Source organism: Manis pentadactyla, chromosome 6 (assembly GCF_030020395.1).
Source record: "Manis pentadactyla isolate mManPen7 chromosome 6, mManPen7.hap1, whole genome shotgun sequence".
NCBI lineage: Eukaryota > Metazoa > Chordata > Mammalia > Pholidota > Manidae > Manis > Manis pentadactyla.
The window spans coordinates 53,264,997-53,409,175 of NC_080024.1; the positions used below are offsets into that span (position 1 = coordinate 53,264,997).

The 144,179-nt window shown below is 36.3% G+C and overlaps 2 protein-coding genes across 2 annotated transcripts; both read right to left on the minus strand.

Annotated features, from left to right (window-relative positions):
* Nucleotides 1-28,701: 28,701 nt before the first annotated feature.
* Nucleotides 28,702-92,663, minus strand: NUP35 (nucleoporin 35). Its single transcript, XM_036879456.2, has 9 exons — nt 92,552-92,663; nt 89,547-89,717; nt 87,655-87,782; nt 84,958-85,018; nt 43,266-43,407; nt 32,775-32,844; nt 31,880-32,008; nt 30,650-30,814; nt 28,702-29,355 (listed from the first exon to the last, which is right to left on the minus strand). Exons 1-9 carry the CDS (start codon nt 92,589-92,591, stop codon nt 29,278-29,280), a joined length of 984 nt encoding a protein of 327 aa, XP_036735351.1. The 5' UTR covers nt 92,592-92,663; the 3' UTR covers nt 28,702-29,277.
* Nucleotides 92,664-121,644: 28,981 nt separating this feature from the next.
* On the minus strand, nt 121,645-136,760 carry DUSP19 (dual specificity phosphatase 19). Its single transcript, XM_036879473.2, has 4 exons — nt 136,357-136,760; nt 131,284-131,330; nt 126,947-127,099; nt 121,645-122,059 (listed from the first exon to the last, which is right to left on the minus strand). The coding sequence occupies exons 1-4, from the start codon at nt 136,580-136,582 to the stop codon at nt 121,820-121,822; spliced, it is 666 nt and encodes a 221-aa protein (XP_036735368.1). The 5' UTR covers nt 136,583-136,760; the 3' UTR covers nt 121,645-121,819.
* Nucleotides 136,761-144,179: the final 7,419 nt, after the last annotated feature.

Genomic DNA, 144,179 nt, shown 5'->3' on the forward strand with positions numbered 1-144,179 from the left:
GGTATTAGGGTGATGCTGGCATCATAGAATGAGTCTGGAAGTATTGCGTCCTCTTCTATTTTTTGGAAAACTTTAAGGAGAATGGGTATTATGTCTTCTATGTATGTCTGATAAAACTCTGCGGTAAATCCATCTGGCCCGGGAGTTTTGGTCTTGGGTAGTTTTTTGATTACTGCTTCAATTTCATTGCTGGTAATTGGATTGTTTAGATTTTCTGTTTCTTCCTTGGTCAGTCTTGGAAGGTTGTATTTTCCTAAGAAGTTGTCCATTTCTTCTAAGTTTTCCAGCTTGTTGGCATATAATTTTTTGTAGTATTCTCTAAACATTCTTTGCATTTCTGTGGGGTCAGTTGTGATTTTTCCTTGCTCATTTCTGATTCTGTTGATGTGTGTAGATTCTCTTTTTCTCTTAATAAGTCTGGCTAGAGGCTTATCAATTTTGTTTATTTTTTCATCCAGTTCTTGGTTTCATTGATTTTTTATATTGTTTTATTCTTCTCAATTTTATTTATTTCTTCTCTGATTTTTATCATGTCCCACCTTCTGCTGACTTTAGGCCTCATTTGTTCTTTTTCCAATTTCGATGACTGTGTCTTTAGACTATTCATTTGGGATTGTTCTTCCTTCTTTAAATATGACTGGATTGCTATATACCTTCCTCTTAAAACTGCTTTCGCTGCATCCCATAGAAGTTGGGGCTTTGTGTTGTTGTTGTCATTTGTTTCCATATATTGCTGGATCTCCATTTTAATTTGGTCATTGATCCACTGATTATTTAGGAGCATGTTGTTAAGCCTCCATGTGTTTGTGAGCCTTTTAGCTTTCTTTGTACAATTTATTTCTAGTTTTATACCTTTGTCATCTGAAAAGTTGGTTGGTAGGATTTCAATCTTTTGGAATTTACTGAAGCTCTTTTTGTGGCCTAGTATGTGGTCTATTCTGGAGCATATTCCATGTGCACTTGAGAAGAATGTGTATCCTGTTTCTTTTGGGTGTAGAGTTCTATAGATGTCTATTAGGTCCATCTGTTCTAGTGTGTTGTTCAGTGCCTCTGTGTCCTTACTTATTTTCTGTCTGGTGTATCTGTCCTTTGGAGTGAGTGGTGTGTTGAAGTCTCCTAAAATGAATGCATTACATTCTATTTCCTCCTTTAATTCTGTTAGTATTTGTGTCACATATGTTGGTGCTCCTGTATTGGATGCATATATATTTATAATGGTTATATCCTCTTGTTGGATTGACCCCTTTATCATTATGTAATGTCCTTCTTTATCTCTTGTTACTTTCTTTGTTTTGAAGTCTATTTTGTCTGATACAAGTACTGCAACACCTGCTTTTTTCTCCTTGTTGTTTGCATGAAATATCTTTTTCCATCCCTTGACTTTTAGTCTGTGTATATCTTTGGGTTTGAGGTGAGTCTCTTGTAAGCAGCACATAGATGGATCTTGCTTTTTTTATCCATTCTATTCCTCTGTGTCTTTTGATTGGTGCATTCAGTCCATTTACATTTAGGGTGATTATTGAAAGATATGTACTTATTGGCATTGCAGGCTTTAGGTTTGTGGTTACCAAAGGTTCAAGGTTAGCTTCTTTAGTATCTTACTGTCTAACTGAACTCACTTATGGAGCTATTATAAACACAGTCTGATCATTCTTTATTTCTCTCCCTTCTTATTCCTCTTCCTCCACTCTTTATATGTTATGTGTTTATTTGGTACTCTTTTGTTTTTCTTTTGACTGCTTTTGTGGGTAGTTGATTTTATTTATTGCCTTTAGTTAATATTTGATTGTTCTGCTTTCTTTGCTGTGATTTTATTTTTTCTGGTGACATATATTTGGCCTTTGGAGTGCTTCCATTTAGAGCAGTCCCTCTAAAATATCGTGTAAAGGTGGTTTGTGTGAGGCAAATTCCCTCAACTTTTGCTTGTCTGGGAATTGTTTAATCCCTCCCTCATATTTAAATGATAATCATGCTGTATACAGTTTTCTTGGTTCAAGGCCCTTCTGCTTCATTGCATTAAATATATCATGCCATTCTCTTCTGGCCTGTAAGGTTTCTGTTGAGAAGTCTGATGATAGCCTGATGGGTTTTCCTTTGTAGGTGACCTTTTTTCTCTCTCTGGCTGCCTTTAATACTCTGTCCTTGTCCTTGATCTTTGCCATTTTAATTGTTATGTGTCTTGGTGTTGTCCTCCTTTGGTCCCTTGTGTTGGGAGCTCTGTGTGCTTCCATAGTTTGAGCGACTATTTCCTCCCCAAGTTTGGGGAAATTTTCAGCAATTATTTCTTCAAATACACTTTCTATCCTTGTTTCTCTCTCTTCTTCTTCTGGTACCCCTATAATCCGAATATTGTTCCATTTGGATTGGTCACACTGTTCTCTTAATAGTCTTTCATTCCTGGAGATCCTTTTATCTCTCTCTGCCTCAGCTTCTCTGCATTTATGTTCTCTTATTTCTATTCATTAATGGCCTCTTGTACCTTGTCCATTCTGCTTTTAAGTCCTTCCAGGGATTGTTTTATTTCTGTATTCTCCCTCCTTAGCTCTTACATATTTCTCTGCAAGTCCATCAGCATGGTTATTACCTTTATTTTGAATTCTTTTTCAGGAAGATTGGTGAAGTCTATCTCCCCAGGTTCCCTCTCAGGGGAGGATGCCTGTGCGATTCTGGTCTGGATAAAATTCTTCTGTTTTTTCATGGCGATAGAGGTAGTCGTGAGCAATTGGCACGTGTGTCAGCTGGGAGAACAAAGTCCCTTCCCGCTTACTTCTCACCTTCCTCTCCTGGGAGAATGGCGACCCCTAATGGCTTGTGCTGGGCAGCTGCACGCAGATGGGTCTCTGATTCTTGACCGGGCTGCTGTGGAGGAAGCTCTGCATGGCTGCTGTGGGCGTGGCTGGCTTCAAGTTGCTGCTCCACTATGGCATGGCCGCGCTGGAGGGGGAATGGGTGGGAGGCTGTTTATCACCATGAGGGGCCTCATAGCTGCGCTGCCACCCAGGGCATTAGGGCGCCCAGAGTTCCCCAGGATTCCCAGCTGCTGGTCTGAGTGTGCTGGGATGCTTCCACCCAGCTGTGAGTTCCTGTCCCTTTAAGACTTTCAAAAAGCACTTTCTTTTCTTTTGTCCCGGGGGCGCCAGCTGTGGGAATCCGCTCACAAGTTTTACTGTTCTGTTTCCCTAGTATCCAGCACACCTCACACTGTGTGTCTATGCTCCCGGTGCAGATGACTAGGGCTGAGGATTTAGCAATCCTAGGCTCCCTCTTCCTCCCCACTCCGACTCCTCTCCTCCTGGCAGAGAGTTGGGGTAGGGATGGCACTCGGGTCCTGTGGGGCCACAGCTTGTATCTTACCCCCTTCGTGAAGCACTGGGTTCTCGCAGATGTAGATGTAGCCTGGCTGTTGTCCTGAATATGCTGGTCTCCTTTTTAAGAATAGTTGTATTTGTTGTATTTTCAAAAATATATATGGTTTTGGGAGATTTCCGCTGCCCTACTCACGCCACCATCTTGGCTCCTGGTATCTCTATATTCTTTTTGTAGGTCACATAAACCACAACCAAGCTGCTTTAAAGACTGAATTATATCTCCTTCATCCTTACTAATATCTCCTTTTTAAGTCAGTGACATAACTCATTGTTTCCATGTATCAGTTCATTAAGATCAATATTCCTTTAATTTCAGCTCAAAAGAAAAATTTTTTAAATGACTTATTTATACCTGTCCATTCTCTTCAAAAAATACTTTTTATCTTTTACAACAAGAGTAAATATGTACAATAAAGACTAACACCAAGGTTCAGGAAAAGGCAGAAAGGAGCAGAGATGTAAAAAAGTTGTCAATCTTTCCAAAATTTTAATAATAGCAATTGATATTTATCTGATTTTCCAGCTTGTTTTAAAAATTTACTCTAAAACTTTATCATTTGGGACACCTCTGACAGTCACAAGATGGAGGTACATCTGTAGTTTGAGTTTAGTATGTTTCTGAAGTATTAGGAACATGAATATTGTTTTTAATTATAGAAAATGCATTTAAATTCCTCTTGAAATTACACTTCAAAACTGCTTCTGCAAGATTTATAAGAAAAAAACAAGAAGAGATTGATGGCTTAAATTTATAAAATATCTTCTGTTTAACCAAGAAATAACTTGGTAATTTAAGATGTGATCCAAAGACTCTAGAAAATCACCATTTCACTGACCCACTCATTAGAAAAAGTTCTGAGTCCCTTCCCAGCGTCAGTGTCCCTACTCCAACACACATTGTCCTGAGGTTTCTCCCAGTTTGCAGAAACTTGGAGCCAAAGGATGAATATGTGTCTCTGGAGCCTGAGATACCTCTTTGTTCCAAGAATTTCCCTATGCCTAGGCCTAGATAAGTGCAAGCACTAACAAAATTTATGAGGAATTCCACAAACTTTGGTGATACCTAAATATTTACAATTAACAAATGTGTGCAATGATTCATGTTGAGAAAACTCTTTGGATATTGTAAAATTCTAAGTAACCTTATGTGGCCAAAAAGAATTCATTTATTTCATTTTATGTTGTTTTTAAGACATTCCTTTCAATATTCTTTTACACAGTAATTAATTATAGAGCTTCAATTGGAACCCAGGTGATTCAGTTAAAACAATTCTCAACTCCAGTGCATCTTAATGATTTAAAAATCAAATAACCTAAATATGAAATAATTTACATTATAATTCCACAACACTGCATTCTGAAGAATCTGGGTTTGTGTCCTATTACTATCAGTATATATCTATGTAATGTTAGGCAAGACATTTATGTATCTTGTGTTCTTATCTTTTGTTCCACTTACTATATAACATAACTCCCTAAATCTAAATATAACCATTTCATAGTATCTCACAATATTGTAAGTCAGGAATTCAAACAAGCTTTGGCTGAGTATTCTCCTGTTTCAAGTGATAAGACCAGGCTCTTGATGACATTAAGCTGGCAGCTGTGCTGTGCTGATGGATCTGTGACAGCCTTACTTACATGCCTGGTGCCTTGGTCAACTAGAAGGTTGGGGGTTGGGTTTAGGCAAGTCTGTCTCCTACTCTGTAGACTCTGGCCCTTTCCATATTTCTTCAAAAGGCAATGAATCTCCTTACATTAAAGATCAGGACTTCAAGAGACCAAGGTAGAAGTTGCTGGTCCTCTAACAGGTTAGTTCTGGAATTGGCATAGTATCACTTCCCCTGTACTATGTTGGTCTAAAAAAAAAAGAGCTAGATTCTGCCTTCCACTGGGAAAGCATGTCAAAAACTTGCAGCCATCTTTAATCCATCACATATTAATTTATTAAAATGAGACCAATTAGAAAGCATATTAACTAACCTTGTTAACTACTTAATAATAATAATGTTTAATGGGTGCTTAGTACATGTCAGACACTGTTCTAAATGATTCACACATATTCATTCATTTAATCCTAACAATCCTATGAAAAAGATACTATCATTATTGCTATTTATAGAAGATAAAGCTGCACACACAAAAAAGTTAAATAACTTGTGCAAGCCAATATAGCTAGTTAGGGAAAACAGTCTTACCCCAATATTCATGCTCTTAACCACTATAAAAAGCAAATTGTAAGATTCCGATAACTTTAACCACTACTTTTAAAAAATTTATTGAAATATAATTGATACAAAATATTTGTTTCAGGTGTACAGCATAGGGATTCAACAATTATATACATTACTAATGCTCAACACAATAAATGCAGTTACCATCTGTCAATATACAAAGGTATTACAATATTACTATTTCCCTATGTTGTACTTTCATCTCAGTGAAAAATGTATTTTATAATTGGAAGACTGTACCTTTTTATCCCTTACATATTTCTCCTATTCCCTGACCCTTCTCCCTTGTGGACACAATGAATCTGTTTTGTTATGAGTCCATTTCTGTTTGCTTGTTCTTTTGTTTTTTTATAAGTTACACACATAAGTGAAATCATATGGTATTTGTCTTTCTCTGCCTAGCTTATTTCACTTGGCACAACACCCTCTAGGTCTGTCCATGTAGCTTCAAATGGCAAGATTTCATTCTTTTTTATGACTGAGTATCCCATTGAGTATACATACTACTTTTACCATTCATCTGTAATATTCATTTGGGTTGCTTCCATATCTTGGCTATTATAAAAAATGTGGCAATAAACAGTGCATATATATTTTCCAATTACTGATTTTTGTTTTCTTCAAGTAGATTCCCAGAAGTGGAATTACTGGGTCATATGGTATTTCTATTTAAGTTTTTTGAGAAACCTCCATACTGTTTTCAATAGTGGCTGTCCAATTTCCATTCTCTTTCTCCACATCCTTGCCAACACTTCTTATTTCTTGTCTTTTGGATATTAGCCATTCTGATTAGTGTCAGGTGATATCTCTTCATCGTTTTGATTTGCGTTTCCCAAATGGTTAGTGATGCTGAGCATCTTTTCATGAATCTGTTAGCTACCTGTATGTCTTCTTTGGAAAAATTCAGATCCTCTGCCCACTTTTTAGTTGGGTTATTTGGTTTTCGGTGTTGAGTTGTATGAGTTTTTTACAAATTTTGGATATTAACCCTTATCAGATATATCATTTGCAAATATATTTTCCCATATAAGGTTGTCTTTTCATTTTGTTAATGGTTTCCTTAGAAGCTTTCCAGTTTAATGTAGTCCCATTTGTTTATTTTTGCTTCTGTTTCCCTTGCTTGAGGCACATATCCAGAAAATAATTATTAAAGTCAATGTTCCAAAATTTATTACTTGGAGAGAAGCTTAAAGATGGCATTGTGAGACGTGAGAAGAAACTTCCTTCCAAACCCACATATAATGTGAAAATATAGCAAATACATCTAATTGTGAAAGAGCAACAGGAAAGAAGGCTGTAGCAGAATGCCTACACCTGGAGAAAACATCACAATTCAAGGAAAAGGGTCAAGTGCCAATGCCCTGATCCAGAGTGACCCAAGCCATTCCCCCACCCCAGCTCATTGGAGGGAGGAAGAGACACAGAGTGGGGAGGGGGTGGAGGACTAGGATTGCTGAACACCCAGCCCTGAAGATCTGCTCTGGGAGCCTGAAACTACATTACATGGCGATCTGGAGATTAGCAGGGTTGGAAGGCTAAGACAGGTAGAATACTTGGAGAGACTGAGATTCCAGCTGCTTATGGAAAACACATATCCACAACTGGCCTTTATGGGACAATAGAAAGGTGGGAAGTCTGATAGACTTCCTAACAGCAAGAGGGCTGGTAAAGGGGCAAGGATTGCACAGAGGTTGGTGCTCAGGAGAAAGGAAAGGTGGACAAAATTGTCTAGGTACATGCTGCCCAGCGGATTGAGAACATTCAGGAGCTTCAGGCACTCCATACCCCTGGCTGGCTATGCAGCTCTGAGGCCCCTCACCATTATATGCAGCCTGCTGCGCATTCCTGCCACCAGCACCAGCTCACAAACCACTGGGCACACAATTGCACCAGGTCAGCCAAAGGGTAGCCCTGCCTATGACAGCTACAAGTGCAAAGGACAGAGGCTCCTCCCTATGTGCTCAGCCCACTGGCCCTGGCAGTGGAGGCAGGCAATGTAGCCAGGAAGCAGAAAAGATCTCTTTCCTCACAACAGGCATGAGCAACACTCCCCTGCAACCCCCACCATTGCTCCAGGGGCTGAGCAGCTCCAGAGACTAGAGCTTCTGGGCACTAGTGGGCACCACATACAAATATGAAATGTCAAAGGAAACTGGTTCAACCCAAAATCCCACAAACACCAGAAAAAGAGCCAAGTGAAAATGAACTCATGAATCCTCTTGAAAGAGATTTCAAAATACAAATCATAAACATGCTCACAGACCTACAGAAAATTTTCAAGAACTCAGGGAGGAATTCAAAAATGAGATATAAATGTTGAAGAATACAGTATCTGAAATGCAACATACAATGGAGGGATTTAAAGCAGATGAGATGAAGTAGAGGAGATGGTAAATGAAATAAAAATTATAGAACAGGAATACAAAGATAATGAGGCACAGAGCGAAAAAAGCATCTCTAGGAATGAAAAAATATTAAGATAACTGTGTGACCAATATAAGCAGAGCAATATTGGCATTACAGGGGTACCAGAATAAGAAGAGAGATAAAAAGGGATAGATGGTATCTTTGAAGAGGTAATTGCTGAAAAATTCCCCAATCTGGGGAAGGAGATAGTCTCTCAGGCCATGGAGGTTCACAGATGTCCCATCACAAGGGCCCCAAGGGAGACAACACCAAGACATGTAATAATTATAATGGCAAAGATCAAGGATATGGACAGACTTTTAAAAGCAACTAGAGAAATAAAAAATATCACATACAAAGGAAAACCTATCAGGCTATCATCAGACTTCTCAATAGAAACCTTGCAGGCCAGAAGGGTGTGGCACCATATATTTAATGCAATGAAACAAAAGAGCCTCGAACCAAGAATACTCCACCCAGAGATTATCTTTTAAATTTGAAGGAGGGATTAAACAATTTCTAGATAAGCAAAAGCTGAGAGAATTTACCTCCCACAAACCACCTCTAAGTGCATTTTGGAGGGACTGCTACAGATGGGAGTGTTCCTAAGGCTAAATAGCTGTCACCAAGGAAATAAAATCACAGTAAAGAAAGTAGACCAATTAATTACTAAGCAGATGCAAAATCAAATCAACTACCCCCAAATTCAGTCAAGAGATACACAAAGAGTACAGAATATGATACCTAATATATAAAGAATGGAGAAGGAAGAAAAAAGAGGAAAAAAAAACAGAACGCTTAGATTGTGTGTGTAATAGCATACTTAGTGAGTTAAATTAGACTTTTAGATAGTAAGGAAGTCACCATTGAACCTTTAGTAACCACAAATCTAAAGCCTGCAATGGCAGTAAGTACATATCCATCGATAATCACCCTAAATGTAAATGGTCTGAATGAACCAATCAAAAGACACAGAGTTACTGAATCGATAAAAAAACAAGACCATCTATAAGCTGCCTACAAACAACTCACTTCAAACCCAAAGAGAAACACAGACCAAAAGCAAAGGGATAGAAAAAGATATTTCATGCAACTAATAGGGAGAAAAAAGCAGGTGTTACAGTACTTGTATCAGACAAAATAGACTTCAAAACAAAGAAAGTCACAAGAGACAAAGAAGGACATTACATAATGACAAAGGGGTCAGTCCAACAAGAGGATATAACTGTTATAAATATCTATGCATCCAACACAGGATCACCTACATATGTGAAACAAATACTAACAGAATTAAAGGGGAAATAGAAGTCAATGGATTCATTTTAGGAGACTTCAACATGCCACTCACTCCAAAGGACAGATCAACCAGACAGAAAATAAGTAAGGAGGCAGAGGCATTAAACAACACATTAGAACAGATGGACCTACCAGATGTCTACAGAACATGCCACCTGTAAGCAGCAGGATACACATTCTTCTCGAGTGCATATGGAACATTTTCAAGAATAGATCATATACTAGGCCACAAAGAAAGCCTCAGTAAATTCAGAAAGATTGAAATTGTACCAACCAGCTTCTCAGAATAAGGCGAAGGAAACAAAAAAGCCCACAAGCACATGGAAGCTTAACAACATGCTCCTAAATAATCAATGGATAAATGACCAAATTAAAACAGAGATCAAGCAATATATGGAGACAAATGAGGTGGTCATGGGGAAATCAGTGTAACACAGAGAAGACAAGTAGTGACTCTGTGGCATCTTAGTACACTGATGGACAGTGACTTAAATGGGGTATGGGGGGGAACTTAATAATATGGGTGAATGTAGTTACCACAATGTTTTTAATGTGAAACCTTCATAAGTGTATTTCAATGATACCTTAATAAAGAATATATATATAAAAGGTTAAAAAAACTTACTACCTGTTTTATTCTAGGAGTTTTATGGTTTCAAGTCTCATATTTAGGTCTTTAAATCATTCCATGTTTATTTTAGTGCATGGTGTAAGACAGTTATCCAGTTTCATTATTTTGTATGTAGCTATCTAGTTTTCCCAGCCCTATTCATTGAAGAAACTATCTTTTCCCCATTGTATATTCTTGCCTCCTTTGTTTTAGATTAATTGACCATATATGTGTGGGTTTATTTCTGGGCTCTCTATTCTCTTCCACTGGTCTATTAACTGCTTCTCTGACAGTACCACACCGTATTGATTGCTGTAGCTTTACAGTATACCTTGAACCAGGGAGTGTGATATCCCCAGCTTTGTTCTTTCTCAAGATTGCTTTGGCTATTTGGGGTCTTTTGTGGTTCCATAAATATTTTGCGATTATTTGCTCTAGTTCTGTGAAAAATCACACTGATATTTTGATAGGGATTGCACTGAATCTGTAGATTGCTTTGGGCAGCATGACCATTTTAACAATATTAATTCTTCCTATCCCTAATGGAGTTAGCTTTCCATTTACTTGTGTTGCCTCCAATTTCTTTCATCAGTGTTTTATAGTTTTCAGAGTACCAGTCTTTCACCTCCTTTCCTATTTTATTCTTTTGATGCAATTGTAAATGGATTGTTTTCTTAATTTCTCTTTCTTCCAGTTTGTTATTTGTATATAGAAACAGAAAAGATTTCTGTACATTGACTTTGTACCCTGTGACTTTACTGAATTCACTTTTTATTTCTAATAGTTTTTTCATGCAGTCATTAAGGTTTTATATAGATAGTATCATGTCATCTGCAGAGAGTGGCAATTTACTTCTTCCTTACCAATTATTGACTACCACTTTGTAATGAACTACTTAGTACTACAGTAATATGAACTGCATAGGTTATCAGAATGCTTACTTAAAATAATGTCAGGACTGATGGATAGTGACTGTAATGGGGTTTTTGGGGGGGACTTGGGGTAGGGGAGAGCCTAGTAAACATAATGTTCTTCATGTAATTGTAGATTAATGATAACAAAATAAAAATTTTTTTTAAGTAAATAATAATAACAATAATAATAATGTCAGGACATGAAACAAGAGTTAGATAGATAGTGAGATATCTACCTTGGGAAGCTATTTAAAATAATGCAAGGGGATTATTTTCACCTTACATTGTTACCTTTAGATCACCTAAAAAATTGTAAGCTAAAATAATTTTGATTAAACTTATTTACTAACCTGCAGTTAACTTCCTAAACTGGATCTCTGAGTTGATACCCACACTTCCACTTCTTTTAACATTCAAAAATCTTACAAGCTCATTAAGAACTTTAATTTCATTAGCTTTCTATATCAAATAGAAATCCCAACCCCTTTAAAGTCTGTCTGGCCCTACAATGCCCAGGCAACATATTCTAGTCTATTTTACTTCTGGCCTATCTGTACTCATTACAGGAATTTTTTTAATGATTGTAAAGTACTAGAAATTTAAGAGTATCCATATTTATGGCTAATTTTGTATTTCTCAAGAACATCTTCATGCCCTAAGTCACAGAGCTATTGCCAATCAATTCATAGGAGATGAGAGAAATAGAGTCTTGCCATTTCCCATACTACTAAAACATGAAAATATCCAGTTATGAAGAGAAGAGACAAAGGAGTATACAGAGCACTTGCCATTTAAACAGCATTGGAAGTCTGAGATAGAGAAAACACAAATTGAAAAAACAAACACTATCAAAACTCAAGGTCAACTAGCTCAAGATTTGTTATGACCATAAACTTTTCATTATTTGCAAATTGAGATAAATAAAGCTGTATTTCAAAGTTAAACTTTGTTTTAAAAATCACAATACAATGATTTTTAGTTTTTTTCTCTTTTTCTATTATTCTTTCTTCATAGAATGGAAAAAGATACGGGTTGGGTAACCAGGAAGGGCAGTGAGACTAAAAAAAGGATATGGTAAACTCTTGTTAATGAGGGTACAAAACAATGGTAGGGGCACTATGTAAATTAATCATCTGAAGTCCCAGAAGATAGATCAAAGTCCCATGTTATTTATGCTCATTCTCTAGCACCTAGCATAACAATAAGACAAAACAGATTCTCAACAAACATTTGACAAATGATCAAGAACTTTAAAAGAGCCAAGATAAGATAGCAAAAGGAAGGATGGAAGGGAAAATGCTCTTTGGATTAACAAACACCTTATGGAGACCTGATTAGGACATTTTGGAGAAAAGACAAAACAGCACTTCATAAAAGAATGAGGAGATCAACCTGCAAACTTTCAAGCTACAAGTTACTGTATATTTAGCCAATAATGGGTGCTTTGTAGAACTTCAGCTCCTAAATACATTCCTACATTTCTTCACTCTAATTGCTAAAATACATAGTTTGTAATAAAACATCATAGTTCTCCATCTGCAAAAACATCCAACAACTCTTTACATATGCAAAGACACACACACACACACACACACACACAGCACATTTCTGTCTCTTCTCATGCAGGACCATAAGTGAGTGGATAAGAGGCCCTCAGACAAAAACTTCACTACTTATTTTCCCCTCAAAAATCCATTATGGCTTCCAATGCTATTAACATCAATGTTCCAATTTGCATACATAATATTCAGATTTCAATGATAATCTCCTGAGAAACAATTTATATTACTGGAAGATAAAGTAGATAAATTTGGCCTATTATCAAAAGCAATTCTGAAAATGATAAGATGTTGCCATTTCAATTTGTGTTGAAACTCCATCCCTCATGAATTCAGATCTGAGTCCTATGAATAGGGATGGAAATGAAGATGGGTATGTTTTGAAAACTGAAAGAGACTCTAGTTCAACAAAACAGTCCAAGAAAAACTTTTGCTTCAGTCCTTCCTGATATCCAACCTAAATAACTGTAGGAAATGCAAAAATAAATAAATATAATCTCAAAGATAAAAGGAACAATCAGCACCAAAAAATTTGAGCAAATTTCTACGAGACAGTAAACATGTAGAAGTGTACATAAAGATACAATAGCCTAGAGTATACAAGTGAATGGACCTCAGTGAAAATGGAAGCCATTTTGCAAAGCAAAACATTTCTGTGCGCATTAATTTTTTCCTCTCAGCTCCAAAACCACCCTTCTTTACCCTGGTTTGTGATACTGGATCCTGCAGACTACATTTCTCCTTTTCAGCAAATTTGATATTAGACTCTACCAATAGAGGGTGCAGAAGGAACACTGCAAAGCAGAGGAAGAAAGGTGAAATCACAATTGAGCAGGGTGATGACACCAGAGATTAAAAAAAAAAAAGAGGTCACTTTAAAAGTAGGGGAGTGAAAAGTCAGGTAGCAAAAATCAAGCCACCATATTTTTGAAAACTAAGAAAACAAAAGAAAAGCAACCACTGTGATGTTAGAAAGGCTTCCCTGAACCTATTCTAAAAGTTCAGAAAAACTAACTTCATATAAAAATGAGCAAGAGCAAAGTATTGAGGTCAAATCCTTCACAGTTATTATAATAGAGAGAATGACATTCCTATGGACAATGAAAGCATTCCAGAAAGGCATGACCCTGAAAAGATCAAAACTAAGCTTTTATTTCAAACTGAGTTAAAGTACATCAAGAAAATACCACAGGCATGAAAGAACAACATAATCAGAATTACAAAAACTAAGAAATGAGGTACAGAATTCAGAAAAAAATAAAAATTAAAGAAAAAACTATTTCAAATCAAGACTAAACCAGGAGGAACACAAAACTAAATTAATACAATAAGGACTTAAAGAGAGTGTAAATACAATAAGGAGAGAAAGAGAGTAAAGGAGAAATATGGAAAAACTCAAAAACAAAAATATATAGAAAGTATTTAATTTAGTTTCTCCTACCTTCTCTGTTTTTATTAATTTTTCCCTCTCTTACTTAAGTGGACAAGTTTACATATTCCAACAAAGCCCTTGACACTGCTCTTTTTGGTTTTTAACTTTTAAATGGTAAAATGCATTTCTACTACTACCTTCTTTCTATGTTTCCAAATACTTCTGCACTGACAAATCAAACTTTGACAACCAAATAACCAAACTGAAGTATGATTATTAAGTAGTTTATAAAACATTTTCTGGAAAAAGAAAGTACATTGGGAATAAAGCATTTGTCTAGATTCCTATGTTTATTCACATGCTTTTTCAAGATAACAAATATGTATAAGAAATATGTTTTCCTAAAGTCACCACCTCTACTCTAATTATTCAAGTTTAGTACAAAATTAAGCAGATTCCTACTTATATTAATATCAAACAACACTATAACAAATTACAAAAACAATTTGAAGATAGGCACATACATAAATGGCATAAATATATTTTCATATTTTTAAAATGCATTTAAATGAAAGCAACAAATACTGAATATAGACAAAGAAGATCCAACATATGAGCAACAGTAGTTACTGAAAAGGAAAACTAAGTCAATGGAACAGAACACACAATAAAAATAGTAAAGCCAGTAATTTTAAAATTTTTCCTAAATTTACAAAAAGGTTGAAGCTACATATGAAAGCCGTCTGGATCAATATTCTTACATATATACATCTTCATATTGAAGGTGATGGGTCAAAGTTCTCAGGTACTGCACTATGTATTTGAGAATATCATTCACCCAAAATGACCAACAAGACATATTCCAGTAAAATTATTAAGTTAAAAAAAATCTTATTATCTAGGCAAAAACACATGTGACTTATACGGAAAAAATAATCAGATACTTTGACAGTTACACAGTGTGCCAGAAGAAAATGGAGTTGCATATTTAGATATTCAAGGAAAGAAAATATAATCCAAATGTCTTACATCTAGCAACACTGATTTTCAATATAAAGAATAATAACCTATGTATAATAATTCAGTGATCATGGAAACATAAACACTTTCTAAGGAATTAACTAGAGGATGAGTTTCAACAACCAAAATGAATAAAATGGTATCTACATAAGCATGAACATTAAATATACAGTTAATATAGTTACTTGCACAGCTAAGAATAAAGTTAAAATGGAAAGGATATATAGAATTGTAGTGGTCAAATGGTCAGAAAATGTAGACATAGTACAATAATTAAAAGTTGGGAAGACATGCAAAAAAATATTTTCAACTATTCTCAACAATTATATAGACGAAGGCAGTATTCACATTATTATTCTGATGCATATGTAAAGTGGGATTACCTATGGCTTTTTCTTCTCAACTTTACTGGAGTATAACTGACATACAGAAATTCTATATATTTAAGGTTACAACTTTTGTTTTGATACATGTATAAATTGTGAAAAGATCACCACAAACAAGCTAATCAACATATCCAGCACCAGTTACCATTTTCCTTCCTTCTTCTCTTATCATATTTCAAGTATACAATGCGGTACTGTTAACTGCAGTCACCATGCTGTACATTAGATCTCTAGAAGTTATTGATCTCACAGAACTGAAAAACTTTGTACCCTTTGACAAACATCTCATGTTCCCCTCCCATCTGTCCATGGCAACCACCAATCTACTCTCTGCTTCTATAAATATGACCATTTTAGATTCCACATGTAGGTGAGATCATAAAGTATTTGTCATTCTGTTTCAGACTATTTCACTTAGCATAGTGTCTTGCAGGTTCATCCATGTTATCACACATATATATTTTTTCTTTATTCATCCATCTATCAATGGACATTTAGTTTGTTTCTGTATTTTGAGTACTGTGAATAATGCTGCAATGAACATGGGAGAGTGCAGATATCTCTTCCATACCTTATTTTCATTTCTTTTTTCATTTCTTTGGATATAAATAAAGAAGTAGAATTGCTGGATCATAAAGTTCTATTTTTAACTTTTTGAAGAACCTCCATAGTGTTTTAAAAAATTCACATTCCTACCAGTCAAGGGTTCCCTTTTCTTCATACCCTTGCTGACACTTATTAAGTCTTTTTAATACTAGCCATTCTGACAGGTGTGAGGTGATATTTCATTGTTGTTTTGATATGCATTTCCCTGATTAGTGATGTCAAGTTCCACAAGTGTGAGAAACTCTATACATCAAATGACTGATCCTTCAACAATAAATTGTAAGTCAAGAAAAATATGCAAGAATCTGTAAATTTAAAAAAAGACTTAAAAGATCAAACCTTTTTAAAGGTGCAAACCATAATATCTAGGAATGCATTTTTGGATAATGAAACCACTAAAATATAATAATTATAAAAGTTATAACTATTTAATTTTGTAGGGAGAGGATAGATTAGAATAGGGCATATACAGACAGCTGGTAAAATTTTATTTCTTGACTGAGTGGTAGTTACAAGGTTACCTTGTAATTTGCTAAGCTGTATTTTGTGTATTTTTGTCTTATTTGGTAAATTATAATACTTTTTAGAAAGATGGAAAAGGAGTGAAGCCATCAAAGGTATTGCTTTACATATAATTTTAAAAGATGAAGACGGATGTAAGCTGCCACACAGCCCAGTTTCCAGATATGAGTCAATTCTTAGATCCAGACTAAATGTGAAGCCAGTTTCAGTTGAGGAAGAAATTTTCAGTGCTACAAGTATATACAACAGCAATTCTCTAAGGTCTTCCTGATTTTTTAGAATACATTGAAGAAGAGTACCTAGACACTTCAAGGGCTGTTAGATACAGGGTCATAGTTGAGACTGATAAACCAAAACATCGTCATGGTTCCTGTTAGGTTTGGGCCAGTTAAGAAGCCAGGTGATACATAGAATGTTGGCCCATGTCTGATCTCACAATGGGCAAGTCACAATATATAGTCAGAAAACTTTTGCTCATTTGGACATTGTGTTGATCCACAATATTGAAGGTAGCATGTTCACTGAACCTACAAGAAGTGAAAAATACCCTGGATGTTCTGTTAAGGCACATGTATGCGAGAGGGTGGGAGGTAAAACACAAAAATTCAGGTTCACCACACTGATGAAGTTAAGGGTCCAGTGGTCTGGGGCATACTGAAATAGCTCTCCAGATAAATTATTGCACCTTGCTCCTCCCATCACTAAATGAGACACTGCATTTGGTGGGCCTCTGGATTGGGGAGACAATGCAATATACATGGGAAAAATACTTCAACCCATTTCTCAGGTGATTTGGAAGATATTACGGGGAACTGGAGTGAGAGAGGACACCAGAACAAGTGATTTGGCTCCTAATTAGCAATTACATCATAACATTACAACTATGTGACCAAAGCTGTCCATCATAAGCTTACTACTGTCAGATCCACCATGTCATAAGACTAGGCCAGCATAGTAACCTATAACACATTTGAGATGGGGCCCAAGCAGGCCCACAATCTCCCAGTTTCATACAAAATGACCCAGAACCCTGCATAACCATACACCAACACTTCTTTTTCAGTTCACAATTTACAACTTCACTGAAGTTCACTACCATTAGCTGACAGGAAAAAAACCAGGCTTGGTTCATAGATGAATCAACTTGATACTGTGCTGTAAGCCAAAAATTGACTGCAATCCTATTAGTAGACTTAGAGTGGACTTGACGATGAGGGAAAATCTACCCAATGGTCCGAGCTTTAGGCAACAAACCAGGTTGGCCCTTTGATCTAGAGATATGTCAAATTTAATGCTCACCACAGATTTTATGTCAACATCTTTCTAGTTACTTAGCTTGTCTGTGCACATTCTCCAGTCCATTTCCCAAGGCAGCTCTCAAGGAAACATATTTCCTGAATACTTGCATGTTGATACTGTCTGAGCAGTGACTTTTTAATTAATTTTTTATTAAAGTATTATTAATATAGTCTTATGTTGTTTTTAAATGTACATCACAATGGTTCAACAGCCCCTGTGATCAACTTATAGTTTGTGAATTATTGTGCCCTTTTATCTCCCTACCCTTTGCACCCATCTCAAACATTGCTAACTGCTAGTTGCTTCTTAGTATCTATGTGTCTAATGCTGTTTTCTTCCTTCTGTTTTGCTTTGTTTTTATATTCCCCAAATAAGTGCAATCATATGGTATTTGTCTTTCAATGGCTGGCTTATTTCACTGAGCATAATACCATCGAGATCCATCCGTATTGTTGAAATGGTAGGTTTGTTTTCTTTTCATGGTTGAATAATATTCCATTGTATACATATACCACCTCTTCATTATCCATTCATCTATTGATAGGCACTTGGGGTGCTTCAATATCTGGGCTATTGCAAATAGTGCAGCGATAAACATAGGGGTGCATATATCTTTTCAAATCAGGGATCTTGTTTCTTTGGGTAAATTCCCAGGAGTGGAATTACTGGGTCAAATAGTATTTCTACTTTTAGTTTTTTGAGAAACCTCCATATGGCTTTCCACAGTGGTTGTACCAGTTTTCTGTCCCACCAACAGTGTAGGAGGGTTCCTATTTCTCCACATCCTCTCCAGCATTTCTTGTTTCTTGTCCTTTGGATAGTGGTCATTCTGAGTGGTGCGAGGTCATCTCATTGTGGCTTTAATTTGCTTTTCCCTGATGATTAGCAATGTGGAGCTTCTTTTCGTATGCCTGTTGGCCATTTGTATTTCTTCTTTGGAGAATTGTCTGTTCAGGTCCTCTTCCATTTTTTAATTGGGTTATTTGGTTTTGGGGTATTGAGGCATGAGTCTTTATTTATTTTGGATGTTAACCCCCTATCAGGTGAGTTGTTTATGAATATATTCTCCCATACTGTAGGATCTTTTTGTTCTGCTGATGGTGTCCTTTGTTGTACAGAAGCTTTCTAGTTTGATTTAGTCCCACTTGTTCATTTTTTATTTTGTTTCCCTTGACAGATGAGATATACCTAGGAAAAATTGCTCAAACTCACATCCGAGAGATTTTTGCCTGTTTTAAGAGTTTTATGGTTTCATGACCTCCATTCAGGTCTTTGATCCATTTCAAGTTTATGTATGGAGTTAGATTATTATCCAGTTTCATTCTCTTATATGTAGCTGGCCAGTTTTGCCAACACTAGTTGTTGAAGAGGCTGTCTTTTCTCCTTTGAATATTCATGGCTCCTTTATTGTATATTGACCATATATGTATGGGTTTATATCTGGGTCTTCTATTCTGTTCCATTTATCAATGGGTCTATTCTTGTGCCAGTATCAAATTGTTTTGATTACTGTAGCTTTTGTAGTACAGCTTGAAGTCAGGGAGCTTAATCCCCTATACTTTATTCTTCTTTCTCATGATTGTTTTGGTATTCGAGGTCTTTTGTGGTTCTCTATGAATTTTAGAACTATTTGTTCTAGTTTATTGAAGAATGTTGTGGGCATTTTGATAGGGATTGCTTTGAATCTGCAAATTGCTTTGGGCAGGATGGCCATTTTGACAATATCAATTCTTCCTATCCATGAACATAGGATAGATTTCCATTTATTGGTGTCTTCTTTAATATCTCTCATGAGTGTCTTGTAGTTTTTAGAGTATAGGTCTTTCACCTCCTTGGTTAGATTTATTCCTATTTTACTCTTTTTGATGGAGTTGTAAGTGGAGTCATTTTCCTGATTTCTCTTTCTGCTAGTTCATTGTTATATATAGGAATGTGACAGATTTCCGTGTATTAATTTTATATCCTGCTACTTTACTGAATTTAATTAGTTCTAGTGATTTTGTGTGGATTCTTTATATATAACATATATATATAATTCTCTCTATATAATATCACGTCATCTGCAAATGGTTACAGTTTAACTTCTTCCTTATCAATAACGTGTCATCTGCAAATGGTTAGTTTAACTTCTTCCTTATCAATTTGGATGCCTTTTACCTCTTTGTGTTCTCTAATGGCTGTAGCTAGGACGTCCATACTATATTGAATAAAAGAGGTCATAGTGGGCATCCTTGTTTTGTTCCTCATTTTGGAGGAAAAACTTTCAGCTTTTTTGTTATTAAGTATTATGCTATGAGTTTGTTGTATATGGCCCTTATTATGTTGAGTGACATACCCTCTATACCATTTTGTTGAGACTTTTTATCATGAATGGATGTTGAATTTTGTCAAATGCTTTTTCAGCATATTTGAGATGATTGTGTGGTTTTTATCCTTTTTGTTCATGTGGTTTATGATTACTGATTGATTTATAAATATGGTACCATTATTGCATCCCTGGAATAAATCCCACTTGATCATGATGGATATCTTTTTTATTTCTTTTGGATTTGGTTTGCTAATATTTTGTTGAGGATTTAAGCATCTATATTCATCAGGGATATTGGTCTGTAATTTTGTCTCTTATGGTGTCTTTGTCTGGTTCTGGTGTTAGAGTGATGCTGGCTTCAGAGAATGAATTTGGAAGTAAGTATTCCCTCCTCTTCTAATTTTTGTGGAGTACTTTCAGAAGAGGGTATTAGCTCTTCTCTAAATGTTTGGTAGAATATGGCTGTGAAGCCATATGGACCAAATATTTTGTTTTTCGGGAGTGTTTTGATTACAAATTCAATTTCATTGCTGCTAATTGGTCTGTCTTAGATTTTTTCTTTCTTCCTGGGTCAACCTTGGAAGGTGTATTTTTCTAGGAACTTGTCCATTTCTTCTAGGTGTTCAATTTATTGGCATGTAATTTTTCATAGTTTCTTTAATAATTATTTGTATTTCTATGGTGTACATTGTGGTTATTCCTTCTTCCTTTCTGATTCTGTTTATCTGTCGACACTTTTTTCTTGATTAACTCTGGCTAGGTGTTTACCTATGTTATTCATTTTTTTCAAAGATCCAACTCCTGGTTTGTTTTTTTTCTATTACTTTATTCTTCTCCATTTTATTTATATGCCCCTCCTTCTACTGACTTTGGGCTTCATTTTTTCTTTTTCCAGTTTCTTTGTGATTTTGCCCTATTTATTTAGGATTGTTCTTGTTTCTTGAGGTAAGCCTGCATTGCTATGCACTTTCCTCTTAGAACTTCCTCTGCCGCCTCCCACAGATTTGGGGCTGTTGTGGTTGTGTTTTCATTTGTCTCCATTCATTGATTGATTTGTTTCAATTTGGTCATTGATCTATTCATTTAGAAGCATGTTGCTTAGCCTTCATGCATTTTTAGGTCTTTCTGTTTTCTTTGTGTAATTTATTTCACTTCATAGCATTGTGGTCTGAGAAGCTGCTTGATACAATTATCAATCTGTTTTGATTTATTGAGGCTCTTTGTGTGGCCTAGTATGGGATCTATTCTAGAGAACGTTCCATGTACACTTGAAATGCGTATCATGGTGCTTTTGGGTGGAGTGTGTAGATATCTGTTAAGTCCATTTGATCTAATGTATTGTCCAGTGCCTCTGTTTCCTTACTTTCTGTCTGGTTGACCTATTGATATAAGTGCTGTGTAAAATCTCAAGTCAATGTGTTGCAATCTATTTTCCCCTTTAATTCTGCATTTGTTTTACATATTTAGGTGCTCCTATGATGGGTGCATAGATTTTTATAGTGGCTATATCCTCTTGTTGGACTGATCCTTTTATCATTGTATAATGTCCCTTTTGTCTCTTGTTACTTTATTTTGAAATCAATTTTGGCGTGATAAAACTACTGCTAATCCTGTTTTCTTCTATTAGTGCATGGAATATCTTTTTCCATCCTGTCACTTTTAGTCTGTGTATGTTTGTGTCTGAAATAAGTCTCTTGTAGGCAGCATGTATATGGTCTTATTTCCTTATCCGTTCTGTCACTCTATGTCCTTTGATTGGTGTATTCAGTCTATTTACATTTAAGGTGGTTATTGGTAGATATGTCCTTATTGCCCTTTTTGTTTCCTGTTTTTTTATAGCTCCTCTCTGTTCCTTTCTTCCTCTCTTACACTCTTCTCATTATTGATGGTTTTCTTTAGTGTTGTAATTGGACTTTAAAAATTTTTTTGTGTGTGTGCATATATATTGTAGGCTTTAGTTTTGTAGTTACCAAAGGTTCAAGGATAGGCTCATTATTGTATAATAGTCTATCTTAAATTGCGGATACTCTAAGCAATCTAAAAGTAGTTTTTTTCTTCCTCCTCCTCCACATTTTTCATGTTAAATTTCATAATCTGCACTTTTTCTGTATCCTTTGACTGATTTTGTGTATGATTGATTTTGCTTGTTTTAATTTCATCCTTGCTTGGTAATTAGTTGGTCTACTACCCTTACTGTGGATTTTCAATGGTGAAAGTTATTAAGCCTTGAGTTACTTCTGTCTATAGCAATTCCTTTAACATATTGTATAAGATTGGCTTAATGGTGGCAATTCCTTCAACCTTATATGGAAATTGTTTAATCCCTGCTTCAAATTTATTAATTTTCTCTGGTAGAGGATTCTTGGTCAGACATCCTTCTGTTTCAGTACATTAAATATATCAAGCCACTCCCTTCTGGCCTGTAGAATTTCTGTTGAGACATCTGCTGACAGTCTGATGGGATTTCCTTTATAAGTAATCTTTCTTCTTTCTCTGGCTGGTTTCAACACTGTCCTTATCCTTGATCTTTGCCATTTTGATTACTATATGTGTTGGTGTTGTCTTCCTGGGCTTTTTTTGTTAGGGGCTCTCTATGCTTCCATGACCTGAGTTTCTATTTCCTTCTGCAGACTGGGGAAGGTGTCAACAATTATTTCCTTAAACTTTCTATCCCTTTGTCTTTCTCTTCTCCTTCCAGTACTCCTATCATAGTTTCATTTGGATTGGTCACATTGCTCTCTTATCAATCTTTCATTCCCAGAAATCCTTTTTTCTCTCTGTTCTTCAGCTTGCTTTCCTGTTCTCTAACTTCTATTTCATTTACCATCTCCTCTACATGATCTAATCTACTTATAAATCCCACCATTATGTTTCATTTCAGATATTCTTTAGCTCTGAGTGGCTTCTTCAGGTTTCTCATTTTTGGTCTTCCCTGATATCTTGAATACTTTTTTGCAAACCCATGAGCATATTTATGACTTTTATTTTGAAATCTTTATCAAGATTGGTAATCTCCATTTCATTTAGCCTCTCTCTGGGGTTCTGTCTTGTAGTGTTGTTTGGATCAAATTCCTCTGCCTGCTCATTTTGTCAGGGATTCAGTTTCTTCCTTTGTATTAGATGTCTCTGCTATGCTTTCTGGTCTTAAGAGTAATAGCTTTATGAAGAAGGTATGCTATGGTATCCGGGAGCTCAAGATTCTTTACTCAGTAGTATCTGGTTCTATTTTGTGGGGAAACAGCTGTTGGTGTGCTGTGGGTGGTACGCCTGGCTGGCATCTGTAGTGGACTAAGTCTGGGCAGGCACATTGCTTCACTGCTGCCTTGCTGATCGGCTCAAGAATCTTTGATGAGCTCGTTGTGGGCAGGACCACCCTCTGCCTGGCCTACAGCAATGGTGGGCTTCAGTGTTAATGGAGTGGGCAAACTGATGTGCCCCAGCTGGACACATTACTGGGTTTGGACACCCACAGAGGAGCTCTGGAGGCTGATTCCTCCAGGCACCTCTCCAGTTGGGCTGAAATGGAGCCAAGCAAGCTGGGAGAGTCTCCCCTTGCTTGCCAGGCAGCAAAGTCAGATGCTGCTGATGAGCCAAGTGGGTCGGGTCCAGGCAGTGCCTGCAGGTTGGAGCCTATGGGACTGTGTTGCCAGCAAGAGGGATGGAGCATCTGGGGCTCCCAAGAGTTCCCAATCTGTTGGGCTGTGAAAAGGCTGGAGAGATATCCTCCACCTGCCTGTTCTCCTCAGAGTTCCATTTAACTATTGCCTGTCAGGTACCCCTCTCACCACTGTTAAGTCTTTCAAACTGCTGCCTCTGCTTTAGGTCTCAGGACAGGGAAAGCATGCCTGCCTTCCACAATGGCTGTCTTCTCAGCCTCCCAGTGTTTTCACCAGTCCCTGTGTCCAGCCCCACTAATCACTAGAACCCAATAAAATGTGGGCTCATGCTCCTGGAGATTTCCAGGGCCAGGTGTGCAGCACTCTTGGGTTCCCACCCCCTCCCTGCTCTGTTCCCCTTTTTCCTGTCTGTAGGCTGGGTTGCAGATAGGGCTTCAGTCCTGCTTGATCTTGGCTTTGCCACTTGGCCTTTTCTGTGTGGTTTTCTCTTCTTCCTCAGGTGTAGGTGGTCTGTTTTGCAGTCTTCAGGTCGTTTTCAGTTTTAGTTATATTTGCTGTATTTTCTTCTTTTGTGTTCTTAGAAGGAGGTTTCTGCCTTGCCTTCGTATTCCACCATCTTTAATCCCTTGAAGCTGAACAGTGATTTTTATAGTTATGTTTGATATAAAATCTTTTCCTCACATCTTTTTACCACAATTATCTGAAGTTTTATTTTCTCCTGGCATACTGCTATTTAAGTCTGCTCTTCTAAGTCATTCAATACTTATCTAGATAGCCAAACCCAAAGTTTATATCTGGGATAATATTCTCAGGCAGTGTGTTCTTTCAATAAACAGCTCCAAATATTTTTTTCCAGCAAAGTGTCCTTCATATATATTTTTTATATCAACGTTCTTTTTTATCTCTAAAATTTGTCATTTGCCCACAAACCTTTTTTATGTTTGATTCCTAAAGCCATTATCCTTTTTTTACATTCCATTTCCATTAAGCCATCATCTGTCAATCTATTTATGTTCTAGTTTGGTGTTCATTTCCAATTTTTTTCCCTTTATTTCTAGTGTTTTCTCAAGTTTTTAAAATTCTGATTTTTGGTATTCTTTCATATTTTATTTCATTTTCAAAACATTTTAGAACTCATTTTTAAATAACAGGTCATAATTTTTATCTTTTTAAGGACATGTGTTGCTAGTGTGTTTTCAATGTCTCTATAGGCTAAGTTGCTCCTAATCTTATTTTTTGTGATAACATTGCATAATTACAGTTTTATGTTATTTATTTTGTGTGAAACCAGCTTTTCTAAGTTTTTAGAGAGAGACTTGGTTCAGGGTAACTTTTCTAGTTTCTCAGAGTTCCCATTTCTTTGTTTTTTTGTATAGTATTGAAAAATAAGGCAGTTTGCTTTCTGAGACATTCCTGTTTTTGTTGGTTTATTATTATAGTTTTTTAATTGAGACAGTTGACATATACTATTACATAAATTTGAGGTGTAAAATGTGTTGGCTTGAACCATTCATATCATTTCCTGGCTCTTTTTAAATGATGACAGATACAAAAGTAGGTAAGACACAATACTGAGTAAAGAAACAAACCCATACACAGCAAACAAGTATTTTTATCCCGAAGGCAAACTTCATGGTTCACAGAGGTGTATGGCAATTAAATGCTCTCTCAAGCATACATAAGAAAATCCCACAGTCCTTTTACAAAAATGGGTAAAACTCAAATATAAATGCAAGAGTTTCCTTAAATAATTAAGTTCTGTATGTAATGAAATAGGATACAAAATATATTTTAAGTTGGAAGAGAAAGACTTCAATATAAAAAGTTCAGATGAAAAATGTTTTCAATATATGTAATGATAAATGGATTTTCATCCATTCCAGTAACATTCCTTAGTATCACTTCATCTCAGGAGCTAAATATATCTTTAGTGGTAGTCTGCTGTGATTTAAAAAGCATATCAAAACCTTCCATATGTTAGTTACTCTTCATAAAGATGTATTAAAAACAAGATACAAATTTATTAAATGCATGTACTATAGTGAAATATTTTAATTAAAAACATCCTTTTTGGGGTTTATAGGGGAGACCTGGTATAGGGGAGAGCCTAGTAAACATAATATTCGTCATGTAAGTGTAGATTACCGATACAAAAAAAAAAAAAAGGCAGTTCCTGTGTGGTAACATCCAATGAGTTCTACACAAGAGTATAAAGGGCATATAAAAGTGTAGGCAAAGGGTCTGTTTGTGTTTATACAGAGGATCAAAGCCTAATTGGGCTACCCCGAAAATGAACTAAGATACGATATGAAAAAGAACTTCCAACATCAGCACTCTCTGGAAGACTCATGCCAGAAGATGATCATCAAAAAACCCCAACAAAGATCCTCGCACTGCTACAGCTGTAGATGCACTCATCCCACCAGTTCCTGGACTTGCCATGGGAATGAAGGAGATATCTAAGCTGGCCTGTGCATACAGTAAAACAACAAATTTGACTGGATCTATACTGTTGGAACTCAATCAAGAATTAGGAGAAGTGCAAATTGTAGCACTCCAAAATCTTACAACTACATACTATTTACTGTTAAAAGAACATAAGGGATGTGAACATTCCCCAGGAATGGGTTGGTTTAATTTGTCTGATTTCTCTCAGACTGTTCAAGTTCAGTTGGACAATATCCACCATATCATAGATAAGTTTTCACAAATGCCTAAGGTGCCTAACTGGTTTTCTTGGTTTCACTGGAGATGGCTGGTAATTACAGGTATGCTTTGGTTATGTAACTATACTCCTATTATGTTAATGTGTGTGCGCAATTTAAGTAGTAGCTTAAAACCTATACATGCTGAAGTTACTCTACAAGAAGATATGTCAAAGAAATAATCAATCTTCCCATGTTTTCTGCCGCCTGCTACTTCTATAGCTTTTCTTCTTCCTTCCTAATTACAACCCTTAAATAGAATTCGTGCCTCATATCAAATTTACCGAGTATCATAATTCTTCCAAGTGGTAAAGATACTTCAAGACAAATGCTGGGCATAGAGGCTACAGGGCATAAATATGCAAAGAAATAAAAAGCTAACCATTTCAAATAATAAGGCTTCTCTCTCACTTACCAACTTCATATTTCCCTGTATGGCCCCGGAAGATGACTGGTTAGCCAGAGACGGGTAAGATTCCTCAAGGGAGGAACAACCTAAGACAGGCACAGTCGCAGGGGGGTCATCAGGTGAGAAATTGGGGATCAACAGAGGTGAGGCTTAGAATCTCAACCCCCTGTTCTGAGAGAAATCTTCTGCATACCTGGATGTTTTATTGCCCTTGTCTAGCTTGGATTAACACACAGTCTACAGGCACACACCTGATCATCTACATTTGCTCTCTTACAACACTAAACTGTGTTTTCTACCTTTATCTTGTATCTACCTACCACTTCAGCATTTTATTAAAAATAATAATGAGAGAAATGTGGTATCCAGATATAAATCAAGTATAAAAATCAAATGAGTATTCATATTTGAACTGACTGTTTATAGTTCATAATGCATGAGCAAAACCGAAGGTTTCTGTGATGGCTGCCCTTGTACTGTTCACCATGTAAGAACTTATTCACTATGTAAGAATTTGTTCTCCATGTAAGAACTTGTTTGTTATGCCTCAGAAGATTGGAGACTGACGAAAATTAGGCTTGGGGTGGATTAATGATTGTGCATTGAGCATTGACTCCCCTATACAGAATTTTATTGTTGTTAACAACCATTTGATCAATAAATGTGAGAGATGCACTCACAAAAAAAAAAAAAGTATACACTTCCAATGGTAAAATAATAAGTAACCGGGATGTAATGAATATAGTCAAGATATTTTAACATCTTGGTATGGTGATAGCTGGTACCTAGAATTGTCATGTATATAAATGTTGAATCACTATGTTGTACACCTGAAACTAATGTAATGTAATACTGTGTGTCAACTACCCTTCAATAAAAAATAATTATCTACAAAAAAAAAAATCCTTTTCACCTAAGAGTCAGCTTGATGAGGGTCAACTAGCCTAGGGGGATAATCTGAACAAAAGATTAATGACTGCAAGTGACTGACACAGTGAATAAAGAAAAAAAAAAGCCGTAAATACATAGTGATACTAAGGGATAAATAATTTTTCATTCATAGGACATCAGTGGAAGTTTCCAGGGCACCAAATTACTCTAAAAACTGAGAGGGAAATGATTAGATATTTATCCTCCAATTCTGATATGAGTGTATTCCATGATGAAGAAATTAACCCTAGTGGATAGAGCAACGTTCTTCTACATGGAAGAATTCCAGCTAGTAAATGGAAAATCATCATTCTGCAAACCTTAGAAATAACTAATTCAGGCAAGTATCATTAATGCATGCTTTTAAAAACAGTATGTAAGAAGGTTACTGGGATTTTCCAATGATGATGTCAGGCTTTTATCTATGTCCAATGACTGATCTGAGCATCATTAGAAGTGGGACAACCAGAATTAAATGTCTCTTGGTTTAATATAAAGTGTATACTACTACTATCAAGTACTCTTCTCCAAAAAAATGAAATCAGAATCTAATTAATCCTCTCTGGATCTAACTTCTAGGATATGAGATAAAACAAGTTATACAAGACAGCAATCAAACTCAGTCTGTGGAACACTCTATAGCAACACACATGATTGTTTCAACAAGTCATCTGTGTTGGACAATGGAAAAAAGGAGGGGAACTAACTCTCAAGATATTCCAAACACAAAACTACCAAATATAGGAAGTATACCTAGTCTACTCAGTGATTCAAACAAATCAATGGTGAATACATTTGTTGGAGATATTTGGGAAATTTAAAAATGGACTGCATATTAGATATTAAGAAAGTGTTAATTCTGTTAAGTGTGATACTGACATTGTAATTACATATGAAATGTTCTTTTTTGCTACATCCACAAGTATTTAGATTAAAATGACATCACATCTGAGATATGCCCTAAACAAAACGGGGGGAGAAGAAACAAGTATGGCAAAATACTAACGGTTATATGATCATTAAAGCTGGATTACAGGTTTATGGAGGAAAGTTCATGGCATATTTTCTCTATTTCAGCAAACACTGTGAACATTTGTAATAATAAAATAAAAAAATAATCACTACAAATTATGTTCAATATATATATAATTGACATAGTTTATTATCAAGAAATTTTAGTAGGTTTTTAAAAAGACTATTTTGGTTTTAGAATACTGAAAAGTTGACAATCCACTACAGGACATATACAAACAAGGATAATTAAAATATTAAATACCACCTAAGTTAAAAGACCATAATCCAAATTAGTAATTATAATCTCTGTGTCTTATTATAGGCAACTGCACATGTACCCTTCATGAAATCACCCCACCCACTCATGAAGACTATGAAGCCTCACCGACAAATTCAATTATATCACTTACAGTAATCACTGTTGCATTTTTTTGTGCTTAAGCATGCACTATCACAGAAAGCACAAAGTCCTATTCAAAGGATTTTGTTTCTTTAAAATGTCTATCAAGCATCTTTTAAAGTGTGAGCTACAAATATGCTATATCCTTGAAGAAAAGGACTTCTAAAGGATGGGAGATAGCTATCCAATACTGCCAAGAGTGGTTATATAACTAACCAAATGAAACCCAGCAGTACTCTGTTAACTCTGTTTTAGTGTAGCAGCCTCTTCCTCTCTTGTTTGAGTTCTTAGTTCTTAGTATACTACCAGCCGAACATGTAATCCATTGCTTTCGATACAAGACTTTCATCTTTTTTTGGCGTTTGTCTGTCAGAAATAACCTATTAAAAAACACATATAATTGTTAGGTTATGGTTTCTTCAGTGTCATAGTCAATTTTAGAGTTAATGGCTAATTTAAAAGGACCAAACACTAAAATGCATTTGGAGCACTAAATTGTACATTTAAAGATTAAAATATGGATTTAGTTAGAATATCCGTATGCTTTTAAGAATGGCAAAATCTTACTCCTTTGGCAAGGCAAATTATATCTGCTCCTTAAATTAGGAAACAACAAACAACACAAAAGCTACAAGAGATGAGGGCTTTAAAAAATTGGATAAAAAAAAAAAACCTAAAAGAAAAAAAATTTCTAGGAAAATCTCCAAATTTCAGGCAGAGTCAAATTATCTTCCCTACTAAAGCACAGGTGTTTTTCTATTTGCTGCTTTGGAGCCCATGTCTGCCACTAGGGAAGTTCAGAATTCTGTGGTGAGCAGGCTGATGCCCCTTCCCCCACTTGCTGATGTGGCGGGAATGGAGAACAAAGAACATCCTGTTTACGCATTCCATGAGCAACTGAAGGAGCCCTGCTGTGCCTACCTTTGCCCAGCTACCGCTGACGTCAATACTGTGCTTGATTGTCTATTGGATAATGCTATTTCCTGGAATATTGTGCCTTCTTTGCTGTATAAATACTCTGGACTCTAATAAAGCTTTGCTGGTGACGCGCAGGAGCATCAGCCCTCCCAGTTCTTTCTGTCTTTGTTTTCTTCGCCCCCCTTCTGCACTTCAGGACCTGCTCGACTCAGCGCGGCGGGACCGCGTCAGAATTCATGGCCAATTAAGGGACAATAACACACTGAATCAGAGTCATAATACTTCCACCATTCTTCAATGAATAGTAATGAACTTTTAAACGTATTGAAGTCAGAAATTTTGAGATGGGAGCTAGTCAATGTTTTCTTTTGATATCAAAGCTACTCCAACTGAGGGTCTTCATTTGTGATGCCATCAGATATAGTTACCAATTCAATAGGGTTTTAATATTACTGCCTCATGCCAGAGATATTCCTGAGAAACCTTTTATGTATGCAAACACAGAAAAAAATAACAAATACAAAGTTTTAACAAATGGCAAAGAAATTTTTTAAAAAATCAAAGCTAAGTTTCCAACCAGCCAAAATTCTAATTTTTAAAATAGTAAATTTAAGACTAAAAAGTTTACAGGTTTCATCAAGGCTAGCACTTCAGTAGGAAATATTTAATGGCATACAAATCAATCCAATGATAAAGTTAAACAGGCTATACACCTCCACCTTTAAAGTAATCCGTTTTATCCATTCACTAAAATACCTGATAGTCACTAGTAGAAGCTTTATATGCTGTAGCCAGAGGTCTCATTGTAGAAATCCTAGGAGTATTTCCAGGTTGGGTTGGTGTACCTAAGGTTTTGATTGGTGGTGTAAAGGCTAGAGATGGAGATGGTAAAGCACACCTGTCACCGTTTTCCATAACACTCTGGAGAAATAAAGATAAAGAACTTCTCTGTTTATAAACGTAATACATCTTAACCCACTCACAAAGAAACTTCATTAAAAAAGGCATACTTTATTTGATCTGATCTACTTTTCAAATAATTTTAGGCTTGTAAAACAATTTATGCTTCTTAGCTATTATTTGAGATTTAATGTTCAGTCAGAAATCTCACTTCACTTCAGTGACCTCAAACATTCTCAAGACAACAATAAACTCATAAGAAGAATCTCTTAACCAACACTAAGAAAAATCAGCAAGGAAGAAAAAGAATTCTGGGGTACATCTGCAGGGGAGGGGAAAATCAAAGTCTATTGCTATTTAGTACCCAATAATCCCAACTTTTCCTCTAGCCTCTGCAAACATCTGTTACAGCACAATGTAATAATTATACAACTACACAGTGACCCTAGATTATAAGAACAGGAGCCATTGTCTGCTTTGTGCACTAATGTGTGTACACAAGCACCCAAGCATAGTGCCTGGTAGGTAGTAGAAGTTCAAATTTATTTACTTAAAGAATGATCATGATGATTTTACAAGCCACAGAGAAAAGCTTAAATTGTGCCTTGTATTATTTTTTAAGTATTTACATATACATTAATTTTAAAATTATTTCAAAATAAAAATGACTACTTAAAAGCTTCAGTCATTTAAAAGTTAACTCTCAGTTACCATTCATGTGAATATTTCACTGTGAAATAGCACCATTCCTTTAAAGTGTTTAAAGAATGTGATGTTGCTCTGCACAAGAAACAGATAATAAATTAAGAGACCTAAAGTCTAGGCTTCACCTTTAATAAATCTGGATGTTACCTAAGTCCTCTTGGCCTCTATATCCGTAAAATGAAGTGGTTGGGATGGATTATTGTTAAATTCTGAACCTGGTGACTAAACATCTCTGACATACCATACTACCAGCACTTAACATCATCACATTTACAAACTAAGATACATGTGAAGCAATGTAAAATAACTACCACTATTAATACTTAGACTTCTTCTATTCATATAGATTAAGCAGTTTTCCTTGCATCAGCAATAACTTACTTTATCTATACATGGTTTCACACCAATCATTATGGACTCTCCAAAAATCCTCCCATCTTTGCTTAAGGCTTTCCGGGCCTGCAGTTTAGACTGATAATGAATGTGCATCCAATTTCCAGTGTTAGACATCTGCAAAGAATGAAGTCATCTCTTAAAATATGAAATACATAAAATCTAAACTTAATTAGTTCTATTAGAAAATACAAATACATGAAGATAAACCTGTTTCCACTTTTTATTGATGCCCTGTAAAAGTGATTACTAGGATTCAACAAAAATTCTATTAAACAATTTCAATAATCTCTATCTAGCTCTTAATTCTCTAATATAAAGAATATGTGGCAAATATTCTCAGAAAGTAAAGTAACTCTCAAAAGATAATTGTTTCTTGCAAAAAAGTCTTAACAACTCTTCCTATATTTTAAAAAGCTCTACTCCAATCTGATTATCTTAGGAGTTAAACAGTCCATCTCTAGTAACAGAAAAAAGATTGATTTATAACTTGTACAATGTAAAATAATTCTTTTAAAAAAGCTCTCTATGGGCTAAAAAAAACCCTAAGAATTCTAAATCAGGAACTTCTCCCTCTTCCTTTAGCCCCAATAAAACAAATTCAAATTGGAATACAGTAATAAAATATTTGGAGTAATCTACCTTTTATAAGGCTCCGTGAACTATTTTAAAAGAGAGCGAAACCTGAAACTCTCTTTCTTGATTCTTTCTTTTCTCAAATACTATGCAACTTCATCCTTCCAGACTCTAAAAAACACATTCTATGGAAACTTTAAAAACTCTTTCAGTTGGAAAAAAGCCAAAATTCAGCAGCCAAGTTTCCCCCAATTCACAGCTTAACTTTCCTCAACCTAATGCTTCAATTGAAAGAGTTAAGACTTACCACATGTTTTAAGATATTCCCATACTGCGCAAATTGTAATAATATATAAGAAGCAGATGCTTGAGGAAACCTGAAAAAAAAATGTTTCCAAGTCAACTTCCACAATATATACAAAACACCAAATTTAGAAGTATTTCAAGATAAATTACCCTCAAATGTCAGGTATTAATAGATCCCCTGATCATCCTGTTTTCTCCAATATCAGCTAAATCCATCACTGACTATCATCCAAAAAGCAAACATGTAAAAATTAAATTTGACTCAGCCATTCTTCACTATCCCTAGATTACAGCTCTATAAAATTCAGTTACAGATGTGAACATAATTTATTTTATACAGGTACAGTGTGTGAGAAATATTTAGGTATACTATGGTTATTAAAGGGGAAAATCTTAAATTATATAGTCACGATTACATATTGAGTATCACCTGAAAATTCAGAAATTAGTCCTGAGACAAAAAAGAAGTCAGTTATCAATATCAATGGTATAGAAACACTTAAAGGATAGCTTCCAAAATTTTAATAGCCATATCTCTGTATGGGAAAATTCTGAGAGATTTTTACTTTCTTCTTCTTTATAAATTTATGTATGGTTTGACTATTTTATAAGATATTTTTAATTTTATAGTCCAATTTTTTCAATTTTCAATTTGAAAATCTGGAGTTTACTTAACCAGTAGCTTCAGTTATCTGGAGCTTGGATTAGAACCTTAAAGAAAAAAGTCCAAGTAACAAAAATAATTGAGAAACTGCATGCATTAAAATATATTAATTATTCCTATCCAAGAGCATGGGATGAGTTTCCATTTCTTAGTGTCCTCTTTAATATCCCTTAAGAGTGTCTTGTAGTTTTCAGGGTATAAAGGCCTTTTACTTCCTTGGTTAGGTTTATTCCTAGGTTTTTCATTCTTTTTGATGCAATTGTGAATGGAATTGTTTTCCTGATTTCTCTTTCTGCTAGAGTTCATTGTTAGCTTATAGGAAAGCAATAGATTTCTGTGTATTAATTTGGTATCCTGCAACTTTGCTGAATTCAGATATTAATTCTAGTAGTTTTGGAGTGGAGTCTTCAGGGTTTATTATGTACAATACCATGTCATCTGCAAATAGTGACAGTTTGACTTCTTTACAAATCTGGAGGCCTTGTATTTCTTTGTTTCGTCTGATTGTCAAGTCTAGGACCTCCAGTACTATGTTGAATAAGACTGGGGAGAGTGGGCAACCCTGTCTTGTTCCCAAACTTAGGTGAAAAGCTTCACCTTCTCACTGTTAAGTATGATGTTGGCTGTGGGTTTGTCATATATGGGCTTCATTGTGTTGAGGTACTTGCACTCTATACCAATTTAGTTGAGAGTTTTTAACATGAATGGATATTCAATTTTGTCGAATGCTTTTTCAGTGTCTATGGAGATGATCATGTGGTTTTTGTCCTTTTTGTTGATGTGGTGGATGATATGGATGGATTTTCCAATGTTGAACCATCCTTGCATCCCTGAGATGAATCCCATTTGATAATGGTGTATGATCCTCTTCATATATTTTTGAATTCAGTTTGCTAATATTTTGCATCTACCTTCATCAGGGATGTTGCTAATATTTTGCATCTATCTTCATCAGGGATGTTGGTCTGTACTTTCCCTTTTTTGTGGGGTCTTTGCCTGGTTTTGGTATTAGAGTGATGCTGGCTTCATAGACTGAGTTTGGAAGTATTTCCTCCTCTTCTATTTTTTAGAAAACTTTAAGGAAAATGGCTATTATGTCTTCTCTATAAGTCTGATAAAATTCAGCGGTGAATCCATGTGGCCTGGGAATTTTGTTCTTGGGTAGTTTTTTGATTACCGATTCAAATTTCATTGTTGGTACATAGTCTGTTCAGATTTTCTGTTTCTTCCTTGGTCAGTCTTGGATGGTAGTATTTTTCTAGAAAGTTGTTCATTTCGTCTAGGTTATCTAGTTTATTAGCATATAGATTTTCATAGTATTCTCTAATAATTCTTTGTATTTCTGTGGTGTCCAGCATGATTTCTCCTTTCCCATTTCTGATTCTGTTCATGTGTGCAGATTCTCTTTTCTCTTAATAACTCTGGCTAGGAGACTATTTTGGTTTTTCTGCAAAAAATGAGCTCTTGGTTTCATTTATTTTTTCTAATGATTTATTCTTCTCAATTTTATTTATTTCTTCTCTGATCTTTATTACATCCTCCTTCTGCTGACTTTGGCCCTCATTTGTTCTTCTTTTTCCAGTTTCAATAATTGGGACTTTAGACTATTCATTTGGGATTGTTCTTCCTTCTTTAAACAGACCTCGGTTGCTATACACTTTCCTCTTAGAACTGCCATCACTGCATCCCACAGAAGTTGGGGCTTTGTGCTGTTGTTGTCATTTGTCTCCATATATTGCTTGATCTCTGTTGTAATTTGGTCACTGATTATTTAGGAGGGTGTTGTTAAGCCTCCATGTGTTTGTGAGCCTTTTTGTTTTCTTTGTACAATTTATTTCTACTTTTATACGTCTGTGATCTGAGAAGTTGGTTGGTAGAATTTCAATCTTTTTGAATTTACTGAGGCTCTTTTTGTGGCCTAGTATGTGGTCTATTCTGTAAAACGTTCCATATACACTTGAGAGGAATGTTCATCCTGCTGCTTTTGGGTATAGAGTTCTGTAGATGTCTGTTAGGTCCGTCTAGCTCTAGTGTGTTGTTCAGTGCCTCTGTGTCCTTACTTATTTTGTCTGGTTGATCTGTCTTTTGGAGTGAGTGGTGTGTTGAAGACTTCTAAAATGAATGCATTGCATTCTACTTTTTCCTTTAATTCTGTCAGTATTTGTTTCACATATGTCAGTGATCCTGTGATGGGTGCATATATAATAGTTATATCCTCTTGATGGACTGACCCCTTTATCATCATTTAATGTCCTTCTTTAACTCTTGTTACCTTCTTTGTTTATAGTCTATTTTCTCTGTTACAAGTACTGCAACACCTGGTTTTTTCTCCCTATTCTTTGCATGAAATATCTTTTTTCATCCCTTCATATTAGTCTGTGTATATCTTTGGGTTTGAGGTGAGTCTCTTATAAACAGTAACAGATGGTCTTAATTTTTTGATCCATTCTATTACTCGGTGTCTTTTGATTGGTGCATTCAGTCTGTTCACATTTAAGGTGAATATTGATAGATATGTACTTATTGCTATTGCAGGCTTTGGACTCATGGTTACCAAAGGTACAAGGGTAGCTTCTTTACTATCTAACCGTCTAAGTTAACTCTCTTATTAAACTGTTATAAACACAGTCTGATGATTCTTTATTTCTCTCCCTTCTTTCTCATTCTTCCTCCTCCATTTTTTATACGTTAGGTGTTTTATTCTGTGCTCTTTTGTGTTTCGTTGACTCCTTTTGTGGATAGTTGATTTTATTTTTTGCCTTTGTTAGTGTTTGGTTGGTCTGCTTTCTTTGCTGTAATTTTATTTTCTCTGGTGACATCTGTTTAGCCTTGGGAGTGCTTCCATCTAGAACAGTCCCTTTAAAATATCCTGTAGAGGTGGTTTTTGGCAGGCAAATTCCCTCAACTTTTCCTTATCTAGAAATTGTTTAATCCTTCCTTCAAATCCAGCTTGGGGAAGTTTCCAGCAATTATTTCTTCAAAGACACTTTCTATCCCTTTTCCTCTCTCTTCTTCTTCTGGTACCCCTATAATATGAATATTTTTCTGTCTGGATTGGTCACACAGTTCTCTTAATATTCTTTAATTCCTAGAGATCATTTTATCTCTCTCTCCCTCAGCTTCTCTGTATTCCTGTTCTCTGACTTCTATTCCATTAACAGTCTCTTGCACCTGGTCCAAGCTAGGGAAGGAAATGGTGTCTCAGACCATGGAACTCCACAGACCTCCTAACACAAGGCACACAAGGAGGATAACACCAAGACATATAATAATTAAAATGGCAAAGATCAAAGACAAACACATAGTATTAAAAGCAGCCAGAGAGAGAGAAAAGATCACCTACAAAGGAAAATCCATTAGGCTACCATAAAATTTCTCAGCAGAAACCTTACAGGCCAGAAGAGAATGGCATGATATATTCAATGCAATAAAACAGGAGGGCCTTGAACCAAGAATACTGTATCTAGGAAGATTATCATTTAAATTTGAAGGAGAGATTAAACAATTCCCAGATAAGCAAAAGTTGAGGGTATTTACTTCCCACATACCATCTCTACAGTGTATTTTAAAGGGACTGCTATAGATGGAAGGGCTCCTAAGGCTAAACAGATGTCACCAGAGAAAATAAATCCACAGGAAAGAAAGTAGACGAACCAAATACTAACTAAATGCAAAAAAAAATCAGCTATCCACAAAATCACGCAAGAGAAACACAAAAGAGTACAGAATAAAACACCTAACATATAAGGAGTGGAGGAGGAAGAATAAGAAGGGAGAGAAATGAAGAATCATCAGCATGGGTTTACAACAGCGTAATAACTGAGTTAAGTTAGACAGTTAGATAGTAAAGAAGCTACTGTTGAACCTTTGGTAACCATGAGTCCAAAGACTGCAATGGCAATAAGTACATATCTATCAATAATCACCGTAAACGTAAACGGACTGAATGAACCAATCAAAAGACAGAGAGTAACAGAATGGATAAAAAAGCAAGACCCATCTATATGCTGCCTACAAGAGACTCACCTCAAACCCAAAGACATACACAGACTAAAAGTGAAGGGATGGAAAAAGATATTTCATGCAAACAATAAAGAGAGAAAAGCATGTGTTGCAGTACCAGTATCAGACAAAATAGACTTCAAAACAAAGAAAGTAACAGGAGTTACAGAAAGACATTACATAATGATAAAGGGGCAGTGCAACAAGAAGATATAACCATTATAAATATCTATGCACCCATGACAGAAGCACCGACATATGTGAAACAAATACTATCAGAATTAAAGGAAGAAATAGGATTCAATGCTTTCATCTCAGGAGACTTCAACACACCACTCACTCCAAAGGACAGATCAACCAAACAAAATAAGTAAGGACACAGAGGCACTGAACACACTAGAACAGATGGATCTAACACACATCTACAGAACTCTACAACCAAAGGCAGCAGTATACACCTCGTTCCCCAGTGCACATGGAACATTTTACAGAATAGACCACATACTAGGCCACAAAAAGAGCCTCAGTAAATACAAAAAGATTGAAATTCTACCAACCAACTTCTCAGATCAGAGGTATAAAGTTAGAAATATATTGTACAAGAAAACAAAAAGGCTCACAAACACATCGAGGCTTAATAACACCCTCCTAAATAATCAATGACCAAATTACAACAGAGATCAAGCAATATATGGAGACAAATGACAACAACAGTACAAAACCCCAACTTCTGTGGGACACAGCGAAAGCAGTTCTAGGAGGAAAAGTACATAGCAATCCAGGCGTATTTGAAGAAGGAAGAACAATCCCAAATGAATGGTCTAAAGTCACAATTATTAAAACTGGAAAAAGAAGAACAAATGAGGCCCAAAGTAAACAGAAAGAGGGACATAATAAAGATTGGAGAATAAGTAAATAAAATGCGAAGAGTAAAACAATAGAAGAAATTAATGAAACCAAGAGCTGGTTCTTTGAGAAAATAAAGAAAATAGATAAATGCCTAGGCAGACTTATTAAGAGAAAAGAGATCTACACACATGAACAGAATCAGAAATGAGAAAGTAAAAATCACGCCGGACATCACAAAAATACAAAGAATTATTAGAGAATACTATGAAAATCTATATGCTAACAAACTGGATAACCTAGATGAAATGAAAAACTTCCTAGAAAAATACAACCATCCAAGACTGACCAAGGAAGAAACAGAAAATCTAAACAGGCCAATTACCAGCAACGAAATTGAATTGGTAATTAAAATGCTACCCAAGAACAAAATTACCGGGCCAGACAGATTCACTGATGAATTTTATCAGAAATTTAGAGAAGACATAACACTCATTCTCCATAAAGTTGTCTAAAAAATAGAAGAGGAGGGAATACTTCCATACTCAGTCTATGAAAGCCAGCATCACTCTAATACTAAAACCAGGCAAAGACCCCACAAAAAAAGAAAAGTACAGACCAATATCCCTGATGAACATAGATGCAAAAGAACTCAACAAAATATTAGCAAACTGAATTCAAATATACATCCAGAGGATCATACACCATGATCAAGTGGGATTCATCTCAGGGATGCAAAGATGGTACAACATTTGAAAATCCATCAACATTATCTACCACATCAACAAAAAGGACAAAAACCACATGATCATCTCCATAGACGCTGAAAAAGCCTTTGACAAAATTCAACAACCATTCATGATAAAAACTCTCAACAAAATAGGCATAGAGGGCAAATACCTCAACATAATAAACCCAATATATGTCAAAAACACAACCAACATTATACTTAACAGCGAGAAGTTGAAAGCTTTTCTGCTAAGATCAGGAACAAGACAAGGATGCCCACTCTCCCCACTGTTATTCAACACACTACTAGAGTTCCTAGCCACACCAATCAGACAGCACAAAGAAATAAAAGGCATCAAAATTGGTAAGGAAGAAGCCAAAGTGTCACTCTTTGCATATGATATGATATTGTACATAAAAAACCCTAAAGATTCCACTCCAAAACTACTAGAACTAATATCTGAATTCAGCAAAGTTGCAAGATACAAAATGAATACACAGAAATCTGTTGCTTTCCTATACACTAACGATGAACTAGCAGAAAGAGAAATCAGGAAAACAATTCCATTCACAATTACATCAAAAATAATAAAATACCTAGGAATGAACCTAACCAAGGAAGTGAAAGACCTATACCCTGAATACTGTAAGACACTCTTAGGAAAAATTAAAGAGGACACTAATAAAGGGAAATTTATCTCATGCTCCAGGATAGGAAGAATTAATATTGTCAAAATGGCCATCCTGCCTAAAGCAATTGACAGATTCAGTGCAACCCCTATCAAAATACCGACAGCATTCTTTAACGAACTGGAACAAATAGTTTTAAAATTGATATGGAACCACAGAAGACCCCTTATAGCCAAAGCAATCATGAGAAAGACAAATAAAGGAGGGAGAATCTCACTTCCCAACTTCAATCTCTACTACAAAGCCACAGTCATCAAGACAATTTGGTTCTGGCACAAGGAACAGACCCATAGACCAGTGGAACAGAATAGAGAGTCCAGATATTAATGTAAGATTATATGATCAATTAATAAATGATAAAGGAGCCACAGATATTCAATGGGGTAATGACAGCCTCTTCAACAGCTGGTGTTGGCAAAACTGGACAGCTACATGCAAGAAAATGAAACTGGATTATTGTCTAACCCCATACACAAAAGTAAACTCAAAATGGATCAAAGACCTGAATGTAAGTCATGAAACCATAAAGCCTTCAGAAAAAAACATAGGCCAAAATCTCTTGGACACAAACATGAGCAACTTCTTAATGAACATATCACCCTGGGAAAAGGAAACAAAAGTAAAAATGAACAAGTGGGACTATATCAAACTAAAAGCTTCTGTACAGCAAAGGACACCATGAGGAGAACAAAAAGACATACTGCAGTATGGGAGAATATATTCATAAATGACATATCCGATAAGGGGTTGACATCCAAATTATAAAAAGCTCACGCACCTCAACAAACAAAAAGCAAATAATCCAATTAAAAAATGGGCAGATCTGAAAAGACATTTCCCCAAAGAAGAAATTCAGATGGCCAACAAACACATGAAAAGATGCTCCACATCACTACTCATCAGGGAAATGCAAATTTAAACCACAATGAGATATCACCTCACACCAGTTAGGATGGCCAACATCCAAAAGACAAACAACAACAAATGTTGGCAAGAAGTGGAGAAAGGGGACCTCCTACACTGCTGGTGGGAATGTAAATTAGTTCAACCATTGTAGAAAGCAGTATGGAGGGTTCCTCAAAAAGCTCAAAAAAGAAATACCATTTGACCCAGGAATTCCACTTCTAGGAATTTGCCCTAAGAATGCAGGAGTCCAGTTACAAAAAGATATATGCACCCCTATGTTTATCACAGCACTATTTACAATAGCCAAGAAATGGAAGCAACCTATGTGCCATCAGTAGATGAATGGATAAAGATGTGGTACATATACACAATGGAATATTATTCAGCCATAGGAAGAAAACAAATCCTACCATTTGCAACAACATGTATGGAGCTAGAGGGCATTATGCTCAGTGAAATAAGCCAGGTGGAGAAAGACAAGTATCAAATGATTTCACTCATATGTGGAGTATAAGAACTAAGAAAAAAACTACAGGAACAAAACAGCAGCAGACTCACAGAACCCAAAAATGGACTAACAATTACCAAAGGAAAAGGGACTGGGGAGGATGGATGGGAAGGGACAGATAAGGGGGAAAAAGGGGTATTACGATTACCACACATAATGTAGTGGCTGGGGGAGGGTGTCACGGGAAAGGCAGTATAACACAGAGAAGACAAGTGGTGATGCTATAGCATCTCAGTACGCTGATGGACAGTGACTGTAATGGGGTAATGTGGTGGGGACTTGATAATGTGGGGAGTCTAGTAAGCATAATGTTGCTCATGTCATTACACATTCATGATACCAAAATATATATATGAGTAAAACATACAGTAAAACAGCATTCAGGACTGGAATTTTATTTTATATTATAGAAGTGTAGATATAAGATTTCTAAGCCCAAAGAAAAACAACAAATGAGGCAAGATGCATACAAAGCAAAGCTAAAAAACCAATAAAAATGAAAGAAAGAAATAATGGTTACAAGTGAGAAGAGGAGATACTTGAGAAATAATACATAATTCAAAGACTCTAGGACCACTTTAAGTAGAAAGTTTCCAGTATCCTATAAAAGAATTACCCTAAAACAATCAGTTATATTTCATGATAACAATGAGTTAGCAGGAAATAGTTAAAATTATCAAAGAACATACATATTTTAGATGTACTTCCCTATAAATGATCAAAGTAAAAATATTTATTCCTTGGAAGAAAATGTTTCAGCTCTTGCAATTAAACTCATAGAGGTACTAAAACATAAAACCAAAAGAAAATAAATAGTTGGGAAAGTTTATCACAGAAATGCTGAAAAAGACTAGCAGAAATACTTCAAGTAATTTATCCAATTAATAAGGGATCTTAAAAGTAACATCATTATTGAAAAGCAGACTTGGGAGTTGTCATCCAAGTTCACAATCACACAGCCATTTCATGAGAGAATACAAAAATTTAAACACACACACAAAAATATAAAGCCAGCCCAGTTGCTACGGATATAGGACTGAATCTGGGCTTTCATGAGAACAAGGAAAAGCAAAATCCTGCTTTAATTTACACACAGAATCTCTGGAAGGTTAAACAAAAAACAGGATGCAATTATTGCCTTAAAGGAGAGACTTGTACCTGGGGACCAAAATGGGAAGGAAAACTTTTCACTGTATACTCTTACATATTCTTTTTAATTTTTAAGTAAATTTAACTAAGTGTCATACATTTGAATAAATAAATTGAATTCACTAACATCTACTGTGCACTGTTTTTCCTTCAAGCTCATGCATTTTTATATTTTTTACCCCAAAACTAAATATACTAAGGTGCAATATTAACATGACCTATTAAACTTAAAAAAAAATAACCTGTTAGTATAATGTAAAAAATCACACTCTTAAATCACCATACCTGAGTTTTTGCTGAAGCCTTACTAGTAACTAGACATAAACCTTTTAACAAATAACTCAATCTGTGAATACCTCAGATTCCTCATCTGTAAGTAATATAATACAATCTCTAAGTCACTTTAAAGAACTTTTTGGGATCTAAAAATCCACTCTAAATGCATCCAGGACTATCATGCAGGATTTCTATTACTATTCAATATTTGACTATAAAGTATGTGTGCATGCATGTGTGTATACATATATATACACACACACAAACATACAAATGAAATTCCATTTGTTAGTTCCAGAATGGTTAAGTCCACTATAAGCAGAGAAACAACCACTAGACAGAAAGGAGCTTCCTATACCCAAAGGGCCAACCTTGTTTCCATATCCAGCAAATACAATGAAGAGAAAACAATCTGAGAAAAGGCAAACAGATAAATGATGAAAAAACTATAAATAAATATTGAACACTAGTTTAATAGTATCCTGAAGTGTTAGGGTGATTTGTACCAATGTTTGTCACTTACTCTCAAATACAATAACAAAAAAAAAGATGAACTAAAGAAGATAAAACAAATACAGCAAATTGTTAACAATGCAGAATCTAGGTGGTAGATATACTGGAATTAGCCGTGTACTTATTTTAATTGTTTGTAGATTTGATAATATTCGTTATGAACTTAGGTAGAGGTTTTTTTTTAAAGGTAAATGATCTAGAAATCTTACCCAAATACAGTCACCCAAGTGTCATCAAGGTGGTCTTCAGAAGTCAGAGAATCTCCTTGAGTATAAAAAGGATCCAGCTGGGCAGGAGATAATGTTGTCTTTCGTGGTTGACCAATGTTTGCTGGACTAAACACACTTTGTCCTATATTGCATTTAATAAGTTAGTTACAATATAAAAATTTTGATTTATTTTAAATAAAAGCTCTTATTTTAAAATTAAACACTGTGTTCTAAATTTCTTTAAATGTATTAAAAGTTGGCAATTGTATAAATAGTTCAACATACACAAATATGGTAAATGATAATTTTATTTACAATAATGTACAATCTTAAGAAGTCATTAATAATTGGGCATAATTTATGGTTTTGCAAATGTTTTACTTTATCACCAATTATAAACTTGCTAAGGATTTTATTAATTTCTGGTTAAGCCTACACCAGAAGGATCTCCAGTCAATTTAAAGGACTTATGCTGTTTAACACTCCACTTACATCAATGGACAGATCATCCAGACAGAAAATAAATGAGGAAACAGATGGACTGAACAATACATTAGATCAGATGGATTTAACAGATATGTACAGAACATTCCACCTAAAAGCAGCAGGATATACATTTTTCTCAAAAGCACAAGGAACATTCTCCAGAATACATCATATATTAGGCCATAAAAAAAGCCTCAATAAATTCAAAAAGATGGAAATTTTATCAAGTATCTTATTTTACAATGATATGAAATTAGAAATAAATTACATGAAGAAAACAAAAAAACCCACAAATACATGGAATCTAAGCAACATGCTTCTAAAAATCAATAGATTGATGAAGAAATCAAGCATTTCATGGAGACAAATGAAGACAAAAATACAACAGTTCAAAATATGTGGGATGCCACAAAAGCAGTTCTAAGAGGGAAGAAGTATGTAGCAATACAGGCCTACATCAAGAAATAAAGTCTAAACTCACAGATGATGAAACTAGAGACAGAACAAATGAAACCCACAGTTAGTAAGAGGAGCTACATAATGAAGATCAGAGCACAGTTAAAACAATAGAAAAAAAAAATCAACAAATCCAAGTGCCAATTCTTTGAGAAGATAAATAAAATAGACAAACCCCTAGCATGACTCAATGAGAGAGCACACAAACAAAATCAGAAACAAAAAAGGAAGTTATAACTGAAACCACAGAAATACAAAGAATTATTAGAGAATTCTATGAAAAAATATATGCCAATAAATTGGACAACCTAGAAAAAATGGACAAATTCCTAGAAAAGTACAAACTTCCAAGACTGACTCAAAATAAAGAGAAAATCTGAACAGACCAATTACCAATAAAATTACTGAATTAGTAATAAAAAATCTCCTAACAAACAAAAGTCCAGGACCAGATGGCTTCTACCAAACACTTCCAAAGCTAATACCCACCCTTCTTAAAGTATTCCAAAAAATAGAAGAGGAGGGAATATTTCCAAACTTATTCTCTAAGGCCAGCGTTATTCTAATACCAAAACCAAAGACACCACAAAAAAAGAAAATTATAGACCAGTATCTCTGATGAACACAGATGCAAATATCCTCAAAAAAATATTAGCAAACTGAATTCCAGAATACATCAAAAGAATCACCCATCAGGATCAAGAGGTATTTATTCCAGGGATCCAGGATGGTACAATATTCACAAATCAATCAACATGAAACACCACATAAACAAAAAGGATAAAAACCATATGCTCATCTCCATAGATGCTGAAAAAGCGTCTGACAAAATTCAACATCCATTCATGGTAAAAGTTCTCAATAAAATGGGTATAGACGGCAAGTACCTCAACATAATAAAGGCCATATATGACAAACCCACTGCCAACATACTTAAAGGCAAGAAGCTGAAAGCCTTTCTTTTAAGATCGATAACAAGACAAGGGTGCCCACTCTCCACACTTTTAATCACATAGTACTGCAAGTCCTAGGTATAGCTATCAGACAAGATTTAGAGATAAAAGGTATCTATGTAGGTAAGGGAGAAGGAAAACTCACTATTTTCAGATGGCATGATATTATACACAGAAAACCTTAAAGACTACCAAAAAACTATTAGAACTAATAACTGGATTCAGAAAAGTTGCAGGGCTCAAAATTAATACAGAAATCTGTTGTATTTCTATATACTAACAATAAACTAGCAGAAACAAAAATCAGGAAAACAAATTCCACTTTTAGGAATTTACCCTAAGAATGCAGCAGCCCAGTTTGAAAAAGAAAGATGCACCCCTATGTTTATTGCAGCACTATTTACAATAGCCAAGAAATGGAAGCAACCTAAGTGTCCATCAGTAGATGAATGGATAAAGATGTGGTACATATACACAATGGAATATTATTCAGCCGTAAGAAGAAAACAAATCCTACCATTTGCAACAACATGGATGGAGCTAGAGGGTATTATGCTCAGTGAAATAAGCCAGGCGTAGAAAGACAAATACCAAATGATTTCACTCATATGTGGAGTATAAGAACAAAGAAAAACTGAGGGAACAAAACAGCAGCAGAATCACAGAACCCAAGAATGGACTAACAGTTACCAAAGGGAAAAGGACTGGAGAGAATGGGAGGGAAGGGAGGGATAAGGGCGGGGAAAAAGAAAGGGGGTATTACAATTAGCATGTATAATGTGGGGTGGGGGGCATGGGGAGAGCTGTGCAACACAGAGAAGACAAGTAATGATTCTACAACATCTTACTATGCTGATGGACAGTGACTGTAATGGGGTTTGTAATGGGGGGGACTTGGTGAAAGGGGGACCCTAGTAAACATAATGTTCTTCGTGTAATTGTAGATTAATGATAACAAAAAAAAAAATCAGGAAAACAATTTACATCTGCATGAAAAAAATAAAATACCTAGGAACAAACCTAACCAAGGAGGTGAAAGACCTGTATTCTGAAAACTGTAAGACACTCGAGAAAAATTAAAGGCACAAATAAATGGAAATCTCTCCCATGTTCATGGATAGGAAGAATATTGTGAAATGGCTATCCTGCTCAAAGCAATTTACAAGTTCAGTGCACTTCCTACCAAAATACCAAATGGCATTTTTCAATGAACTAGAACAAATAATCCTAAAATTCCTATGGAACCACAAGAGACCCCCAAATAGCCAAAGCAATCTTGAGATAGAAGAATAAAGGTGGGGGTATTACACTCCCTGACTTAAAGCTTTGTTACATAGCTACAGTAATCAAAACAGTATGGTACTGGCACAAGACAAGACCCATAGATCAATAACAGAATAGAGAGCACAGATATAAACCCATGCATATATGGTCAATTAATACAAGATAAAGGAACCATGAATAAACAATGGGGAAAAGACAGTCTCTTCAATAAATGGTTTGAGAAAACTGGACAGATACATGCAAGAGAATCAAACTGAATTACCATTTAACTCCATACACAAAAATAAACTCAAAATGAATTAAAGATTTAAATATAAAGATTTAAAACTCTCAGAAGAAAACCCAAGCAAAAATTTCCTAAACAGAAGCATGAGCAATTTATTTTTGGACACCTCTCCTCAGACAAGGGAAACAAAATCAAGAATGAACAAATGAGACTACAACAAACTAAAAAGCTTCTGTACAGAAAAGGACACCATCAACAGAACAAAAAGGCAACCTACAGTATGGGAGAATATATTTGTAAATGATTTATCCAATAAGCAGTTAACATCCAAAATATTTAAAGAACTCATACAACTCAACACCAAAAAACAAATAAACCGATTAAAAAATGGGCAGAGGACCTGAACAAACATTTCTCCAAAGAAGAAATACAAATGGCCAACTGGTACATGAAAAGATGCTCCACATTGCTAATCATCAGGGAAATGCAAATCAAAACCACAATGAGAAATTACGTCACACCAGTCAGAATGGCCTTTTCCTATCCAAAAGACAAGAAACAACAGTGTTGGCAAGGATGTGGAGAAAAGGATACCCTCCTACATACACTGTTGGTGGGAATGGAAATTGGTGCAGCCACTATGGAAAGCAGTATGGAGGCTCCTCAAAAAACTTAAAATAGAAACCCACTGGACTTCTAGGAATTTGCCCAAAGAACACAAAATCTGATTCAAAAAGACATATTCAGCTACAAAAAAGAAAGAAATCCTGCCATTTGTGACAACATGGATAGACCTAGAGGGTTATTATGCTAAGTGAAATAAGCCAGGAGGAGAAAGAAAATACCAGGACTTCACTTATTTGTGGAATCTAAAAACAAAACAAAACAAAATGAACAAAACAGCAGTACATTCAAAGACACTGGTGAAGTGACCTGTGATTACCACGAGGGAGGGGCTTTGAGATGGGTGGGTAGGGAGGCTGAGGGGCATAAAGCAGCACAAAAATCTCAGTCATAATACAAGTTGGTCAGGGGAATGGAAGAACACAGCCAATGGTTCTGTAATGTCTGTCTATGTTGACAGATAATAACTGCACTAGTTGGGGTGAGGATTTAATAATACCAACTATTGAACCACTTGAAACCAAGTGTTGTATACTTGAAACCAATATAATATTGTGTCAACTGTAATTCAATAAAAAATTTAAAACAAAGAAGACATGTTGAATTAATCTTCAAAACCTACCACTTTCATCACAGTGCCTCTGCCTTAAAATTATTCAGTAATTCCTCATTACCCACAGAACAAAATCCAATGCCTTGGCCTCCACAATATAGTTTCAACCTTATTTTTTCAATATGTCCCTAAACAGTGTCTACTCTAGCTCCTAAGATGTAAATGCAGTTTTCTTGCATTCAGATCATTTTTATCTGAAAAGTCCAATTCTGTTCTTTCTTTTCTTATTGTTCAGTAACCAGCTACCAATTAATGCATATTTCTACATGTCTAACATGCCAAGCTAAATGCTTTACACACTCATTTTATCTCAGAGGCACTATCCTATTGAGACCACATATTTCTGAGAAGTAGAAACTATATTTCCTTCATCTTTAGATGATTCCTTTGAACAAGAAGTATTATTTCAGTACTTAAATATGTACTCATCATCACTGCAGGTATTGGAAGACATAGTAGTAAACAAGTTAGAACCTAAACAAAAAAATCACCTATCTAATGGAGCTTAAATCCTAGAGGAGAAAAAAGAAATAATATCTATTATGTTGGAAAACAGAAAATCGTACAGAAAAAAAAAATAACAGAGGCAAGATACAAGGAGTCTAAATATATGTACATATGTGAATAGGATAAACTTAAAAAGGATTTTACTAAGGTATCATTAAAACAAAAACCTGAAGGAGACAGGAGGCAAACATCCCAATATTTTAAGAAGTGAATATTAGGTGGAAAAAAATCAGGTACAAATGTACCAAAAAGGAATATGGCTGGTGTTTGATGAAGAGCAAGAGGGCCAGTATTTGCACAGCAAGGAGGAGAATCTAAGATCAGAACAAGTATTTCAGTGCAGAGAGGTAACAAGATGTCAAATCATGAAGAAAAACGTTTTAGCCACTGCAAAGACTTTGGCTTTTACCTCAAATGAGTTGGGAAGTCAATGGAAAATTGGAAGCAAAGGCAACATAACAGGATTAAATTTTGAAGTGATAATGAATGTAGCATTTTATTCATTACTTATTACAGCATTCTTTACCCATATAATTTTATTTCCTTCTAATAACCATGTAAGATAGGCCCTATTAGTAGCTCCATTTAACAAATGAGGAAAAAAGGGTGATTCATGTTAAATAACATCCAGAAAGGAAGTTGGAATTCCAATCTAGGCAATCTAAATTCAAAGCATGATTTCATAAGCAGTAATCTAGTTAAACACTTGTATTTACTATAGCAGAAATTCTACAAGTGTGGTCAGAGACCCTAGGCTCCTTAACACCCTCTCATGGGATCAGCCAAATCAAAATTATTTTAATAATTTAAGATTTCATTTGCCTTTTTCACTCTCATTCTCTCATGAGTGTACAATGGACGTTTCCAGAGAGTACTTGATGTGAATCAATTTAAATTGAATAGAGAAGCAGTTTATGAGAGTTCAGCTGTATTTTAAGCCAGACATTTGAGATTTGAAAAACATAAAACAATATCACTCTTTTCATGAAAATCTTCTTCTGCAAAAAAGTTTTTACTTCAAAAAAGGTTATTTATATTTACATGAAATGTTATTTTTTTTAATGTTTTTTTTATTTTGTTATTTTGTTATCATTAATCTACAATTACATGAAGAACATTATGTTTACTAGGCTCTCTCCTACCCCAAGGCCCCCCTACAAACCCCATTACAGTCACTGTCCATCAGCATAGCAAGATGTTGTAGAATCACCACTTGTCTTCTCTGTGTTGCACAGCCCTCCCCTTTCCCCCACTCCCCACATTATACATGCTAATCATAATACCCCCTTTCTTCTTCCCCACCCTTATCCCCTCCCTACCCTCCCATTCTCCCCAGGAAATAGGTTATTTTTAAGTGAATCAATACATACTTTAAAATATTCTCCGTTTTAATTTCTAATGTAGTAAATATAAATAGCAATAATCCAAAAGCTCCTCAGTCTTCAATTTCTAAGAATGTATTAAGGACTCTGAAACTAAGAAGTCAAGAATAACTGTTCCACAGGTCCCTGCAAATGATTCACACTGCATGTTTACTGATTTTCTAGAGACTCTGCTCAATGCATTTTAATTATATATCTGTTTCCTTGTCCTTTGTTCTGAATTCCCAATAAAACTGAAAATCATCTTAAATCATCCCAAAGTGTTTATAGGCAAATTAATTTATCAAAGTATGTTCTTAAGAAATAAAAAATACACTGTACAAAGGGGGGGAAACCCCTACTGTGGTAAAAGTTTTATATAGTCCATATATTATATTGTCCTGGTGGGACATTTACAGTGCATATAAAAATACTCTCAAAGGTTATTCAATAAAGGAATATTTCTTACTTCATTCAACCCACAATTTCCTTTATTATAACTAACCACATTTTATCCTCATAAAACAAAAATTTTGGTAAATGCTTATCTTGTGTCAAGTACCTCCTATATGCCTTATAAATGCTTGACAAATGTAAGAATTTACAGGAACCAAACCTATTAGGAAATGAATAATAAAAGCACTACCCAAATCCAAAGCTAAGATGCAAAAAGATTAACCGACTGAGTTTCAATTTCCTATTCATCAAAAAAGAATGATTTTTCTCAGAATCACATGAAAAGTTCTCTTAACAAACAAGCTATATTCAATGACCAGTCACAGTGACACACTATTAATCCATAACAAACAACTGGAGAGTCAAGTTACTCTCAAGATTTGATCTAACACTCAAAAGGTCAAAATAAAGAAAAAAGAAAAATCCTAAATAGGCCCCGAGAATTAGTTTGAAGAGATTGTTATTTTATTCATTAAATGTTTATGTTCAAACTGCTACTGAACTCCAAAAAGTAATGAAAATGTATTAAAGGTACGGGGGAAAAAGATAGCATAACATTTTGCTTTTTGATAGGCAGTATGTAATTGTATTAGGAGCCCAGGACTGCACTGAACTAGAAGGCAGAATGCTAACAGTGGGCCTTTCATTCCCCTTGGTAGAGAGCATCATGTAGTAGGAAGAGAGTAAAAGCCTTCGTAAGAAGCTCACATTGCAGTTCTATTCCAGTTACAGTGACAACTAGAGCAAGTTATTGAGCCCCACCCAAAACATTATAACAAAAATAAAACAGCAGCAATAATGACTGCCAGCATGCACTGAGCACTTACACTAGTACATAGCATTAATTTAAGATTCTTTGCACATACTTATATTTAATTCTAAAGGCAATTCCATGAAATAAAAACTACCATCTCCACTTTACATATGAGAAGCACACAAGGCAAACGTACAGAAATGCCCATCCAACATAGCTGAAAATTAACTGAGGCAGCACATTTAAGAAGTTCAATAAAAATGTTAGTTTCATAATGCAATGAAACAGAAGGGCCTTGAACCAAAATACTCTAGCTGGCAAGATTATCATTTAAATTGGAAGGAGGGATTAAATAATTTCCAGATAAGTGGAGATAATTTACCTCCCACAAACTGTCTCTACAGTGTATTTTGGAGGGACAGCTATAGATGGAAGTGTTCCTAAGGCTAAACCGCTGTCGCCAGAGAAAACAAAACCATAGTAAAAGAAGTAGACCAATTAATTACTAGCAAATGCAAAATTAAATCAACTAACCCCAAAGTCAGCTAAGGGATACACAGAGTACAGAATGTGATACCTAATACATAAACAATGGATGAGGAAGAAAAAGGAGGAAGGAAAAAAAGAACCTTTAGATTGTGTTTGTAATAGCATACTAAGTGAGTTAAGTTAGACTGTTAAATAGTAAAGAAGCTACCCTTGAACCTTTGGTAACCATGAATCTAGGCCCTGCAATGGCAACAAGTACCTATCTATCGATAATCACCTAAGTGTAAATGGTCTGAATGCACCGATCAAAAGATGTTAAAGAGTTACTGAGTATATAAAAAACCATGACCTGTTTATATGCTGCCAACAAGACTCACTTCAAACCCAAAGACATACACAGACTAAAACTGAAGGGATGGAAAAAGATATTGCATGCAACAAATAAGGAGAAAAAAGCAGGAGTTGCAGTAATTGTATCAGACAAAATAGACTTTAAAACAAACTAACAAGAGACAAAGAAGGACATAACATTATGATAAAGGGGTCAGACCAACAAGAGGATATTATAAATATCTATCTGTGGACCCAACATAGGAGCACCTACATATGTGAAACAAATACTAACAGAATTAAAGGGGGAAACAGAATGCAATGCATTCATTTTAGGAGACTTCAACACACCACCACTTGCTCCAAAGCACAGATCAACCAGACAGAAAATAAGTAAGGAGACAGAGGCACTGAACAACAGACTAGAACACATGGATCTAACACACACCTACAGAACTCTACACCCAAAAGCAGCAGAATACACATTCTTCTCAACTGCACATGGAAAATTTTCCGGAATAGACCACATACTAGGCCACAAAAAGAGCCTCAGTAAATTCAAAAAGACTGAAATTCTACCAACAACTTCTCAGATCACAAAGGTATGAAGCAAGAAATAAATTATGCAAGAAAACAAAAAAGCCCACAAACACATGGAGGCTTAACATCCTCCTAAATAATCAATGGCTCAATGGTCAAATAAAAACAGAGATCAAGCAACATATGGAGACAAATGAAAACCATAACTCAACACCACAAAAATCTGTGACACACAGCGAAGGCAGTGCTAAGAGGGAAGTAGGCTGCAATACAGGCTTACCTCAGAAAAAAGAACAATCCCATATGAACAGTCTAAACTGACAATTAACAAAATGAGAAAAAGAAGAACAAATGAGGCCCAAAATCTGCACAGACCAATTACCAGCAAGGAAATTGAATTGGTAATCAAAAAACTACCTAAGAACAAAATCCCTGGACCAGATGGCTTCAAATTTTATCAAACATTTAGTGAAGACAATATCCATCCTCCTTAAAATTTTCCAAAAAGTAGAAGAGGAGGGAATACTTCCAAACTCATTCTATGAAGCCAGCATCACTCTTATAACAAAATCAGGCAAAGACACCACAAGAAAAGAAAATTACAGACCAATAACCCTGATGAACATAAATGCAAAAATACTCAACAAAATATCAGCAAAACGAATTCAAAAATACATCAAAAAGATCATCCATCATGATCAAGTAGGATTTATTCCAGGGATGCAAGGATGGTACCATAGTTGAAAATCCATCAACATCATCCATCACATCAACAAAAAGGACAAAAACCACATGATCATCTCCATAGATGCTGAAAAAGCATTTGACAAAATTCAACATCCATTCATGATAACAACTCTCAACAAATGGGTATAGACAGCAAGTACCTCAACATAATAAAGCCCATATATGACAAGCCCACAGCCAACATCATACTTAACAGTGAGAAACTGATAGCTTTTCTGCTAAGATCGGGAATAAGACAAGGATGCCCACTCTCTCCACTTTTATTCAACATAGTTCTGGAGGCCCCAGTCACAGCAATCACACAACACAAAGAAATAAAAGGCATCCAGATTGGCAAGGAAGAAGCTAAATTGTCACTGTTTGCAGATGACAAGATATTGTACATAAAAAACCCTGAAGAATCCACCCAAACACTACTATAATAACTGAATTCAGCAAAGCTGCAGGATACAAAATCAACACACAGAAATCTGTTGCATTCCTATATACTAGCAATGAACTAGGAGAAAGAGAAATCAGGAAAACAATTCCATTCACAGTTGCCTCAAAAAGAATAAAATACCTATGAATAAAACTAATCAGGGAGGCGAAAGACCTATACCCTGAAAACTACAAGACACTCATGAGAGAAATTAAAGAAGACACCAATAAATGGAAATACATCCCATGCTCATGGATAGGAAGAATTGATATTGTCAAAATGGCCATCCTACCTAAAGCAATCTACAGATTCAATGCAATCCCTATCAAAATACCAATGGCATTCTTCAACAAACTAGAGTAAATTCATATGGAACCACAAAAGACCCTGAATAACAAAAGCAATCCTGAGAAGGACGAATAAAGCTGGGGGGATTATGCTCCCCAACTTCAAGCCCTACTACAAAGCCACAGTCATCGAGACAATTTGGTACTGGCACAAGAACAGACCCGCAGATCAATGGAACAGAAGAGAAAGGCCAGATATAAACTCAAGCATATATGGTCAATTAACAGACAATAAAGGAACCATGGATATACAATGGGAAAATGACAGCCTCTTCAACAGATGGTGTTGGCAAAACTGGACAGCTTCATGTAAGAGAAAGTAACTGGATTATTGTCTAACCCCATACACAAAAGTAAACTTGAAATGGATCAAAGACCTGAATGTAAGCCATAAAACCATAAAACTCTTAGAAGAAAACATACGCAAAACTCTCTTGAATATGTACATGAGCAACTTTTTCCTGAACATATCTCTTCCAACAAGGCAAACAAAAGCAAAAATTAACAAATGGGACTACATCGAACTAAAAAGCTTCTGTACAGCAAAGGACACCATCAGTAGAACAAAAAGGCATCCTACAGTATGGGAGAATATATTTGTAAATGACATATCAGACAAGGGGTTAACATCCAAAATATATAAAGAACTCACACACCTCAACACCCAAAAAGCAAATAACCTAATTAAAAAAATGGGTAGAGGATATGAACAAACACTTCTCCAAAGAAGAAATTCAGATGACCAACAGGCATATGAAAAGGTGCTCCACATCACTAATAATCAGGGAAATGCAGATTAAAACAACAATGAAGTATCACCTCATATCAGTTAGGATGGCCAACATCGAAAACGGAAGGAACAACAAATGCTGGAGAGGATATGGAGAAACAAATACTACCATTTGCAACAACATGAATGGAGCAAGAGGGTATTATGCTCAGTGAAATAAGCCAGGCAGAAAAAGACATGTACTAAATGATTTCCCTCATTTGTGGAGTATAACGATGAAGCAAAACTCAAAGAACAGAACAGCAGCAGACTCGCAGACTCCAAGAAGGGACTAGTGGTTACCAAAGAGGAAGGGTTAAGGGAGGATGGGTGGGGAGGGAGGGGAAAGGGCATTGAAGGGGATTATTATCAGCACACATGTTGTGTGTGTGGGGTCACGATGAAGGCAGTATAGCACAGAGAAGACAAGCAGTGACTCTGTGGCAACTTACTATGCTGATGGACAGTGACTGTAATGGGGAATGGGGGTGGCCTTGATAATATGGGTGACTTTAGTAACCACAATGTTTTTCATGTGAAACCTCTATTAGCGTGTTTATCGGTGATACCTTAATTTTAAAAAATTGTTAAGTTTCAATTTTACAAAGCCAGCATTACCTGATACAAAAGCCAGATAGGGACACTACAAGAAAAGGAACTACAGACCAATATCTTAAAAAATCTTAGCAAACCAGATGAAAGGCTGAAAGCTTTCCTCTAAGATCAAAAACAAGGCAAGGATGCCCACTCACCACTCCTATTCAACATGGTACTGGAAGTCCTAGCCAGAGCAATCAAACAAGAAAAATAAATAAAAGATCCAAATTGGAAAGAAAGAATTAAAATTATCTGTTTGAACATGACATATTAAATATAGAAAATCCGAGACTCTACAAAAAAGCTGAGCTAATAAACAGATTCAATAATACTGCAGAATACAAAATCAACATACAGAAATCAGTTGTGTTTCCTCACACTAACAACAGAGTATCTGAAAAAGAAAACAATTCCACTTTCAATACCATCAAAAACAATCATTAAGAATATATTTAACCAAGGTGATGAAAAATTTGTATACTGAAAACAAGACTTTGATGAAAGAAACTGAAGACACAAACAAATGCAAAAAATGCAAAGATATCCATGTTCGTGGATCAAAAGAATTAATATTGTTAAAATGTCCATACTTAACAAAGCCATGCCTAAAACCATCAACAAGATAAAAAGTCAACCTCTGGAATGAGAGAAAATAGTTGACTCTTGAATAACATGGAGATGGGTTAGGGGAGCCAACTCCCAGCACAATAAAAATCCACATATAACTTTTGACTCCTCAAATACTTAACTACTAATAGCCACTGGTGCCTGGAAGCCTTAACTGAAAACATGTTTTGTATGTCATATGCATTATATACTGTATTCTTATAATAAATTAAGCTAGAGAGAAGTATTTTTCCAAATTGTCACAAATCTCCAAAAAATGTCTCAATATATTTATTTTTAGAACCCATATATAAGTAAGTTCACACAGTTCAAACCCATGTTGTTCAAGGGTCACCTGTATGTGCAAACCATATATCTGACAGGGGTTAATATCCAAAAATTAGAAGGAACTCATACAACTCAATAACAAAAAAAACAAATCCAATCCATAAAAAAATATGCAGAAGAACTGAATAGACATTTTTCCAGAGACACACAAATGACCAATAGGTACAGAAAAAAGGTGCTCAGTATCATTAAATCATCAGAGAAATGCAAATCAAAAGTACAATAGATATCAACTCACACCTTTTAGAATAGCTATCATCAGAAAGGAAAGACAAAAGATAAGTGATGACAAGGATTTGGAGAAAAGGGATTCCTTGTGCACTGCTGGTGGGAATATAAATTGATGTGGCCACTACAGAAAAGTTATGGAGGTTCCTCAAAAAAATTAAAAATAGAACTACCATATGATCCAGCAATTCCGCTTTTGCACGTACATCCAAAGATAATGAGAATAGGGTCTCAAAGAGATATATATGTTCATTCCCACACAGCACTATTCACAATAGCCAAGATACAGAAATGGTCTAAGTGTGCCTCAATGGATGAATGGATAAAGAAGATGTGGTACATATCTACAATGGATGTTATTCAGCCACAGAAAAGAAAGAAATCCTGCCATTCGCAAAAATATGGATGGGCTTTGGGGGCATGATGTTCATGGTGTTAAGTGAAAGAAGTCAGAGAAAAATAAATAGTGTATGATCTCACATATAGAATGTAAAAAAGCTGAGTTCATAGAAACAAAGTAGAATGGTGGTTACTAAGGTCTAGGATGGGGGAGATGGGGAGATGTTGGTCAAAAGATTCAAATGCCCAGTCATAAGATAAGTTCTGGGGATCTAAAGTACAGCATAGTAATTATCATTAATAATACTGTATTATATATTTGAAAGCTGCTAAGAGAGCAAATCTTAAATATTCTCACCACAAAAAAAAAGGAAATTACATGAAATGAGGGCATAATAGCTAATACTATGGTTATTTCACAGTATATAAGTGTATAAAATCAACACATCATATATGTTCAACTTGCACAATGATTTATGCCAATCATCTCTCAATAAACTTATAAAATATTAGTTTATTATATCCATAAATTAACCTATAATACAAGACCTGTTTATTCCAAGAATCAAAAGTAACAGTAGATAAAAACTCATTAAAAATGTTAAGTTTTATCAAAATATAGCTTCAATATAAATGATGTACTTGGTACAATTATTCTTTTGCATCAAAAGCACAAATATATTCAGAGTCAAATCTAAAAGTCATCCATCTCTTGCCTCCAAACTGTACCATACCAAAACCACACCCTCAACAGAATCAAAAGTTAAAAGTATCAATCAGGTAAAAAGTACAATTTAACAATATAACTCCAACTAGAGAAAAAAAAATACATGATACAATTTGAATCCCTTTACTTCACTTGGGCTCTAATTTAGAAACCATAATTAATCTAACTTAACCTATCAATGTAGCCTTTCCTTTTGAAAAAAATGTTTCAGAACACTACTCTAGATCCTACTAGAAAACAAAGATGCTGGACTAACTGCTTATGTTGTCATCAAGTAACCAAACTAAAATACAATTACCAGACAAAAAGCCTGAGAAACGAACATCCGAACATTTTTTTATGAAGGCAATCAAGCAAAAGAAGATATGCAATCATTCTTAACTCTAGAAAAAAACAAAAAGTTATACAAGAAGGTAATGGAATTCCAGTTTATTACATGGTTCAGTCTTACAGTTTAGAACTGACTTAAAATTGAGTTCATGCTTAATAAAAAAAAAAAAGAAAAAGAGAGAGAGAGACAATACAAAGGGAGTAACTGAAAGGAGGTCAAACTGCATACATTCTGTAATACATTTAACAATTACTTTTTCCTCATCATTTCAGATGCATTTAATAGGTACAACACATTCCTAAAATGATGCTGATTTTAAAATGAAACACCCCACTTTGACAAGCATCTGCTTACAACTACCTTATCAACTATCCCTATAGGAAATAAGCAAAAGCACACAAAGGATACTATAATAAATTTAGTTCTCACTACAAAGACATGACTTTAACACACACAGACAGTAAAAAACATTTTAGTATAAAATCTGAAGCCAATTCAAAATGTTTATGTTCTGTATTATCATAACGAAGGTAAAATTTAGTTATGCTACATCATGTAATAACCTTCAAGCAAGAAATTAAATGAAGGCTCAAAATGAGACAACCATTATGACCTTTAAATATAAAACAAATCAAAATTAAGTCTCAAATGAATGAGCAATGTAATTTTTGCCCTGTCAACTACTCTGAAAAACATAATTACTTACACATAATCTAAAACTATTTACATAACTTTAGCATAATTGCCCCCACCTTGTTAATGTTTAATTGCTCTACTGATTTTACTTCCGTTCAATCAGACTTCTGGTAGAATGCAATGCTTTGTAAGATGAAAATAAAAGTGTGCCTATCAAACCACATCAAACTGGACTATCATGTGTCTCCATTGGTAAATCACTACTCACTCTTCATAATCTCAGATAAAAGTGGAGGGCAAAACAATTACTACCCTTTATGAAACATCCTCAATTAAAGAACAGATTTGAGAGGAGAGGAGGAGCTAAGAGGGCAGCGTTGAGTAGGGCAGTGGAAATCTCCTCCCAAAACCATATATATTTTTGAAAATACAACAAATACAACTACTTTTAAAGAGAGACCAGAAGATACAGTACAATAGTAAAGCATCATCTACATCTGCGAGAACTCAGCACCTCACAAAGGGGGTAAGATACGAGACGCAACCCAATAGGTCCCGAGCACTCCCCCCACCCCAGCTCACCGGCAGGAGGAAAGGTGCCCAAGCAGGGAGGGAGGGGGAGCCCAGGACTGCTAAATACCAAGACCTAATCATCCGCACCAGAAGTGCAGACACACAATGGATGGTGTGCTCAACATTAGGGAAACGGAACAGTAAAACCTGCGAGCAGGTCCCCAGAGCTGGCACCCCTGGGACAAAAGAAAAGCGAGTGCTTTTTTAAAGTCATAAAGGGACAGGGGCTTCACAGCTGGACGGAACCATCCTGGCACACTCGGCCCAGCAGGCTGGAAATCCTGGGGAACTTCGGGTGCCCTAACCCCGAGCAGCAGCACAGCTCTGAAGCCCCTTATGGCGATAAACTGCCTGCCATTCATTCCCCCTCTTGCATGGGCCCGTCACAGCAGGGGAGCAGTGTGACAGCGGCCATGACCACAGCAGCAACACAGAGACTACTCTGCAGAACACGGGGCCTGACTCAGAGGCCATGCCAGAGCACACCAGCCCAGCACAGAGGAAGCCGGGACAGGGCATGAAGGGTCACCATTCTCGCAGGAGAGCACACCAGGCACGCCTGCCACTGCCCGCGGGGCTCTGGGCGGCCACAATGGCTGCCCCACCGGCGGCGGCTAAGGAAATAAAACCGGAAGCTGCTCCCCAAGTGCAGGTAACCAGCACAGGCAGCAGAGGAGGGCAAGGGGACCAGCAAGCAGGAAGGGATGTTGTTCTCCCAACTGCCACATGTGCCAACTGCCTACTACTACCTCTATCGTCATGAAAAGGCAGAAGAATTTGAACCATACCAAAATTACGCAGACAACCCCCGAGAAGGAGCCTGGGGATATAATTTAACCAATCTTTGTGAAAAAGAATTCAAAATAAAGGTCATAACCATGCTGATGGACCTGCAGAGAAATATACAAGAGCTAAAGGATCAAGTGAGGAGGGAGAACACAGAAATAAAACAATCTCTGGAAGGACTTAAGAGCAGACTGGATGACATGCAAGAGGCCATTAATGGAATAGAAACCAGAGAACAGGAACACAAAGAAGCTGAGGCAGAGAGAGAAAAAAAGATGTCCAGGAATGAAAGAATATTAAGAGAACTGTGTGACCAATCCAAACGGAAGAATATTCGCATTCCAGGGGTACCAGAAGAAGAAGAAGAGAGAAAAAGGGATGGAAAGTGTATTTGAAGAAATAATTGCTAAAAACTTCCCCAAACTTGGGGAGGAAATAGTCTCTCAGACCATGGAAGCCCACAGATCTCCCAAAACAAGGAATGCAAGGAGGACAACACCAAGACACATAATAATTAAAATGGCAAAGATCAAAGACAAGGACAGAGCTTCAAAGGCAGCTAGAGAGAGAAAAAAGGTCACCTACAAAGGAAAACCCATCAGGCTATCATCAGACTTCTCAATAGAAACCCTACAGGCCAGAAGAGAATGGCATGATATATTTAATGCAATGAAACAGAAGGGCCTTGAACCAAGGATACTGTATCCAGCACGATTATCATTTAAATATGAAGGAGGGATTAAACAATTCCCAGACAAGCAAAAGTTGAGGGAATTTGCCTCCCACAAACCACCTTTACACGATACTTTAAAAGGACTGCTCTAGATGGAAGCATTCCTAAGAATAAATAGATGTCACCAGAGAAAATAAAATCACACCAAAGAAAGCAGACCAACCAAATAATAACTAAAGGCAAGAAACAAAATCAACTGCTCACAAAAGCAGTCAAAGGACACACAAAAGAGTACAGAATAAAACACCTAACATATAAAGAATGGAGAAGGAGGAAAAAGAATGTAAAGAAATAAAGAATCATCAGACTGCATTTATAATAGCTTAATAAGCGAGTTAAGTTAAACAGTTAGATAGTAAAGAAGCTACCATCAAACCTTTGATAACCACGAATGTAAAGTCTGCAATGGCAGTAAGTACATATCTTTCAATAATCACCCTAAATGTAAATGGACATGAATGCAACAATCAAAAGACACAGAGTAATAGAATGGATAAAAAAGCAACACCCATCTATATGCTGCTTACAAGAGATGCACCTCAAACCCAGACATACACAGACTAAAAGTCAAGGAATGGTAAAAGATATTTCATGCAAACAATAAGGAGAAAAAAGCAAGTGTTGCAGTACTAGTATCAGACAAAATAGACTTCAAAACAAAGAAAGTAACAAGAAATAAAGAAGGACATTACATTATGATAAAGGGCTCAGTCCAACAAGAGGATATAACAATTATAAATATGTGTGCACTCAATACAGGAGCACCAACAAATGTGAAACAAATACTAACAGCATTGAGGATATAGACCACAATGCATGCATTTTAGGAGACTTCAACATACCACTCCCTCCAAATGACAGATCCACCAGACAGAAAATAAGTAAGGACACAGAGGCACTGAACAACACACTAGAACAGATGGACCTAACTGACATCTACAGAACTCTACATCCAAAGCAGCAGGACTCACATTCCTCTCAGGTGCACATGGAACATTTTCCAGAACAGTCTACATACTAGGCCACAAAAAGAGCCTCAGTAAATTAAAGAGACTGAAATTCTACCAACCAACTTCTCAGAACACAAAGGTATAAAACTAGAAATAAATTGTACAAAGAAAGCAAAAAGGCTCACAAACACATGGATGCTTACCAACATGCTCCTAAATAATCAATGGATCAATGACCAAATTAAAACAGAGATCAAGCAATATATGGAGACAAATGATAACAACAGCACAAAGGCCCAACTTCTGTGGGACGCAGCAAAGGCAGCTATAAGAGGAAAGTATATAGCAATCCAGGCCTATTTAAAGAAAGAGGAACAATCCCAAATGAATAGTCTAAAGTAACCATTACTGAAATTGGAAAAAGAAGAACAAATGAGGCCTAAAGTCACCAGAAGGAGGGACATAATAAAGATCAGAGAAGAGATAAATAAAATTGAGAAGAATAAAACAATAGAAAAAAAAATCAATGAAACTCAGAGCTGGTTTTTTTGAGAAAATAAAAAAAATAGATAAGCCCCTAGCCAGAATTATTAAGAGAAAAAGACAACCTACACACATCAACAGAATCAGAAATGAGAAAGGAAAAATCACGATGGACCCCAAAGAATCATTAGAGAATACAATGAAAATCTGTATGCTAACAAGCTGGAAAACCTAGAAGAAATGGACAACTTCCTAGAAAAATACAACCTTCCAAGACTGACCAAGGAAGAAACGGAAAATCTACACAGAACAATTACCAGCAAGGAAATTGAAATGGTAATAAAAAAACTACCCAAGAGCAAAACCCCCAGGCCAGATGGATTTACAGTGAAATTTTATCAGACATACAGGGAAGACATAATACCCATTCTCCTTAACGTTTTCCAAAAAATAGAAGAGGAGGGAATACTCCCAAACTCATTCTATGAAGCCAACATCACTCTAAAACCAAAACCAGACAAAGACCTCACAAAAAAACAAAATTACAGACCAATATCCCTGATGAACATACATGCAAAAACACTCAATAAAATATTAGCAAACCGAATTAAAAAATACATCAAGAGGATCATACACCATGACCAAGTGGGATTCATCTCAGGGATGCAAGGATGGTACAACATTCCAAAGTCCATCAACATCATCCACCACATCAAAAAAAAGAAAGACAAAAACCACATGATCATCTCCATAGATGCTGAAAAAGCATTTGACAAAATTCAATATCCATTCATGATAAAAACTCTCAGCAAAATGGGCATAGAGGGCAAGTACCTCAACATAATAAAGACCATACATGACAAACCCACAGCAAACATCATACTTAACAGAGAAAAGCTGAAAGCTTTTCCTCTAAGATCGGGAAGAAGACAGGGATGCCCACCCTCCCCACTGTTATTCAACATAGTACTAGAGTTCCTAGATTTGGCAATCAGACAAAACAAAGAAATACAAGGAATCCAGATTGGTAAAGAAGAAGTTAAACTGTCACTATTTGCAGATGACATAATAGTGTACATAAAAAAACCTAAAGACTCCACTCCAGAACTACCAGAACTAATATCGGAATTCAGCAAAGTTGCAGGATACAAAATGACTACACAAAAATCTATTGCTTTCCTATACACTAACGATGAACTAGCAGAAAGAGAAATCAGGAAAACAATTCAATTCACAATTGCATAAAAATAATAAAAATACCTAGGAATAAACCTAACCAAGGATGTGAAAGACCTATACCCTGAAAACTACAAGACACTCTTGAGAGAAATTAAAGAGGACACTAACAAATGGAAACTCATCCCATGCTCCTGGCTAGGAACAATTAATATTGTCAAAATGGCCATCCTGCCAAAAGCAATCTACAGATTCAATGCAATCCTTATCAAAATACCAACAGCATTCTTCAACGAACTTGAACAAATAGTTCAAAAATTCATATGGAAACATTAAAGACCCCGAATAGCCAAAGGAATCCTGAGAAGGAAGAATAAAGTGGGGAGGATCTCGGTTCCCAACTTCAAGCTCTACTACAAAGCCACAGTCATCAAGACAATTTGGTAATGGCACAAGAAAGACCCACAGACCAGTGGAACAGGATATAGATATAGAGTCCAGATATTAACCCAAACATACAGTCAATTAATATACGATAAAGAAGCCATGGACCATACAATGGGGAAATAACAGCCTCTTCAACAGTTGGTGTTGACAAAACTGGACAGCTACATGTAAGAGAATGAAACTGGATCATTGTCTAACCCCATACATAAAAGTAAATTCGAAATGGATCAAAGACCTGAATGTAAGTCATGAAACCATAAAACTCTTAGAAAAAAACATAGGCAAAAATTTCATGGACATAAACATGAGCAACCTCTTCATGAACATATCTCCCCGGGCAAGGGAAACAAAAGCAAAAATAAACAAATGGGACTACATCAAGCCGAAAAGCTTCTGTACAGCAAAGGACACCACCAATAGAACAAAAAGACAGCCTACAGTATGGGAGAATATATTCATAAAAGACAGATCCGATAAAGGGTTGATATACAAAATATATAAAGAGTTCACGTACCTCAACAAACAAAAGCAAATAATCCAATTAAAATATGGGCAGAGGAGTTGAACAGACACTTCTTCAAAGAAGAAATTCAGATGGCCAACAGACACATGAAAAGATGCTCCACATCGCTAGTCATCAGAGAAATGCAAATTAAAAACCACAATGAGATATCACCTCACACCAGTAAGGATCACCACCATCCAAAAGAGAAACAACAACAAATGTTGGCGAGGTTGTGGAGCAAGGGGAATCCTCCTACACTGCTGTTGGGAATGTAAACTAGTACAACCATTGTAGAAAGCAGTACGGAGGTTCCTCAAAAAGGTCAAAATAGAAGTACCATTTGACCCAGGAATTCCACTTCTAGGAATTTACCCTAAGAATGCAGCAGCCCAGTTTTAAAAAGACAGATGCACCCCTATGTTTATCACAGCACTATTTACAATAGCCAAGAAATGGAAGCAACCTAAGTATCCATCAGTAGATGAATGGATAAAGAAGATGTGGTACATTTACACAATGGAATATTATTCAGCCATAAGAAAAAAACAAATCCTACCATTTGCAACAACATGGATGGAGCTAGAGGGTATTATGCTCAGTGAAATAAGGAAGACGGAGAAAGACAAGTACCAAATGATCTCACTCATCTGTGGAGTGTAAGAACAAAGAAAAAACTGAAGGAACAAAACAGCAGCAGACTCACAGAACCCATGAATGGACTAACAGTCGCCAAAGGGAAAGGGACTGGGGAGGATGGGTGGGAAGGGAGAAGGGAGGGACAAGGAGGAATAAGGTGGGGGTGTGGGGGGGAGAAAGGGGGCTTTATGATTAGCATGTATAATGTGGGTTGGGGCACAGGGAGGGCTGTGCAACACAGAATAGACAAGTAGTGATTCTACAACATCTTACTACGCTGATGGACAGTGACTGTAAGGGGTTTGTGGGGGGCACTTGGTGATAGGGGGAGTCTACTAAACATAATGTTCCTCATGTCATTATAGATTAATGATACCAAAATAAAAATAAAATAAAATAATAAAATAAAATTAAATATAATATAATAAAATTAAATTAAAATAAAATAAAATAAATGAAAAATAAAATAAATAAAACTAAATAAATTACTTAAATAAAATAAAATAAAATAAAATAAAAATAAAATAATCCCACAAAAAAGAACAGATTCAATTATTTTAAAATAGACCCTTAACCTAAATGAAAACAGAAGAGAGAATAATGGTCAATTTTAAACAAATTCATGGCATTTGAACTTGGGAAAAAGAGGTTCCTGCTTACCATGAAATAAAACAGCATGTTGAGAATTTAGCCTCAGCGCAAAGAGAGGTTTGGCCTTTGTCAGATTCCTTGGAGGTAACCTCTAAACCCTAGGAACGTCCACAGGACAGAGTGTTTTTATTATTCAGGATAGGCACCTCAAGCACACCTGAAGTTTATGCTAACAAGGTGAATCAAGGTGAGGGCAGGTTATGCCATAAGGACCAACCATGTGATAAAAAGTTTAGAGCTATCAGCCACTCGATATCTCACCTATGTGCAGAGGAGTGAACTGGAGATTGAGCTGAGACACTTGATCAATGATTCAATCAATCACGTTTACATAATGAAACTTCAATTAAAACCCTAGACAGAGAATCTCCAGTGAGCTTCCCTGGCTGGCAATACTATGTTAATGCCATGTATCAATACTGGGAGGGTAACATGTCATGGAAACTACATATCTGGAATACTCCCAGACTTAGCCCCCATGCAGCTCTTTGGCTCTAATTCGTACCCTTTTAACTCTAATAAAACTGTAACCATAGATATAGAACTTTCAGTGAGTTGTGAGCTTTTCTAGTGAATTATCCAACCTTTGGGAGGGTCTGGGCACCTCTGAATTTGTAGCTAGCTGGTCTTAACTGATGGTGGCCCTGTGGATCTCCCAACTTACAGCTGATATCTGAAGTGAGAGAGATCTTGTGGGGACTGCTTCCTCAGACTTTTCAATTTAACAAACTCATTGTGCCCAAAAGCATACTATCAACAGATACAACATCCAATCAGACATGGTGAACCTAACACTTGTATTCATATCTAATCCCTGTCAGACACCCAGTGACAAGCATTCTAGAAATTCTCAGGTTTTGGAGACCACAGGAACTGTGAAAGGTCTCAGAGAGGCTCCTGAATGAATCAAAGAAAACTAACTTAAAGTGTATATAATAAGGGATGAGAACATGGCGGCATGAGTAGGACAGAGGGAATCTCCTCCCAAAAAAATATATATTTTTGAAAATACAACAAATACAACTAATCCTAAAAGAGAGACCAGAAGACATAGGACAACAGCCAGACTACATCCACACGTGCGAGAGCCCAGTGCCTGGTGAAATGGGTAAGATACAACCCCCGGCCCGGCGGGAACCGAGCACGCTTCCCCCCAGCTCCCAGCGGGAGGGAGAGGGAGCCCAGGACTGCTAAACACCCAGCCCCAGCCACCCGCACCAGAGCGCAGACACAGTGCATGCGTGGGGTGCTGGATACTAGGGAAACAGGCCAGGAAGACCTCTGACCGGGTCCCGAAGCCGGCGCCCCTGGGACAAAGAAAAGCGAGTGCTTTTTGAAAGTCTTAAAGGGACAGGGACAAAACAGCTGGACGAAAACAACACAGGTCACAGTCCAGTGGCTGGAAATTACAGGGAAAACTGGGCGCACTTACCCCTTGGGCAACAGCACTGAGACCCCTCACGGAGGTAAACAGCCAAACAGCCCCACAGTCCATTACCCCTCCAGGCACTGCGAAAGCAGAGAAGCAGCCTAAGGCTGGTCACGCCCTCAGAAACGGAGCTTCCTCCACTCCCACCAGGCAAGACACAAAGAACCAGTCTACACACAATTACCCAACACAAGCCACTAGGGGTCGCAGTTGTCCCAGTAAAGAAAGGCCAGTAGCAAGTGAAAAGTTTGGCGCTCCCAGCTGACAGTCAATAGCACCTGTCAACATGAAAAGGCAAAAAAATATGACCTAGACAAGACTAACCCAGACAGCTTTGGCACCTGCTACATCTTCCCCTGAGAAGGAACCTAGGAAGATAGATCTAACCAGTCTTCCTGAAAAGGAATTCAAAACAAAAGTCATAACCATGCTAATGGACTTGCAGAGAAATATGCAAGAACTAAGGAAGAATACAGAAATAAAACAAGCTCTGGAAGGACTTCAAAACAGAATGGACGAGATGCAAGAGACCATTAATGGACTAGAAAACAGAGAACAGGAACGCAGAGAAGCTGATGCAGAGAGAGATAAAAGGATCTCCAGGAATGAAAGAATTCTAAGAGAGCTGAGTGACCAATCTCAACAGAACAATATCTGCATTATAGGGGTACCAGAAGAAGAAGAGAGAGAAAAAGGGATAGAAAGTGTCTTTGAAGAAATAATTGCCAAAAACTTCCCAAACTACGGGAAGAAATGGCCTCTCAGACCACAGAGGTATACAGAACTACCATGACAAGGGATCCAAGGAGGGCAACACCAAGACACATAATAATTAAAATGGCAAAGATCAAAAACAAGGACAAAGTATTAAAGGCAGCCAGAGAGAAAAAAAAGGTCACCTACAAAGGAAAACCCATCAGGCTATCATCAGACTTCTCAACAGAAACCCTACAGGCCAGAAGAGAATGGCATGATATACTTAATGCAATGAAACAGAAGGGCCTTGAACCAAGACTACTGTATCCAGCACGAATATCATTTAAATATGAAGGAGGGATTAAACAATTCCCAGACAAGCAAAAGCTGAGGGAATTTGCCTCCCACAAACCACCTCTACAGGGCATCCTAGAGGGACTGCTCTAGATGGGAGCACTCCTAGAAAGAGCACAGCACAAAACACCCAACATATGAAGAAGGGAGGAGGAGGACTAAGAAGGGAGAGAAGTAAAGAATCATCAGACCGCATTTATAATAGCTCAACAAGCGAGTTAAGTTAGACAATAAGATAGTAAAGAAGCTAACCCTGAACCTTTGGTAACCACAAACTTAAAGCCTGCAATGGCAATAAGTTCATACCTTCCAATAATCACCCTAAATGTAAATGGACTGAATGCACCAATCAAAAGACACAGAGGAATAGAATGGATAAAAAAGTAAGATCCATCCATATGCTGCTTACAAGAGACTCACCTCAAACCCAAAGACATGGACAGACTAAAAGTCAAGGGATGGAAAAACATATTTCATGCAAACAACAGAGAGAAGAAAGCAGGGGTTGCAGTACTAGTATCAGACTAAATAGACGTCAAAACAAAGAAAGTCATAAGAGATAAAGAAGGACACTACATAATGATAAAGGGCTCAGTCCAACAAGAGGATATAACCATTCTAAATACATATGCACCCAACACAGGAGCACCAGCATATGTGAAACAAATACTAACAGAACTAAAGGGGGAAATAGACTGCAATGCATTCATTCTAGGAGATTTCAAAACACCACTCACCCCAAAGGATAGATCCACCGGGCAGAAAATAAGTAAGGATACAGAAGCACTGAACAACACAGTAGAGCAGATGGACCTAATAGACATCTATAGAACTCTACACCCAAAAGCAACAGAATATACATTATTCTCAAGTGCACATGGAACATTCTCCAGAATAGACCACATACTACGCCACAGAAAGAGCCTCAGTAAATTCCAAAAGATTGAAATCCTACCAACCAACTTTTCAGACCACAAAGGCATAAAACTAGAAATAAACTGTACAAAGAAAGCAAAAAGGCTCACAAACACATAGAGGCTTAACAACACGCTCCTAAATAATCAATGGATCAATGACCAAATAAAAATGGAGACCCAGCAATATATAGAAACAAATGACAACAACAACACTAAGCCCCAACTTCTATGGGACACAGCAAAAGCAGTCTTAAGAGAAAAGTATATAGCAATCTAAGCATATTTAAAAAAGGAAGAACAATCCCAAATGAATGGTCTAATGTCACAATAATCAAAATTGGAAAAAGAAGAACAAATGAGGCCCAAGGTCAGCAGAAGGAGGGACATAATAAAGATCAGAGAAGAAATAAATAAAATTGAGAAGAATAAAACAATAGCAAAAATCAATGAAACCAAGAGCTGGTTCTTCGAGAAAATAAACAAAATAGATAAGCCTCTAGCCAGACTTATTAATAGGAAAAGAAAGTCAACACAAATCAACAGTATTAGAAACGAGAAAGGAAAAATCACGACGGACCCCACAGAAATACAAAGAATTATTAGAGAATACTATGAAAACCTATATGCTAACAAGCTGGGAAACCTAGGAGAAATGGACAACTTCCTAGAAAAATACAACCTTCCAAGGCTGACCCAGAAAGAGAAAATCTAAACAGACCAATTAACAGCAACGAGATTGAAGTGGTAATCAAAAAACTACCAAAGAACAAAACCCCTGGGCCAGATGGATTCACCTCGGAATTTTATCAGACATACAGGGAAGACATAATACCCATTCTCCATAAAGTTTTCAAAAAAATAGAAGAGGAGGGGATACTCTCAAACTCATTCTATGAAGCTAACATCACCCTAATGCCAAAACTAGGTAGAGATCCCACCAAAAAAGAAAACTACAGACCAATATCCCTGATGAACGTAGATGCAAAAATACTCAACAAAATATTAGCAAACTGAATTCAAAAATACATCAAAAGGATCGTGCACCATGACCAAGTGGGATTCATCCCAGGGATACAAGGATGGTACAACATTCGAAAGTCCATTAACATCATCCACCACATCAACAAAAAGAAAGACAAAAACCACATGATCATCTCCATAGATGCTGAAAAAGCATTTGACAAAGTTCAACATCCATTCATGATAAAAACTCTCAGCAAAATGGGAATAGAGGGCAAGTACCTCAACATAATAAAGGCCATTTATGATAAACCCACAGCCAACATTATATTGAACAGCGAGAAGCTGAAAGCTTTTCCTCTGAGACCGGGAACTATACAGGGATGCCCACTCTCCCCACTGTTATTTAACATAGTACTGGAGGTCCTAGCCACAGCAATCAGACATAACAAAAAAATACAAGGAATCCAGATTGGTAAAGAAGAAGTTAAACTGTCACTATTTGCAGATGACATGATACTGTACATAAAAAACCCTAAAGACTCCACTCCAAAACTACTAGAACTGATATCGGAATACAGCAAAGTTGCAGGATACAAAATCAACACACAGAAATCTGTGGCTTTCCTATACACTAACAATGAACCAATAGAAAGAGAAATCAGGAAAACAACTCAATTCACAATTGCATCAAAAAAAATAAAATACCTAGGAATAAACCTAACCAAAGAAGTGAAATACTTATACTCTGAAAACTACAAGTCACTCTTAAGAGAAATTAAAGGGGACACTAACAGATGGAAACTCATCCCATGCTCGTGGCTAGGAAGAATTAATATCGTCAAAATGGCCATCCTGCCCAAAGCAATATACAGATTTGCTGCAATCCCTATGAAACTACCAGCAACATTCTTCAATGAACTGGAACAAATAATTCAAAAATTCATATGGAAACACCAAAGACCCTGAATAGCCAAAGCAATCCTGAGAAAGTAGAATAAAGTAGGAGGGATCTCACTCCCCAACTTCAAGCTCTACTATAAAGCCATAGTAATCAAGACAATTTGGTACTGGCACAAGAACAGAGCCACAGACCAATGGAACAGACTAGAGAATCCAGACATTAACCCAGACATATATGGTCAATTAATATTTGATAAAGGAGCCATGGACATACAATAGCGAAATGACAGTCTCTTCAACAGATGCTGCTGGCAAAACTGGACAGCTACATGTAGGAGAATGAAATTGGACCATTGTCTAACCCCATATACAAAAGTAAACTCAAAATGGATCAAAGACCTGAATGTAAGTCATGAAACCATTAAACTCCTGGAAAAAAACATAGGCAAAAACCTCTTAGAAATAAACATGAGTGACCTCTTCTTGAACATATCTCCCCGGGCAAGGAAAACAACAGCAAAAATGAACAAGTGGGACTATATTAAGCTGAAAAGCTTCTGTACAGCAAAAGACACCATCAATAGAACAAAAAAGGAACCCTACAGTATGGGAGAATATATTTGAAAATGACACATCCGATAAGGGCTTGACGTCCAGAATATATAAAGAGCTCACACGCCTCAACAAACAAAAAACAAATAACCCAATTAAAAAATGGGCAGAGGAACTGAACAGACTGTTCTCCAAAAAAGAAATACAGATGGCCAACAGACACATGAAAAGATGCTCCACATCGCTAATTATCTGAGAAATGCAAATTAAAACTACAAGGAGGTATCACCTCACACCAGTAAGGATGGCTGTCATCCAAAAGACAAACAACAAAAATGTTGGCGAGGCTGTGGAGAAAGGGGAACCCTCCTACACCGCTGGTGGGAATGCAAATTAGTTCAACCATTGTGGAAAGCAATATGGAGGTACATCAAAATGCTCAAAACAGACTTACCATTTGACCCAGGAATTGCACTCCTAGGAATTTACCCTAAGAATGCAGCAATCAAGTTTGAGAAAGACAGATGCACCCCTATGTTTATCGCAGCACTATTTACAATAGCCAAGAACTGGAAGCAACCTAAATGTCCATCGATAGATGAATGGATAAGAAGATGTGGTACATATACACAATGGAATACTACTCAGCCATAAGAAAAGGGCAAATCCTACCATTTGCAGCAACATGGATGGAGCTGGAGGGTATTATGCTCAGTGAAACAAGCCAAGCGGAGAAAGAGAAATACCAAATGATTTCACTCATCTGTGGAGTACAAGAACAAAGGAAAAACTGAAGGAACAAAACAGCAGCAGAATCACAGAACTCAAGAATGGACTAACAGGTACCAAAGGGAAAGGGACTGGGGAGGATGGGTGGGTAGGGAGGGATGGTGGGGGAAGAAGAAGAAGGGGGGTATTAAGATTAGCAAGCATGGGGGGGTGGGAGAAATGGGAGGGCTGTACAACACAGAGAAGACAAGTAGTGATTCTACAACATTTTGCTACGCTGATGGACAGTGACTGTAAAAGGGTTTATAGGGGGAACCTGGTAAAGGGGAGAGCCTAGTAAACATAATATTCGTCATGTAAGTGTAGATTAATGATAACAAAAAAAAAAGCAGTTCCTGTGTGGTGACCTCCAATGAGTTCTACACAAGGGTATAAAGGGCATATAAAAGTGTAGGCAAAGGGTCTGTTTGTGTTTATACAGAGGATCAAAGCCTAATTGGGCTACCCCGAAAATGAACTAAGATACGATATGAAAGAGAACTTCCAACATCAGCACTCTCGGGAAGACTCACACCAGAAGATGATCATGAAAAAACCCCAACAAAGATCCACGCACTGCTACAGCTGTAGATGCACTCATCCCACCAGTTTCTGGACTTGCCATGGGAATGAAGAAGGAGATATCTAAGCTGGTCTGTGCATACAGTAAAACAAGAAATTTGACTGGATCTATACTGTTGGAACTCAATCAAGAATTAGGAGAAGTGCAAATTGTAGCGCTCCAATATCTTACAACTACAGACTATCTACTGTTAAAAGAACATATGGGATGTGAACAGTCCCCAGGAATGGGTTGTTTTAATTTGTCTGATTTCTCTCAGACTGTTCAAGTTCAGTTGGACAATATCCACTATATATCATAGATAAGTTTTCACAAATGCCTAAGGTGCCTAACTCGTTTTCTTGGTTTCACTGGAGATGGCTGGTAATTATAGGTCTGCTTTGGTTATGTAACTGTACTCCTATTATGTTAATGTGTGTGCGCAATTTAATTAGTAGTTTAAAACCTATACATGCTGAAGTTACTCTACAAGAAGATATGTCAAAGAAATAATCAATCTTCCCAAGTTTTCTTCCGCCTGCTACTTCTATAGCTTTTCTTCTTCCTTCCTAATTACAACCCTTAAATAGAACTCGTGCCTCATATCGAATTAACCGAGTATCATAATTCTTCCAAGTGGTAAAGATACCTCACGACAAATGCTGGGCATAGAAGCCACAGGGCATAAATATGCAAAGAAGTAAAAAGCTAACCTTTTCAAACAATAAGGCTTCTCTCTCACTTACCAACTTCACATTTCCCTGTATGGCCCCGGAAGATGACTGGTTAGCCAGAGATGGGTAAGATTCCTCAAGGGAGGAACAACCTAAGACAGGCACAGTCGCAGGGGGCCATCAGGTGAGAAACTGGGGATCAACAGAGGTGAGGCTTAGAACCTCACCCCCCCTGTTCTGAGAGAAATCTTCTGCATCCGTGGATGTTTTATTGCCCGTGTCTAGCTTGGATTAACACATAGTCTACAGGCACACACCTCATCATCTACATTTGCTCTCTTACAACACTAAACTATGTTTTCTACCTTTATCTTGTATCTACCTACCACTTCAGCATTTTATTAAAAATAATAATAATAAAGAGAGAAATGTGGTATCCACATATAAATCAAGTATAAAAACCAAATCAGTATTCATATTTGAACTGACTGTTTATAGTTCATAATGTATGAGCAAAACCGAAAGTTTCTGTGATGACTGCCCTTGTACTGTTCACTATGTAACTTATTCATTATGTAAGAATTTGTTCTACATGTAAAAACTTGTTTGTTATGCCTCAGAAGATTGGAGACTGGCAAAAATTAGGCTTGGGGTGGAATAATGATTGTGCATTGAGCATTGACTCCCCTATACAGAATTTTATTGTCGTTAACAACCATTTGATCAATAAATATGAGAGATGCCCTCACAAAAAAAAAAAAAAGGACAGACTCCCAATGGTAAAATAAATTAGTAACCGGGATGTAATGTATAGCATAAGGAATATAGTCAAGATATTGTAACAGCCTGGTAGGGTGATAGCTGGAACCTAGAATTATGTATATAAATGTTCTACCACTGTGTTGTACACTTGAAACTAATGTAATGTAATACTGTGTGTCAACTACCCTTCAATAAAAAATAATAATTAAAAAAAATAAATAAATAAAAAAAATAAAGAGAGAAATATGGTATCCACATATAAATCAAGTATAAAAATCAAACGAATATTTATATTTGAACTGACTGTTTATAGTTCATAACGCATTAGCAATACCGAAAGCTTCTGTGATGACTGCCCTTGTACTGTTCACCATGTAACTTATTCACTATGTAAGAATTTGTTCTCCATGTACGAACTTGTTCATTATGCTTCAGAAGATGGGAGACTGACGAAAATTAGGCTTCGGGTGGATTAGTGATTATGCGTTGAGCATTGAGTCCCCTATACAGAATTTTATTGTTGTTAACAACCATTTGATCAATAAATATGAGAGATGCCCTCTCAAAAAAAAAATAAGGGATGAGATGGCAAACCCCTGCACATTTCAGGAAGCCAGGTAACTGTCACACAGCCACTCCCCCCGCCAAAGACCAAGAATTTGGTCTCTCAGGAAAAGGCATCTATATGGTTAGACTTGAAGTGTCCTGTCACTGTAGAGAATGACTGTAACGAGAGTGGTTAAGTGAAAATCTGCAAATTGAAAAGGAGACTTCCCCCTTTCTATAATCAGAACACCAGCTTAGACATTAAGGCTGAATATTAAAGAATTCTTCTTTGGGAAAATTTAGAAGAAACAGACCTACACATGCTGAAATCAGAAATTTCCCCCAACAAAAATCTAGCTAATTGTCCAATCCCCTTACACTGAAGCCTAGTAAGAGACAAAATGTCCTTTTTTCATCAAGTTTCCTCTTCCTGCTAATGTTGATCCACACACATGCACAAATTTCAAGTAAATTTTTAGTGCGTCATTCAATAAATATGCTCCCACCAAGAAAGACAGATAGAAAAAGATAAAATAACTAGAAGGAAATAGACAATGTGAGCAGGAATAAAAAAGACCCACATTAATCTCACTGATGAGATACTTTACCCATGAAACAAGAACATTTTTTTAAGTACATTCAGAGAAGCACAACAAAAAAACATTCCTGGAAATTAAAAATGCCAAGTTAAACATTATTAAAAGAGTTGGAAATTGAGACTGAAGATATTTCTCAAAACGTAGATTTTATATATACATATATATATACATATATACTCAAAAAGTAGATTATGTGTATATACACACACACACACACACACACACACACAATTTAAGAGAGAAAAAGTGGAAAATTAGAAATCTCTGCAGTGCTTACAAAAGGAATTCCAGAAAGCAGAAACAGAAAAAACAGGGAGAGTAATTATCAAACACAGGGAAATTACCAGGAGAATAACAAGTACAGGGAAGTTTCCCAGAACTGAAGGTAAGTGTCTTGATTTAAAAGATCCATCAATTAATTCCCCAGCAAAACAAAAAGTCCCACACCACGGCATATTTGTGGAACTGAGAACACTAACCATACAGAGAACTTAAATTTTTCGAAGCCAAGACATATACAAAGATTTAGGAATCATCTCCATAAATGACTTGTAAAGAACACTAGAAGCTAGAAGACAATGGAATGATGCCTGCAAATTCTCACCTAACATACCATATCCTGCCAAATTAACAATCCAGTGTGAAGACAGAAAAAAAGCATTTTAGACATGAGGTCTTAAATTTCACTTCCCATGCAAGCTTTCTTAGAAAGCTATGCAAATATGTTCTTCACCAAAATGAGAAAATAAACTAAAAAAGAAAACACACCCAGGAAAAGAGTTCAACTCTGGAAAGTTGGTAAGGCAAGTCCTAAGATGACAGCTGTACATATGCTAAACAAGAAACAGCCAAAAGAGACTAAGAGAAAAGTTCAGTTTAAAACAGAAAAAAAAAAAAGTTTGAAACTATGAGCACTTTTAAAGCAGCTATGTATCATAGCAACAGAACATTTCCTTAAAATAAAGGAGCAAATGGCACACAGAAAATTAAACAAATGGGAAAGAAGAGACAATTATTAACTAAAGAAAAATAAAAATTTTACAGAAAGGAAAATTATGATACTTGGTTCAGCACTAAATAGTGCTCACATAGTCATATAAAACTGAACAAAGGAATAAGGTTTGATATAATTATATTCAGATAATATGGAGATAAGATACAATACTTCAATTTCCCAAATATAAATATAGTATTACTGAAAACTGAAAATCAAGAATGACCAATATAATTATACACGGTTGAAGGAATCATGGCCATCCAGCAGGTCTACATCCTAATCCTAAGAACCTGTGAGTGTTACCTTATGCAGCAAAATGGACTTTGAAGATATTAAAGATCTTGAAATGGGAATATTATCCAGGATTACTCAGGTAGGCCCCCACTAGTGTCCATACAAGAGGGAGCGAGTGCGAGATTTTAACTACACAGAGATGATGTGATGATGGAAAGAGATTGGAGTGATACACTTTGAAGATGAAAGAAGGGGCCACAAAGCACAGAATACAGATAACCGCTACAAGGTGAAAAAACAGAAATGCATTCGCTCTAAAGCCTCCAAAAAGAACCCGTCCTACCAATACCGTGACTTTATCCCAGTGAAAATGATTTGGGGCTCTGAGTTCTAGAACTGTAAGAGAATTAATCTGAGTTGCTCTAAATTTGTGGTAATTTGTTACAGTGGTAACAGGAAAATTATACCAGCATCACATTCAGAGAAATGGAGGTAAATTCCAAAAGGAATGGCTCTAAGATCTGGATTGGTTGTTAATACTGGGGAAATAGGCTAAAGACTACTGCATTTCATTGTAAGTATAGAAGGAACATCTGATTTTTTTTAAACTGTCTGCATTTATTATTTTGGCTAAAATATCCAATATTAACCCTGCCAAAACTAGAGGTTACTCAATGGTATTACGGTAGTCTAGCATGAGACTAAATAAATTTTAGTGACTGATTTTTTAAAAACCTATGTGGTGGGCAGAAAACGGTCCCCTAAAGATGCCCATGTCCTAATACCCAGAAGCTGTGAATAAGTTACATCACATAGTAAAATGGAATTAAGGAACATGGACGGACAGCTTCTAGAAGCTGGAATAGGCAGATGGGGGGCAGGGGAAGATTTACCTCTAGAGCCGCCAGAAACGAAAGCAGGCCTACCAATGCTTTGATTTTTGCCCACTGAAACCAGTTTCAGACTTCTGACCTCCAGAATTTTAATAAAGCTGAGTTGTTTTAAACCACAAATCTGTGATAATTTGTTTCAGCAGCAATAAGAAACAATGCAATCTAGAATAAGGTTAGTGTTTATTATTAAAGAAAAAGTATGCCATGCCAAGTAGGATACAACCATTCCAATCCTCTTACTTGGTGTTTGGATGTCATTGCCTCAAAACCCTATATACATAAGTTACTTTCCAATGTCTGCTGTAATAAAGTACCAAAAACTGGGTGACTTAAAAAATTACCCAAACTGAGTGACTTATTCTCTCATAGTTCTGGAGACCAGAAGTCTAAGATCAAGTTTTTGACAGGGTCAAATGCCTGCTGAAGGTACTAAGAAACTACTGCTTGCCCTGACTGCTAGCATGTCATTTTGGTGTTCATTGGCTTGTGATGTTAGCACTCCCATCTTTGCCTCAGTCTTCATATCACCTTCCCCTCCATATCTCTCTCAGGTCTGTGTCAAATTTCTCTCTACCTATATAGGGACACTTATGACTGCATAAAGAGACCACCCAGGTAATTGCCAGGATTACCTTCCCTTCTCTCTCTCCTTAACTCTCTCTCAAGATCCTTAACTTAGTAATACATTTCAGCCACACAGTAATATTCACAGGTTCTCGGGATCAGGATGTGAACAGATCATTCTGGGGCCATCACTCAACTGGGTCCCTTCATACCCAGCTCTATGGTAGGTAAATAATGAAGATACAGAAGGGATCTCTCTGTCCTGAAGGAATTTATAATCCAGTAATGGAGAAAGAGCTGAGCAGAGAGAGCTCTACAGAAGCACATACAAGGAGCAGCTAACCCGGATCAGAAAAAGAAGTGTCAGGGAAATGTCCTTCACAGATAAATTAGTCCTTATTTCCCCACTCTAGGAACACTATCAGAACTCTGAGCTCCTACAAATCAACAAAACAGCCAAAAAGCTAGAGCCTGAATATCACACTTAGTCTGTTAACAGTATAACACAAATAAGGATTCTAATTCAGTAGATATTAAGTGGCATACTCTTTGAGAAGAGAGGTGATAAGTGAAAGAACTTCTCAAGAAAAAAATTAAGAAAAAATTTAAAAGATAATGGGAAAGCAGAGGAATAATAGTAGTTGAAGAAAATTGAGGAGTGAGAAGGGACAAAGATAGGGCAAACATATTCAATATTCTTTACCAGGGCACTAATACGCCATGGTTGAAAACAGTTTCTGAAATTCTTTAATCCAGATTCCCTGTTTTATCACATGACCAAGGTTTTCCTACAGAAATACGATTTTAAAAGAGACTTTAACATCAGTAACAAAATTAAAGCAAAAAGAACCCCCCGTACTTAGACACAAATACCTAAGCATAAAATACCACTCATACCATTAAATCCCATGGCACCTCTTTATCAAAGCTGCCAAACTTAGATAGCTAAATTTTACAGGATACAAAAATGTTTCATTTATGTAATACTAAGAGCTAAAAAGAATAACCAACAATTTTCTCAAGTCAACTCTTTATCCACTTCTTGTTTATTACTGGCCATGCATGATAGGTCCTCATGTCTACCATATCTTTTCAAAAATATTCTTTCACTTATGCCCTATTAAGACTTTCCATATGTAAATTCCTTAAGGTCAGAGTAGAAGGAGCAGTGGCTCCCACTGGCCAATTTACAATAGGTATACTCTCCTGTCATGGTCCTTATATTTTCATATATGATTTCTACAATTTTAAGAACCTCCTAGAAGTTACAGTATTAGGAAAAAAAAAAGGTAACAAAAGGATATTTAATGAATTTTAATCCTGTGTTCTTCCACTTGACAATATAAAATGCGTGCCCTTCAAAAAACTAACAGATCCCTTAAAGTATAAAGTGCATTACTTGTTAAGCATTTTTGCATTTTCAAGGTCCTTGGGATCACTTACTGATTCAAGCAACTGAATTGTCACTATTGTTAATCAGTCAGTTAAAAAAAGCATTGTCAATTACCAGCAACGAAATTGCAGCGGTGATCAAAAAAATACCCAAGAGCAAAACTCCCAGGCCAGATGGATTTACCGCAGAATTTTATCAGACACACAGAAAAGACATAATACCCATTCTCCTGAGTTTTCCAAAAATTAGAAGAGGAGGGAATACTTCCAAATTCATTCTATGAAGCCAGCATCACCGTAATACTTCAAAACCAGGCAAAGACCACACCAAAAAAGAAAATTACAGACCAATATCCCTGATGAACATAGCTGCAAAAATACTCAATAAAATATTAGCAAACCGAATTCAAAAATACATCAAAAGGATCATACACCATGACCAAGTGGGATTCATCCCAGAGATGCAAGGATGGTACAACATTCGAAAATCCATCAACATCATCCACCACATCAACAAAAAGAAGGACAAAAACCACATGATCATCTCCATAGATGCTGAAAAAGCATTTGACAAAATTCAAAATCCATTCATGATAAAAACTCTCAGCAAAATGGGCATAGAGGGCAAGTACCTCAACATAATAAAGGCCAGATATGATAAACCCACAGCCAACATCATACTGAACAGCGAGAAGCTGAAAACTTTTCCTCTGTGATCGGGAACAAGACAGGGATGCCCACTCTCCCCACTGTTACTCTCCCCACTGTTACTCAACATAGTACTGGAGGTCCTAGCCACGGCAATTAGACAAAACAAAGAAATACAAGGAATCCAGATTGGTAAAGAAGAAGTTAAACTGTCACTATTTGAAGATGACATGATATTGTACATAAAAAACCCTAAAGACTCCACTCCAAAACTACTAGAACTGATATCGGAATACAGCAAAGTTGCAAGATACAAAATTAACACACAGAAATCTGTGGCTTCCCTATACACTAACAATGAGCCAATAGAAAGAGAAATCAGGAAAACAATTCCATTCACAATAGCATCAAAAAGAATAAAATAACTAGGAATAAACCTAACCAAAGAAGTGAAAGACCTATACCCTGAAAACTATAAGACACTCTTAAGAGAAATTAAAGAGGTCATAACAAATGGAAACTCTTCCCATGCTCCTGGCTAGGAAGAATTAATATCGTCAAAATGGCCATCCTGCCCAAAGCAATATACAGATTTGATGCAATCCCTATCAAATTACCAGCAACATTCTCCAACGAACTGGAACAAATAGTTCAAAAATTCATATGGAAACACCAAAGACACCGAATAGCCAAAGCAATCCTGAGAAAGAAGAATAAAGTGGGAGGGATCTCGCTCACCAACTTCAAGCTCTACTACAAAGCCACAGTCATCAAGACAATTTGGTACTGGCACAAGAACAGAGCCACAGACCAGTGGAATAGATTAGAGATGCCAGACATTAACCCAAACATATAGTCAATTAATCTACGATAAAGAAGCCATGGACCATACAATGGGGAAATGATAGTCTCTTCAACAGATGGTGCTGGCAAAACTGGACAGCTACACGTAAGAGAATGAAAATGGATCATTGTCTAACCCCATACACAAAAGTAAATTCGAGATGGATCAAAGACCTGAATGTAAGTCATGAAACCATGAAACTCTTAGAAAAAAACATAGGCAAAAATCTCTTGGACATAAACATGAGCGACTTCTTTATGAACACATCTCGCCGGGCAAGGGAAACAAAAGCAAAAATAAACAAATGGGACTACATCAAGCCGAAAAGCTTCTGTACAGCAAAGGACACCACCAATAGAACAAAAAGGCAGCCTACAGTATGGGAGAATATATTCATAAGTGACAGATCCGATAAAGGGTTGACATACAAAATATATAAAGAGCTCACATACCTCAACAAACAAAAAGCAAATAATCCAATTAAAAAATGGGCAGAGGAGCTGAACAGACACTTCTCCAAAGAAGAAATTCAGATGGTCAACAGACCCTATGAAAAGATGCTCCACATCACTAGTCATCAGAGAAATGCAAATTAAAACCAGAATGAGGTATCACCTCACACCAGTAAGGATCACCACCATCCAAAAGAGAAACAACAAATGTTGGCGAGGTTGTGGAGTAAGGGGAACCCTCCTACACTGCTGTTGGGAATGTAAACTAGTTCAACCATTGTAGAAAGCAGTACGGAGGTTCCTCAAAAAGCTCAAAATAGAAATACCATTTGACCCAGGAATTCCACTTCTAGAAATTTACCCTAAGAATGCAGCAGCCCGGTTTGAAAAAGACATATGCACCCCTATGTTTATCACAGCACTATTTACAATAGCCAAGAAATGGAAGCAACCTAAGTGTCCATCAGTAGATGAACGGATAGATAAAGAAGATGTGGTACATACACACAATGGAATATTATTCAGCCATAAGAAAACAAATCCTACCATTTGCAACAACATAGATGGAGCTAGAGGGTATTATGCTCAGTGAAATAAGCCAGGTGGAGAAAGACAAGTACCAAATGATCCCACTCATCTGTGGAGTGTAAGAACAAAGAAAAAACTGAAGGAATAAAACAGCAGCAGAAACACAGAACCCAAGAATGGACTAACAGTTACCAAAGGGAAAGGGACTGGGGAGGACGGATGGAAGGGAGGGATAAGTGGGGGGAGGGGGGAGAAAGGGGCATAACGATTAGCATGTATAATGTGGGGTGTGCACGGGGAGGGCTATGCAACACAGAGAAGACAAGTAGTGATTCTACAGCATCTTACTACACTGATGGACAGTGACTGTAATGGGGTTTGTGGGGGGTACTTGGTGATAGGGGGAGTCTAGTAAACATAATGTTCCTCATGTAATTGTAGATTAATGATACTAAAAATTTTTTTTTAATTTTTAAAAAAAAGCACTGTCATGTACCTACGTGTTTGATCATAGTTGTGAAAAGCTCCACTAATTCTACATTATACCTCAAGTATGTACTGGAGATTGAGGTGACATCCTAGATTTACAATGATATATGTGGCAGACAGAAATTTATAGATATTACCTGCAAAATTGCTGTTGTAATTTGATTGGTAATTCTTAAACATTAATGCAGGCACTGCTGTGAAGGGTCTCTGCAGACAGAATTAAGATTAGTAATCAGCTGATCTTACATAAGGAATTACCCTGGATTATTCCAGTGGGCCCAATGTAATCAAATGAGTCCTTACCAGCAACAGACGGCAGAAAAGTCAGGTCAGAGATACTACAGAAGATGGACATCAGAGAAATTCAAAGCATAAAAAGGACTTAATCTGCTATTGTCACGTTCAAAGATGTAAGGGGAGCCATAAGCCAAGGAGTGAGGGCAGCTTTTAGAAGCTGAGAACCACCCTCCAGGTGACAGCCAGCAAAGAAACAGGGGCCTCAACCTACAAACACATGGAACTGAGTTCAGCCAATAACCTGAGTGAAGTTGGAAGCAGATTCACCCCCAAGAGCTTCCACACAGCACTGATGACACCTGAGCTCTAAAGCAAAGAACCAAGCTGGGCCTTGACATCTGACCTGTGGAAAACTTGAAATAATAAATTTGTGTTGTTTTAAGCCACTAAATTTGTGATAAATTTGTTACGGCAGCAATTTAAAACTAACACAGATTTTCGTACAAGTGGGGTGCTGTTGTAACAAATACCTAAACATGTGGAAGTGGCTTTGGACTAGGCAGTGGATGGATACTAAAGAAATCTGAGGAGCACTATAGTAAAAGCCTAAGTAGCGTTTATTAAAATGATAGTAGAAATCTAGACTTTGAGGACACTGACAGTGAGGATACAGACTGCTTGAAGAAATCTGGATTTGGAGGATAAAAAGATCCAACTTGTCAGTGAATACAACTTTTGTTATCTATTCTGACAACCTCTGCCCTTTAACTGGAGTATTTAGTACACTGCATTTTATATAATCATTGATTGGTTCATTTTTAATCTACTGCCTTGCTATTGTTTCTGTTCCATATTCTTTTCCAACCTTCCTTTACGTCTCTCACCTAGATTAATGCAGTAGTCTCCTATCTGTTCTCCTTGCTTTCACATTTGCCCCTTCCCCCGAAGTCAATTCCTACACAACAGCAGTCTTACCCTATCTTGTTTTCCACCTTTTTTGGATAAAGACCATTTGATACAATGACCTACAAGGCTCTGTAATATCAGCCCCCATTAACTTTCGGACCTCATTTCCTACTAGTCTCCCCCTCACTCACCCCATTTCACACTAGCCTCTTTACTCTTGAACACACCAGATACACTCCTACCTCAGGGCCATTGTACTTGCTATTTCCTCTGTCTAGAACACCTTACCTTCCCTACCTCCCTTAATTTTGTTCAGGTTTTTAAGCAAATGTTACTTTCCCCCTAACTGTTTTAAGCAGAATAATAGCCCCCCAAAGATATCCATGACCTTATCCTGGAACGTAGGAATGTTACATTATACAGCAAAGGAGGATTAAGATTGCATATACAATAAGGCAGCCAATCAGCTGACCATCCTCAGTTACCCAAAAGGGCCCAAGGTACTCACAAGAGTCCTTAAAAGAGAGAGAGAGAAAACAGGGAGAGGTGATGGCAGAAGAATGGTTGGTCAGAAAGATGCAAAGCAAAATTGCTGGCATTGAAGATGGAGGTAGGGGACCACAAGCACAGAAATGTGGGCAGCCTCTAAAAGACAGAAAAGATTGCTCTCCAGAGCCTCTATAAATTAACACAGCCCTCCCTACCAATGCCTTGATTTTAGCCCACTGAGACCCATTTCAGACCTCCACCTCTGAAAAATAATACATCAGTATTGTTTAAGCCACTTTCAAGTTTGTGGTAATTTATTACAGTAGCAACAGAGAATTAATACAGCTACCCTATTTAAAATTATAAGCTCTCACACTCTACTCCCCTTTGCTGCTTAATTTTCCTCCATATAGAATATAATACTTTCCAACAAACTTTAAGATTTACTTGGTTTATTTATTTTTATTATTTTTTAAATTGAAGTATCATTGATATACAATCTTATACTGGTTTCAAATAACAACACAATGGTTCAACAGTTACCCATATTATTAAATCCTTACGCCCTTAGTTTATTTATAAATGTAAATTCTGTAAAGTCTATGTATGTAAGCTCCATAAAGGCAAGGGTCATCTATTTTGTTCAATTTCCCAGGTCCTGGCACATAGTTATGTGCTCAAATATTTGTTAAATGAACATTTAATAGATGATAAATACATGAATATGTAAGAACTGTGCAAATGATTCTGATGGTGATAAAAAATACCATTAATCTTAAGGAAAAACTAGATATAATCAGAGGCTGCGTATAGTCTATGACATTTAGATTTATTGTTATACACTAACAGCTCTCAAAATACTTTTTATTATTTACTCTCTGTATTCCTTTTCTTCCCAATTGCTACAACTCTTTTTAAAATTAGTCTTAATAAGTCAAGAGACACCATTGCATAATTTATTTAATTCTTAATATTTTGAGTGGAATATCACATCTTAACTATAAATTCAGAAAAATACTTAATATACAAAGCATTTCCCTCCTGAATGAAGTTACTAACACAGAGTAAGTTGTGAAGTTTTAAATATGAAAGAAAAAATTTTGCAATTATCAACAAAGATCTTATATCATTTTTATTCACAAAGTGGAGAATAGTCTTTGAAGTTAAAAGGCATTACTTAACCTGTTCCAGGAGTAGTTGTCATAGCACCAACAAGAGGACTCTGCATCACTGAAATGTTTGGCTACACGAAAACAGAAGAAGGCATTAAAGTAAAAATGCAAAGTTCTAACCATAACAAAACATATTAAGTGTTGAAAGCCTTCATTCAACAGACAACTAGATGTCTACCAGGTACCAGAAATGCTTGTGATTAACTCACAATCTAAGAGTACTTTACCTTTTTTTTTAAGTTGAGAAGTATTAATTTAAAATGCTAAATTATTTTAGCATATTATTTGTTTAAAATAAAAGTTAAATTAAAAACACATTATTTTTAGAAGAATAACATTATTTGTTTTTGAAGTACAATAAGGTACAGTATTTGAAGTAATAGAGGTAATGGTGATTTTTCAAATCACCAAGTTCACAGAAAAATAGAAATCAGAATTCTATTTTGAAACATTTACAAACCATGAAATACTACAGATTCAAATGAGTCTACACACAAAAAAGACAGCAAGCCCCTGCCTCTACTAGTAGAAAGTTACAAAGCAGGAAAAGTACAGATACTATAGTTTTTTTATATGTGAAAATACTGAAGTTTTATGAAAGTCGTTAAAAGTCCTTCTATAAACAAAGTCAACATCAATCAAAAATGGGAAAAGACTCTATAGAAGTAAATATATAGACAGAGATTTTTTTTTTTAAACAGAATCTGATTTACAAAAGGAAATCTAAAATCTGGCTGTTATCTAGCCACCAAACCAAATGTTGAGAATGCTAGCAGAGATACAAAATGCACTGTTCAATTCCTACTACCAGCTTCTCATGATTAGAGAGAGGCAGAGCAGTGTAAAGGGGCAAAACTAATCTGGGCTCTGATCTACTAATATTTAGTCTAACTACTAATCTTCACCCCCAAATATCCTGTACAAACTATGACCTACAAGACAATTAAACATTTTGAGCATAGCAATAACTGTAAACTACCTTTTTTTCATGTATTATCAGAAGAGTAATGAAAACTAGCATAAATTCATAAGCCAGTGGTTCTTATACTAAACTAAACATCAGATTTACTTATCAACTTTTAGAAAAATATCCCAGAACAGAAAATTCTGGATTTAGTAAGTCTAGCACACCACTGTCCAAATATTACACAAGCCATACAAGTAACTTTAAAGGTTACAGTAGACACTTTAAAAAAGTAAAAACAGGTATAGTTTATTGAACAGAATATATCCAAAATATTGCAATTTTAATATGTGATCACTATAAAAAAGTAAATTAGATAGTTTACATTCTTTCTAAGTCTTCAAAATTTGGTATGTATTTTCCACTTAAGTATATCTCAGTTAAATCTAAGAATAGCCACATTTCAAGTGTCAATAGTCATACTTGGCTAGTGGCTACTGTACTGGACAGGGCAGCAGGGCTAGAAATGTTGGAAAGAGAGGGCAATCTGTTTTACAGAATGAATTAATTTTGCTTTGCTTGACATGTAGACCTAGTCTGCTAGGCATATCAAGCCCACAAATAGTCAAAATTTACTGAAAGACGCTATCTACCATTCTTAAACTTACCAACAACTATGCTATATTTGATTTGAAAGGCATAAAACATTTCTCCAAAGAGCAGAAATGTATTTATACAAAGAACCTATCAGTTTAATCGACACACTGTTTTTACATCCTACTAAGCACAAAATAGGAAAGAACACTTGTGACTATAAAAGCTACTAAAGTCTCCACTTAAAAGAAAAATCCACACTACTTTTCAAATGACAGTCAATAGTTCCCATAGTACTGTCAGCATAGCAAAGCTGTTACAAACATTGGCTCTAGATTCAAGACTGCCTGAGTTTTTAGCCTGCTGCACTAACTGCATTACTCTGGATGAAGTACTTAAGCTTTCTGCATCCTAGTTTCCTCAATGATAAAATGAAGCTCGTAATAGCTACCTCACAGATTCCCTGCAAGGAATGACTGAGATAATACATGAGAAGTTTTAAGATCAGGGACTGTAAACTAAAGGTACTTCATTGAAGTATCAGAAACTTTCTTACAGCTATCAGTCCCATCAAAACACAAAATCTCTATCTTGCATAATCTATGACTGAAAATAACACTATCACAACACCTATGCCAACCAAATATTATCACCATCAGAATACCTGCACCCAGAACACACTAAACCAGCTCATACATATGCAAGAGGCATTTTTAGTAAAATAAACAATGAACATAGCTTTAAAAGGTCTTATATTAATAAAGCATTCCTGAAACAAAAATCTCAAATAATTACAAAGTGCCCTACATCTTTATCAAGGATAAAACCCTGAATCTTCATTTCTTCTTTTATGAAATTATGTGTAAATACTTAACTTTTTAAACAACTGGAATGACTTAAACCACAATCATTACTACATGTATATTAAGTAGGTTGCAAGCATTGGACAAGTAAGTAAAGGATACTTATACAAACCACAGAATTACCTATGGGAAAAAAATAATACGGAATTTTATTACATTTTTAAGTACATTTCATCATAAACACATTTAAGTAGTTTCTATGATAAATGTCCTCAGTGCTTATTCTGTGCAAGACAGTTACACATAAGCCAACCTCAAGGAAACATTTCAAATCACCCTCATTATATAGCCACATAAAAACATAAAATTATTAGATGTGGATTATGAATGAGGATCTGTGTATTACCTGTTTTCTCGAGGTTAAAGGTGTTGATCCAAGTCCTGGGCTGGAAATGTCATCATATATACTTCTAACTGGTGGAGCTCCACTTTTATCTTTATGAGCTGGTACAACTGGTTGTGGGGGTGATCCACCTACAATGTACAAAAAGTTTAGTCAGGTGAAAAAACAAAGAAATCTTCCATCTTTCTAGTAAGGTTTTTTTAATAAAATTTTTTAAAATACTGACTTAAACTCCTGTCTCCTAGTGCTTCTCAAACTTTAACATACATGAGGGTCACCTGGAGATCTTACTTGAGTTCAGATTCTGATTTAGAACATGTGGAGTAAAGTCTGAGACTAAGAACTTCTAACAAGCTCCCAGTGATGCCAATGCTGGCAATCCATAGACTGCACCTTGAATAAAAGGTTCCTGAGTAAGAAAATAAAAATTTTAGTTTTTAGTAAACACATGTAACTTTTACCTTCTGTATAAAATGCTTAACATTCCAATACAATACCTAATCCTATTTCTTACTTGCAAGTAGCTAATAAACAGCTCCAGTTTGTATACATTTGAATAGATATAATCCCCAAATGGACCTATCAAAATTAAACAGATCCCATTCATGGTTCTCACAGTAGAAATATACTTAAAATACATAATACGTATGTAGGAAAAGGACCAACTCTGGGGGACACGAAGATGTCTCTAAAAGCCAGAAAAATCAGCAATGCCAAATAGTGAATCAGCCCAGGCCCTCTGTAAGACTAATGTCTGAGTCTAGAGAGTACTCCATAAGCTATTTAGAGCATAGACTTTAGAATAAGACTGACCTGGACTTTAACTTCTTGCTCTGTCACTTATTAACAAGTGGGCATCAGCAAGTTCTCTACTTAGACTCAAGTCTTCTCTTTTGAAAAGCAGGATACTACCTACTCTTTAAGACTGATGAAGGAATGAAAATAACGTAAAATGCTTAGCATATTGCCTGGCTCATAAGTACTCTTTATGTGGTAGCTATAATAATAAAATAATACATTTGAAATACATAAAAAACAAAAGTCTATCCCGAATAATGTTCTTACATCAATTACTTCAAATATAATTTATGATAATTCTCCCTGAACAATCCTTAAAAAAAAGATAATAAACACGTCAGACCTTAAGGACAATAGAAGAAGTCTCCATTTAAACATCTATTAAAAGGATATTAGCTTTTGGAATCAATCATTTTTTGTAGCTAATTCTCACTACTCATAGTCAAAACAAGTTATCTTTTAAAATACTTCTTTGCTAAAAGACTTCTCTAAAAAAGATACATGTTGCATTTAGGTAACAATATTTTGTGCTAACTGCAAATTCTATTTTAAAAAACTTCACGACAGTTTGAGGAGTAAATCTTTTCACTAAACACACTACAATTGTGAATTTTACTTCATTGTGACTAGAAGTAGAATTTACATCTACAAATTCTAAATCACATTTATTTTGACTGAATACTGTTATATTATTTAAGATGAATTATTTAAGTTGAATTCAAACAACCATATTTCTTCTTTCCCACACACTTTAACATCTCAGAAACAGGGATAATTTACAAAAAACAGCATATGAGCAATTGTTATCATATTTAGTGTTTTTCGTAATGGTACTTAAAATAATGATGAGTTTTACAATCAATGGCATCTTAAATTGGATGAAATATAGTACACACATTTTAATGGGTGGTTCCTAGAATTATAGTAACCTATACTGCTTACATCTCTACTCCAAGAGTCTTAAAAATAGAGGCATTGCTTTATTTTTTTTAATTAATAAACGTGTTGATGAGGGTGAATACTGCACCATTACTCTTTTTAAAATTCTAGAACATGTACTGATAGTACTGTGAAACTATTTTAAACAATTTACCTACCTGCAAGTAAAGGGGATCTCATTTCCATTACTCCTACTGAAGGGCCACTAATTGATCTAGGTTGTGGTGTCACTGGAGCTGGCAAATCCCCCATTAAAAATCCTGGTAAGAACTGGGCATTTACCCCTGGCTTTGGAGATGTGGGTGAACCCAGCATCATTGGTTCAGATCCTAAATGAATCAAATAGTAAAATAAAACAAAGTAAGGACTTTCATGTTACAATATCCAACAAAAAGATGTAAGATTCTAACATAAATAATTTTGAGAAATTAATAAACACTTTTAGTTATAAAACCATAGTTGAGTTTATTTTTAAAACCGATAAAATTCTTTCCAGAGAAATGTAAAAGTATTTTGTATTAACAATACTAATCTCTGACAGCTATTTTGGTTTATATTATTTTACAGGTTTAAGAATTAACATGTACTTTTAAATGAAAAAGTTAAGTTTATTATCTTAAAAAGAATTCCTAATACATACAGAATAACTTCTTTCCACTTCTGGGTCAGCTTCTACTATGCAACAACCACAAACAAGGACAGGGTGCACTAGTTACTTATACAAAGTCTTAGCAAAACCCAACACAATGGACTTAGCTTGCCGTATATTCCATTTTTTTCTTCCCCACACACAAACACTGTAAATCATTAACATAAAACCAACTTAAAGAGAACTGATACTTCACACTCATCAATTCAAAATTAATCTTCACAATTTACAGAGTGGGTATTATTATTCCCATTATAAAGATAGGGAAGTTATAACGTTAACTTCAGAGCAAAATAGCACTATAAAGACAACATGGGTTCTGAAGTCAAGACACCTGGGTTCAAATCTCTCAGCAAAATAGACATAAGGTAGCACCCACTCACAGTTTTGATTAGAATTAGCAAGTAAAGCAGTTGACCCCATGCCTAATATACAGTAAGTGTTCAATAAATATGAGTTATTGTTATTATTCTAACAGTATCTTATAACAGCAAAAGCTGAGTGACTAACATGTTATTGTAGAATTTGTGACTTCTACTTATGAAAATTTAATCATTCAACTACATGATGAGCCTGAATGTGTTTCCTGGCGCTCAGATCAAATGTTTGGTATGTTATTTATATGATCTTTATTAACTGTTCCTTAACTTCTAAGCGTCCTCAAAAATGTTCTCTTGCTATTCAAACGCTGTTAATTCTTTATTCTTCCTTTTATTTCTCATTATAGTAGACCTAGATATTAACAATGCAAGTTTATAAAAGAGGGAAAAAATTTCAGGAAAAGAATAAGGTAAATACTGAAATATGCCGTGAGAAACTATAATTACATTGTCATTACTTAACAGTGCTAGTTACTATGTTAATATGATACTATTATATATTTCCAAAGAACATACACACCAAAAGTCTTTCCTTAGCACACTCTGAACAGATATTCAGAAACCAACAGTAATAAATACAAAGTTTTGAGTACCAACTACCTTCAGTCTTCCATCCCCAAAAGAAAACATATATATGGCAAGCATTAAGAATTAAGAAAGATTGACATATCTGTACATATATTATGATACAGTGGAAAGCACCAGAAGGAGGAGAGCACAAAGAATTCTTAATCTGTTAGTAACGACCTCTCAGGCTAAATTTCATTTAAAAAGAGAGCAATACTAATGGATCCTTTAAATCTTAAATTCCACTTCATACTGTGTACTCCTAAAATGATAAAAAAAAAACTGTCTTACTCGGCTAGCACTGTTTGTGGAAGTATCCTTAGTTTTAATATACCATTAGGTGCTGGGAAATTGTTTATTCCTTGCCTGGAATAACTCCAACATATGGACTAGAAGATTAATAACAGCTAATGTCAGATTTCTGCTCAGACAATAAATAGGGAGGGTCTGTTTATTCACATTTGTGACGCCAAGATATATACACACCGAAATGTTTTTGTTAAGCAGAAAACTTTGGAACTAGAAACGAACTTTCTAACCTAAAATACAAATCAAATACCAGACCAGCATCTGTACATAAGTTTAAACGTAGCAGGTATGCGCCCTGACATTATACACTTAGTTTTTTATGACTAAAACAGTTCGAGTTACTCTATATTATATATTATCTATATTATAAACTTATTTTCCACGAAACATGACAAACGGCATACACTCTTCAAGTCTTAAAAAACATTCTACACACACATATCGCTGTTGCTGTCTTTTCCAAACTCAGTAAGTAACCTCATTCTCAAATACGTCTCTATGATAGTTTATTTTCTGCTCCAAATTTTTCGACGGTTCTCACAAGTCCAAAACTCAACAGACAAAACAGACATCGACATCCTGTTAACATGGTAGTTTTTTTCAACGACATAATTCAGCAAAGCTCCCCGCTGAATAATAGTATTACGTGACTTGTTAGAGTAAAAGACCTCTTACAATACTTAAGTCACTTTCCCAAGATAAAGGCGGGTTCCCAAATGGTGCGAACTCCTCCCTTCTTATTAAGGCCAATTTCTCAACACCGCCCTTTTAATTAAATGTCTCACGATCAAGCTTCCATTAATCGTATTCCTTCTGCAAAGCCGGGGCGAAGAAAAGGAATCAAACAGGAGTGTAAGTCTAGATGACCAAAAAGCAGCGGACTGTAGGCACACTGCAGGGCCCCACCCACCACGTGCAGGCAACTCAGTTCCAGCACACCAGCCCTCCCCGCAACTGGGAGCCCAGGGTCGCTGCCCGGGCTCAGGTGTGGGCAGGTGTGTCCGGGCCCGCGTCCGTGGGCCCAAACGGCACAGCCGTTTCCTCACCCTCTTCAGGGCGGGCAGCTTCCAGGAGCCGCCCTGGTGGCTGCACGGTGGCAACGCCTGGAGCAAGGAGCCGACTAGGAACTTGGGGGCGAACCGGGGGCTCCTCTGCGACTGAAGCTAGCAGACAATGGCTTGATGCCTTCAGCCGTGCCGGCTTCCAGGCCTACAGCGTGGGCTGCAGTGGCAGCCAGTATAAGCAGTTTTTCACTCACCCAGCGCGGCCGCCTGAGGTTCCACCGCAAAGGCTGCCATCCCAGCGGCAACTTCACTTGGCCCCGAGCCTTCCCGATTTTCAAATATGGCGGAAACTCCCCACGGGTAGGAGCGCGCAACCTGACGGGTTTTCGTAACTTCCGGACACGCGCTGTACTTAAGTTGTAGGCGCGAGAGCTATCATTTTGGAATAGGGCAAACGTCTCTGCGCAGACTCAGTGTTTTTGAAAAGGACTTCGCGGGAAAGGTGTTGAACTAAGGTGGAAACTTTCGGTTCTGGGAATTCTTTTGCCCACGCTGTGATTTACTCTAGATTTGGTGCCCTTGATTTGCTTTGATTTTGGTGCTTGAGGTTTATAGAAGCGAAAGTTCTTTTAGGTTTCTTAATTAGCGTGAGTTTACCCCGTCTTGTGTCATCTGTCAGCTTTTCCAAGTAACATCTGGAAAGGTTAGCTTGATTGAGTAGTTGATGCTTTGATTCCGATGTCAACCGCAGGCTTAGTGTATGCAACTCCTTTCTCAAAGTATATTTTCCACCATTTTAATGACTTTTTTTAAAAATGTGTTTCATAGACACAATTTTACATTGAAGTGAAAATAAAACAGTTATTTTACTAGCAAAAGTAGGTTTATTCAGGAATACCACAGAATTGCAAGCCAGTACCTGCAAACTATGGCAAAACCACAGGCAAGTCCAAAAAATAAAGGAGAAGGAGGATGTGATAGGGGTTGTTTTAAACAAAAGTCCATTAGAGAAAAGCAGAAGTTCAGGGTGATGAGGGTTTCTCATTAGCTGAGTTGCAGGAGTGGTCAATATCTTGTAGGACATGCAATTGACATCTTTCCCTGTTGGAGTTTCTAGCTAATGATTGTTCCCAGTTGAGGATTCTCCTCTTGGGGTCTACATTTAACAATACTTCCTATAACTGAGGAAGAGCAGTACCAGCTGAACTTTCTAACCTCCTGACTCTACTTAAGTGAGGCTTCCCTTTATTTTCACAAAGGCATAACATACTTGCTGTTTTATTACATATTCATATATAGAAAACATACTAAGTAATGGAGGCTAGTAATGAACACCCATAACCCCACTGCACTGAAGGATCCTGTGTGCTCCTCCCTATTATCCATGCCATCCACCTCTCATTTTGCTGCTTCTCTCTAGAGCATATTCAAACATGGATCTCACACATATTCTATATATGCATATGCAAAAATACAGTTGTGCTCACTTACTAACTTTATAAAAGTGGTGTGCTACATGTATATATCCTGGGATGCTCTCTGGTCCATAACAAACCCATTATCCTCAAAATACCCACCCATTCTCCTCTGAGATTTCTTGAAATTCCAAATCCAGCAAGAATTTTGTACTTTGTGCAACAATAATTCCAGAACTAAGTAGCAAGTTCCCAGAAATCAAATTTTAAAATCAATTGACTTTTTTTTTAATAGGTGTGTGGGTTAAATTGTGTCCCCCAAAAAGATATGTTCAAGACCTAATCTCCAGTACATGTGAATGTGACCTTATTTTGAAAAAAGGTCTTTGCAGATGTAATCAAGATCAAATGAGGTCATATTGTATTACCACAAACTTGGCAGCTTAAAACAACACAAATTTTTTTATTATAGTTTTGGAAGCCAGAAATCTGAAATGAGTCTTATGGGGCTAAAATCAAGGTGCAAGCAAGACTGGTTTCTTCTGGAGGCTCCAGGGAATAATCTATTTCCTTGCGTTTTCTAGCTAACTATAGTCCTTAACTTCTGGCCCTTTGCTCCCCCTTCAAAGCCAGTGGCATAGCATCTTCTCTCTCTCTGGCACTGCTTCTTTCATCACATGGCCTTCATCTATAGTAAACTCTCCCTGTCCTTTTTTTAATTTTTTTAAATTTTGGTATCATTAATATACAATCACATGAGCAGCATTGTGGTTACTAGATTCCCCCCATTATAAAGTCCCTACCTCCCTCTGCTTCTTATACCAACATTTGTGATTACATTTAGGACCCACTCAGGATACTTATCCACTCAGAATAATCTTCCCATTTCAGTATCCAGTTGTGATTAAGTTAATAATCATATCTGCAAAGTACCTTTTTCCAAATAAGGTAACATTCATTAATTCCAGAAATTAGAGTGTGGATATCTTTGGTGGCTATTACTCAGCCCACCATATCCAGCAATCTCCTTTTTAGAACTATGGTACCAAGATGGGTTCATTAATGGGGGAGTTTCTATGAAAATTATGTCTTAGTCAAACAAGAGAACATTATGCACTTGTTAGAAAGACTAAGGTAGATTTGATATATGAGTGGAGCATGAAACCCAGAAAAATCTTCAGGATTGATACAGTGAAAGAGGCAGTTTGAAAACATATATATGACAATTTTAATTTTTAAAAAGTGTATTTGGGTAAATATTCAAAGAGGTTGGGGAAGATGTTTATTTAAAGGAAGAAATTGGAAAACATTTGTGTCAACAGACAATATGGGGTGGGAGAGGGATTTGTAAATTGGAAGGCTTCAGGGCCTGTAACTTACTTTATATATCTTTTTAGTGGTTGATTATATGTGCTTTACTATTTTTTTTATTCTGCAAATTTAAAACATTTTTCCCTTTAAGGAAGAAAGTCATTTTCCTTTCTTCGCTTGTATCTCAATCATCTACCCTTCAACTGGCTCGTTCCTTATCAAGTTATAAACATGCCCAGTGTGCCCTACCAAAAACCTTCCCTGGGGCTTTCTCCTTCTTCTAGCTACCATGCACTAATTTTGCACACATTCTCTTTTTTCAAGATCTGAAAAGAAGGACTTTAGGAGATGTTCATCAATTGTCACATCTATGCAAACATTTTCCAAGACTGTATTAGATTTCTCTCTAAAGCCAAACGCTAATTTTCCATTTACTTTCTGGACAACCTACCGGTACATCAAACCTTGACCACAAATTCATCTTACCCCTAAAGCCAGCCCCATTCCATTTGTCCCTTTTTCCATTAGTCTCTTAGAAACCCAAAACTAAAATCACAATGTATTAGAACAGAATTTTAAGTCCTGAATTCAGAGCCCAACCTTCCCACTTAAATCCTATATTACTTGTATTTGTATTAAGTATTTCTAGATTTTATTTTCAGTAAAATAGAAACAATACCTACTTTGAAAGGTGGCTACACTTAGTACAGTGTCTCATCTAATCTGCTATTACTGGCTCCTACCTTCCCTGTCATCAAACATTTGGATATATTGAGTCCTATTTTTTCTGCCTCCTCAATTCTTAGATAATTGTAGTGAACTCTTAACATCTCCCTGCCTTCAGTCTCTCCCACCAAATGTAATACACCATTAGCCAATACTCCTTTTTTGTACACATTACCCAGCTGTCCAAAAACTTTTACTGACTTCCTATTCCCTTATAGCAGCCTCCTTTTCTTCAGCTCCACAAGATTCACATGCATAGCACATGTCAACCAACAATGTCCTCATTACATACACAGGGAGAAAGTGAAGAGGAAAATCAGAATCTCAGGGTGGAAGCTGCCATAGACAGAAAGTTTGCGTCCCTCACATTTCACATATTTAGATATGTGTGTCCCTCAAAGTTCATATACTGACATCCTGATCCCCAATATGATGGTATTTGGAGATAGGGCCTTTGGGAAATGATTAGGTCATGAGGATGGAGCCTTCATAAATGAGATTACTTCCTTTATATAAGAGACCCCAGAGAGCTCTCCTCACCCACAACAGCACCACATCAGCAATTTGAGGATACAGAGACAAGACTGCCGTCAGAGTAGGCTCTCATCAGACATCAGATCTGCTGGTGCCTTGACCTCAGATTTCCCAGCCTCCAAACTGTGAGGAATGAATTTCTGTTGTTTATAAGTCACCCAGTCTATGGTGTTTTGTTGTAACATACCAAATAGACAGAGACAGGTGAGTGGGTAGGAGCATCTCTTAGAGATTGCAATAGACGCCACTAAAGGAGATACACATTGTCACCCTAACCTTCTGCTACAATCAGTTTCCCCATTATTCCCCTTTGCAAACCTTCAGCCTCTTATGAAAGATCTTCACACTGTATTCTTTGATCACAGCAATCCCTCTGCCTAACATCGCTTTGCTTTCCACTCCAATTTACAAAGCCCTGTCCTTCTTATAAGTAGCAGCTCAAGATTTTCTGCCACCATGAAACTTGCCCCTGATATGCCAGCCCTAAATCATCATTCCATTTCAGAATATTCAACGCATTATTTATGCAACTCATTTGCTATGATACTTGTTTTGTAAGTTTTCAGTCTCACTAGATGGATTTTTTTGAGGACAGGGACCATACTTCTTTTCTGTATTTCTAATACTTTCAGTAAATAAATGTTGAAAAAGTAAATGAATGGATGAATTAATAAGAAGCTCTAAATAAATAAACATTGAATAAAGGGTAATCATTCAACATTTGATGCAATTGTTCATATCTCCAGATTTGATGCAATTTTTATGCAATTTTGCAAGTTTTCAGATCTTTAAATCATAATTTTACTCATTAATTTTATTAGAAGTGCTTATTACTTATGTTACAAAGTTAAGAAATGTTTGTAGTTCTAATTACTGATCTTTTTTGATAAAATGATAGTATCATAATGAATTATATCAAATGAGAAACTTATAGGGCATGATTTTACTTTTTTATATTTCTTGTTAAACTATAATCTTTAGAAATATTGCATGTTCACCATGTCCTCCTGTACATAAATGCAGTTACCTTAGAGTACTTACTTTCCTTTCTTTTCTGAACATATTAAATAAAATGTCACCTAAAGTGGAACACTTATTCCATATTTCTATTCCACATTCATGGTTCCCTGATGATTGTCTTCTGATGACATAAGATTTAATCAAAGTGATATATTTTTTGCACTCTGCTGATATTCAAACTTAAATGAGGACACATTTCTTTAAAATAAAGTATTGTGCACATACTACGTACAATAGAACTGCTCTGGTTGGATAAAGAAACAAAAAAATACTTGTCCCACCAACTCCAGGTTTCTTGCCCCCTAAACTGTTGACTATCACACTTCTAGGTGACCCCAAAACAGTTGGGTGGGGTATCTGGGGCTACAGAGTGCCCAATCTGAAAAGAAGCTCTGGGCCATACATATTTCAACTTTCTTCTAAACTCAAAACAAATATTTAAAATGTCAAATATGTAAAATCTCCAAATCTCTATATTTTCAATATATTTGATATATTCAGAGCCAAACTGCTTGTGTATCTATAGTATATACTGAATACTCATCAACCTATTTATAAATGTCTATTAACTAGCAACATTTGTATATAAACACAATTCCATTCGCCTAAAAGCCCACCCTCAAATCTATCTTTTTTTGCTATCATTAATATAAAATCACATGGGCAACATTGTGGTTACTAGATTCCCCCCAATATCAAATCCCCAACACATACCCCATTACAGTCACTATCCATCAGTGTAGTAGAAGCTATAGAGTCACTACGTGTCTTCTCTGTGCTATACTGCCTTCCCCATGCCTCCCACTATGTTTATGTGTGCTAATCGTAATGCCTTTGATTGCCCTTCTCCCTCCCTTCCCACCCACCCTCCCCAGTCCCTTTCCTTTTGGTAACTATTAGTTACTTGTTGAGTTCTGTGAGTCTGCTGATTTGTTCCTTCAGTTTTTGCTTTGTTCTTACGCTCCACAGAGGAGTGAAACAATTTGGTACTTGTCTTTCTCTGCCTGGCTTATTTCACTGAGCATAATGCTCTCTAGCTCCATCCATGTTGTTGCAATTAGTAGGATTTGTTTTCTTCTTATGGCTGAATAATATTCCATTGTGTATGTGTACCACATCTTCTTTATCCATTCATCTACTGATGGACACTTAGGTTGCTTCCATATCTTGGCTATTGTAAACAGTGCTGTGATAAACATGGTTGCATATGTCTTTTTGAAACTGGGAGCCTACATTCTTAGGGTAAATTCCCAAGAGTGGAATTCCTGGGTCAAATGGTATTTCTATTTTTAGTTTTTTGAGGAACCTCCATACTGCTTTCCACAGTGGTTGAACTCATTTATATTCCCACCAGTGGTGTTGGAGGGTTCCCCTTTCTCTGCATCCTCACCAGAATTTGCTATTCCTAGTCTTTTTCTATGTTGGCTATCCTAACTGGTGTGAGGTGATATCTCATTGTGGTTTTAATTTGCATTTCCCTGATAATTAGCAATGTGGAGCATCTTTTCATATGCCTGTTGGCTATCTGAATTTCTTCTTTGGAGAAGTGTCAGTTCATATCCTCACCCACTTTTTAATAGGGTTATTTGCTTTTTGGGTGTTGAGGCATGTGAGTTCTTTATGTATTTTGGATGTTAACCCCTTGTTGGATATGTCATTTACAAATATATTCTCCCATACTGTAGGATGCCTTTTTGTTCTGCTGATGGTGTCCTTTGCTGTACAGAAGCTTTTTAGCATGATGTAGTCTCATTTGTTCATTTTTGCTTCTCTTTCCCTTGCCTGAGGAGATGCATCCAGGAAAAAGTTGCTCATGTTTATATTCAGGAGATTTTTGCTTATGTTTTCTTCTAAGAGTTTTATGGTTTCATGACTTACCACTCTCAGTCTATTTTAAAAACAAAAACAAGAAATTTTAAAAATTAAAGTGAAGAAAAAAGATGTCCACCTTTTAGTAAGACTTTAAGAAAAAGATAGAGTTTGTCACCTTCTGAAAGAGAGCAAGAGGAGGGAGCATCTTATCACCCATGTTATCATCTCAGCCTTTGGCCCCTGGTGTAGCATGCCTCTGGTGTGGCATGGCCTGTCAGTCACTAAGACTGTGATGTCACATAAAGTCCACAGAGGAACCATAACTTCGTTGGCCCCAAGGACAAGTCATCTCCAAAAGAGTTTCCTGGTGTTTAGGATGTAGGGTTCATGTCCAGAAAAATACAAATCCATTCGTTATTTGCATTATCTGACCTCTATAAATAATAACGACCAATGCCATTCCTTTATAAATTAAAAATAAACTATTACACTTGAAAAATTTTTTTCTGATCACTTCATTACAGTAAAAGCTGGTAGAAAGGGGCAGCCAAATATCAAAGGGAACATCAGTGTAGCTGATTAACCTGTTGTCTTTTTTTTAATTGACTGTATTTCCTATCCAGTACCTTTCATCTGCATAACTTATTTATTTTATAATTGGAAGTTTGTACCTCTTTCACCCTGTTGTCTTTAAATCAATTAAATAATTATTTTCACCTACTGTAAGTGAAAAAGTAACATTAAAATTTGTGCAACTTTGGAAGGGAGGGATGAACAGGCACAGCACAGAGGACATTAAGGGCAGTGAACCTACACTATGTGATACGTAATGGTGGATACATGTCATTAGAAATTTGTTCAGATGCATAGAATGTACAGCACCAAGAGTGAATCCTTATGTAAACTATGGATTTTTGGGTGGTAATGATGTGTCAGTGTAGGCTCACCAAAGGTAACAAATGTGCCTCTCTGGTGGGAGAAGTCGATAATGGGGAGGCCCAGTGTGGAGACAGAGGGGATATGGGTAATCTCTGTACATACTATTCAGTTTTGCTGTGAATGTAAAACCGCTCTAAAAAATAAAGCATATTTTTTAAAAAGTTACATAACTTTCAGGTGCAATTTTATTTCCTGCTTTTATATTTGAACTATCAGACAAGTTAATCAGATATTTGAAAGCCTAGTGGAAGTTTATAGCAGGCAAAATAGACAATTTTGAAAAAAAACAAAACTAGGATTGATTTTAGAAAGAACTTTGTCTGGGATTTGCTTTAAAATAATCTTTGATGGGGCCTGGGGGCAGGAGCAGGGAGGGAAGATGATGACTAGGGGCATTCTTTAAAGAAGAAAAGCCATGAGTTGATAATTGTTGATGGGTAATCGATTATGCTATTCTCTGTTATTTTGTGTATGTTTAGCATTTTCCCTAATTAAATCCCTTTTTAAATCAATAAGCCTAAATTCTAGGGTGTTCAAAAGTTGTACATTCTGTCCCAGTTTATTTTTTTAAAAATCAATGGAAAATAAATCTTTTCTTACTTGATAATATCTTCATTTAGAGAAGGAGCCTTTTGCTGAGGACAGGAGCAAATGTTGACTTTCAATAATTAACAGTTATGGGACATTAACATCTCTAATATTTTGTCTTCAATTTGAAGAGTGGAAATAATAGCTAACTAATATATAATATATTGACTTACCCAGTGAGAGAGATATATAATATATAGTCAATAATTAAAATTTATCTTACAGCTCTCATCTGTTATTTAGCATATAGCTTTGAATAAAGTAATTTGGTTTCTTCCCCCCATTAATCCACCTAACAGCTCTTACAGTGAAGCTAAATCTTACATAATTCTCAAAAGTATTAGTTCACACTAAACAGTCTCTTTGAAAATCTTCTCAGTTTCTTTATATTCTCTTGGTTTCCCTCCTACCTCTCTGACCATAGGCTAAGTCTCTTTTCTTGACTCATATTCCCTATCCAGCCTTTAAATGTTGTTGGTCCTCAAGCCTTAATCTTATGGTCTGGTCTTACTCAAAACTCTTTCCCTATATGATGTCATCCATGTCAATTGCCAAAGCATCTCCCAATTCATACCACCAACCCAAATCATTCTCTGAAGTCCAAATCGGTATCCAATTGCCTGTATGACATCTGCATTTGGGTATTTCAAAGCACCTGAAAGCCAAATTTATAGTCTTTTCTGTAAAACATGAATATTTATCTCAGAGAATTGCACCACCAGTAATCTAGCTGCTAAAGCCTGAAACCGTGGAATGGTCTTGAAAACCTTTTTCTAACCCCAATCCAGCGTCAGGTCCTGTGAATTCTACCTCCTAAATACCTTTCAAATATATCCACTTCTTTCATTTTTTTCTGCCTTAACCAAATCACAGCTTTACCATCTGATACCTGGATTTACTTTCCTGATTGCTCTTGGTTTCCCTCCCAGATCCACTCTCCACAGTGCAGCTAGAGTGATCTTTTAAAAATAACATTTTTAAAATGAGCAAGTTGTCCTCTTGTGTAAAACCTTTCCATTTCTTCCACTACTCTGAGAGACCAAAATCCTAAAGCTGCCTAAAAGCCTCTACTTGATTTGTTCAACCTCATCTGACACTATCTCCCCTCCTCTTGCTCACTGCTCCAGTCACTTGGCCTTCTTTCCATTATTCTAAAGTGTCATATTTCTTCCCACTCTTGGGTCTTTACACGTGTTCTTCCCTTAGTTCTAGAAGATCTCCAACAACTCACACCCGCTCACTTAGTTAACACCTACTTACCTTTTAGAACTTATCTCAGATGTCACTCAGAAGTCAGGAAAGCTTTCCTTATAACTAAACAGAATCATACTTTGAATTATACACTTCTGTAATTTTTAAAATAATTTCTATCCTCCCACCAAACTGTAAGCTCTGTCAAATCAGGTACTTGGTGAAGGCAAATTCTGGCACGCTAAGACCCCCACCCCTTAAGATCCAATCACCAACGCAGAACACACCCTACCCCTACTCCTTAAAAACGCGCTTCCTCACCCATGAGCTGCTGCTCCCTCTCTCTGGGGGCAGCCATTTTCTCTTTCAGTAATAAAATCTCTTGCGTGGTCCCGTGTCTCCTGAGTCATTCTGGCGTAAAGAGGGTCGCGGTGAGATGCCCTTTCACTTGGATTTTTTATTAAGGTTTTTAAAAAATTAAACTTTTTTATTTTGAAATATTTGTAGGCTCACAAGAAGTTGTAAAAAATAATGCAGAGGTCCCATATACCCATTACCTTGTTTTCCCCAATGGCAGCCTCTCGCTAAACAGTAATACAGTATCACAACCAGGATATTGAGCACTGGTACATCAAGATGCAAGACATTTCCATTTCCACAAGGATCTCTCTCATTGCCCATTTATAACCACACCCATTTCCTTCTGCTGCCAACCTTCTTAATCCCTGGCAACCACTAATCTCTTCTTTATTTCTACAATTTTGTCATTTAAAGAATGTTATGTTAATGGAAAAATACAGTATGTAACACTTGGGGTTGGCCTTTTCATTCAGCATAATTCGTCCAGGTTGTTGTAGGTGTCAGGAGTCTGTTCCTCATTGCTGAGTAGTATTCCATGATATGGATACACCATAGTTTGGTTAATCACCCATTGAAGAATATTTGGGTTGTTTCCAGTTTTACCTATTACAAACAAAGCTGCTTTAGGCATTCATGTACAGGGTTTTGCATTAAAATAAAACATAATTTCTCTGGGGAAAATGCCCAGGATTATAATCGCTAGGTTGTATGGTAGTTACGTGTTTAGATTTTTAAGAAAGAAACAGCCAAACTTTTTCCAGAATGGGTGTACCATTTTACAATCCCTCCAGCCACATATAAGTGATCCACTTTTTTCATATCCCTGTCAACATTTGGTGTAGTCACTTTTTTTATTTCAACTTTCTTGTAGGTACATAATGATACATCATTACAGTTGTAACTTGCACTTCCTTGATGGCTAATGATGTTGAAAATCTTATGTGCATATTTGATATATGCATATCATCTTCAGTAAAATGTCTCTCATGACTTTTATCTACTTTCTAATTAGATGGACTGTTTTACTATTGAGTTTTGAGAATTCTTTATATATTCCACACATGAAACTTTTGTTGGCCTGAACCTTTGGTAACCACAAAGTTAAAGCCTGCAATGGCAATAAGTTCATACCTTTCAATAATCACCTTTAAATGTAAATGGACTGAATGCACCAATCAAAAGACACAGAGGAATAGAATGGATAAAAAAGCAAGATTCATACATATGCTGCTTATAAGAGACTCACCTCAAACCCAAAGACATGCACAGACTTAAAGTCAAGGGATGGAAAAAGATATTTCATGCAAACAACAAAGAGAAGAAAGCAGGTGTTGCAATTCTGGTATCAGACAAAACAGACTTCAAAATAAAGAAAGTAACAAAAGACAAAGAAGGACATGACATAATGATAAAGGGCTCAGTCCAACAAGAGGATATAACCATTATAAATATATATGCACCCAATACAGGAGCACCAACATACCTGAAACAAATATTAACAGAACTAAAGGAGGAAATAGAATGCAATGCATTCATTCTAGGAGACTTCAACACACCACTCACTCCAAAGGACAGATCCACCAGACAGAAAATAAGTAAGGACACAGAGGCACTGAACAACACACTAGAACAGATGGACCTAATAGACATCTACAGAACTCTACATCCAAAAGCAACAGGATACATATTCTTCTCAAGTGCACATGGAACATTCTCCAGAATAGACCACATACTAGGCCACAAAAAGAGCCTCAGTAAATTCCAAAAGATTGAAATCCTACCAACCAACTTTTCAGACCACAAAGGCATAAAACTAGAAATAAACTGTACAAAGAAAGCAAAAAGGCTCACAAACACATGGAGGCTTAACAACACGCTCCTAAATAATCAATGGATCAACGACCAAATCAAAATGGAGATCCAGCAATATATGGAAACAAATGACAACAACAACACTAAGCCCCAACTTCTGTGGGACACAGCAAAAGCAGTCTTAAGAGGAAAGTATATAGCAATCTAAGCATATTTAAAAAAGGAAGAACAATCCCAAATGAATGGTCTAATGTCACAATTATTGAAATTGGAAAAAGAAGAACAAATGAGGCCTAAGGTCAGCAGAAGGAGGGACATAATAAAGATCAGAGAAGAAATAAATAAAATTGAGAAGAATAAAACAATAGCAAAAATCAATGAAACCAAGAGCTGGTTCTTCGAGAAAATAAACAAAATAGACAAGCCTCTAGCCAGACTTGTTAAGATGAAAAGAGAGTCAGCACAAATCAACAGTACCAGAAACGAGAAAGGAAAAATCACGATGGACCCCACAGAAATACAAAGAATTATTAGAGAATACTATGAAAACCTATATGCTAACAAGCTGGGAAACTTAGGAGAAATGGACAACTTCCTAGAAAAATACAACCTTCCAAGACTGACCCAGAAAGAAACAGAAAATCTAAACAGACCAATTACCAGCAACGAAATTGAAGTGGTAATCAAAAAACAACCAAAGAATAAAATCCCCGGGCCAGATGGATTCACCTCGGAATTTTATCAGACATACAGGGAAGACATAATACCCATTCTCCTTAAAGTTTTCCAAAAAATAGAAGAGGAGGGGATACTCCCAAACTCATTCTATGTAGCTAACATCGCCCTAATACCAAAACTAGGCAAAGACCCCACCAGAAAAGAAAACTACAGACCAATATCCCTGATGAACGTAGATGCAAAAATACTCAACAAAATATTAGCAAACCGAATTCAAAAATACATCAAAAGGATCATACACCATGACCAAGTGGGATTCATCCCAGGGATGCAAGGATGGTACAACATTCGAAAGTCCATCAACATCATCCACCACATCAACAAAAAGAAAGACAAAAACCACATGATCATCTCCATAGATGCTGAAAAAGCATTTGACAAAGTTCAACATCCATTCATGATAAAAACTCTCAGCAAAATGGGAATAGAGGGCAAGTACCTCAACATAATAAAGGCCATCTATGAAAAACCCACAGCCAACATCATATTGAAGAGCGAGAAGCTGAAAGCTTTTCCTCTGAGATCAGGAACTAGACAGGGATGCCCACTCTCCCCACTGTTATTTAACATAGTACTGGAGGTCCTAGCCACGGCAATCAGACAAAACAAAAAAATACAAGGAATCCAGACTGGTAAAGAAGAAGTTAAACTGTCACTATTTGGAGATTACATGATACTGTACATAAAAAACCCTAAAGACTCCACCCCAAAACTACTAGAACTGATATCGGAATACAGCAAAGTTGCAGGATACAAAATCAACACACAGAAATCTGTGGCTTTCCTATACACTAACAATGAACCAACAGAAAGAGAAATCAGGAAAACAACTCCATTCATAATTGCATCAAAAAAAATAAAATACCTAGGAATAAACCTAACCAAAGAAGTGAAAGACTTATACTCTGAAAACTACAAGTCACTCTTAAGAGAAATTAAAGGGGACACTAACAGATGGAAACTCATCCCATGCTCGTGGCTAGGAAGAATTAATATCGTCAAAATGGCCATCCTGCCCAAAGCAATATACAGATTTGCTGCAATCCCTATGAAACTACCAGCAACATTCTTCAATGAACTGGAACAAATGATTCAAAAATTCATATGGAAACACCAAAGACCCTGAATAGCCAAAGCAATCCTGAGAAAGAAGAATAAAGTAGGGGGGATCTCACTCCCCAACTTCAAGCTCTATTATAAAGCCATAGTAATCAAGACAATTTGGTACTGGCACAAGAGCAGAGCCACAGACCAATGGAACAGACTAGAGAATCCAGACATTAACCCAGACATATATGGTCAATTAATATTTGATAAAGAAGCCATGGACATACAATGGCGAAATGACAGTCTCTTCAACGGATGGTGCTGGCAAAACTGGACAGTTACATCTAGGAGAATGAAACTGGACCATTGTCTAACCCCATAAACAAAAGTAAACTCAAAATGGATCAAAGACCTGAATGTAAGTCATGAAACCATTAAACTCCTAGAAAAAAACATAGGCAAAAACCTCTTAGACATAAACATGAGTGACCTCTTCTTGAACATATCTCCCCGGGCAAGGAAAACAACAGCAAAAATGAACAAGTGGGACTATATTAAGCTGAAAAGCTTCTGTAAAGCAAAAGACACCATCAATAGAACAAAAAGGAACCCTACAGTATGGGAGAATATATTTGAAAATGACACATCCGATAAAGGTTTGACGTCCAGAATATATAAAGAGTTCACACGCCTCAACAAACAAAAAACAAATAACCCAATTAAAAAATGGGCAGGGGAACTGAACAGACGATTTTCCAAAAAAGAAATAGAGATGGCCAACAGACACATGAAAAGATGCTCCACATCGCTAATTATCAGAGAAATGCAAATTAAAACTACAATGAGGTATCACCTCACACCAGTAAGGATGGCTGCCATCCAAAAGACAAACAACAACAAATGTTGGCGAGGCTGTGGAGAAAGGGGAACCCTCCTACACTGCTGGTGGGAATGTAAATTTGTTCAACCACTGTGGAAAGCAGTATGGAGGTGCATCAAAATGCTCAAAACAGACTTACCATTTGACCCAGGAATTGCACTCCTAGGAATTTACCCTAAGAATGCAGCAATCAAGTATGAGAAAGACCAGTGCACCCCTATGTTTACCGCAGCACTATTTACAATAGCCAAGAATTGGAAGCAACCTAAATGTCCATCGATAGATAAATGGATAAAGAAGATGTGGTATATATACACAATGGAATACTACTCAGCCATAAGAAAAGGGCAAATCCTACCATTTGCAGCAACATGGATGGAGCTGGAGGGTATTATGCTCAGTGAAACAAGCCAAGCAGAGAAAGAGAAATACCAAATGATTTCACTCATCTGTGGAGTATGAGAACAAAGGAAAAACTGAAGGAACAAAACAGCAGCAGAATCACAGAACTCAAGAATGGACTAACAGGTACCAAAGGGAAAGGGACTGGGGAGGATGGGTGGGTAGGGAGGGATAAGGGGGGGGAGAAAAAAGGGGGGTATTAAGATTAGCACGCATGGGGGGGTGGGAGAAAGGGGAGGGCTGTACAACACAGAGAAGGCAAGTAGTGATTCTACAACATTTTGCTATGCTGATGGACAGTGACTGTAAAAGGGTTTATAGGGGGGACCTGGTATAGGGGAGAGCCTAGTAAACATAATATTCATCATGTAAGTGTAGATTAATGATAACAAAAAAAAAAGCAGTTCCTGTGTGGTGACCTCCAATGAGTTCTACACAAGGGTATAAAGGGCATATAAAAGTGTAGGCAAAGGGTCTGTTTGTGTTTATACAGAGGATCAAAGCCTAATTGGGCTACCCCATAAATGAACTAAGATATGATATGAAAAAGAACTTTCAACATCAGCACTCTCGGGAAGGCTCATGCCAGAAGATGATCATGAAAAATCCCCAACAAAGATCCACACACTGCTACAGGTGTAGATGCACTTATCCCACCAGTTCCTGGACTTGCCATGGGAATGAAAAAGGAGATATCTAAGCTGGCCTGTGCATACAGTAAAACAACAAATTTGACTGGATCTATATTGTTGGAACTCAACCAAGAATTAGGAGAACTGCAAATTGTAGCTCTCCAAAATCTTACAACTACAGACTATTTACTGTTAAAAGAACATATGGGATGTGAACAGTCCCCAGGAATGGGTTGTTTTAATTTGTCTGATTTCTCTCAGACTGTTCAAGTTAAGTTGGACAATATCCACCATATCATAGATAAGTTTTCACAAATGCCTGAGGTGCGTACTCCTATTATGTTAATGTGCGTGCGCAATTTAAGTAGTAGTTTAAAACCTATACATGCTGAAGTTACAAGAAGATATGTCAAAGAAATAATCAATCTTCCCATGTTTTCTTCTGCCTGCTACTTCTATAGCTTTTCTTCTTCCTTCCTAACTACAACCCTTAAATAGAATTCGTGCCTCATATCGAATTTACCGTGTATCATAATTCTTCCAAGTGGTAGAGACACCTCAAGACAAATGCTGGGCATAGAAGCCACAGGGCATAAATATGCAAAGAAGTAAAAAGCTAACCTTTTCAAATAATAAGGCTTCTCTCTCACTTACCAACTTAACATTTCCCTGTATGGCCCCGGAAGATGACTGGTTAGCCAGAGACGGGTAAGATTCCTCAAGGGAGGAACAACCTAAGACAGGCACAGTCACGGGAGGGCCATCAGGTGAGAAAAAGGGGGATCAACAGAGGTGAGGCTTAGAACCTCCCCCCATGTTCTGAGAGAAATCTTCTGCATACGTGGATGTTTTATTGCCCTTGTCTAGCTTGGATTAACACATAGTCTACAGGCACACACCTGATCATCTACATTTGCTCTCTTACAACACTAAACTATGTTTTCTACCTTTATCTTGTATCTACCTACCACTTCAGCATTTTATTAAAAATAATAATAATAAAGAGAGAAATGTGGTATCCACATATAAATCAAGTATAAAAATCAAATGAATATTCATATTTGAACTGACTGTGTATAGTTCATAACGCATGAGCAAAACCGAAAGTTTCTGTGATGATTGCCCTTGTAATGTTCACCATGTAACTTATTCACTATGTAAGAATTTGTTCTCCATATAAGAACTTGTTCGTTATGCCTCAGAAGATTGGAGACTGACGAAAATTAGGCTTGGTGTGGATTAATGATTGTGCATTGAGCATTGACCCCCCTATACAGAATTTTATTGTTGTTAACAACCATTTGATCAATAAATATGAGAGATGCCCTCACAAAAAAAAACAAAAAAAAAGCACACACTTCCAATTGTAAAATAAATAAGTAACCGGGATGTAATGTATAGCATAAGGAATATAGTCAAAATATTATAACAACTTGGTATGGTGATAGCTGGTACCTAGAATTATCATGTATATAAATGTTGTATCACTGTGTTGTACACCTGAAACTAATGTAATACTGTGTGTCAACTACCCTTCAATAAAAAATAAAAAATAAAAAAAAGAACCATAAAAAAAAAAAAAACTTTTGTTGGATACACAGTTTGCATGTATTTTCTTCCAGTCTGCAGGTTATCTTTTCATCCTTTTGAAAAGGTCTTTCACGGAGCAAAATTTTAAATTTTGATTAAGTCCAGTTTATAAATTTTCCTTTTAGGGATCATGAGTTTGGTTTGAATATTTTTATAATTTTGTTTGTATTTATCTATAGTGTTTTGAGTATGTCTCTTTGTATAGTTCTTTAATGGTTGCTTAGGTATTACATTATATATACATAATTATCACAATCTAGTAATGTCATCACTTTACCATTTCAAATGAAGTATAGAAAACTTTATGTCCCTTTTCCCTCCCCATTATAATTATCTTAAATATTTCCTTTATGTATATTTAGAAACACATCAGATTGTGTTAAAATTTTGGCCTCAGCCATGAAACAAATGTAGAAGCTTATTATATTTACTCATATTTTTGTACCATGTTCTTTTTTCCTGATAGCTCAAGTTTCCTTCTTTTATCATTTGGTTTCTTTTTAGAGAACTTCTTTAACTTTTTTTAAACCACTCTTTTATGGTAGGGCAGATGGCCACAAATTTTCTTAGTTTTCCTTCATCTGAGAATGTCTTGATTTCCTTCTAACTCCTAAGGATATTTTTGCTAATTTCTGTGTTCAGCAGTTATTTTCTTTCGGTACTTGAAAAATATGATGCCACTTCCTTCTGGCCTCTACATCTTCTGATGGGAAATCTATTGTCACTCAAATTGCTTTTCTCCGCTTTAAAAATTTTTTCTTTGTCTTTAGTTTTCAGAAGATTAATTATAATGGCATCATAATGTGGGCATTTCTTTACACATTACTATGTCAGTTAGACCCTGTTGGTTGATCCCTACTACTTGGGATCCATACAGCTTCTTCAATCTGTCAGTTTATTTCTTTGCCCAGATTTGTGGACTTTTCAGCCATTTTTTCTTCAAGTACTTTTTCAGTGCAGCTCTTTCACCTCTCCATCCAGGACCCCACTGACAGGAGTGTTAAATCTTTTATCATTCTACAGGTCCCTGAGGCTCACTTTTTCTTTTTTCATTCTATTTTCTCTGTGCTCAGACTAGGTGATTTCTATTGTTCTGTCTTCCAGTTATTCAGTCTTTCCTCTGTCCCCTTCATTCTGCTATTGAGCCCATCTTCTGAAATTATTATTAAGATTATCATATTTTTCAGTTCTAAAATTTCCATTTAGCTCTTGGATGGCACCAAATGGAAATTTTGATGAGACTTCTATTTCTTTTATGAGACTATTTCTTTGCTGAGGATTTCTATTATTTCATTTATTTCCAGCATTTTCATAATTGCTTGCTGAAATATTTTTAACTGCTTTAAAATCTATGTCAAATGCTCCATAAATAGTAGCTAATATGTTACCTTCACAATCATGAGTTGGTTATTGATAAACTTCAGACAGAATTTCAAAACATTCCCCACTACATAGATTTTCCGTGTTACAAACAGCCATTCAATTCCTTGTACTCTGCCCCTACTTCCATTGCTGGAACATGCAGTCACTCTGCTCTTTTATCAGTGGCTTCTATTGACATCTTGCATTCTAACTTAACTTATTCAACAACTTACCAACAACTTCTGAGTTTTTCATTATTTTTACATATGGTCTATAATTATATTGACTTTCCCCCAAAAAATGCACTTACAAACATGAAAAGTCTCTTCATGTCCAAATTTATCTGTTATGAGCTTTGAACAATATTTATATTTGTAATACCAAACATAACACAATGATACTAAGAAACCCAATATTTATTAAGAGCATTTGTTAAGAGCACTAGTTCTTATGTTGATATTGAATTATATATTAAAAAAAGAAATTATAAACTTTCAACTTTCTTATGAGGACAGTTAACAAACAGCCTACCAGTCTTGAGAGATACAGTCATCCAAGGACTCCATACCTTCATTGAATAGAAAATAATACCAACATGTATTTCTTTAAATATCAGGATTAATATTTCTAAACAAAGGTTCTTTTGAAAATCATTTATAAAACATATTCACTACTTCTGTATGAATATATATATGCTCAGCTTGATCAAAACTAAAAAAAAAAATAGGCTGCTCGTTGGGGAGGGTGGTTTTTTGTGATTTTTAGGGATCTTTTCTAAAGCAAAAAGAATATGTGATTAGTATTGTGACAGATTTTATCCTGGTAATGATTCCTTTAAACTTTTGATTCATTGTTAATTCACATTACCACTGTAGGTAGCTGGAGAGGAGGAGTTTTTTGAATTTCTACTTAATCTATTTACTTCAATAGGACCAAGGGTAACTGGGAAATACTTAGAAAATCCTGCCCTTGTCAGTCAAGACTCCTGGCAATTTGTCCACCTCTCCTAAAGTAAGAAAGGGCTCTGTGGTTCATTTTAAAATAAAAGAAATTTTAAATTAGAAGAAATTTTAAAATAGGAAAAAACCTGAACAGCAGAGGCTGAGAGATCAATGTACATAATGTCTGATTATTACTTAATGGTACTACTTTGAATGCAAGCTCCATGGTGGCAGGGATTTTTATCTATCTTGCTCACTGTTGTATCCCCAGTGTCTAAAACAGTGCCTGATATGTAGTAGATCATCAATAAATATTTGTTGCATGAAAAAATTGAGTCTACAGGAGAGCCTCTAAATGTGAAATGAATTCTTTTGATATGTTGAAGTACTGAGAAGAACTGCTAATGATATCCCCAAAGTAAGATCATTCATATTTGAAACATGCTGCGAGAATTCCATAAAACTGATGATAAGCAATCTTGTAAATTATACAGAACAAGCTATTGTTATGGGAAATTTTACATTTCCCCATTCTGGGAAAAAATTATGGAACTTTTTGTTTGTGAACACTTACAAAAAAGATACTAGAGAGATAGCTTTGGTTTATGAAGTCATGGCAGATTTTAATAAAAAAGCTTCTTTCACTGATAGAATTACTAGGTTGCTGGATGGAAAAAAGTTAGGCATGTGAAAAAAATCACACTAACTTTGCAAACCATATGAAATGATTGCTTACGGGGTGGTTTAACAATTCTTTAAATGGCTGACTAACTTACCATATAAAAAGGAAATTTCAACTAAAGAACTGTGTCAAATGATATGTAGTAAAATGTAGAGTTGCTCTGTCCTAAGCAGTTCAACTCTTGTTGTCAATAACTTGAATAAAGAGATACATGGCATTCGTACAAACTATATAGATTTTTTGAAACCAAGAATAATAATAAATATGGTGGGTGACAGAATCAGGATCTACCATGATTTGCAATGTTTATTGTGCTGGATATTCACTCTTGGTGTCTACAGATTTACTCTCCACCTTTTTCTCTGCTGCCTTACACCCTAGGAGATTTACATCTAAAGTCTATATCATCCTGGGCTCCACTGACTTCCTGCCTTCAGTTGAATTTGGCCGATTCCCAAAGTCAAAGGAAGGAGCTTGGAAGATGGGAAGAAAGAGAAATCAGGTATATATTTCCAGGGCTCCCTCCCTGTCAGGCCACAGTTTGGCAACAGCTGTGTGACTCTTCTAAGGCCACTGCTTCTATCCAGCAGTTGTGTTCCATGGCTACAGCTCTCGACATTCTGTTGACTTCTCCGCTGCTCCCCACCCCCACTGCACTTTCTGTCCATGAGGATGCAATGACTGTCTACTATTGCTAGATCCAAAGTACTTCTCCACTTGTTGAATGTTTCCTAACTCGGTCTACACCTCCATAAACAGGCCCTTTATTAAATTCTCTCTATTGCTTTTATAGCATGACATCTATTCTTCCTGTATTTAAATTCTATTTAGGTTATGGGCAACAAGCCCCAAACCCCATAAAAGCAAGTATAATATGGAGATGTGAAAAAAAAATGAGTTACAGTTCACTACAAATGCAATATGAGATGGCAAATAATGTGATGAGTTGCTCTTGTGCAACTGTCAGTGGCCAGAACAAGAGAAGTCATACTCACATACCCATAGGTGTGTTCCGTACTCCACACTATGCCAGTGATCTGTCTCTTTTTACATGAAAATCACATTTGAATGACACTAATTGCCATTAGGGATATTTGGGGAGTTTGTCTGTTTAATGGTGGGGATGGGGGGCAATGGTCCTTATTCCTCAGTAGCCATCTGCCTCACTAGCCAAAGAATCTACATCCCTGTTTTTGTCCAGTGGCTAAAGGTCTCCACTGCTAGTTCTTCAGCACAAGTGGGGAGGAGCTGGCCAACTGCCCATCTCACCCCCAACCCTGACCCCATACCCAGTCCTCACCAACATACTCTTTCCCCAAACAATATCCACTCATGCCCTCTGCAGTTAGAGCAATCCTGGAATGAATCACCTCCAAAGGAATCCCGAATAAACTTGATTTGAGCTGTGGTTCCTTTTATTCCTAACCCCACATGCTATCTTTCAAATTTTGCTCAAAATTTCTATTCCACTGTTGACATTGTTTTTTGCTTTCCTGTGCTCTTGAAGATTTATATATGTATTTATCTATCTTTTCAGTCATTTCTAAGGGAGTAAGTTTATCAGATGAGGCTGCCAGCTTGATCCAACCCCAATAACTACTATACTTTTGCTACTTGAGAACTATACACCAGGTACATGCTAAAAGATTAGCTTACATTATCTCATTTAATCTTGACAGCCACTGTATGAAGAGGCCTAGAGGAATTGCCCATTTAAGCAGTGGGGTAGAAATTTGAGACAATCTGACTTCAGAGCTGAGACTCATTTCAGAAAAGAATGCACTTGCTTTTATTAAAAGTATATATAAACAAATCTCTAGTGGTGAGACAGTGCTTTTCATTTACCCCTCAGAGTCCATCAGTTGCACTAGCAATAATTAAAACTTTATTATTAAGTAAGTTCACAAATTTAGTAGAAGAACTAAACTTGGATAGAGAAGAGTGGGAATTCAAGAGTGCAAGCAAAGGAACACATTTCCTTTCCTACTGGAATGATACACGAGTGTAAAGAATGGGTTAAAAACATAAGAGCAAACATAGTTTGCACTATTTGTGTGCTTTTTCAACTTCGAAGGATTCATCACTTGGTAGATACAATCATTAACAAAATCAGGTTATTGTGTATATATTCTTACACTCTGCACTATTTATTTTTGATAGGATTAGATCTCAAAACGTATTTTACAACACTAATTGCCATTTGAGCTGTTATTATCATAACCCGCATGATTGTAAAATAGCTTGACCTGCTGTTAGAAACACTCCACAAAGACAATTATTAAAATAATTGACTGTAAATTACAGGCTGGATCAGTCTGGGTTTAATCAGAGGAGAGAAATCACATACCAATTTGAACAGGAAAGTTTAATATAAACGTTTATTTACTATAACAGTTGGAATAATGAGGGATTAGTTGGAAGTAATCAGAACTCAAAACAATACAGGAATAGCAAATATAAAGAGCAGCAACCACCCCTAGCGATGAAAATTCAGAAACAAGGCTTCCCAGGTTGAAATCCGGATCTTACTGCAGAATGAAGCCAAGAATCACTGGTGGCAGAGATATCGCTGTGGTGTTGACTTATAGAACTTGCTGGAAATCTATCCGTTAGGATGCCAGGCAAAACTATTGACAGGGGGGTGTCTCACCATAGGCACTCTGCTACAAAACGACCCCAAGGCATTACCCAGGAAAGTTTCTGGCTGCTGGGTGCTACAGGAGCCAAGTGCTGGAGAAACCATCCCCACCACAGGACTGGGCAGTGGAGAGGCTGTGAGAGCGGCACAAGCCCGGCTCCCAGGAAGCTGTCGGTACTGCAGGAACCCACCTGGAGAGCACACCAGAACCAGGTGAAAATGCCCTTCCTCCTGAAGGGTCTCTCCAACACACTGCCTTCTACTGACAAAGCTCAACATCACGCCAGCTGTCAAAGGAAAAATATTTGAATACCTACAGAGGAAATAAGAATGGGGTTGTTGCTGAGATACAATAAATTGATAATTGCCACATACTTTTTTCATATCTTGAGTGCAAAATATCCTATACTGAATACTCTTGATTATTTGAACAACTTTTTAATTTCTAAATAATTTTGGCAGAAGACTTTACCTTAGGAAAAGGGCACTCATATTTGCTGCTGCTTAGGGTCCTATGAGGATCCTGTTTCAGACTTATCATTCCAAACTGTCAACCTTTATGCACTGTCAGACATGGGTATAGTTGTACATTGTGGGTCATATGCCAGAGTTTAGGCTCTAATCTACAATGGGTACAGTACTGTTAAGCTGCCACAACAGCATGCACCAATTTCTTTTCCTTCCTTTCTCTCGCCCTTCCAACAAGCAATCTTTAAAAACTTGCAATGGGAAACATACTAGTAAAGAAACAGTACAGTAAAAATCTCTGCCCTCATGGGGAGCCCACATTACGAGGGGTAAAAGCAACAAGATAAATAAGTAAATATATAAACTGTTGGTGATAATTAGGACTATGCAGTAAATAAAACGGGAAGGGGAGATAAACATATTAGGGATGGGGGAAAGAACAAGGTAACACCTGAGCAAAGATCTGTTTCTGGGGTTTTGAAAAGTGTTGCAGGTAGAGGGAACAGCAGGTAATTAAGTGGGGTTCTTGATTGTGCATTTTCAAGGAATAGCAGAGATGCTAGGGTGGTTAAAACAGAGAGAGTGAGGCAGAAAGCAGTCAGCAATTAGGTCAGAGAAGTAATGATGTTTGAAGTGGGAGGTGAGCGCCAGACTATGCCCAAGTAATTGCAATGCTGTCATGGTTAGAATATTTAGTAGTTTAATCTGAGAGTAATTCAGCATCTTCTCTTGACTTAAAGTACTAGGATGTTCTATTGAATTTTTTCCTGCTATTTTATCCACAGTAATGCCAATTACAAGATCTTACTTTAGCCTTTCAATTCTTGAAGTGGCTATAGCAATAAATCTCCATAGACCTTAAACTAATTTATATTCCAAAGTGTGTAATTTTGTGACTTGTCAATGCATTTCTTAACCCAGAATCTGACAGCAAATAATGTCAAGTCTTTTAAAATAGATAGCCTCAAGAAATCAAGATATTACCAGGGGGAAAGAGTAAATTTATTATTTTTATTAAAGAATATCAATACCTAGTAACAATAAAGGGTACATTATAAATATGGATACAAAATAAGTAAGTCAAAACTTTATTTGAAATAGAAAAGTTTAAGTTATTTTAAAACATACATCAATGGAAACAAAACCATAAATTTGTTAACTGTAAATGCTATCATATGTATTGTAAGAATATAAAACTTCAAAATCTTCTGGTTTAAATTCTTAAATAACTGCATGGTGACTACATTCAAGATCCCTTGGGCAAAAAAAACAGTTATTTAGAGTCACCTAGCAAAGCCAAATAATTCATTGTGCTACATTTCTGTTATTTTTAAATGTATTGTGGTTTTGCTTATAGAAGGTGTTAATTCATTGAGTTAACTCACTGAGTAACATTAGAAGACAATACTCTGATTTATACTTGCTACATTGAAGAATATTTGAACAAGTTACCTTTGAGGGAGACTCTTATATACATTTAAACTATTTGAGTTACTAATATTCACACCGACAAATTAGACGTTTTCACCACCACTACTGAAATTATTAATCAGAATCAAAGTAGGTTCCCTAGGTTACAGGCAAAAAAAAAAGTTCAAGTGCTATATGCATACATTGCAGTCAGGGAAGAAGAGATGCAAAAGTAAACTGCAATAACAATTTAAAATACTATACTTCAGGTCCTCTGAAATCTTGTCTTTGAGTTAGTATAATGGTCTAAATTTTGTCTGAAAGAAACTAAGAAAAGTATTTCTTCAGTTTCTCAAAAATCTAAATACTTCTTGGGTTTTCATTTCAAATTATATGTAATCACAAACCTATAATAAAGCACAAAGTTAGCAAACACTTAAAAATACTAACCTCAAATAAACAGAATTTTATCATTTATTCTAGTACTTTTGTTCTGCTCTTTTTCAGGTTGCTAGGAAGGCTCTATATTTATTTTCAATGTTTAAAAACAAACAATATTTTCACTTTCTTCCCTTTGAAAATGGTAGAAAAATCTATTTTAAAATAGAGGCAAAACTCCTTGAAATGTTTTTTCCTCTCCCTCAAAACAGACCTATATTTGGTATACATTTTAAAATTTTTATTATATATGAGATAGAGGATCATTTTGAAAACATTTCCCTTTTATAAGTAACTAGCTATGACAGAGTGACCTATATCATGGGAAGTACAAGAAACATGTATGTATGAAGCACCACTGCCTTATATAGTACCCTTAATTTTAAAAACTGGATTACATTTATTGATCTTTTAGATACAATGAACTACTATCATTCAAGATAAAACAAAATTGATCCTCAATGTACTTCTTTATATAAAACAGAAGATATGTGTTTGCACCATAACCAGGTAACTTCAGGCAACTAAGCATGCAAACTACATACATAAATATTATACTATCCATTATTAACAAGTTCTATTCAAGGCTTCGTGTCACAAAATTTAATGACTGAAAACTAAACAGCACCTAGCAAAAAAAAAAATGTATTAAATGCTTTCCTGTGAATGGAAAAAGTTCACCCAGCAAACTCTCAGCAATACTGATCATAAAGACATTATACATCAGTCCCATATTTAAAAAGATTCTGTCTCCTTGGTCTACTTCAAACAGTTCACTGTAGCTTGATTCTATTTATGCTGCTTCTCAATAGAAGCAAAGCTCATAGCTTTGCACGTGATGATATCTTGTGAGAATATAAGCAATCTTGAAATAATTTGCACTTATCCTTCTACTTTTTCTCATTATAGCATAAGAAATGCTGCCTTCTCAAATGCACAGATGTGCTTCATGTGCACTTTCCATCTGCCACACAGAAATATGCTTGCTCTGTATAATGTGGAAGAAAAGCTCAGGACTTTCTTAATAAAATCTAGATAGCAATGGTATTTTCTAAATCATGAAAAGCTACTTGAAAGCTATTAAATAAATTCTATCTTAATTACTATAATTTTTAAAGTATATTTTATTCTGAATAATTCAGAGTATCTTTAAGCAACCTTATAATGCACAGAGGTCAGTCTTGCAAAAATGGAGACTTAATTTAAAAAGGAACTATTCAAAACCTCTATATATGATAAATTTGTAAATGATTTTAGACTTACTAACAATGTGTTTAAAATTTCTTAACACAACCATACCTCTTTCCTTAAAATATGTTCTCTAGCAGAATACCAAACTAACGGAACAAATCACATCTAAAAAAACCCTTTCAGTATAACACATTTTCTGACAGGTCCAAGGAGACCAAAAATTAAGACATGGGACCCAAAAACAGAATGCTAGAGGCCCAGGATAAAAACAAAACAATGTATGACATTAGGTTGCCTAATTAAAGAACCAGAAGTTCACAATAATATAAGAGAGAACATCTACACAACAGTTTTAAAAATAAAAAATACATGCAGGCAATTGAATTAAAAATATAAATGTAAAGTTTGTTTTCATGAAAGGACATAAAAACTGTGTAAATATCATAACCACTATACAAATACAGGCAGACCTCGGAGATATTGCAGGTTTGGCTCCAGACCACCACAATAAAGTAAATACTGCAATAAATCAAGTTAGATGAATTTTTTGGTTTCCCAGTACATACAAATGTTGTGTTTACACTATACTATAGTCTATTAAGGGTACAATAATACTGTGTCTAAGCAATATACATGCCTTAATTAAAAAAATACTTTATTGCTAAATAATGCTACCCATCACCTGAGCCTTCAGCAAGTTTTAATCTTTTTGCCGAGGGAGGGTCTTGCCTGGATGTTGATGGCTGCTGACTGATGAGAGTGGTGGGTGCTGAAGGCTGGCGTGGCCGTGGCAATTTCTTAAAATAGGACAACAATGAAGTTTGCCTTAATGATTGGCTCTTCCTTTCGTGAATGATCTCTCTGTAGCATGCGATGCTGTTTGATAACATTTTACCCACAGTGGAACTTCTTTCAAAATTGGAGTCAATCCTCTCAAACCCTGCTGCTGCTTTATCAACTAAGCTTATGTAATATTCTAAATCCTTTGTTGTCATTTCAACAATCTTCACATCATCTTCACCAACAGTAGATTCCATCTCAAGAAACCACTTTCTTTGCTCATCCATAAAAAGCAACTCCTCATCCATTAAAGTTTTATCATGAGATTGGAGCAATTCAGTCACATCTTCAGGCTCTACTTCTAATTCTAGTTCTCTTGCTATTTCAACCACATCTGCAGTTACTTCCTCCACTGAAGTCTTTAGTTCCTCAAAGTCATCCGTGAGGGTTGGAATCAACTTTTTCCAAACTCTTGTTAATGTTGGTATTTTGACCTCTTCCCATGAATCACGAATGTTCTTAATGGCATCTAGAATGGTGAATCCTTTCCAGAAGGTTTTCAATTTACTTTGCCCAGATCGATCAGAGGAATCACTATCTATGGCAGCTATAGCTTTACGAAATGTATTTCTTAAATAATAAGATTTAAAAGTTGAAATTACTCCTTGATCCATGGGCTGCAGAAAGGATGTGTTAGCAGGCATGAAAACAACATTAATCTCATTGTACATCTCCATCAGAGCTCTTGGGTGACCAGGTGCATTGTCAATAAGCAGTAATATTTTGAAAGGTATCTTTTTTTCTGAGCAGTATATCTCTACATTGGGCTTAAAATATTCAGTAAACCATGTTGTAAACAGATGTGCTGTCATCCAAGCTCTGTTGTTCCATTTATAGAGCACAGGCAGAGTAGATTTAGCATAATTCTTAAGGGCCCTAGGATTTTCAGAATGGTAAATGAGCATTGGCTTCAACTTAAAGTCACCAGCTGCATTAGCGCCTAACAAGAGGGTCAGCCTGTCCTTTGAAGCTTTGAAGCCAGGCATTGACTTCTCCTCTCTAGCTATGAAAGTCCTTGATGGCATCTTCTTCCAATATAAGGCTGTTTCATCTACATTGAAAATCTGTTGTTTAGTGTAGCCACCTTCACTGATTATCTTAGCTAGATCTTCTGGATAACTCACTGCAGCTTCTACATTAGCATTTGCAGCTTCCCCTTGCACTTTGATATTATGGAGACGGCTTCTCTCCTTAAACCTCATGAACCAACCTCTGCTAGCTTCAAACTTTTCTTCTGCAGCTTCTTCCCCTCTTTCAGCTTTCAAAGAATTGAAGAGAGTTAGAGCCTTGCTCTGGATCAGGCTTTGGCTTAAGGGAACATTGTGGCTAATTTGATCTTCTATCCAGACCACTAAAACTTTCTCCATATCAGCAATAAGGCTGTTTCGCTTTCTTATCATTCGTGTGTTCACTGGAGTACCACTTTTAATTTCCTTCAAGAACTTTTCCTTTGCATTCACAACTTGGCTGACTGTTTGACGCAAGAGGCCTAGTTTTCGGCCTATCTCAGCTTTTGACATGCCTTCCTCACTGAGCTTAATCATTTCCAGTTTCTGATTTAAAGTGAGAGATGTACGACTCTTCCTTTCACTTGAATACTTAGAGGCCATTGCAGGGTTATTAATTGGACTGTTTTCAATATTGTTGTGTCTCAGGGAGTAGGAGGCCTGAGGGGAGAGAGAGAGAGGGGGAATGGCTGGTTGGCGGGGCAGTCAGAACACACACATTTATGGAGTAAGTTCACTGTCTTATGAAAGTGTGATTTGTGATGCCCCCCAAGTAATTAAAATAGTAATATCAAAGATATTACTTTGGTATGTATCACAGATCACCATAACAGATAAAAGAGGAAAAAACGTTAGAAATACTGTGAGAATAACAAAATGTGACACAGACATATAAAGTGAGCAAGTGCTGCTGGAAAAATGGTGCTGACACACTTGCTTGATGCAGGGTTGCCACAAACCTAAAGTTGTGGGGGGGAAAAAACTCCAAAAACCTCAGTATCTGCAAAGCACAATAAAGTAAAGCTCAATGAAATGAGGTGTGCCTATCTTGTGTAAACCTTCAGATTGAAGCTATCTCTTTTGAGAGGTTTATTAAGATGTTAGTTTTTACCTTAAATTCTTTACAGAGAAATTTACCTCCCTCTGAAATAGTAAGTCAAGTAGCACTTCAATTTTTTCCTTCATGTTAATAGTTGCTGGAATAGAAAAATATGAAAAGTCTTAATCAATGGATTTCATATTACCATGTTCTAATATAGATTTTAAATTTAAACCTTTTCCTTTCACAGAAACCAACTATTGATAATACATTGTTATAGCCTCAGCAAATCAAAGAAGCATTTAATCACATATTATAATGCCAAAGAAAACATAATTTAAAATTTTGTTTATACACTAGCTCAGAACAATCAATTGACCTCCACATCCACTTGAAAAAAGCAAGAGAAAAAGAAGTTTTTCACAAGTTTACAATCCAAAAAAAGCAGACAGGTGGCTGTAGAGGCCAATTCAGAAATTACAGTTGTCCAGTATCTGCTAGAATATAACTCATGAACTGTTGTGCCCTTCTAATTCCTGTATTTTGTCACACTTATTGCTTGCTTTGACTTCTTCATATGTACGAAGCTGCTCCAAGAAGCCAGCATTTGGACAAATGGAAGGCCTTGCATTTTTCACCAAAGAAAAAGCGCTGGTAAATGAGACGTCTTCAGAACTCATCAGGAAGCCTATTACAATCGCAGCAGCCCTGGAAACTCCTGCATTACAATGAACAAGAACCACTCCCTGCTGAAATAAAAATCAAACAAAAATCCTCATTATTCACTTAAGAAAGGTTTTTAAACTGATTGCACATTCTTATACTACTATTATTATAAAATAAACATATTCATTTATCAGTTTTATTCAATTTAAATATTAGATTTGAATATAATTCTAAAAATACAATTCATTGTTAAGTAATCAATGGAAAGATCAATCAATCAATCAACAAACACCTTCTCTTCTCACCACCCTCAACCCCAGGATTGAAATGCTTTGATGATTTACTTGGAATTTTGAAACAATATCTTTTATTAAACTGAAGTAATCTAGTAAAGTACACATAAAAGCCTGGTAAACTTAGCATAAATAAGAGAAAAATTACAGGGAAAAAATAAAACCCTAATCATAAAACTAAACAGAAAGCTTGAGACATTCTAGGTACACATAGTGTTCCCATAAAGAAATTAGTAACACTGTCTTGGAAATCTATGTGTAAAATGATCAGCAAGGAAAAAATTTCTACCCTTGGGTTCTGAGGGAAAGTAACTTTAAAAATAGTTAAACTTATGAGGTAGTAAAATGATGACATAAATAGTTTATGGCAATTCAAAGTGGAAAAGGCAATCAGACACTAGCACAAGGTCAATAAATGAAAAATGTTTCAGGTAGCTTGCAAATGATACTTTACAAGTGAAAAAGGATACAGTGCAAGACCAATGCTGATGGGGTAATACTACATTAATAATAAACGTGGTGGATCTGAGGTAATAGCACTGATACTGGTTGGCTTATCAGAGGCTTTCCGAAAGCTAATGATCTAAATGAAATGTAGTGAACTGTGAGCACGCCCTACAGAATTAGAATTTTTAGTTACTTATTTCTTGGTTCTTCCTTTGGTACAATACCAAAGAAAGACTGGGAGAGGGAAAAGGAGAAAAAATACAACTTATAACTAAGAACTCACTACCCAAAGCATACTACTATGTTTATGACTCACTGGATTATTTTATTTTTGCAAGGCTGTATTCTAGATTCATAAACCTGTTGCAAAATTCCTTTCCTAGATCTGTTGTAATAAATTTGCTAGTGCATCTCATTTCAAGAAAGCCAGATGATTCACAACAAAATTGTTAATATTTTGATAACCTTCACATCAAAAAGACAATTTCAATTGTTCCCTTACATATATTTATGACTAATTTCCAAATTTTAACTGGTTCTGTAGATTAAAAGAAAAACAAATGTTCACTACACAAACGTGGAACTTTTCTCACTTTGCACACTAGCTCATTTTTACAAGAGTTAAGACATTTGAAAATCATATCACAGTAATTGATGAAAACTATTAATCAACTTCTTTTAACTCAAATCAAATAAGGTGTTCCAAAGAAACTAATCTTAAGCTTGGAATCATAATCAGTGTCATGCTTAATATTTCCTGACTACATACTAGTCATCTCTATTTTTAAGCTATATGTATGCTTTTGAAAATAAAGCTAGCTTTCTTTTATTTTTTTAAATTAAGGTATCCCTGATATACAATCTTATGAAGGTTTCACATGAGCAACATCGTGCTTTCAATATTCACCCACATTATCAAGTCCCCCCACCACCTCACTGCAATCACTGTCCATCAGCATAGTAAGATGAAAATTAACTTTATTTTCAGTCTTATGTACCATGCAACCAGTTTTAGTAATGTTAATAATGTTAGTATTTTATTCTTTCTTATATCCTTTATGTAACAGCTACCTTTCTGTTGGTTTCTACAGCCTTGGAATTCACCTATTTACCTTTTATTATTCCTTAAGTGTTACATGATCCTTGAAAGTATTTCCAGAAAAAATACTGGCTTTATATTACTTCCCTTCCCAGAATTCAAAACAGTGACAATTAATAATTTGCAAAGCAGTTTTTTTCTTTTGCACTTGCTACTGTCAACTGCCTGAAAGGCCTTTTCTCCTTGTCTTGGCCCAGCTAACTGGCTTCTGTTGGAAGAAGGCTGCCTCTCTCTGAGTGAGAAGAGAGCAGGAGGAACATCTTGGCCATCTTTGTGTGTCTACTGCTTAGTGCAATTTTTGGCACATAGTAAGTATTCCATAAATGTTTGCTAAGTGAATAAATTAATTTGTTCTGAACTTCTGAGAAGAAAGAGTTCTCTTAAAAATTTAAATCACTGTTTTGCTACAAGCAGATAAGAATTATGCTACAGTATTTCCACTTTTTCAAGTTTCTTTGTTCTCGTGAGTGCATGTTATAAACAGCTTTTTAACTAGACTACAAGCTCCTTGAGGGCAGCAATATGTATTCCTTGTATGTTTTCAGAGTAAGTAATTAATATTTGTTAACAGATTAACTGAGCAAAGTTCAGCAAATGAGTGTTCTGATACACAGAAAAATATATCAAATGCTACATCTAAACAGTGAAAGAAGTGTGATCTAAATTTTAACTCATTTGTATTTTCAATTTTTCTATGATAATATGGATTATTTACCTGATGTTTTTAAAATCACAAAAAAATAAGTAATAAACATGGAATATTAAATACATATTTTCATACTAACAAAGTCACACATTAATAAAAGGGGCCAAGTGAATTTCCCTAAAGGAATACTTCTATCCCTTTAGGCATAAATCTGATGAAAACACAGGAGGACCCATATAAGAAGGACGGAGAAACAAAACAAGCAGGGAGGGTCTTACAAGGGCAGAGGAAAAAACATGGGAAGATGGAAGATACACCATTTGGCAGCTCTTTGTAAAAAGATGGAAATAAACTAGGGCCAGGAATGGTAGTTTTGAAATATGCAATTCACTGAGTAATCAGATTTAATAAAACTTGCATATATAATAAAGTCATGAAGAAACTCTTCTAGAAAAAAGTGAATGAAGAAAATTCAAAAATCCTATTGCTAAAACTAAATATGTATTAATCTAAACAATAAAGTGTTTTCGGGGCAAGGAAATATTGGCTGAGGTTAGATCCCAGTATAAAATGATAAGGCTTGAGAAATTAGAACTTATTATGGAATTCTATTACATTGTATAGCAGAAACATTTTATACACCACCTCAGATTCTCTGCGTGCCATCATCTCATCTGTGGCTGACTGTTCCCCTAAGGCCTATTGAGTTTTGCTTGCCTAAGAAATCAGGGTGTACCTGTGGCAGTCTCTTCATAGCCAGGTACACCCTGAGCTCTGGATTCTCTTGCTGCTGCTGAACTTGGATAGAAAGTCACACCACAGGGTATTGGGTTTGGTTTCAAGTTAGCTGCTGAAGGAGTAGAATATTGTACACTGGAATTGCAGGGTTAGTCACCTCCCCATGGGCAAATTCTGAGCAATTGGAAACAGGAGCTGACAGAGTCAGGCAGGTAAATTCTCTCTCTTTCCTCCCTTCCAAAGTCTGTACTGAAGTGCAGTTTCTTTTACTCCCTGTCCTGAGATGTCAGGTGGGAGAGCAGGTGTCCCTACCTAGCACCCAGCTATTTCACTGTCAGCTCACTGTGAAGTTGTACTAGATAGGTAAACACATCATCTTATGTTGCTTCTCATCCTTCCCTGAATCTCTTCCCTTTCTTCTTATCTCACTAACTATGGATTGCACCTCTCTAATGAAGCATCAGCTCTTAATCATTGTCTCAGGTTCTCTTTTTTAGGAATCCCAAGCTAAGGATCCTTTTAATTAAATATTATCCTTTCCATTTTTTATTTGTAACATGTACCTATCTTCTAATATTAGTATGAATGTGGATGATGCCCCCATTTTCCTGTTACCACCTAAGGCATATTCTACATCTGCTTAGAGAAGCAGCTCTACAGAAACATCATTTTTATATGGAATGCTGGAGAGCCTACAGAATTTTTCACAAGAGAATGGACTGGCCAATATTAGGCTGTGAATTAGAAAGCCTTTTCCTTTTATTTTATCCAAATATCTGCTATTAAATAAAGTTGAATGGTAGGGTTCAATAGTTTTATATTTTCTAGTAATTTAGAGGAAGGCACCTAGAACAGTGCTGGGCACAAAACACACTCAATGAACATTACTAAATAAAAGGGAAGAAGACAGAGGAAGGGAAAAAGGGAAGGAAAACATAGAAGGGATATCATTAGATAGAATTCAACTAAACTGGACTCTAATATTAACTGTCATTAGTTGTCAGGTGTTCCAGGAGAGTTAACTTTTCTCTGTAACATTCACTTCAACATTCCCATCTATTTATCTCACATACATTTTGTAAGAATTATATGCTAAAACTGATGTCATTTCAAGGTACAATTATTGGTACAGCCAAACTAGAGGCTGAGGTTTGCTTGGATCCAGTACCAAGGTTGAAGGATTATACTGTCTGTTGGTCTTCTAGAGTCAGAGAACCAATAGACAGGCCAGCTTCTGATCAGCATTTTCACACAAACTCAGTAAAGCAATACATATTTAGTCCTCAGAGTACCCTAAAATTCTATCGTTAAAAATGCATAGATTCACAATCCCTACCTCAGCCATGAAAATGAATGCATTTTAATCCTCATAAATACACTACAAGGCCTACAGCAGCCTCTATCCATAGTCCACCTGATTGTCCTGCAAATTGGTCACAGGGTAGATGATTATAAACCATCAGATGGAATCTAAGTACATATATACATAGGAAAATTCAGTAAGTAGAGAATTTTATCCCCCACCATTTCTCATGAAGGCATAGGAAGATGAGACATTAATGTTAAAAGAAAATATCTCATTGAGGAAAGATCAATTAGAGAATTAAATAGTTGGAGGAATTAATGAAATATTGTTGGGGGGAAAATTTTATGACTCTTCACATATTTGTTACAAAAAATAAAAATTGGATAATGGATATTTTTAAATGTCTGCTTTTGAAGAAATATAAATCAGAATAAAACTTACATTCATTTTTGCTTGTTCAATAAACTCAAAACATTCTGGAAAATAAGACAGGATATTGGCTTCAGGCAGATCCAAAATAGAAATGCTCTTATACAAAAAGTCACTGAGGAAAGCATTTTCAACTCCATATGCAACATTAAGAATATGAGTCACCTTAAAGAGAAAAAAAAAATGATTGTCAAAAATTACCATTAATTAGGCTAATAAAAAAAGACAAGGATGTTGAGGTCTCTAACAAGAATAAATGATCTAGGCATGACATACCTGAATAATACTTCCTCCAGGAAGCCTTCTTTGACTGCCTCATCCCTCCAGAAGTGCTATATATTCCCATAGCATCCTCCACTTGCCCTATTACAGCCCTTACCACTTAGAGGTAATTTGTCTCCTTCACCATCTAGATACTCCATGAGGGCAGGGACCATGTTTAACTTACTATTGTAAGTAAGTATTGTGAGTGAGCAGTGATCTTAGCACAGAAATTACTTAAAATATTTGTTGAATAAGTCAGTGAAAGTCCATATGGAAAGATCTTAAAATAGGGAAATGCATCAATAGCATAAACTTCCCTTTCAATAATTATTTCCCTATTTTCCTTCATATTCTTTGTAAGTACAATAGTCCTCAAGTACAGCTGCACATTAGAATCACCCAGTGAGCTTTTAAAAATATCAGTGCCACAGGATGTCAAACGCAGAGACTCTGATAAATGTCTGGTAGAAAGGTGTGTTGGTCATGCAAGATTTTCTTTCAAGTGGTACACATAAGCAACATCCGGCTCCATCTATGCATTTCAACTCCTTCCTTAGAGTCCAGCAAGCATACAGATGGAGCCATGTGGAAAGTCCAAGGAAAGAATCCAAAGGCTAAATGGATCAGAAAAATGAGTCATGATATGCTTCTCATTGTATTTATTCTCTTAATGTGGGTCTTAGGTTTTGCCTAATCTCAGTATTTTCATGTACTCACACCCATTTTGGAGTATTTGCCCAGCCTACCTCTCTTGCCCCCACTACCCCTAAGGTATGGCCCAGCAGTGCCGCACTCCTCCCTCCAGCACCGAGGACTGGATTCAGGTAGACAGCTGACAAACTAGGCTGATGAGATTATCTTTAGAAACTAAAAAAAATCAGTGTAAAAGACAGCTAGAACGATCCACAAACTTGAGAGCTTAAGCCAGCCATTATCTATTAAGTGTTCAGAGAGGCTGAGAAAGTCCTTCTCCCCAATGAGAATAGAGTAGATGGGCAGACAGCGGCCAGGATGCCAGTGGGAGGGAGGGACTATCCTGGGTAGCCTTCTATTGTCTAGCATAGCTCCTCTCTGCCCTCATGTTCCAGAGAGCCCCCTAAATTATCACACACATTCTCTTTCCTTTCTCAGGTTTCTGTGATTTACAACGAAGAGTTTTAAGACATTCAGGGAGCTAGAAGAGAGAGCTACAGGCATTTACTAACCTAACTGCTTTGCAGAAGAAAGACAACAGGAACTACCTCAAATGTCTACTCAAGAGAGACTCTTAAATAGAGAGAAGATGGGAGAAGCTAGAAAGAAGGGAAGTACATTTTTAGAAGATAAAGTCTTAAATGTCCTTCTGGTTTCTCCAGTGAAGTATTATCTGACTTTATCAAGTCACTTTCTTACTCCCAGTGTATGGACCAGGATTAGATGATTCTGCTCTTAATTATATAATATCTTCTAATGTTTTATAATATTAATGTGTTTGCCTTGTCTTTATGACTATATTCTATATTGCCAAAAGATGAGAAATGAGGTTTGACCACTTACAGAAATTTGTATTTATATATAGCATTACTCATGTATCTTCCCTATACATAGTGGGATTATGTAAATGACTAAATGAGAATCTTGGGAAAACTTGTTGAAAGGCAAAAGTGCTTTACAAATATTGGGCATTATTAAACTACCCAATGCCTGGGTAGTTTAGCTGTTTGGAAATACAATTTATATGTGAATCGATTGAATGTATTGAGTCACAGGTCAGGGTGGTGATAGGGACCCAGCCTAAAATCCTTCTAGTAATCAAGCACGCTTCTAAAATGCAGTTACAGAGGTTCTAGCAGTGGCTGCCCTTGGGGTGCCCTTTATAATAGGGATAATAAGAACAGCCTTACTGAGAACTTGGTATGTGCTAAACATACAGGTTGCCTCACTTAATCCTCACATTCAGGCATTGTTTCCACTTTCAATAAAATTTTATTTTTTGAATTGGTTCAAAGATCAATTATTAAAAGAAACATGAATAAGTCTTGTTCTCCCCTTGTCCCTATCACTCCATTACCTCCCACCAGAATGGTAACCACCTTTGTCAGTTTCTGGCATATTCTTTGAGAGTATCTTTATGCAAATATTTTACTTACTCCCTTTCTTACAGAAAGGCAAGACCTTGGGTTTTTCACCTCCACTTATATATGTTCAGAACATCTTTTCATGTCTGTATTTAGAGACCCTTTTTTGTGTGTTCTTTTTTATAGCTATTGTGTAGGTGTACTATTTTTTATTTAAGTAATCCCTTTTGATGGACACACGGTTGTTTTCAATAATTTGCTATTATAAAAAATGCTGCAATAAATAACTTGGAACATTTTATGTTACAATTAGTTTTCTATCCTCCACAGTGCTTTATTGGGCACACACTAGGCACTTAATGAGTATCTTATTAATAAATCAACTATCATTACTGTATCTAAACATTAAAATGAAATTCGTTTGGAAATTTCTGATATGAATCCTCCACAACAGAATTTCTATTAGTTAGAGCACTTTACTTAAATCCTAGGATATGCCTTTGAAATATGCCGTGCATTTAAATAATTTTGTTTTGCAGTATCAGCATCCTTAAAGATTTTCTAGAAACTCTCTATTCAGCTGCTCAGTTTACTTTGCTTCTTCCAGGTGTCTAACAGAATATAGAGATATGTGTATAGACAGAAGCTTCTTTTAAAGAGCTGTTTGGTTCTCATCACCAGATGAAATTGAATTTGAACTAATGTGTTACAAGAGGGGATAGATAATAACACTTGCCAATGAACAAATTCATCAGTTTTTCTTTCTTCATCTTTTACCCTGAGAAATATTAACTTATTAGTGTAAGCAAGACTTTCAGACTTGTTCTACTTACAGTTAAGATATTAATCTAAGAGGGTTCCTATCAGGAATTACAACAATTCTCATATCCTTATACAATTCCAGGCCATTATCTCTCATTGTCAGGGAGTTATTTTTACAACTATTACTACAATAGCCTCATAACTGTCTCATCTCCAGCTTGAGCAACCCTCCAAATCTATTTTCCACATTGCCTCTGACAAGCAATCTTTATAAAATGCAAATTTGATTCTGTTACTTCCCTCAGTGAAGCCTTTTGAAGGCTTTCCACTCTCTTCTGGGTCAAGTCACAGCAATTCACTCTGATTACACAGACTTCATGATCTGGCTCATGCTTCCCTCTCTGGCCTTGTCTCATGGTAGACTTCTTTTTCACACTCTCTATTCTAGGGTTCTCTATTCTGAACTTTTCTGTCTCTGAAAGCACAACTTTTCTCTTTCCTCTGGGCCTTCACACAAACCATTTCTTCTATCTGAACACTTTTCTGTTTGTTTCCTTCCCACCCCAATCAGAGCAAAACTTCAAATCTTCCTCCAGGAGGATTTCCTTGACCTTACCATCCCCAACACAACCCAATACAAGCCAAACACACCTAGGTTAAGGGCATCACCTATGCTCTCCAACAGCACTGAATTTCCCCATCAAAGACACAGTACTGTACTGTAATGGCTTATCTGTCTTCCCTCTCTGCCCCTCAGATCACAAGATTCATGTGAACAAGAACCTCCTGCATTCCTAAAACCATAGCAATTCCATGACTCTGAAACGGTGCTTGACAAAAGAGTAGATGGGTCAAAACATTTTGGATGTAAAAATAAATAAGTAATAAATCACATCAGTTGTGCCAGCAAGGGTTAGAGGAAATGGCACTGGGAGGACGTGGTATGGTAAGTCTTGGACAAAAAAAGAAGAGGGAAAATGTAGTTCCATTTAGAGGAACTACACGAACCGAGGAAAGAAGACATGGCTCCAAAGTCAGGTTCATGAGGATACATAAAGGAGATTAAGAGAAATATAAAGCTGGAAAAATGGATTACAAATCCACTCACTTGAATTAAGTGCAATAATTTTTGCAACTTCATGAAAATGATAGCCAAAAATGTTACCAACTAAACTCTGAAATGGACCAATACAGTTTTTCTTAAATAAATGTAACAATTAAAATACTTCCTATACATGGTACCAGACCTGAACTATTTCCTTTTACCTTGTGCTTTTTCAATGTATCCAGATCATGAGCAGCATCCTGTGACCCTATAAGAAACAGATCATGTCATCTTGAACATAAAAGTAATCACCCTGACTTTTTAATCCTTTTTTTTGCAAAAATCCTGCTAGTTATTCATTTACTTTACAAAATACAGCCCAAATTCCTGAAAGACAATTAGAGAATATTTGTCAAAAACTATTCACCATGTATATATTCTCAGACTCTGAAAGCTCACTTCTAAGAATTTATCTTTAAAGTCCTAGATGTTGCAAAGATTAGCTATCAGAATGTTCATTACAGTATTGTTTGTAATACAAAAAAAAAAATTAAACAAACAAATGAACAACCAACCAAAAACCCAATAATAGGGATTAGGTTAAATAAAAGATGATACAATTATGAAGTGAAATATATACAGCCATTAGAAATAAGAAATGAAGAATATTTATGGCATGGGAACACATTAATACATTAGGTGATAAAGCCGGTTACAAAATACCATCATTCATTTCCGTAAATACAAAATATGTATAAATATATATATTTATATATTCATATGACATGAATATATAAATATATATACATATGCTGTAAAATGTACAGGAAGTATCTAGAAGAAAATGTTAACAGGATCACAGGTGATCTTCTTTTGTTATGCTTTTACATCTTTCACAAAAAATACTGTTTCTTTTGTAATTCAAAAAAGGATATTAAAAAAAAAGATACCCACAGAAGACATAGCCCAGCTGGTTTGGGAACACCAGTAGCTTAGAGCAAACACTGTTGGTCTATAGGATTCCACCCACATGCTGTGTACCACTAAAGCTGTGCCCTTTTGCAGTTGTTTCCTGTCGAAGTTGTGCTTCCAGATCTCCTACACTTGGAAAATGACTCTAGTTAATAAGCAAGTTTATACAAGAGAATAATTAGTTAAAGTGAGTTATATAATTGAAAAAATAAAGCATTACTTATTAAAGATTTCAGGTATTTTACTTTCCTGTATTAGATCCACTTCCATAAACAATGTTTTTCTTAACTTATCTATCTGGGAAATCTGCCTGCTTCTAGTACAGATTTTGATTTTAGGTAACTGAAAGGCCAGCAAGTACAGTGGCTGGCTAATATTCTCTTGGTAATACAAAACTGACAGTCTCCTTATGGAGCCTACATGTGACTTTATTCTACTTAAAAGTTAGCCTATCAAAATATTAACATTTGTTAAAGCTGGATGGTAGATACATAATTTTCTGGTAAATTATTGTCTGTAATTTTCTGTAGATTTGAAATAATTCATAATTCTGAAAAAAATTGTTTTCTGTAGGAAGTCCTCACCACCGCCAGAGTAAAAAACATGGGTTCAAATAAGATAACTGAAATTTGGTGGTTTAATATGCATGTCATATTTTAAATAACAATTCTACTCTGCCAATTTCTTAAAACACAGCAAAAAAAGTAATAGGCATGAATGAAATTCTTTTCTTTTTTTTTTTAAACCCTAGACTGGTACTGTTATATTTATCAAAGCTGGATACTTTGGACACATACTGCCAAATAGTACAGGTTAATTATATTTCAGAGTTGGCCATATTTTGAAAGTGACTTCCAGAATATGACTATTTTGATACAGATTCAGTATTCTTGAGGCCAAAAAAATATAACTTGTGTGCTTTGCCTTTTCAAATGATACTCCCATTTAGTACAGGTCAATTATGTTTCAGAGTTGGCCATATTTTGAAAGTGACTTCCAGAATATGACTATCTTGATACAGATTTAGTATTCTTGAGGCCAAAAAAATTTAAGTTGTATGCTTTGCCTTTTCAAATGATACCATTATAGGGTGTAAATAGTGTCGGGGAACGATTGTAGTCAGCTCAGATGGGTTTCAAGTGATTGGCTTGTGTGTTTTATCTACTACTTAGTTCAAGTTAATTCTAAATTCTACATATAAATATCAGCTTTTGTCCAATTTTACATGGTTACTTTGTGTTGTAGTATTGTGTTAAGACTTTTACTGGAATACATTTATCATGAAAAGAAATAACATTGTAAATCATATATTATGACAATGTGTTACTTAAACCACTGTTTTGAAAGAGTAGAATGCCATGTTTTACAAACTATCTTACAATTGACATTTAAAAACAAGTATCAATTTTAAGAATTTTATTTTTAATGGTGACTACATGAATCTATAACTATGTTAAAATTCTCAGTGCTGAATACCAAGTCAATTTCACTTTAGAGTAACTTTAAAAATTAAAAAAAAGTTGAAGACTAGGAAAACAACTAAACAAGAGGTATAAGAATAGTAACAATTTACATTTATATAAACCACTAATATTCATTATCTTGGCCAAGGATTATTATGGAACTAATACAGATTAGGTAACTGGTTTAGAAAGAATATATAATTACATGCTGTTGGAATTGGGATTTCTAACAAGTTCATTGTTTTGCAATTATATTATATGTATTTTTAAAAACATGCTACATAATACCTCCAGAATCCTGTTCCTATTTTTTAAAGAAATCCTTTTAATGAAAACACCAAATATTGTATAAATTCTGATGCAGCATGTCTTAATTTACAAATTACTATTTTGATCACAAAAACAAACCAAAAAAATTACTACATCACTGAAAATGGAAATAAATGATATTCCAAATAGAAATGTTTTGAGAAAATTTGTAAAAGTGAACATTCATAAATAGAAATAGAAGCATAAATTACTATGAAGGTAAGATAATATTTGTGAAAGAATTTTACAGAATAAAGAGCTATACAAATTTAATGTATTATCAACCTCCTAAGAATATTGGGCTTTCTAGATAACAGAAATTTTCTATAACCTTATAGAGGATCCCAGGATTTTCACCTAGAATTGAAGAGATCTCAAAAATGTTACCATCTGAGACTTCTTTTCAGAATGGATATAATAAATACGTTAGCCTTTTAACTACTCAAGAAACACGAATTTTCTACTTTTACAAATCAAGTTGGATTTAAGAAAAGTCCTAATGATTTTGTGGTAAAAATATAGTTTGACAAAAGTGCTCACTGACTAAGATCTTTTATCAACCTGTTAGATAGCTCAAGGGCCTATGTTAAGATTTTTTAAATGTAGAAGCTTGTTTGAATTTATTAGCTAACTGAAAAAAGACAGAAGTTTCTACAGCTTTCCATTTTCATTATTCCCCACCAGAACAAAAGTGAATTTCATGTAGTGCTGGGTGGGACTTCTGATGGCTTTGAAGAAGTGAAGGAAACTCTTCAAAGCAACCTAGAAACAATCCCCATCTCCAGAGAGAAACCTAGTCTGGTCAGAAACAATCCTTGCATCATTCATGAGGAAGAACTTTACTTTAACCATCCATGGGTCCCTCAGGAATGAGGCACCTGTAGCTAGGTAGGAAAAGGTTCATCTACCTCTTCAAAGAAAGGAGGTTGTGACTGATGAAACTATCCCATTTATTGGTCCAGAGAGCATACCATATTAGGACTAGTTTCAAGAAGTTCCACCCAGAACTCTCCTAGGATCCTGGGCAGGGCTCCAAGGCCAATCTAATACACTACCTTGATCAGCTCACTTTGGATAAGTCTAGATTAAAAAAGAACAGGCAAAGTTTAGGAAGACTCTGAAAGGTTGAATGAGATCTTAAAATTCTACCACAACAATTTCAAACCATTATTATTACAGTGGAAGCCAAATAACTGAAAAATGTGCCTGGACATTTTCTTTCTTTCCTAGAAATGGTACCAACTCCTGGGTGAACCCTTCAGACTAGCTCAACAACCCCTTAATTCTTCACTGGGCTACAGAAACTATTTGGAGATAGTTATATGGTGAATTTAAAGATAGCTCATGTGACAATTCATATAATACATAATATAGTAACACCTCATATGTATACTGCAATTGATTTGTTTCAAAAACCTTTACAATAACCTCAGGACAATTCTATGAGAGAGCAGATACTGTTACTTCAGCTTTGAAGATGGTGTTTCTGAGAACCAGAGAAAATAAATAACTTGCACTAGCTAATCTAGATAAAGGTAAAGCAGAGCTGAAAACCTGGACTCCATGAGGCAATCTTCAAAACCATGGAGAGTAGGGGTCCATCAGACTTGAGCATGGGGCCACTCGGTTATTTAGTAGGTGTATTACCTTGTGCAAGTTACTTAACCAATCTTAAATCCAGTTCCCTTCTGTACAATGGAGCCAATAATCCCTACTTCTCAGTTTTTAATAGGAGTGAGATGCTGTGTGCACTTCACATAGTTTCTGACTATTTCTGACTTTTAGTTCAGCGTTCTTTTTATGTCAGAATGGCTTGGCTGCATAAAAACTGACATTTCATTGACAATGAAAAATAATTCAAACCCACTCAAGAACACTGTTGACCATTTTTTAAAGAATACCATAACATAGCTTTGCCAAGCAAACAAATTTGTATTTTTATAACTGTGCTGTTTGCTATTTGTAGACTATGATTTGTATAGGGAAATCAGTATTTTCCGTAATACAAGAAATCATAAAGCCATCTGACTCACAGCTATAAATTAAAACCCCACCTTCTCCCAAACACTCCAGAAACACATCATGGACAAATGTGGCCACAGGAGGCACGCATTCCATATCGTTTGTACAGCAGAGCAGGAAAACAAGTCCTTGACTATTTAATAGTATTAACTTTCCTATAATTTTCATCCTTGTCACCTATAGTTTTACCTAATAAAAGCAGTCTTTTTGATTTTACCTTTTTCGAAAAGGCTATCCTTTTATAATCCAAGAAAACACATCAATGTGTTAGCCTCCAGAGAAGTTAGAAAAACGGAAGAAAGCTTTTCTAAAATTCAAATACCAGGTGCTATATACTACTAGAATCTATTCTTATGGATATATTTCGGGGCAGAAACATCACCAGCTAGCTAACATCCGAAAACAGGAAACATTTGAACTTTTCGGCAGGATACCTGATAATACAGACCTTTACGTATTAGGGGGTTAAAGGAGAAAGTAATAAAGTTAAAAGGACTCAATGACTTAGTGGCAAAACGATATACTCACCCAGGAGCAACCATGGCTTAATAACACCAACTTGCAGGTCTAAGCTAAGGTCCTGCACATAACCACAACTACCCCCATTGCTCGGCTCTATTTCTTCCACAACATGAATTCTGGCATCTTTCCATGTTTCTATAATTCTCTTTCCAGTTAGCGTTGTCACTCGGGTGCATTGCTTCCTGAGATTATTCCGGGAGAATGCTTTAATTTCCTGGTTAAGGGATTGCATTACATGAGCAGTGGCTACGTACAAACACAAGCCGATGCAGCCAGCACAGAAAAAGGCCGACCTACGCCTCCCCTGGTGCTCGGCTAACAAATACAGCCTCAGGGGTGCACTCGCCCACAGGTGACAGCATCCGCCACACGCCGGTGGACAAAGACCTCCTAGCTCCGTTTTTCCCAGAGCCTCAAAATGTAACGCAAAGTTTGATTGGCCGTTGGGAAATGCACGCCGATTGGATGCTGTTTCTTCTTCCGGCCAGCCAAAGATCTGCATTATCCCGGCAGGCCGAAAGTGTCCGAGACTTTTCTTATTGCTGTGTAAATCTAGCTCTATTTTCACAAAGAATGTAAAATATAAGACTTAGTGGAATAGAGGACTGCTATTTCCTCACTGTTTAAAAGCAGTGTTTTTTTGGTCTATTGTTCAGTTGGTGTCGCTTGTGCTGACCGTGAACGAAACGGGCTGACCTGGCTATAACTTCTTTAAGGTGGCCGGAATAGGAGATGGCGTGCCAGGGATTGTTCAGTTCTATTAAAGCCCTTTTATTAATCCTGTTCTTAAGTTATGTTAAAGGAAGTTGTTGTAGACGGTGAAAGTAACTTTATGTGTAGAGCGATAGTGTAGGCGGCATCTGTGGTTCTGTTTTTTTATTTAACTTTTAGGTTATTTTTGTATGCAAATTGACATAAGCTTAAGACAAATGTTTTCTCATTTACGACGTTTTCACGGTCAGTGTGACACTGCTGATGAAACCTTTATACCGTAAATATACGCTATTTATGAAGCGCTGCAACACGTCCTTTCATACAGTTTGAGAAAATTGTTATGCAAACATCCCTACTTACAAAATCAATTCATACAATGATGATTTTGCTTACAAAAGGATGGTTTGTTTTACAAAAGAAATCACAAGATTAAAAAGGAATTTTTTCCTTACCTCACTTAAATAAAATGCAATTTTAAATGGGTTTAGATACAACGTATAAACACATATAAAGTGAAGACGTTGCAGTTAATGAAAACTTGCTCTCCAACACCACATGTTAAAATCTTATTTTTTGAAACGTTCTGATATGAAATTAAAATAAACCAAATTTTTTCCTGTGGAAAAGAGTGAGATATCAGTGCAGGTCATCTACAGGGCACTCTAAAATGAAGAATTGAAGAAATTATTTGTACCATTTAATCACAGGTTCCTCAAAAACAAGTCTAATCACAAATCATTCCATATATTTATCATCAAATGATTTTTAAAAATTAGCTACCAACTACTGGGCCACTTACTAGTGCTAGGTACTGTGTTTATAAGCTATTTTTAGATTCTCTGTTATCCAGTTACTTAATGAAAGTTTACACACGTTATCCCATTTGATCTCACCACAAGTCTTTATATGTATTTAGTATTATAATAATCTATATTTTACAACTGAGGACGCAGAGAGAACAAATAACGTATCCTACATTTCACAACTCATAAGCTTATAACCACAGATAAAACCTAGGTGTGTTTAGTCTAATGCTCTTTACTATGGAAATACTGCTCTGCTCCCAAAAATGATTGTAATTAACAAATATCTATTGAGCATCTACTATGTGTCAGACACTTAAAGTCACTAGGGATGTGTCAGTGACTATAAACAAAGTCCCCTCTTTTATGGAGCTTATGGAACAGATGGACAGATAAATACATAAACAAATACATACATACATACATACATACATACATAAATCCATGTTAGCTCATGATTTAAGTGCTAAAAAAAAAAGTTAAATAAGGAGACAGAGTAAAGAGCAGTGTGCTGTTTGCTATTGGTTGGTGAAAGAAAGCCTCTCTGATAAAGGGCAACGAGCAGAATGGAATAAAGTTCAGGAGCCAGCTCTGCAGATATCTGGGGGAAGAACATTGCAGGTAGAAGGAATAGCAAGTGCTGAGACAGGAGTATACTGGTGGGAGGTGGGAACAGAAAGGTTCAAGAAACTTCCATGGGAAAAATATGGCTTTTGGGAGTGAGTGAAAGGAAGAATTGTAGAAGATGAGATCAGAGAGAAATGATAAAAACTTCAGATTGTATTTTGAGCGAAATGGGAGCCACTGGAGAGAAGTGGTTGGAAAGTGTGGATCCTGTGTTGTGCTGCCGCGATCCTCCTTCAGTGATGCAATTTGTCAGGGAGTGGTATTGGCTAAGTGGTAATAATCTCTTCAGGGACTGCTTCAGCTGCAGAGGGCTGCCTTGCTTGAGGTTGTGCCCTTCACAGGATAGACCACATCCAGGACTGACTGATGAGGGAACATAAAGGCCTGGCCATCTTAGCCCAACCTGAAACAACTCTGAAGGGAATTCTAGTTCTAAAGGCCAACATGTAGTTTATCAAGCCAGTCACTGGACCTGTATAGCCTCTTGACTTCTACATCTGTCCAATCCTGATCATTTCCTTCCTTACACAAATGTTAACCCCAAGGCCACTCTTTAAACAAGTCCTGCATGCTAAACCCTACGTTAGTGTACTTCTGAAAAAACCCAATCCATGATAAATGACGTGATATTAGGCTTATGCTACAGAAGGATCTTTCCGGCTGCTGTAAGGAGAAGGGGTAAAATGGAGGCAGGGAGATTTGTTAGGAAGCTACTACAGCGGTCCAGTTGGAAGATTATAGTTGCTTGGACTAGAATGGCAGCAGGCGGAGAGGTAACACATGGTCAGATTGTAGACAAATATAAGAGCCAAACCAAAAGGATTTATTAGCAGATTGATGTGGGGCAGATTAGGATAAATCCAAGGTTTTAAGCCAAAGCAAATGAAGAGTAGACCTGCCATTTTCCAAGTAAGGGATGTGTGTAGATGAAGAGTTCAATTTGGGACATTTTGAGTTTAATATGCAAGTAAGTCAACCAAATGGAGATGTCAGGAGGGCAGCTGAACAAATGAATCTAGACTTCATAGAAGAGATCTCTGCTGGAAATGCAAATTTTTTTTTTTAAATAATTATTTTTTATTGAAGGGTAGTTGACGCACAGTATTACATTACATTAGTTTCAAGTGTACAACACAGTGGTAGAACATTTATATACATAATTCTAGGTTCCAGCTATCACCCTACCAAGCTGTTACAATATCTTGACTATATTCCTTATGCTATACATTACATCCCGGTTACTTATTTATTTTACCATTGGAAGTCTGTCCTTTTTTTTTTTTTTGTGAGGGCATCTCTCATATTTATTGATCAAATGGTTGTTAACGACAATAAAATTCTGTATAGGGGAGTCAATGCTCAATGCACAATCATTAATCCACCCCAAGCCTAATTTTCGTCAGTCTCCAATCTTCTGAGGCATAACAAACAAGGTCTTACATGTAGAACAAATTCTTACATAATGAATAAGTTACATAGTGAACAGTACAAGGGCAGTCATCACAGAAACTTTCGGTTTTGCTCATGCATTATGAACTATAAACAGTCAGTTCAAATATGAATACTCATTTGGTTTTTATACTTGATTTATATGTGGATACCACATTTCTCTCTTTATTATTATTATTTTTAATAAAAAGCTGAAGTGGTAGGTAGATACAAGATAAAGGTAGAAAACATAGTTTAGTGTTGTAAGAGAGCAAATGTAGATGATCAGGTGTGTGCCTGTAGACTATGTGTTAATCCAAGCTAGACAAGGGCAATAAAACATCCACGTATGCAGAAGATTTCTCTCAGAATAGGGGGGGTGAGGTTCTAAGCCTCACCTCTGTTGATCCCCAATTTCTCACCTGATGGCCCCCCTGCGACTGTGCCTGTCTTAGGTTGTTCCTCCCTTGAGGAATCTTACCCGTCTCTGGCTAACCAGTCATCTTCCGGGGCCATACAGGGAAATGTTAAGTTGGTAAGTGAGAGGGAAGCCTTATTGTTTGAAAAGGTTAGCTTTTTACTTCTTTGCATATTTATGCCCTGTAGCTTCTATGCCCAGCATTTGTCTTGAGGTATCTTTACCACTTGGAGGAGTTATGATACTCGGTAAATTTGATATGAGGCACGAATTCTATTTAAGGGTTGTAATTAGGAAGGAAGAAGAAAAGCTATAGAAGTAGCAGACGGAAGAAAACACGGGAAGATTGATTATTTCTTTGACATATCATCTTGTAGAGTAACTTCAGCATATATAGGTTTTAAGCTACTACTTAAATTGCGCACACACATTAACATAATAGGAGTATAGTTACATAACCAAAGCATATCTGTAATTACCAGCCATCTCCAGTGAAACCAAGAAAACCATTAAGGCACCTTAGGCATTTGTGAAAACTTATCTATGATATGGTGGATATTGTCCAACTGAACTTGAACAGTCTGAGAGAAATCAGAAAAATTAAAACAACCCATTCCTGGGGACTGTTCACATCCCATATGTTCTTTTAACAGTAAATAGTCTGTAGTTGTAAGAGTTTGGAGCGCTACAATTTGCACTTCTCCAAATTCTTGGTTGAGTTCCAACAGTATAGATCCAGTCAAATTTGTTGTTTTACTGTATGCACAGGCCAGCTTAGATATCTCCTTCCTCATTCCCATGGCAAGTCCAGGAACTGGTGGGATGAGTGCATCTAGAGCTGTAGCAGTGCGTGGATCTTTGTTGGGTTTTTTGATGATCATCTTCTGGCATGAGTCTTCCAGAGAGTGCAGATGTTGGAAGTTCTTTTTCATATCGTATCTTAGTTCATTTTCGGGGTAGTCCAATTAGGCTTTGATCCTCTGTATAAACACAAACAGACCCTTTGCCTACACTTTTATATGCCCTTTATACCCTTGTGTAGAACTCGTTGGAGGTTACCACACAGGAACTGCCCTTTTTTTTTTTTTTTTTTGCTTTGTTTTTGGTATCACTAATCTACACTTACATGACGAATATTATGTTTACTAGGCTCTCCCCTATACCAGGTCTCCCCTATAAACCCCTTTACAGTCACTGTCCATCAGCATAGCAAAATGTTGTAGAATCACTACTTGCCTTCTCTGTGTTGTACAGCCCTCCCTTTTCTCCTAACCCCCATGTATGTTAATCTTAATACCCCCCTACTTCTCCCCCCCTTATCCCTCCCTACCCACCCATCCTCCCCAGTCCCTTTCCCTTTGGTACCTGTTAGTCCATTCTTGAGTTCTGTGATTCTGGTGCTGTTTTGTTCCTTCAGTTTTTCCTTTGTTCTTATATTCCACAGATAAGTGAAATCATTTGGTATTTCTCTTTCTCCGCTTGGCTTGTTTCACTGAGCATAATACCCTCCAGCTCCATCCATGTTGCTGCAAATGATTGGATTTGCCCTTTTCTTATGGCTGAGTAGTATTCCATTGTGTATATGTACCACATCTTCTTTATCCATTCATCTATCGATGGACATTTAGGTTGCTTCCAATTCTTGGCTATTGTAAATAGTGCTGCAATAAACATAGGGGTGCATCTGTCTTTCTCAAACTTGATTGCTGCGTTCTTAGGGTAAATTCCTAGGAGTGGAATTCCTGGGTCAAATGGTAAGTCTGTTTTGAGCATTTTGATATACCTCCATACTGCTTTCCACAATGGTTGAACTAGTTTACATTCCCACCAGCAGTGTAGGAGGGTTCCCCTTTCTGCACAGCCTCGCCAACATTTGTTGTTGTTTGTCTTTTGGATGGCAGCCATCCTTACTGGTGTGAGGTGATACCTCATTGTAGTTTTAATTTGCATTTCTCTGATAATTAGCGATGTGGAGCATCTTTTCATGTGTCTGTTGGCCATCTGTATTTCTTTTTTGGAGAACTGTCTGTTCAGTTCCTCTGCCCATTTTTTAATTGGGTTATTTGTTTTTTGTTTGTTGAGGCGTGTGAGCTCCTTATATATTCTGGACGTCAAGCCTTTATCGGATGTGTCATTTTCAAATATATTCTCCCATACTGTAGGGATCCTTCTTGTTCTATTGATGGTGTCTTTTGCTGTACAGAAGCTTTTCAGCTTAATATAGTCCCACTTACTCATTTTTGCTGTTCTTTTCCTTGCCCGGGGAGATATGTTCAAGAAGAGGTCACTCATGTTTATGTCTAAGAGGTTTTCGCCTATGTTTTCTTCCAAGAGTTTAATGGTTTCATGGCTTACACTCAGGTCTTTGATCCATTTTGAGTTTACTTTTGTATATGGGGTTAGACAATGGTCCAGTTTCATTCTCCTACATGTAGCTGTCCAGTTTTGCCAGCACCACCTGTTGAAGAGACTGTCATTTCGCCGTTGTATGTCCATGGCTCCTTTATCAAATATTAATTGACCATATATGTCTGGGTTAATGTCTGGATTCTCTAGTCTGTTCCATTGGTCTGTGGCTCTGCTCTTGTGCCAGTACCAAATTGTCTTGATTACTATGGCTTTATAGTAGAGCTTGAAGTTGGGGAGTGAGATCCCCCCTACTTTATTCTTCTTTCTCAGGATTGCTTTGGCTATTCGGGGTCTTTGGTGTTTCCATATGAATTTTTGAATTATTTGTTCCAGTTCATTGAAGAATGTTGCTGGTAGTTTCATAGGGATTGCATCAAATCTGTATATTGCTTTGGGCAGGATGGCCATTTTGACGATATTAATTATTCCTAGCCACGAGCATGGGATGAGTTTCCATCTGTTAGTGTCCCCTTTAATTTCTCTTAAGAGTGACTTGTAGTTTTCAGAGTATAAGTCTTTCACTTCTTTGGTTAGGTTTATTCCTGGTTTTTTATTGTTTTTGATGCAATTGTGAATGGAGTTGTTTTCCTGATTTCTCTTTCTGTTGGTTCATTGTTAGTATATAGGAAAGCCACAGATTTCTGTGTCTTGATTTTGTATCCTGCAACTTTGCTGTATTCCGATATCAGTTCTAGTAGTTTTGGGGTGGAGTCTTTAGGGTTTTTTATGTACAGTATCATGTCATCTGAAAATAGTGACAGTTTAACTTCTTCTTTACCAATCTGGATTCCTTGTATTTCTTTGCTTTGTCTGATTGCCGTGGCTAGGACCTCCAGTACTATGTTAAATAACAGTGGAGAGAGTGGGCATCCCTGTCTAGTTCCCGATCTCAGAGGAAATGCTTTCAGCTTCTCGCTGTTCAATATAATGTTGGCTGTAGGTTTATCATAGATGGCCTTTATTATGTTGAGTTACTTGCCCTCTATTCCCATTTTGCTGAGAGTTTTTAACATGAATGGATGTTGAACTTTGTCAAATGCTTTTTCAGCATCTATGGAGATGATCATGTGATTTCTGTCTTTCTTTTTGTTGATGTGGTGGATGATGTTGATGGACTTTCGAATGTTGTACCATCCTTGCATCCCTGGGATGAATCCCACTTGGTCATGGTGTATGATCCTTTTGATGTATTTTTGAATTCGGTTTGCTAATATTTTGTTGAGTATTTTTGCATCTACGTTCATCAGGGATATTGGTCTGTAGTTTTCTTTTTTGGTGGGGTCTTTGCCTGGTTTTGGTATTAGGGTGATGTTAGCTTCATAGAATGAGTTTGGGAGTATCCCCTCCTCCTCTATTTTTTGGAAAACTTTAAGGAGAATGGGTATTATGTCTTCCCTGTATGTCTGATAAAATTCCGAGGTAAATCCATC

Coding starts and splice junctions, on each gene's coding strand:
- NUP35 (XM_036879456.2), bottom strand. CDS start 92,591: ATGGCAGCCTTTGCGGTGGAACCTCAGGCGGCCGCGCTGG. Junction 87,783..89,546: donor GAGATCCCCTTTACTTGCAG/GTAGGTAAATTG, acceptor TGTACATTGTAG/GTGGATCACCCCCACAACCA. Junction 30,815..31,879: donor TGAAACCATGTATAGATAAA/GTAAGTTATTGC, acceptor TTATTTCTCCAG/AGTGTTATGGAAAACGGTGA.
- DUSP19 (XM_036879473.2), bottom strand. CDS start 136,582: ATGCAATCCCTTAACCAGGAAATTAAAGCATTCTCCCGGAATAATCTC. Junction 131,331..136,356: donor TAAGCCATGGTTGCTCCTGG/GTGAGTATATCG, acceptor TGTTTCTTATAG/GGTCACAGGATGCTGCTCAT. Junction 127,100..131,283: donor ATACATTGAAAAAGCACAAG/GTAAAAGGAAAT, acceptor TTTCTCTTTAAG/GTGACTCATATTCTTAATGT.